General features: G+C 43.4%; 1 protein-coding gene across 1 annotated transcript; it reads right to left on the bottom strand.

Moving 5' to 3' along the window:
• Window positions 1-33,319: 33,319 nt before the first annotated feature.
• RNF182 (ring finger protein 182) lies at window positions 33,320-101,558 on the bottom strand. The gene is made up of 2 exons (XM_040353750.1): window positions 101,408-101,558; window positions 33,320-35,315 (listed from the first exon to the last, which is right to left on the bottom strand). Exon 2 carries the CDS (start codon window positions 35,087-35,089, stop codon window positions 34,349-34,351), a length of 741 nt encoding a protein of 246 aa, XP_040209684.1. The 5' UTR covers window positions 35,090-35,315; window positions 101,408-101,558; the 3' UTR covers window positions 33,320-34,348.
• Between the last annotated feature and the right edge of the window lie 42,621 nt (window positions 101,559-144,179).

A 144,179-nucleotide genomic window follows, 5' to 3' on the forward strand; every position in this document is an offset into this window, starting at 1 on the left:
GTATGGCCAAAGCTCTTTTGGCCATACTTCTCATGTGGGTCACAGGAGTGCACTTAGTTCTGCACTCCTGTGACCCAGATTGACCCAACAGCGGGCTGAAGTCTGCTGTCCGCTGATGTCACAGAGCCAGTCCAGGCTCTGAAGGGATCATGACAATAATTTTGGGATCTGCCCAGATGCCTGATCGGCAGCTGGCTCAGCCTTTGAGAGCACCGCTGAGAGCCTAAACCAGCTGCTCTGGCCCCCCCACAGCACCAGCACTCCAGTGGTCTCTGGAGGGGCAGAGTACAGAGCAGGGACTGAGAGTCACCACTCTCCGCTCAAAGCAGACCCAAAAACAAAGGGCAATCAGCAATCTTTGATCACTCGATTTTCAATGTAGAGCTGGCAGGGAACATCTGATCGATGGTGCAGCCATTTCGGTGAGCATAAAATAAAACAGAGAAGTGTAGTGCTACTAGATAAAATTACACCAAGGTGAGTATAAAGTCCATTTATTATCCAAATGTAATTATTGATGAGATTGAAATGTGACCCAGAGAGCGGTCCACTACCTCCTACAGTGATACACACAGCCTCTTACCAGATGGAATTTCCCCCCAATTACAGATGGTCAAAATATGCAGACAAATGCCCCAGCTATGTTTTTTTGCTATGGCCTGGTCGTCAAGTGGTTAATTACTGTGCCACAGGCAAGACTCTCATGGACACATAAAAACCCCAGCACAATATTAATTTTCTTCTGCTCTTACATGTACTTTTAGGTCTAGAGTAGTTAATGCACAGAGCACAGGGGTCTAGATTAAGCAATACACAAAACATGAGGCTCTACTGTAGAGTAAATAATGCACAGGACACATTGGTAAAAAAAAATAAGTAATCCATGGAGTGCAGGGATCAGACAAATTCCTCAACAAAGCAAAGATTCACCCCTCTATCCAATTAAACCGTGCACAGGGAAAAACTATAGTATTGTTGTGTTTTAAAAAAAAAGGAATGTTTTTAACTTTTATATTCAAACAATTATTGCAAAAATGTTTGCATTATTCCTAGTATATTGCTATCATTCAGAATACTCCCTCTTTGTAAAGTGTGAAAAATATCTTGTTTGAATTCTTTAAAAATGTGTGTGGTAGATTACATTTTAAGCTAGACACAGTAGCGTCTCCTCCATGGGTGCAATGTATGTTGGGCGCAAATGCCCCAAACCTGTGGTTTCTACTCATAGGTGTGCGCAGACTATTGCATTAGGGTGTGCACCCCAAAGTTCAAACCTTTCTCTGCAACCTCAACTGCATTGGACAGTGAATGAATGGGAAGTGCTCTGTGCTTAGTGGCTTCTTGTTCATTCACAAATGGAAGTATAGTAAACACAGTTTACTATGCCTCAGTTATGATTGAGTGAGTGAGTGTGTTTACTGTGTTCATTTAGAAAAAAAGGCGGGGGAAGCAGTCCCCACCAGGAGAAGACAGTGATTATTGCTAGCGGCTATAGCCGTCGTTATTGATATTGGCAAGAGAATCTGTCAGGCTGGTTGTATCCAAGCTGAGCGATCGATCAACTTGATACATTCAGCCTACCCATTAACAGTTTGAATCTTGGCCGGTTCCTACTGAACATTTAAACCATGTATGGCTGGCCCAAGTAGTCTCCAAATATTTTATTGAGGTTTTCCTTTAAGTTGAGCGCAAAAAAACAAAATGTGTTAGCTCTCTGTTTATATTCTGTGTCCAGAAAATCGTGTTTAATAAAATTTACCGGGTATGTGTCTGCGAGACTCTCACTTGCGGCACAGTAATTAAAGCATATTTTGTTTTTACACAGTTTTAGCACTATGGACAGTAATTGCGGCAGATTAGTGAAATAATTTCTGTAATTTAACAAGGTTAACCCAAAGATTTGACCATACTTCTGTAAATAACATTAATGTGCTTTAGACAATTAATGACATTCACCTCAAACATTTGATTATCTAAGATCTGCCCATAAACTGCCTACTTAATAGAGTGAATGTTGACAGAAACCGGTAGTCGAACCGCCGCAAATTTTTGAAGAAATCTTTTGGTGAACATTCACTGGGACTCCTTGGAGAATTTACTGCGGCACAATGGCACCGCTGTGTGAAACCCCAGTACAGGGTCCCCTTTAAGAACCGCCAAAGGGAACGCGCGCATGCCCGCTGCACAGCTGGGGGACCTGCCGGCCATCCACGATCCCGTGCACGAGACCCAGCACGGGGATTTGTGTGTGCAAACACACAAATCCTTGTTCTATCAGGGGAGAGGAGACATATCGTTTGTTCCTACTAAGCAGGAACAACGATATGTCTCCTCTCCCAGTCAGTCCAATCCCCTCACAGTTAGAACACACTGAGGGAACACACATTTAACCTCTTGATCATGCAAATATGTTTAAAAAAAGGGGGGGGGTTGGAACAAGGTGGGCCTTTAATTGTGCCTCTGGGGAGTGTAGAAAATAGAGTACAAATACATTGATTTATAGAAAAATATATGAATTACATTTTTCTGCCACAAGGCAGTGCATTCTAGAAATAGAAATCAAGTAAATTTACAGACTTGAAGTTTGAATTTAGGGCGTGCAGGTCCCAAACAGTAAAAGCAATATGGCCTAAGAGTTTTGTGGACAATTCTGCTTCGACTGGGCCTTGAGAGTTGAACAGTAGCATGTCAAATAAATTCTATGAATAGAATATTAATAAACAAAGCATAAATGACATAATTTACTTGAACAAAAATATAGATACATAGAAAATACATAGATTGACACATTTGTTAAGTATACATTTAAATACATTTCCTATAATATTATAAAAAGGTTATTACAAACTGTATGTTATATTCTAAAATGTCTAACATTTTAGAATATAGCATACAGTTTGTAATTAAAGTCCCACCTTGTTCCAAACCCCCCCCCCCCCTTTTTTTTAAACATATTTGCATATTCTCAAGGGATGGCCTCTGTAGGAGTTTATGTGATTCCACGTTCACCCCAACCCCTACACATAACCTCTTGATCGCCCCCTAGTGTTAATCCCTTCCCTACCAGTGACATTTACAGTAATCAGTGCATTTTATAGCACTAATCGCTGTATAATCGTCAATGGTCCCAAAAAATGTGTCAAAAGTGTCCGATCTGTCCATCGCAATGTCGCAGTACCCCTAAAAATCGCAGACCACTGCCATTACTAGTAAAAAAAAATGCCATACAAATGCCATCAATCTTTCTCATAGTTTGTAGATTATATAAGTTTTGTGCAAACCAATCGATATACGCTTATTAAGTTTTTTTTTTTACCAAAAATATGTAGAAGAATATATATTGACCTAAACTGAAGAATTTTTTTTTTTAAATGGGGATATTTATTATAGCAAAAAGTAAAAAATATTGTTTTAGTTTTTCAATTTGTCATTCTTTTTTGTTTATAGCGCAACAAATAAAAACCGCAGAGGTGATTAAATACCACCAAAAGAAAGCTCTATTTGTGGGAAAAAAAATGTAATTTTCGTTTGGGTACAGCATTGCATGAACGCGCAATTAAAGCGACACAATGCCAAATTGTAAAAAGTGCTCTGGTCAGCAAGGGAGTAAAATCTTCTGGGGCTGAAGTGGTTAACAAGCCTATTTTTGAAAAAGCAAACACATAATTATATTATTAATTACAACGATACCCACATGACCATCCAGTTCAGGGTATTGCCTCTCAAACTATGAAATATCTTGTAACAAGTTGTTTTTTTGACAGCACAGAGAGGAACAATTTAAAGAAACACAAGGTTAAAACCAGTTCTTGAAACAAGTGAATGGAGATGATTAATGTTGCAGTATAGAAAGGTTCTCAGCATCTCTGTGCTCTTTTCCTGAACAGAATTCTTTCAATGGGCAATTTCGTTTCATTGTGATAGAATTGCCTTTGACCTTCAGCATGAACAGCACTGGAACAGAATAGCTGCTTGAATGTCATACCTGGAAGCTTTGAAAAAAAAAGAGCTAATTAGAAAAAAAATGAATCTATGTGAATAGTAGCTGCTTTCGTTTTAAATTCCTAATTCAACTTTTCAACGAATGCTCATCTAAACCTTTTGCTGCAATGCCATGGCAAATTTTCTGTGTTAATCGCCCCATTTCACTAAAAATGGGCCTGTCAATACATCTTTTTATGTATGTTTGCATCATCGCAGTTATTGGCCCTCTGCTTAAAGCAGAACTTCAGCCAAAGAGAACACGAAAAAGTAAATAACCCATTAAAAAAAGATAACACAAAACCAACTTTTGCAGCAATATTAATCTTCAATCAGAGGCGGCTCTCTAATTCGGCAAATTAGGCCTTAGGCCTCGCCCCCAAAGGGGCCCCGCGGCCGCCTAATTTGCCCATACCTCAACATCGATGATTCGCCGGGACCGTCCTGCAATGTGATCCAGAGTCCCGGCGAATCAGAGTCCTGCAATGCCCGCGGCTTGTGTGGGGTGTCTCTGTTCCCGCACGCCGTGAGCTCCACTCCACTCCACTGTGCATTGCAGCCTGCCGACATCTCTCCCCAGCTGCTTGACACACACACTGCAGTGCAGTGAGTGCACTGCGGAGCGGAGCGAACTGAACCCGGCTTCCTCCTCCTTTGCCGTAATGATTTCCTGTGTACAGAGGAACAGAGGAGGAGGAGGGAAGGAGGCACACCACGAGCGCGCTCGTCTGACCGTCTGAGTAATTTAAAAGTGAGTCTTACAGAGGAGGGGAGGGGGGCATGATGATGAAGAAGAGGGTGAGGGACGGGGACAAGCAAAGAGTTCACTTGGAGTGATTTTGGGGGAGAGGATATCCATCCACCCCCCCATCCAATCCCAGCTCCATATATCCCCTCATACTATCCCATCTCCATCCACCCCCCATCCTATCCTGGCTCCATCCACCCTCATCCCAGCTCCATCCCTCTCCCATCCCATCTCCATCCACCCCCGTCTAGGGTGCCCACGTGTCCCGGATTGCCCGGGACTGTCCCTTAATTGGCATCTGTGTCCCTGTTCCCGGATGCCTTCATTCCGGGACAATACAATGTCCCGGAATGAAGCACTGGGTAAAGTCATGATGAATTCGGCAGAGTCTGAGCCACGGTAGCGCTGTCTGCGGCATGCAGAACCACCTCCACCTGACTTTCATTGTGCTCACTGGTTGCTACAGCCGCTTGGCGTGTAGCAACCAGTGACATCACGGCTGCAGTGCACCCCCTCTGTGTTCAGAACTGAAAGCGCAGGAGGATTTCACTTCCTCCTCCGCGCTTCTGCTCTGTCTGCCTCCTGGGACCCAAAGCAGCTGAGCTCCGAGGCTGCCCCCTGACATACCAGAGAGGGACAGTCTCACAGCATCTGATGTGAGAGGGAGAGCAGCAGCATCTGAGAACAACAGAGAGTGTGGCGGGGAGAAGCAGGAGGCTGACTGGAAGGAACAGCACGAGAGGGAGTGAGAGAAGACCTGACCTGAGCAGCAGTGACATCCTCCCAGTCCCAGAGCCTGCACACCTTCCCCCAACGTCTGCTCCAGCTGTGCCTGTCATCAAGGCTGACAGAGAGGACAAGGATGGTCTGAAGGTAGGTGCATACATCACACACACCTACCCACAGACAGGGGCTGGGACAGGCTGTACAGAAAGGACTGCAGGCCAGCTTAGGGGTCAATTTCACTCACCACCCCCCCCCCCTCTCTCTCTTCCATCCCCCTCTCTCTCCCATCCCCCTCTCTCTCTCATCTACCCCCCTCTCTCTCATCCACCCCCCTCTCTCTCCCACCCCCCTCTCTCTCCCACCCCTTCTCTCTCTCTCTCTCTCCCACCCCTTCTCTCTCTCTCTCTCCCACCCCTTCTCTCTCTCTCTCTCCCACCCCTTCTCTCTCTCTCCCACCCCTTCTCTCTCTCTCCCCTTCTCTCTCTCCCACCCCTTTTCTCTCTCTCTCCCCTTCTCTCTCTCCCACCCCTTTTCTCTCTCTCTCCCCTTCTCTCTCTCTCTCTCCCACCCATTCTCTCTCTCTCTCCCCTTCTCTCTCTCCCTCACCCCTTCTCTCTCTCTCTCTCCCACCCCTTCTCTCTCTCCCTCACCCCTTCTCTCTCTCTCCCACCCCTTCTCTCTCTCTCTCTCGCGCACCCCTTCTCTCTCTCTCTCCCGCACCCCTTCTCTCTCTCTCTCCCGCATCCCTTCTCTCTCTCCCGCACCCCTTCTCTCTCTCGCGCACCCCTTCTCTCTCTCTCTCCCGCACCCCTTCTCTCTCTCCCGCACCCCTTCTCTCTCTCTCTCCCGCACCCCTTCTCTCTCTCTCTCCTCTTCTCTCTCTCTCTCTCTCTCTCCCACCCCTTCTCTCTCTCTCCCCTTCTCTCTCTCCCTCACCCCTTCTCTCTCTCTCCCACCCCTTCTCTCTCTCCCTCACCCCTTCTCTCTCTCTCCCACCCCTTCTCTCTCTCTCTCGCGCACCCCTTCTCTCTCTCTCTCGCGCACCCCTTCTCTCTCTCTCTCTCTCTCTCCTGCACCCCTTCTCTCTCTCTCTCCCGCACCCCTTCTCTCTCTCTCTCTCCCACCCCTTCTCTCTCTCCCTCGCACCAGAACGTTCGAACAGACCGCAGGTTCGTGCAAACATTTAGAACCCCATTGAAGTCTATGGGACTCTAACGTTGGAATTCAAAAACACTCATTTTAAAGACCAATATTCAATTTAATGTTGGAAAACGTCTTTCAGAACTCGGGTCTTGCCCCAGGGAACATGTATCAATGAAAAAAAAAGTTTTAAAAACAGCCGTTTTTCCGGAGCAGCGATTTTAATGATGCTTAACCACTTCCCGACCGCCGCATGTATATGTACGTCCACAGAATAGAACGTACAGGCAAATGGGCGTACATGTACGTCCTTGCCTTCTAGCGGGTGGGGGGTCCGATCGGGACCCCCCCCGCTACATGCGGCGGTCGGATTCCCGCGGGGAGCGATCCGGGACGACGGCGCGGCTATTCGTTTATAGCCGCTCCGTCGCGATCGCTCCCCCCGGAGCTGAAGAACGGGGAGAGCCGTATGTAAACACGGCCTCCCCGTGCTTCACTATGGCGCTGCATCGATCGAGTGATCCCTTATATAGGGAGACTCGATCAATGACGTCAGTCCTACAGCCACACCCCCCTACAGTTGTAAACGCACACTAAGTGAACACTAACTCCTACAGCGCCCCCTGTGGTTAACTCCCAAACTGCAACTGTCATTTTCACAATAAACAATGCAATTTAAATGCATTTTTTGCTGTGAAAATGACAATGGTCCCAAAAATGTGTAAAAATTGTCCAAAGTGTCCGACATAATGTCGCAGTCACGCAAAAAATCGCTGATCTACCATTAGTAGTAAAAAAAAAAAAAATTAATAAAAATGCAATAAAACTATTCCCTATTTTGTAAACGCTATAAATTTTGCGCAAACCAATCGATAAACGCCTATTGCGATTTTTTTTACCAAAAATAGGTAGAAAAATGCGTATCGGCCTAAACTGAGGGAATTTATTTTTTTTATATATGTTTTTGGGGGATATTTATTATAGCAAAAAGTAAAAAATATTGATTTTTTTTCAAAATTGTAGCTCTATTTTTGTTTATAGCACAAAAAATAAAAACCGCAGAGGTGATCAAATACCACCAAAAGAAAGCTCTATTTGTGGGGAAAAAAGGACGCCAATTTTGTTTGGGAGCCATGTCGCACGACCGTGCAATTGTCTGTTAAAGCGACGCAGTGCCGAATCGCAAAACCTGGCCTGGGCATTTAGCTGCCTAAAGGTCCGGGGCTTAAGTGGTTAAAGTGAAAAAAAAATTAAAAATTACTTTAAATATCACACCTGCTGTGTGTCTATAGTAGTGGCACGTGTTCATAAATGTCCCTGCACAACATGAAATTATTATAAGAAAAAAGTAAATTAATACTGCTTGCGCATGTGCAGTCACACCAACTGTGTTTAGGTGCTATAAAATAGAAAACGTGCAGTCAGACCAACTACGTTTAGGTGCTATAAAACAGCAAACGTGCAGTCAGACCAACTACGTTTAGGTGCTATTAAACAGCAAACGTGCAGTCAGACCAACTACGTTTAGGTGCTATAAAACAGCAAACGTGCAGTCAGACCAACTACGTTTAGGTGCTATAAAACAGCAAACGTGCAGTCAGACCAACTACGTTTAGGTGCTATAAAACAGCAAACGTGCAGTCAGACCAACCACTTTTAGGTGCTATAAAACAGCAAACGTGCAGTCACACCAACTGCGTTTAGGTGCTATTAAACAGCAAACGTGCAGTCACACCAACTGCGTTTAGGTGCTATAAAACAGCAAACGTGCAGTCAGACCAACTACGTTTAGGTGCTATAAAACAGCAAACGTGCAGTCAGACCAACTACGTTTAGGTGCTATTAAACAGCAAACGTGCAGTCAGACCAACTGCGTTTAGGTGTTATTTAACAGCAAACGCGCAGTCACAACAACTGCGTTTATGTGCTATTTAACAGCAAACGTGCAGTCACACCAACTGCGTTTAGGTGCTATAAAACAGCAAACGTGCAGTCAGACCAACTACGTTTAGGTGCTATAAAACAGCAAACGTGCAGTCAGACCAACTACGTTTAGGTGCTATAAAACAGCAAACGTGCAGTCAGACCAACTGCCTTTAGGTGCTATTAAACAGCAAACGTGCAGTCAGACCAACTACGTTTAGGTGCTATTTAACAACAAACGTGCAGTCACACCAACTGCGTTTAGGTGCTATTAAACAGCAAACGTGCAGTCAGACCAAATGCGTTTAGGTGCTATAAAACAGCAAACGTGCAGTCAGACCAACTACGTTTAGGTGCTATTAAACAGCAAACGTGCAGTCAGACCAACTGCGTTTAGGTGCTATTTAACAGCAAACGTGCAGTCACAACAACTGCGTTTAGGTGCTATTAAACAGCACACACGCAGTTACAGCAAATGCGTTTAGTTGCTATTAAACAGCACACGCGCAGTAAGAGCGACTGCGTTTATGTGCAATTAAATAGCACACGTGCATTAATAGCGTCTGCGTTTCTGTGCAAATAAATAGCACACGTGCAGTAACAGCTAATGCGTGTATGTGCAATTAAATAGCACACGTACACTAACACTAAAGACTAAAGACTATGCAGGCAATACAAGACGTTAGAGCACTGCATCAAGCACAATCTCCTGCCTGACAAATACTAATAGCAGATCTAGCTATGCTATACAGTTTATAAATATATGTACAACTCCTGGGATGTAGATATATTCTCTACAAACTGTAAATTTAACTATACTGACTGACTAGCCTTCCTGCTCTATCTATCTATCTATCTATCTATCTATCTATCTATCTATCTATCTATCTATCTATCTATCTATCTATCTATCTATCTATCTATCTATCTGGTAGAAAAGACACTGTGGGCCGGATTCAAAGAGATTTGCGCATTATTTACGGAGGCGCAGGGCAACGTTTTTGCCCTGCGCCCCCGCAAATTTGCTCCGCTGCCCTTGATTCACGGAGCAAATTGCGCGGGCGCGCCGGCAAAATGCCCGGCGCAAGAGCACGCAATTTAAATGATCCGGTAGGGGGCGGGAATCATTTAAATTAGGCGCGTTCCCGTGCCGATCGTAGAGCGCATGCTCCGTCGGGAAACTTTCCCGATGTGCATTGCGGCAAATGACGTAGCAAGGACGTCATTTGCTTCAAAGTGAACGTGAATGGCGTCCAGCGCCATTCACGATTCACTTACGCAAGCTACGTAAAATTCAAATTTCGCGACGCGGGAACGACGGGTATACGTAATATGGGCTGCCCCTGCTAATAGCAGGGGCAGCCTTGCGCGAAAACCGCCGTACGTAAAAAAACGTAAATTGCGTACGCAGGACTCGCGCAACGTTGTGAATCGGTGTTAGTATGCAATTTGCATACTATACACTGAGCACAACGGGAACGCCACCTAGCGGCCACCGCAAGAATGCAGCCTAAGATATGCGGGCATAAGAGCCTTATGCCGCGCAGATCTTAGGCTGCAGTCGGCGTAACGAGGTTCCTGAACCAGGAGCACTCGTTACTCGTTTTTAACTTCCACAGAAACTGTCACAGTGTTTATTGTGATTGAGCACATGGCAGGTCAATTGTGGATGAACACATGGTAGGTATCCAGGGGAGTTGCCTCTAACCATAGGATCAAAAGCTGTTGGGTGCTCACCCACAAGAAGTTGAAAATGCATGAAAAAATGCATGAGAATGCACAATACATACAGTTTTCAGGCACTTCTATCAACTTCAATGGGCCAGAAAATGCATATAAAGGCATCTTCAGTTGGACATGCCTCATTTTAACCAACAAAATTATGTTTTTATGCATTACAAAATGAAAAAAATGAGCCAGGCTTTATTTAGATCAACAGCAAAGAACCCCTGCCATACTCCAAGTTTCATGGACCACAAGGTCAAAAAATGTATTGGCTATGCCCACATGTATTTCCTCTAATGCTGGCCATACACTCCACGAAAAATTGTCCGAACGAACTTTCGAAAAACGAACGTTCGGTCGTGAGTGCAAACGATAGTGCCATCATGTAATGACCGATAAATCGTTCAGTGGACATAAACAAAAAAAATTTGGTTTGTTTTCTTTTACATATACCTATTGCAGAAAGTTTGGATGGGAAACACATTAACCTTCCGATTTATCGTTCGTTCGGCAGAAAATTTACAAATGTGTCCCTCATTTTTTCGGCTCAAAAACGTCCCAACGATTATCGATTTTGTGCCCATTAACTGGCCGAAAAATGAAAGAACTGTCTGAACGACCGAATTTTGGCCTAATTTTCGTATAGTGTATGGCCAGCATTAGTTTGCTTCGTAATCATGTGTATCCGTAATCTGGGTATCCGGGTAAATTACACCTTGCTTTTACCAGGGCAAATTGGGCTTTCATTTGGTGGAAAATGTAATAATAACTATCTCCTGATTATTTCATTAGTAAAGAAAAACTGTCACTAAATAGTATAAAAAAGAAAAAAAAAGAAAAATCTAGCTGTATATTTCTTACTATTGCCGTGACCTATCTGCAAAAAACAACCCAAATAAAGATCTCTAGCTCCTAAAAATCGTAGTAATACAACATATGTATATGTTATTTGTGGTTTGTATGTGGTGTAGGGCCCGGAAACAATAGTTTGCATTTTTTTTCTTTATCCTACCTAAGACACACTGATACAATTTTCTTTTTCAATTTTAAATCCTACTTAAAATACACTGGGCCAGATTCACAGAGGAGATACAACGGCGTATCTCATAGAATCAGTTACGCGAGAGTACATTTCTGACCGGTGATCAGAGAGAGCCGTTCTCATTACCAGAGGCCCTCTGACGCAGTCTATAATACAACTGCGGAGGTGACACCGCCATCTTGTGACCTGCAAGTATATTACCTCAGAAATCATATAGTGTAGCATACACTAATCGGATTGGCTTTTTTTTTTTTTTTTTTTCCTCATTGTATTATCAACTGGACACTGCCATTCAGGATGAGGTGTGTGGATGAATGCTAGACTGTATATTCAAAACGGCCTGACAGTATCTTAATAGGCCTTCTCCTCAGGATCCCAAACAAAGTCCTGGATTCTGCGGTTCCTATATTGCCTCATTCCTGACTATAATATAGCATAGATAATATTTACTGCCTTTCTAGTGACTTTTATACACTGTGGTGTTTCTTATCGTCCTAATTACCTGATTGCTAAATCTGACTGGCCACGGTTGTCAGGATTAAGTTACCAACGGAGACCATAGTGTTGTTTTCTGTGCCCTTAATTTGCTACAAATAGCTGAAGTATTATTTTTTAAACTTTTTATCAATTTATATAAATTGCCTGGAAACAGTGTTTGGGGACCGAAAACCAACTGTGAATATATAATTGCCACATATATCTTCATACTGCAACGTCTTCCCTGCTGATCTGCTCGGGTGTTATAAGATACTTATTTATTTTAAATTACACGCACCAGCAGGCCATTATAAGGCTGTTTGTATGATAGGAGGCATAACTCCTTCCCCCTCAGCTACTCGAGGCCTGCGGTCTCGGCCTGCACACGGAGGCCCGGCGGCCATCTTGCTTTACACACTGTTTTACCTCACGATCGATCCTATCTAATTAAGGCTCTGTGTTGCTTCACCTTTACTGTGGATGAGACATTTTTATGCTTTAATAGAAAAGAGACCGATATTACCACATAAAGTTCACAGAGATTGAGGTATATATAAGGAAGTAACGCCGCCATCTAGTGGCCTGCATATTTCTTACTAATTTGTAAATAATATAGACACTTTTCTGTGGCAAAAAATACTGAAATTACCCACTTTTCTCTCATAATCCGCCTCAGTGATTTAAACTCAGAGTGTAGTGACTTGTGACCATTATATTGTGGAATTACTGTAAGGATCTGATAAAATATGGATGGATTTTATGCACAGGTCACCGTGACATCCTGAAACATCCTGAAACATAAATAATCCACTGTACCATACTATTTGGAATTTTTATTATATTTATTTTTTCTCTAAACTGAGGTAATTCTTAGTTCACTGGCTACCTGACTGCAATGATAATCTAATAATAGTAGTCGAAGGTTGGTTACCAACTGGATATGATGCCCAGGGTCTGTATTATACAGTGTGGAATTATCCTATGATTGGCCCTGCTATGGAAAATTGCTGAGGTGTTCCTACAAACCGTCTGATGTTAGTCGACAAAGGCTACAAACCAATCCGCTAATATAACACTTGCATGATAAGTAATTTGAGGCATTTTTATGATGCTGAACTTTTCACAATACTTGCTGTAAAGGCTCAAATCTGGGCTTGGTCTGTTCACATAAGTAGTACCCACTGTATGATGGTGGTTATAAGACTGTTATACCTATAGGAGCTGATATAGGAGTGAACAGTTGCTTTTACAATATAAAGCAACTTTACCCCTGCTGATAAGAATTCACTATAACACTTATTATATATGAAGGGGAAACAGTGCAAAAAAAAAAATAAGAACTCTATTATCAAGGAGTGTCTTTTTGATATGGACACCCCTCCTCATACAAGCCCTCAGGTGCTTGTGGTGGATCCTAAGTCTACTGAACATTTCTCGTCTCATGTGACACCCTCCTCATCACCTCCTCCCTTAGGTTCTACTACAACTTCAGCTTTATTTTCATCTGTAGTAAGGGAGGAAATAATACCTACAATGGCTGAACACGGGACTCCTATGATTTCTCCCTCACATGACCCTATACAAGTGACTGCTAACACTGAAAATGCCCCAAAAGTTTCTTTCAATGTTGCTGATCTCTATAACAGGATCTCTGAAATGATGGAAAGGGGTCTAGCTCTTACGGCTGAGAAAATTACTAAAGATATTAGGGCAGACTTCCAATGTCTTGGCAACAGGATTGACTCGGTGGAACATAAATTAGACACTAACGTTTCGAAAACTGAACAACATGATGACCATATCCATTTCCTACAAGAACAACTGGAGGCCGCTCAGGCTAAGATTGACGATTTGGAAAACAGGTCAAGAAGAGAAAACTTCAGGGTTAGGGGTCTTCCTGAGTCCATTATGGACGTTCATTCAGCAATACGAGACATTATGAGAATCCTCCTTCCATCTATGCCTGATATAAAATTGGAAATTGATAGGGCTCATAGATCATTAGGTCCACTGAGAAAAGATGGATTGCCCAGGGATGTGGTGGTCAAGCCACATTATTTCACCACCAAAGAGGACATTATGAAACGGTCCAGACAACAGGAGAATCTTCAATACCAAGGTAATACCATACAAATATTCTCTGACATTTCTCCATATACCATTCAGAGAAGAAGAGCAATGAAACCGTTATTGTCTGCCCTTATTAACAAGAACATCAAATATAAATGGGCTTTCCCCTTCGCTCTAAAATTCAATTATAATGGTAGAAACCATGTGATCCATAGTTTCCAAGAGGGTGAAAGACTTCTGTTTGACCTGAAAATTATTTCTCTTGAACCTGCCATGGACACCACTCCACCTCCAGTTCAATCTACCAAGAGAAACACTCCTACTAGTCCAACTCAGAATCCATGTAACAAGGTCAAATACAGGAAAATTGGAGGTGACCAAGTCCCCTGAATATTGAATAGACTTACCTAGAACGTTTCTCTTATTCTTTGATTCAGATTAATTTTTTTTTTTAACGGATGCTTTTTGAAAAAAAAAAAAAAAAAAGAGGGGGAAAAAAAAAAAAAAAGAGATTCCGGGTTTGAATACCTGGTTGAATACAGTTTTTCTTTAGATTTTTCTCCTCTTTTTTTCTGGTCATCATCTGATTCAAAATGCCTTTTTTCTTGAAAATTGTTTTTAGATGTAATCTTTTAGTTTGTTGACAACTGACGACGGTGAGGTATTGAACCTCAACTTATCTCTTGTGTCGACACTTTGTCGACCCAATGGGTAAGAATATAGTCCTTTTATGGGACTATACTAAAATTTCTTGTTTGAATGAGGGAAGGAGAAACAATCTCTTCCCTCATTCTTGGTTACGATTTAAACTTGCACGATCTAATAGTTTGTTGTGCACTATGTTTTTTTATTTTTCTTTTTTTATCTCTTCTTTATATTTCTTTTTCTTTCTTCCTCATATTCTCCTCTTCTCTTCAGCCTGCCTGCCGATGCTCATGTTTACGGAACTACTGGTAATATCTATATGGTTCTGCCTGTCAGTCGATGATGCTGAGACTTATGGCTGGATCGAATGATGTATCTAAACCCCTTAGTGTTGTTACTCACAACACTCAGGGGTTGAATTCTCCTACTAAGAGGCGCACAGCCTTTCAAGTATACAAGTCTCTCCGTGTAGATGTGGTTTTCCTTCAAGAAACCCACTTTCCTAAAAGATATAACCCCTCCTTTTTGCATGCCCACTTCCCGTTATTTTATCTTGCTAAAGCAGAAAACAAAACTAAGGGTGTAGCCATTCTGTTTTCTAGGTATTGTAATTTTAACCTGATTAAAGAATTTGGAGATCCGGAAGGTAGGTTTCTTTTGATACAGGGAACCCTTGATGGAAGACTGTACACATTTATTTCTTATTATGCTCCTAACAGAGGTCAGAAAAAGTTTTTTTCACAGATGCTTGATACCCTTCGTCCATATATGGAGGGGATCGTTCTTATGGGTGGGGACTCTAACCTAGCTTTCGATGCAGGATTGGATAAATCCAAACCTTCTATTAATGGTATCATCAGACCAACTAAAATTAGTTTGCAAGTAGCACGCATTCTACATCAGTCTAGATTGACTGACATTTGGAGGGAGTTGAACCCCAAAACTAAAGATTATACTCACTATTCTAACCCTCACCATTCATATTCTCGTATAGATCATATATTAATCTCTAACCATCACATCCCAGCTGCCATTGAGTCTCATATAGTTGATGTTCCATGGTCAGATCACTCGATGGTTCATTTGTCTCTGAGGAGAGAGGACACTTCTCCTAAAATATCACATTGGACACTTAATAGGTCTATTTTGAAGGATCCTATCTTAATGAAGGATATTGAGCGATCTCTTTTAGAATATTTTGAGCATAATGATACAGATGATGTATCTCCTGAAACTTTGTGGGCTGCCCACAAGGCCTTTATCAGGGGCAAAATAATACAAGTGGCCGCTAGCCTCAAGAAACAAAGGAACCTGGACATAAGGAGACTGGAAAACAACTATTTAGAACTCCGTAAAAAACATAAATCTGACCCTCTTAACTTTCCAATTCAGGCACTTGATGCAGCTAGATCTGCCTTGAATTTGGTACTTACAACTAAAGCAGGGGAAGACTTGAAATGGACTGGTGCTAATTTCTATAAATTTAAAGATAAAATAGGCCCAATGCTAGCTCATAAATTATCACCTAGATTTCAATCACGAACTCTCCCTAAAATAAGAATGAGTGATGGTTCTTTCACCCTAAATCCTAAGAAGATAATGGAGGCCTTTCAGGATTTCTTTTCTAAGCTTTATGTATCCGCTGCTGATTTTTCTTCAGTGGGAATGGATGATTTTCTGGACAATCTGAAACTTCCTCGATTGACTGAAATTCATAGAGAAGTAATGGAGTCTCCCATATCCGCTGAAGAAATATCGTTAGTGATTAAAAATCTAAAATTAGATAAAGCCCCGGGTCCAGATGGGTTTTCAAGTGCATATTATAAATCATATTCGAGCATTTTGACACCCTACATGGTTAGATTTTTCAACCACATGACCGGTGGAGTTCCCATAGACAGGCAACTTAATTTGGCTTATATTTCGGTTATCCCTAAGCCAGAAAAAGACCATAGCCTGGTGGAAAACTATAGACCTATATCTCTCATTAATAACGATCTTAAGATACTCACTAAGATAATGGCCAATAGAATGTCCTCTTTCATTGGCCAATATGTTAGTAAAGATTAAGTAGGCTTCATCGCTGGAAGGCAAGGTCCTGATCAGGTTAGGAGGGCTGTGGATCTGATCTCTATTTTGAACTCGGGTTGGACTGGTGATACTAATCAAAGGGGAATGCTTCTTTCTATAGATCTTCAAAAAGCATTTGACTCAGTATCATGGCCATTCATGTTCGAAGTGATGAAACGTTGGGGGTTTGGCACGAAATTTCTTGGAGTCTTATCTGCACTTTACTCTCACCCTAAAGCTAATATACGCTTTCAGGGTATCTTTTCGGAACCTATTGAGATTCATAGGGGTACTAGGCAGGGTTGTCCTCTGTCTCCCCTGGTGTTTGCAATAGTTATGGAATCCCTGGCTATGGCTATTCGTGAAAACACAAACATCAGGGGAGTTAGATGTGCCAAAAAGGAGCATAAATGTGCCTTATTTGCAGATGACCTTTTATTGTTTTTAACTGATCCAGACACATCCATACCAGAATTATATTCTCTTTTAGACAAATTCTCTATGGTTTCAGGTCTAACTGTGAATGTGGCCAAATCTAGGGCCCTCAATGTTTCTCTTTCTGAATCCACGGTTTCTTTACTGAAGAAAGATTATGGATTCAAATGGGACACTTCTTATATCAAATACCTGGGTATCTATTTGACCCCCAACATCCAAAATTTGTATTTGGCCAATTATCCCCCTATGTATAGAAAACTTGAGAAAGATTTGAAAGATTGGGGTACTCAGAATATAGGTTGGATTGGTAGAATTAACTCGGTAAAGATGACTCTTCTCCCTAGGCTTTTGTATCTTTTTAGATCATTACCCATACCGATAATTAAAAGTCATCTAAAATCTTTTCAAGGAAAGATTACCAAGTTTATTTGGAACAATAAGGGTCCACGCCTTCCATCTCGCACTCTCTATAACTTACCTGAACAGGGTGGTCTGGGGGTACCCAACTTATTATGGTATTATCAATCAGCGAGATTGGCACAATTATCGGAAACCTTTCTTAAACATGAACGCCCTGACTGGTTAGATATAGAAGAGCAGGCGACCCCGAATCTAACGATAGAGGAGTTGATGTGGAGTCCTACCAAAAACAGGCCTTCTATATTATCTCCGACTCTTTCTCAAACCTTAGTTTTATGGGATTCACTTAAAAACAATCCCTCTCTAATTTCTAAAGGCAGGCCTTTATCAAGCGTTTTTCTAGACCCACTCTTTGTTTCTAAAATTGATATAGATTCTTTCAAATGGTGGCATGATAAAGGGTTGTATCGTATAGGTCGTTTTTTTTCACGATCAGGTCCACTTCCTGAGAAACACTTCATAGCCAAGCTAGACCTTCCTGTTTCAGAAAAACTAAGATTTTCCCAACTACATGATTATGCACAAAGTCTATGGGATAGTGACTCGATCTCTGGATTATTGACACCTTATGAAAGTAATTGTGATCAGGGTTTGATCAGGAAGGGAAATATTTCAATCATATATCAATCTCTTGCTAATAATTGTACCAAATTACCTCATATGTTGGCCTGGGAAAAGGAACTTAATAACACTTGGGATTTATCTGACTGGTGTAATAACTATACTAGATCCATTAAAGGATATGTGAATATATCCCTTGTAGAGGCTAATGTAAAAATTTATACTAGGTGGTATCTAGTTCCTGTTAAACTGGCTTCCATGTATCCGTCAACCTCGCCCCTATGCTTTAGAGGTTGTCAGGGACTGGGGTCTATGGTACATATATGGTGGGAATGTCCCAAAATACGGGGATACTGGAATAAGGTGTTTAACATAATAAGACGAGTCACAGGATGTAACTTACATCAATCCCCCACTATTGCTTTACTTAACGGAATGTTACCCCAGACCTCCAAGGTTACTAGAAAACTCATCCAATACATTCTGACGGGTGCCAGGATCACAATTGCAGCTGCGTGGAAAAAAACTACTGTCTCCATCAGGTATATGAAACGAAAGGTTACATGGATCATGGAACAAGAAAAGAGGGTTTGTTCCATGTTGGATATGTCTACTCTTTTCCATGAAATATGGGAACCTTGGATGCAACTTATGGGAATATCTTTTACCCCGTGAGGCTGTGAAGACTTTTATATCCTGAAGATGATGGTGTTCATTGGCAGGCAGGCTGCCATATCTTTTTCTTTTTCTCTTTTCTCTTCCTTTCTTTGATTTTTCTGTGTTTATTTCTCGTTGTCTTATCTATGAGGATAGAATACTCACTATTTCTCATTCTCAGGGTGTTAGGTTTAGGTAAGAAAAAAAAAAAGAATATATTATAAACATTTGTATTTACCTATGTTTAGGTTTTTAAGGGATTACACCAAACTTTTGGGGATATTAGGTTTGAGGGGGGTTTAGAGAATTTATGATTATAGAAACCGGTGGGTTTTAATAAAAACTATTAGAGGGAGGGAGGGGGGATTGAAGGGGTTGCTTGATCTCTTGGACACAGGCAGTTCCCGTTGGGGGTGTCGGAGAGGTTATTGTTCTCCAGAAATCCTATCCTTTATTTGTTCCGTGAACTTAGGTCTAGTACACACATGGGGATCTTTTTTGTATTTTTTTTTTTTTTACTTATATATAATTTATTGTGTGGTAATGATAGCCCTAAGGGATCATATAGCATATAAAATTGTTATTTTATTTAATTATATATTATTAGTTACACCTAATTTTTCTCCGTTGCTTATATGAACTGTCTTAATCTCACCGTATGGTGAAGGACATGAGAAATGGATAGATGTGATGGACAGTTACTATGACAGGAATGTCTAATATGTGAAGTAATGTACTTGCTTTACTGTTTTCTGTATATTATTGATTTGTATACTGCTGATATTATACAAATGTATGTACTTTTATTGAAAATAAACTTAAAATTGAATGAAAAAAAAAAAGAATCAGTTACGCATAGATAGCCCTTAGATCCGACAGGTGTAATTGACTTACACCATCGGATCTTAGGATGCAATACTTCGGCCGCCGCTGGGGGGAGTTTGCGTCGTTTTCCAGCGTCGGGTATGCAAATGAGCTTTTACGGAGATCCACGAAGGTTTTCGCGTTCGTTACGTCGTCGCTAGTAATTTTTTCCCATCGCAAAGTTAAGCATGCTTTTACATGGTTTAACTTTAGACAAGCCATGTTAAATTATGGCCGTCGTTCCCGCGTCGAATTTCCAATTTTTTTTTTTGCGTAAGACGTCCGGGAATACGAAAGTACGTTACGCCCGTCGCCGTTCAAAAAAAATACGTCACTTCGCGCAAAGCACGGCGGGAATTTCAAAACGGAGCATGCGCAGTACGTCCGGTGCGGGATCGCGCCTAATTTAAATGGTAAACGCCCCATTTGAATTAGGCGGGCTTGCGCCGGACGTCTTTACGATACACCGCCGCAAGTTTACAGGTAAGTGCTTTGAGAATCAGGCACTTACGCTGAAAACTTGCGGCGGTGTAACGTAAAGACGATACGTTACGCCGCCGGAGTTTTTTGTGAATCTGGCCCATAGATCCTAAGCTTTGGCCCTGACTATGACTTTTGACCTATTTGTTTGATTATTTTTTACACGCTGTTTTCTTTGTTTAATTTTGTTTTCCTCTAGCACAGAGTAAAAGATACAATGTATCTTTTTATCCATTCAAGAGGAGAAAAAAATCACAGGGGCGGGCTGAATCGTGACCGATTGCTGTGATAGCCAATCAGAGGCTATCATAGCAATCAGGTGAGCGAGAACCTGATTGTTAGTATGACACCCGGAGCTCTCAGTGAGAGCGTGGTCTCTGTGCTATGAGCGTGCTGTGCAGTGTGCTCTCAGCACAAGCACAGTGGCACATATGTGCAGCCTTAAAGAAGAAGACCCACTTCCTTGAGGCTGCATATGTGAAGGGGTTATATATCAGGCCAAAAAAGAGGGACAACTTTCTGGAGATATTGGAAATGCTATAATCAGAAGTGATTTTGAACAGAAAAAATATATATTGCTGTTACAATGACATATTTACTCCTTTCCATCATACTTGTATTGCTCCTTATTTTGTCACAGTTATGGCTTACATTGTCATACACTCCAGATCTACAAGCTGAATCGTCGCTCGTAAAATGTCAAAAATCTGCATAATCCATTTAATGCATTCTCCTAGTGTGAACTGTAGTCTGGCAAGCATCAATCATGGCACGCAAGCAGCGAAAGCCATTGTTCTTAAGTCACATTGGCTGCTATCTGCAGAATCTAATTATTTTATCTGTGCTGACAAATTTATCATTTTTTTAACAGCGACAATAATTCTAACATGAAAATCATGCCACCCCTGCTCCAAAACTGATTACCTGCAGTGTGCTGCTGAGATGGACACTTCCAATAACTGCAGCAGGTTATAATTCATAAATCACAATGACATTCTGAAGATCGAGTCCTTTATGCTCTTGTACACATTTGTACTAGCCATAGTCAGAAGTGTCACCATTGTCTCTATATTAGCATTTGGGGACACTGCGTTGTGTTGTGTGTGCTCCTTCTACTATACACAACACAGAAAAGACATAGGGGCAGATCCACAGAGATCTGCACCCGCGCAGCGTATTTGAGATACGCTACTTACCCGGCTTTGGTTCGAATGAATAAAGATTTTGCGCCGTAAGTTACGGCGGCGTAGTCTATCTCTTGCGGCGTAACGGCGCGTAATTCAAATCGGCAAATAGGGGGCGTGTTTTATTTAAATGAAGCGCGTCCCCACGCCGAACGAACTGCGCATGCGCCGTCCCTAAATTTCCTGCCGTGCATTGCGCTAAATGACGTCGCAAGGACGTGGACGGAAATTACGTCCATCCCGATTCACGGACGACTTACGCAAACAAATTTTTTTTTATAAAATAATACGCGGGAACGACGGCCATACTTAACATTGAGTACACCACCAAATAGCAGGTTTAACTATACGCTGAAAAAAGCCGACTAGAGACGACGTAAAAGAATGCGACGGCCGCTCGTACGTTCGTGGATCGTCGGAAATAGCTAATTTGCATACTCAACGCGGAAAACGACGTGAACGCCACCCAGCGGACGCCGAAGAATTGCATCTTAGATTCGAAGGCGTACGAAGACGTACGCCTGTCGGATCTAACCCAGATGCCGTCGTATCTTGTTTTGAGGATTCAAAACAACGATACGAAGCGGAAATTTAAAAGTACTCTCTCTGTGGATCTGCCCCATAGAAAGTAGGCACATAGAAGGACACAGAGAAGAGGCTGTGACACGTCACCTGATTTTTGTTTTTTCTGGGAGTGCATATTTTCAATTGAAAATTAATTTTAATATTTTTATTTTTGAAGTGTCAGAACAAATCTCAGGATATATACTGTATACGTGCCATGCACCTCTGTAATACATGCTTAGTCCTGTTGTGGGCCGAAAACAACAGTTGACCTTTGCTAAACTTCTCAAACACCCCCTCCAATCTTATTTTTCACACAGTTGGCCATGCACTGCCAGGAGCTGTCCGAAATGCACTTAGTGGTGGTTGGCCCTACCAGCCCCATTCCAATAGATAAAAGTCCATTGCTCAATTGTCAAAGGAGCCTGCTGGAAAATTGTTGACCGAACATCCTATAAGGCCCCGTACACACGACCGAGTTTCTCTGCAGAATTCAGCCAGAAACTCGATCGGAGCTGGATTCTGCCGCGAAACTCGGTCGTGTGTACACTTTTCAGCGAGGAAGTCGACGAGAAACTCGTCGGGCCAAATAGAGAACATGTTCTCTATTTCCTCGTTGTTCAATGAGGAAAGTCGGCCCGCCGAGATCCTCGGCGGCTTTAAGACTGAACTCGACGAGGAACTCGATGTGTTTGGCACGTCGAGTTCCTCGGACGTGTGTACGGGGCTTAAGATGCAGCCACTGTTTGGGTATTATGATACAATAGCAGCAATGGAAGATTTATCCATCCGTGTTAAATTGCTATATAACTGTTAGTCTGAATGAAATAAAACTATAGGTGTAAGACCAGCTTAATTGTTCTGGGAGTCAAGAATAAGAATTATTATTACCCTCATGAGATCAAAGAAAGTGTGCACAAGATAGCTCTGAATTTCAGACAGGATCAGCTGGTAATTTTCCCCCCATAGTGAACAAATATAAAAATACCTTCAAAGATAAATTTAACAAACCAAGTGGTAGCAAATAAGAGAAGTTGGGGTTTACATAAACTTTAAGTTCTGTATGTATCACACTTCCTGTGGTAAATCCTATAATTTCTGCCTTCCTGTCACCAGAAACTGCATCATACTATATGGGGCCTCAGAGATCTGATGCTTTAGATGGCTGGTTTGCAAGCTATGGCCCAGGGGCCAGAAGCGGCCCTTTGCTTGCCATTATCTATCCCTTGAGGCATAATCTTGGCCACTGACACCACCATTGGACATTATTCCTCCCATTGACACCAACAATGGGGCACTATTCCTCCTATTGACAACAGTGATGGAGCACTATGCCTCCCACTGACACCAATGATGGGGCACTATTCCTCCCACTGACACTTACAATGGGGTATAATTCCACTCACTGAAACCAATCACGAGGCACAATTTCTCCTCCTAATACCAAAGATGGGGCATTATTTACTCTTACGGACCACAGTCCAGCCCCCCTGAAGGACAGTAAACTGACTCTTTGTTTAGAAAGTTTGGAAACTCCTGCTTTAGGCTAAAGGGAATCTAAATGATATCCTCAAATAATCCATACACATTGACTACTTATTGGTCCTGCATCTATTTTTTATTAAATTGATTCTGTGTTTTTCTAAAGAACGAAAAGCACTACTGTGATCCACAGGAGGAGTACAGCCTTTAGAGCCCTTTCACACTGACAGCGTTAGAGGTAAAGCGCCGCTAGTTTAAGCGGTGCTTTACCATATTTTTAGAGCCCTTTTACACTGCCTGTGTTAGCGGTAACGCTTTTAACCCCCGCTAGCGGCCGAATAAAGGGTTAAAAGCGCCCAGAAAGCGTCACTGCCGAGGCACTTTGCAGGCGCTTCGGCGGTGCTGCCCATTGATTTCAATTGGCAGGGACACTTTAGGAGCGGTGTATACACTGCTCCTAAAGCGCCCCAACGATGCCGCTTGCAGGACTTTTTTTGATGTCCTGCCAGCAAAGCACCCAGTGTGAAAGCACTCGGGCTTTCACACTAATGCCACGTACACGCGGTTGGAATTTCCAACAACAAATGTTCAAAGTGAGCCTTTGGTCGGATATTCTGACCGTGTGTAGGCTCCATCGGACATTTACTGTCGGAATTTCCAACAACAAATGTTTAAGAGCTGGTTCTCAATTTTTCCGACAACAAAAGTTCTTGTCGGAAATTCTGGTCGCCTGTATGCAATTCCGATGCACAAAAATCCTACGCATGCTAGGAATCGATTTGACGCATGCTCAGAATCATTTTCTCGGCTTGTCGTAGAGTTGTACGTGACCGTTTTCTTGGCGTTCGGAATTTCCGACAACATTTGTGTGACCGTGTGTATGCATGACAAGTTTGTCGGAAAAAAATCCACAGTTTTGTTGTCGGAATGTCCGATCGTGTGTGAGCGTGGCATAAGGCTGCAGATAAGAATTTTTTCAGGCGCAATACAGGTGCTATTTTTAGCGCTAAACAAATTACTCCAGTGCAAAAGGGTCATAAAGTGTATGTCAGAATACTGAAAAAATGTATTAAGTACAGCTCTGTATCACATGCACATTTCAATTTTTTTCCCCTTATCCCACTTCAAGACCAGACACTTTTACCCCCTTCCTGCCCAGAATTTTTTTTAGATTTCAGCACTGTCACACTTTGAATGACAATTACTCAATCATTCAACACTGGAACCAAATAAAAATGTTATCATTTTTTAGACAGTGCTTTCTTCTGGTGGTATTTAATCACCTGTTTTAAAAAAGAAATTGCTAAAATGACAAAAGACCAAAAAGTTAGAAAAAATACATTTTTTTTTTTAGTTTCTGTTATACAAATTTTGCAAATAAATAATTTTCTCCATAAATTTAGGCCAAATTGTATTTAAAAAATAACCCAAACCAGTGCATATTATTTAGTCTGTGTGAAAGGTAGAGCGTCCAGAAACTACAGTATATATTTGAAAAATTGATTAATCCTGACGTACTGACTGCCTATCTCATTTCTTATAGAGGGGCCCAAAATCCAAAGAGCACCTTCAGGCATTCCAGGGACATAAATTGGGAATCCATCTTCCTGACTACCTGACTATCACATTTTTGGAGGCCATGGAGAGCCAGGAAAGTGGAAACAAAATTACCACATTTTGGAAAGCAAACATCCCAATGTATTTTCTAAGAATATTTTGAGGACTTTTTTTGCCACAAGTTTTTGGAAAATGCAGAATTAAAATACATTCTTTACAATTTGTCAACTGAATAACATATTTCTCACACACAGCATGGGAATACTTAGAATTACAACATAAAACACAATCTTCTACTCCTCCTGAGTATGAGGATACCGTATATGTGAGACTTTTTCACTGTTTGGACTGATTATGTACCTGGCATTGTATCTTGTGTATCACACAAATCAATCAATTGTATCAAAACAAATGTACTGAAATGGTTGCCTCTAAACAGGTGGTTAGGGGATATAGCTTAGTGTAACCTCACCTATATCAGTCCCTGTTCCTTTAAAGGGGTTGTAAAGGTACAATTTTTTTTCCTAAGTAGCTTCCTTTACCTTAGTGCAGTACTCCTTCACTTGCCCCATCCTTCGATTTTGCTTTTAAATGTTCTTATTTCTTCTGAGAAATCCTCACTTCCTGTTCTTCTATCTGTAACTCCACACAGTAATGCAAGGCTTTCTCCCTGGTGTGGAGTGTTGTGCTCTCCCCCTCCCTTGGACTACAGGAGAGTCAGGATGCCCGCTAACACACAGCTCCTTTCTCTCTGCAACGTGGAGAGCGTCCTGACTCTCCTGTAGTCCAAGGGAGGGGGCGAGCACGACACTCCACACCAGGGAGAAAGCCTCGCATTACTGTGTGGAGTTACAGCCAGAAGAACAGGAAGTGAGGATTTCTCAGAAGAAATAAGGACATTTAAAAGCAAAATCGAAGGATGAGGTAAGTGAAGGAGGACTGTTCTAAGGTAAAGGAAGCTAATTAGGAAAATAAAATTGTACATTTACAGCCCCTTTAAGCCAAGCAAGCCTAGCCTACTGGTGCATGGCTGCCCCCAGGAATACCATCTTCACTGGAAGTACAGGGGCTGAAGAAAGGAAGAGCAAAATTAGTTCATGTGGTTCCCAGAGTGCAGTTGTCCACATGGCTGGGACTCGTGCCTCGCAAGAACATAGTCAGTTGTATGTGCGGATGGGTCAGTTCAGGCAGAGACATGGTCAGCCAACAGGCAGCAGGAAAAAACATGGTAAATAAACAGGCCAGGGTTGGTACAAGCGATAGGCAGAGGCAACACTGCACTAGTGTGGCGGTGATCAGGAACACTGTTGCTGGCTGCACTGGTCTGGTGACATTGGGGACTAGTGTAGCACAATCAGGGACACCGTTGCTGGCTTACACTGGTGTGGTGACACTGTGACTGGTGTGATGGTAATAAGGCACACTGTTGCTGGCATACACTGGTCAGGTGATGCTGGAACTGGTTAGGCGGTGATCAGGAAAACAGTTGCTTGCTGCACTGTCTGGTGTAGTGGTAATCAGAAACACTAACCCTAGCTACACTGGCCTGGTGACACTGTGGCTGGTGTGGTGGTGATTGGAGAATTGTGACTGGCTGCACTATTAGGGCTATTTCGCATGTGAGGTTGGAAATGGTAAAAGGGAGGAATACTTTGTTTGGTATACAGGATTAATATCCATGCTGGCCAGGATGACCATACGCTCCAAAGACGATAAATCTCCTTACAGATATGGGGAAGCAAAGGAGAGCTGTGTCTAGCAACACTGTGGGGTTGATTTACTAAAACTGGAGAGTGCAACATCTGGAGCAGCTCTGCATAGAAACCAATCAACTTCCATGTTTTATTGTCAAAGCTTAATTGAACAAGCTGAAGTTAGAAGCTGATTGGCTACCATGTACAGCTGCACCAGATTTTGCACTCTACAGTTTTAGAAAATCAACCCCAAAGACCCTAAACACTCTTTCTGTGTGTCCGGCATTGGCTGTTGACTGCATTTTTTTAACATGTGTTGTAGTGCATTGTAGTGTTGCTCACGAATATTCGCATTGCGAATATTCGTTACGAATATGGCATATTCGAATATTCACGAATAACTCGAATTTCGTGGCCAAAATTCGCTATTCCGAATATTCATATTTTTTCAAATTTATTTACAACAGATCACATCCTATCGACGTCTAAAAGCATTGCTGGTATGATTAGAGACCCTGGGCCGAGTAGCTAAGCTGAGGCGATCCTTTTATGTTGCCGAATATTCGCAATCGCGAATATTCGATTTCCGAATATTCGCAAATACTTTCTCCACCCTTCTTTTGCATCAGAGCCAATCAGAGTTCTCCTACCACAGTTGTCAAAATTTCGCAATCAATTTCGCATTCGCATTAGCGAAATTTCGATAAAATATCACGAATATTCGATTTCCGAATATTCGCGAATACTTTCTCCGCCCTTCTTTTGCATCAGAGCCAATCAGAGTTCTCCTACCACAGTTGTCAAAATTTCGCAATCAATTTCGCATTCGCATTAGCGAAATTTCGATAAAATATCACGAATATTTGCGAATACTTTCTCCGCCCTTCTTTTGCATCAGAGCCAATCAGAGTTCTCCTACCACAGTTGTCAAAATTTCGCAATCAATTTCGCATTCGCATTAGCGAAATTTTGCAAAAATTTTTTTTTGATAAAATATCACGAATATTCGATTTTAGCGAATATTTCACGAATATTCGTCTATATATTCGTGATATATCGCAAAATCGAATATGGCGTATTGCGCTCAACACTAGTGCATTGTACAGTTATTATTCTATTCGACATGACAGCACATAAAAATGCACAGAAAATTGCACATGCCTAATTTTTTTCCAGATGTGAACAGACTCATTGGATTCAACGTATTTTTATGACCCATGTGTTTTTGTGCATTGCAAAAGGGCAAGTAAAAATGGAAAGGCGTGGACCAAGCCTAATAGTATTGGATCACTGTTATCTTCATATGCACAGTTTTTCTTTGTTTAGTTAGCTTCAACAACATCCCTAATAGGGCCCCATTTAACCACTAGGTGCCACTGCACAAAGGTGTATTTTTCTACTCCCAAAATGGTGGGGTAGATTTAATAAAACTGGAGCACTCACAATCTGTGCATGGTAGCCAATCAGCTTCTAACTTCAGCTTGTTCAATTATGTTTTGGCAATAAAACCTGGAAGCTGAGTGGTTTCTACACAGAGCTGCACCACATTTTGCACTCTCCAGTTTTAGTAAATAACCCTTGGTACACATTGTACACTTTAAGTGCACCTGACCCACTTGACAGTTTTGACTGGTGATGATCACAAGCCAACTTTGAACACAATGGAAGACATAAAAAAACAGAATCCAGCTGCTTTGACATGCTTTGAAGCTTACCCGTGGGTACAAGAAATACAATGTTAATTTTCCCAGTGCAATTAATTCTGACAGACGCTAGTCAATGTGGTGTGCTTCTGATCTGCCAAGCATATTGCACTATATACATGTGCCTGTGAGTATAAGCCTAGAGAGAGGAAACTGCAGTAATTATTTGTGCCAGTTGCTGGAGAAACAAATGATTTTCTAGTCAACAAATTGACGACACACATTGCTCACAGTCATACACATATATCACAAAGCACAACAAGGATCAATAAATAGATATTTTATGTAAATGTTTGACACATTCATTTGGGTTACTTGTAATATACATACTTTTTATTCTTTACAAATCACAGAATAGACACAAAAGCAGATAGACCTAACTGCAAATAGGACAACTGACTGTAAGACATCATACACATTGTCAATTAGCACTGGACATACTGCATATCACAAGTTCAATGTTAGCACCACACTTTAGCATCAGCATTAAACAGGATCCTATTTTCATACTAGTGCAGAAAAAAAGTAAATACATACATAACAGATGAGTGCTATACTGAACTGTGCTACATCTGAGAATTAGGCTTCTACTATAAACTCAATAATGCTCCTTTGGAGAAAATTGTTCTATAAGTCTGACACAACATTCATTGCTCAATTATAAAGCGAATCAGCATCAATAGTACGCATTTCTGCTATTTAAAGGTTTGCTCAGTTGTCTAACAGACTACATACTGAAATTGAAGTTGACTTGATGAATTTGCAGTCTAAAGTGCATATGACAACGTTTTAGCTTCTACACAACCTGAAGCTTCTAAACAGCTTTCTACAGGGATACCCTGCTAGAGACATTTAGACCAGACTAAAAGACATTGCTGTAAGCAGTAGTATCGAGCATGTTTCTAGGGGGGGGGGGGGGTGATCAGTATTTGAAATAAGTACAGGTAATGGCAAACCAGATGATTTACTTGCAAATATTTAGCACCCCATTAGTACATAACGCTATTCTCACAAACAATTACACCATAAAGACTTCAAATGTCTTAGTAAAATTGGAGAATGAAAAATGAATCTAACTATTTCAAATTCAGATGGTCCTATCTATATACTTTATTATTTTAAAAAGGTTTCCACAAAGAGCAGGTGCTATAAAGTGCATCTCTTTTATTCTGTTTTCGGGTAGAGGACCTATAATGAGCTAAAGCCTCATACACTCGATAGGTTAACCAGAGGACAACGGTCTGAAGGACCGTTGTCATAGGTTAACCGATGAAGCTGACTGATGGTCCGTCATGCCTACACACCATAGGTTAAATAACCGATCATGTCAGAACACGGTGACGTAAAACACAATGATGTGCTGAAAAAAGTTCAATGCTTCCAAGCATGCGTCGACTTGATTCTGAGCATGTGTGGATTTTTAACCGATGGTCGTGCCTACTAACGATTGGTTTTGACCTATCGGTTAGGAATCCATAGGTTAATTTTAAAGCAAGTTGGCTTTTTTTTAACCTATGGTTAAATAACCTATGGGGCCCACACACGATCGGTTTTGACCGATGAAAACGGTCCTTCAGACCGTTGTCCTCTGGTTAACCTATCGTGTGTACGAGGCCTAAAGCCTCGTACACACGACCGAGTTTCTCGGCAAAAAACAGCTGTCGAGGATCCCGTCGAGCCAAAAAAAAAAGAATGTCTTCTTTTTCCTCGACAGGAATGGAGAAACTTGCCTTGTCGAGTTCCTTGACAGCCTAACAAGGAACTCAACGAGGAAAACGATGTGTTTCGCCCGTAGAGTTCCTCGGTCATGTGTACGAGGCTTCAGAGTGTGTTTTCCACTTGTATACTCATATCTATAATACAGTAGGCTGCGAGTGTATATGGCCTTTGATCGGTCATCCTTCCTCCTACCACAGGATTGCACGAGTTGTTCATTGCAGAAATACTCTTACTGCATAAAACCACCTAAAGGAAGGGGAAATTGAGGATGGGAGCCCCAAGTCCTTGAGCAGGCAAATACAATGGTGCTGAGGTTGAATGTAGCAGTTAACTAATTGTACTAGGCAACTTTCATAGCGATTCTCTGTTTATAGCAGGTAACAGTGGCTTTATGCCCAATTTTGTTCAAAAAAGCGAAGTGACAATTTTTCGGTATCTGACTTTTTATGATGTAAGACTTAAAAGACAAAAAGTGATTGATTGTTGCTGGGAAAACACTTTGGGGGTGATTTACTAAAACTGGAGAGTGCAGAATCTGGTGCAGCTGTTCAGTGTAACCAATCAGCTTTTCACTTCAGCTTGTTCAATTAAGCATTGACAAAAAAAATCTAGAAGCTGATTGGTTTCTGAGTTGCACCAGATTTTGCACTTTCCAGTTTTAGTAAATCAACCCTGTCTCTTTCAGTATTATGTACAAATTTGATTCATTCCTATTTGGCTATTGCACTTTGCTATCTGTTTTTTATTTTATCATAGCACTGTGTGCATTAGTTGACACCTAAAGCTTTACACAGTGTTTGAATGTATTATTTTGCCTTTTGCAAAGCTTTAAGTACATTTTTGTTAGAAAGCTTTGTATACAAGCCTTCTTTTAGTTTTTCTTGAAATAAATGTGTTCTGTTGCAATAATATGAAATTTTGTGTCATAGCAGTTCAAGTATTTTTAATACCTATCTGAGTAATAAAAAGCATAGCGAACCCTGGCCTGTACTGATTTGTTTACACGCTTAACATTAAGTGGATGTTCAACCTTTTTATCTTAAATACATGTTTTTTTGGTGCAAATGTTGGCTGAAAAACATTTTCTGTGTAGTTCCAAAACCCAAACCAAACCCCCCAATCTGTGCCTTGTTAAAATGGCATTATAAGACATGGACATAAAATTATGTTATGTATGTTCTTCTTATCTGAAGACAGTGTAACATAACATGAAAAATATAGTATTTAAAAAGATGTGGCTATAGCTATGGCTGTTACAAAAAAACAAAAAAAATACAAAAAACTTATTTTTGCACACTGGCGTAGACAAAACCATCTGGCTACAGAAGTATTTATGCAGACAGCAATGGAATCTAGCAAATGATTAGGATGAATGTGACTGTATGTATGGTTCTGGGCTAGTGCCAGGTTGCTAAAAAAAACAATCTGTACACAGGAATGACTTAGAATGACACAGAACTGAATGGTAAGATTGCAATATAATGGGTTATTTAATGCTTTTATGACAGGTATCAACAACATAAAGTCATACTTTGCATAAAAAGAAAAACAGTAAAACCTTGCATTGCGAGCATAATTCGTTCCAGAAGCATGCTTGTTATCCATAGCACTTGTATATCAGAGCAAATTTCCCCATAAGAAATAATGAAAACTCAGATGATTCGTTCCACAACCATTTATTCATAAGTCCTTCTGTTTATAGTCCATATAAAAAGATTATTGTGACCAGGTTGTGTAACCATAAAATGTCCATCCACAAATGGTGGTCTCCGCAAGGGAATTAGAAGCAAAATCCAGCAGGAGCTACAGAGTATAAAAGAGAAGAGAGGAGTATAGCAAGTGTAGCAATATGTTGCTAAATGCTGTACCTTCAATAAATGTAACCATATTGCTACACTTAGGGGCGCCTCTCTTTTATACTCAGTTGTGACTTGACACAACTTGTATATCAAGACATCGCTTGTATATTAAGTCAAAATGTATTAAAATATTTAGCTTGTCTTGTAAAACGCTCTCAAACCAAGTTACTCTCAAACCAAGGTTTTACTGTATTGTTCATAAGATTATTTGTCATTTAACATTTAAACAACTGTGATGCCTAGCACACACAATATTTCTTCCCGTCAGGAATACTGCCATGTTTTCCTTTGGCCGGGAAAACCGGACGTGTGTATGCTCCTTAGTAGTTTTCCCGACAGGAAAACTGCGGTTTAAAAAATGAGAACATGTTCTCTTTTTTCTCGCCGCGAATCGCATCATTTTTTTCCCAGAAGTTTTCCTATGGGAAACACTGCGAGGGAGCATACACACGGTCGGTTTTCCCGACCAAAGTTCTCCTGGCAGTTTTCCTTTCGTGAAAACCATCCGTGTTTACAGTGGAAAAGGGACTGAGCCGGTTCCCGGTTTTCCCCTCGGTTTTCCCAGTGGACTTTTGACCGTCGGGAAAACCGATCGTGTGTACTAGGCATAAGTCAAAATATGGACAGGCTTCTTCGACAGGCATGCTCAGTGAGAATGATAACAAATATTAACAGTAGAGTGTAAATAAAAAAGCTGGAAGTTCCAGTATGGTCACAAAAAAATTGTATAAAAACATGTTAAAGTGGATGTAAACCCGAAATGTTTATTTTTTTATGTCACAATGTACAGTATAAGATTTCCTATAATCTGTGCCCAGTTTTGCCACACAGAGTTAATCCAGCGCTGAGCAATCCTCTTTTATTGTTCAGTGAAATAAAACAGACTTACAGAGAAAAACCTTGGTCCGTTCTTCCCCCTTGCTGTGAGTGACAGGTTATTTACATATCTCATGCACTAGCTTCAGACTGGCATTATTTTTTAATTCCCACCCCCACTCTTTTTCTGAAGTCATGTGGTTACTTTTCTGGATTTTGACTGGATGTTAGTGATCATAGCAGAATTCAGTGTAAGAAATACATATGAAAAAAAATGCATGTTGACAAGGGGAGTGTAGAGGTGGGCGGAGAGTCTACTGACATCACAACTCCACCCACCGAGCTCCAGACAACAGATTCACCCACAGAATCTGCAGTTTTTCTGGTCTCATAACAGACAGAGGGGAGACATTTGACAGGTAAGGATACATGCAGGAGGCATGTATATCCTTATAGATCAGCACTTTGGCAGTAGTTTAGAAAGGATGAGAGTGCGTTTACATCCACATTAATTTAGGTAAAGAAATGCCCAAGGCTTAGTAAGCCATTTTAATTAGACAGTATTCATCTTGTACTGATATGAACTGAAATTTGAGTACTGTTAATTACAGCACATCATCATTGCTCTTCAGTGCTGTACTAAATAAAACCAACAGTGTATAAATGTCCACAAAGTGTGAAATGCATTCTGCAGCCCAAATAAATATTTATAGGATACTAGCTTTTTAATCAGTTTAGACGTAAGTGCCATATAACAAGGCAAAATGTTAAAAATTGGTGCAAATAACTTGATTTAGAGTTTTAAAAAGTTGGTAACAAAATGCAACTCTGCTTAAAACAGATATAATTAAAAAAAATAAAACAGCTGAAGGCCAAAACCCCTTAAATGTCAGTTGTGGGTTTATACCAAATTACTAATTTCACTCCAATAAGGAGATTTCCAGTAGGAGTTTGTCTCCACTTCCTCCCAAAAGACTGAAACAAAAGTTTAATTATCCCCAATTATTTAATTATTTTGCACTATGGAGGCTCCAAAGATGGAGCATAATACCATGAATGGCTGCAGTAGTTGGTCTCTAAATAAGCCAGTAGAAGCCCTTATGTGATTATGTGATGTGATTTCCAGCAAACACACAAAATTGAATAGTTAGTCTTGATGCCATTCCATTCTATGGGTAGGTGTACAATCATTGCTGCTTGTGGTAATTTTTAGAACATATCTAAGGCCACAATTCACTCAGCTCTATTCAATTAGAGCAAATAATATCACACTTCCTAGATTAGGAATGGACATTATTTTCCCTGAGTTATTTTACTGTTATCAACATCACACAAGTTTAGATAATGTCATACTATAGCGTGTACCCTGCTATCATTGCAGTCTCATCTTTTTTGACAACATCAGTTTTTAAAAAAAAAATCTATCTTTGTTAAAATACAAACTTGAATTAATTTACTAACACTTCTAATACACAATCTGAACTTACAAAGGAAGCTTCAGTTAAGACAACAATTTTAACAAGTTTTGTCATAGTAAAGTAAACTGAGTCAGTACAGCTGCTGAATTCAAAGGTAAAAATGTCAAAAAATACCCTTCTTAAATATATTAGATGTCTCTTCTATTTGACTTCAATGTGCTACGTTCAGCTTAGCAGGTACTGTACTTGCCCAATAGAGTAAGAAGGTCAATGAAGATTTCGGTTGTAAATGCACCATTGGACAGATTGCAGGATTGCCTTCTGTAATCAGCTGATACACTAAATAATGCATGTGTTTGTGTTCTCCTGTTTTCCTCTCTATGGGTCAAGACGTGGCCATACAATCCAAAAATTCATGGCATACGCACTGGCAGAAGCCATATACCATAAGTATAACAAGGCTAGAAGGAACAAGGCTTACAAAGACAACCCCAAGGGTTACCTTTTTTGATACCAACAAATAGATCCCCAGAGGCAACGAACTAAAATAGAGTAATCCTAGCAACCAAACAAAGACACGTACTGAGGTTTGGCAGATGAGCGATGTACAATTCCACACTGTCCAGTTCTGAGGCATTGAGACTGGGTCATACGTTGAAGGCCGGTAGAATTCTACCACAGGAGTAGCATTGAGGGATGGAGAACTTTCCCTCTGGACTTCCATTATGGTGATCACAAGGCAGTTGGTAGAACTGTGTGATGGAGTGACTAGAGTTGACAGGCGTTTTGGTGTTAAAAGCAACTCTGTAGGATTGTCTCCAGGACACCTTCCTTTGCCGCCACATGCAAGATTAAGTAAGATATTGTTATCATCAGGGAGACTGCTAACCTCATCCTCAGGTAATCGAGTCTCAAACCTACAAAACGGGCATACAATCACACATTGTGGCGACTCCACACAGTCCACAAGCTTGTAGAGGCATTTGGCACATACTCTGTGACAACAGCCCAAAACTTTTGGTTTTCTCTGTCTTAAGTTGTATCGGTTGTAACATATCTTGCATTCCAACTCGTCTGAGTTTAGGTTTGGAGACTCAGATGTATCTTCAGCTACTTGCCCAGTCATCGTGTCTGCCCGGAAACTCTGCAGGAAATTCCAAAATATCAGTGGGACTCATAAGATGATTGTCAAACTGTGCAGATTTGTATCCACCTTAAATGTACTCATAGTACAATGAAAGAGAACAACTCTAGACACTCTAGAGTTTCAAGCTTCATTACTTGCAAATTTTCTTCTAGTCCACATTTTCTCCACTTGCCACAATCTTCAGCTTCAGTCGCGTTGCAGGATTCTGGAACAGAACAGTTTACATTGTTAGATTCATGTGTAAAGCCAGGAACTGAATTGATTTGCTGGCATTTTCTAGGCAGCGCAATGACACGGACACAATTGTCCTTACAGAAAGGGCTGAATGGCATTTTTTTCAGTGCCTAACTACTCTGTGATATACACAACAAGCAGAATGAAGTATTCACATGGGCTAAGAATTTTGCATTAATTATAAGACCCAAGTAAACAATCATTTACATAGTTTTAAATAATTCACAGAAAGATCATAATAAGGCAATAATAATAATAGATAGCATAATCATAAACACACTACAGGCTTACTGATACACATGCAGTATTTTTTATTACTGTATGGTGTGCACACTTTTTTTTAAACTTCTATGTTTCAATATTTTTTAATTAATGAACAGTGGTGTGGATCAGCGTGTCCATCAACTTTTTTTTTTTTTGGATACAACACCAAACACATTACTTATATATATGATGTTTATCACATCGCCTGCAGCTGATTCTGGTAAAAAAACAAACAAACATTCTGTTTATTGCCTCGTTCAGAGCCTTCAGATACTGGCTTGAGCATATGTCTGCTGGAACTGTGAAGGTAAGGGACAGCAGCAGCTGCTGCTACTGAGAACAGTTGTGCCGCTCAACCGCACCCTTCTGCTGTCTTGGACATTCACATTGCTCTTACGTCTCTCACACAATGCATTGCCATGTCGAGAGAAGGAAACTGGAGTGGAGGAGAACGTCAACTGATTAGCTGATGGGCCATTGGAGTGAAGGGGGAGGAGCTCTCCCCTTTCTGAGGAGACATGGAGACAGAGGACCCATATTAGGAGAGGCGTTACTGGAGGCACATGAAGCCAGACTGAAAGAGCACTGAGCAAAGAGGGGAAATCCAATGATACAAATGAGTGCCAGTGCCACCATTACACCCCCCAACATCCCTCTGCCACTGATCCCACCCCCCTCCACCACCACCACTGATCCTATTCCCTCTACCACCACTGCCACTGATCCCATCCCCCCCCCACCACTGCTGCCACTGATCCCATCCCCACCACCCCTGCCATTGATAGGTAATTACACTGCTTGAATTTAAAAAATACATGTGATGATTTGTTAAAGTGTTTGTAACCCCAACACTTCATATTCCTGATATGTGCCTGCTGTATCATGTACTTATATGAGAAAATATCCTGTTTTCTTGTATTGCTTATTTTGTGTGAAATCCCTGATGTTCCTGCCAGGCCCCTTGCTTTCCTATTAACCACCCTGGCGGTATGATTATGTCAGATTTTTGCGAATTAAAGCGATACAATTGTTTTGCATAGAAATTTGGCGTTTTAAATTGTAATAATGTAATTCTTATTTATAATGCGCTTAAATCTGTCCAAACAAGAGTCTAGTAAATATCCCAGGTATGATAAAGTTTGAAACACTAAATCATAAATTATAATATAATAAATAACTATAAATAATTATAAAAAAAATAATAATCTAATAATAATAAAATGTATTTACCCACGATTTACTATCGCTCAATTCACAGTGTTCTAATTTACTATCGCTGTTTTCTAGCTGTTCTAAAACCACTTTTGACGTAAAGGGACACTTTTTGGTTGTCATGGGCAATCTCAAATTTCCAGGCAGAAAGAACAGTATATATAATGTAAAACCGCATGCAGGGCAATGGACAAACCACTAGGGACAGAAGGGAGGTAAAATGATTTCAAACAGTAATGTAATCTGTAAGATTACAGTGTATGTGTTATGAATTTAGTACTTTTTGAATTTGCTGCCAGGCTCCCCCCCGTACGTCGTGACGCTCGCAGGGAATGGAGCCTGGCACACTAAGGCATCGGGCGGAGGACACAGCCCATGGGTACAGCGGCGGCACATCGCAGGTTCCTGGGGACAAGGTAAGTAACCTGCACCAGTATCCTGCAATGCAATCCCGAGTGTGGCTCGGGGTTACCGCTAATGGTAATGAAATGTAACCCCGAGCCACACTCGAGCCCCCGCTGCACAGCCATTAACTGGGAAGCTCAGTGTTCTGCTGCCCCCCAGCGCTTATGCAGCTGGGAACAGAGGGAATGTGATTACTTATTAAAAAGGGAACATTTTATTCATAATGTGTTTTTTTATATCTATACAAAAATATTTTGCCTCTCATTTCTATTTTAAACTGAATAGGTTGTTTTACAAAGTGATCGTTCAAAATCACTTTAGTGAATGCAGCGCTGCATTAATTTGTGTCTTTTATATCTGCCTGGAATTTATCTTTATTTTTTAACAGAGCATTTATTAAAATATCAATGCTGACATATCTCTTCACTATCTAAAACTTCACAAGTTTCAACTTCATTGAACTTGGATCCAGAGCCAAATCTATATTGCTAGGGCTTGTAAGAACACAACTATTGCTCTTATAAACCATGTTCTTCCTCCAGGCTCATAAAGATTTGAAGAAGCATTATGCATCAGCCCTTCCATCTGATCACAAATCAGTACAGTGATAGAGGCCGTGTGCGTGTCAGGGCTGATGAAAATAAAGACAGCAGTGTTAATGGATGAGAGGTAATGTCAGAATGTAATCTTTACCACAAGAGGTGGTGACCTTCAAAAACACAAAAAGTTATGGCTTGAAGTTACTATAACCTTAAACAAGAACTTCAGTAAAAAAACAATTACACAAATTCACTGATGAATTCATGAAACATTCTACAGTAGCCAAGATCAAATGTATGTATTTGGATGGCTGAAATGAATGCAAGCCACGAAAAAATGTCTCCCTGATGCCTCCTGTGTGGGAATGGCACTTGGAATGGGATTGTTATGCCCGTACACTCAATTGGAATTTCCGTTGGGAAAAACTCCAATTGGGATTTTTCAGACGGAATTCCATTCAAGCTGTCTTGCATACACACCGTCACACCAAATTCCGACTGTCAAGAACGTGGTGAAGTACAACACTACGACGAGCCGAGAAAAATGAAGTTCAATGCTTCTGAGCATGTGTCGACTTGATTCTAGGCATTCGTGTTTTTTTGTCCGTCGGAGTTCCATACAGACAAACGGAATTTCTGATAGAAATTTTTTTGTTCTCTATCTAATTCCGTCGGAATTTCCAAAGGAAAAACTGATGGGGCACACACAAGGTCGGAATATCTCATGAAAAAATTCCGTCTGACTTTTTTCATCGGAAATTCCGATCGTGTGTACGCGTCATTTGAGATAGAAATTAGGGATCTTTCTCTCCCCCTGTGGGCAACCACCAATTAAACATCCTGTTCAAAGGCCCCATTGGGTCTCTGAAAGCACCCATTAACACAGTTAGGCCTCGTACACACGACCGAACATTTCTGCTGAAACTGGTCCGCTGACCAGTTTCAGCAGACATGTTCGGTCGTCTGTACGGCCGACCGGACAAATGTCCGGCGGATCGGATAGGTTTCCAGCGGACAAATATTTCTTAGCATGCTAAGAAACATGTCCGCTGGAACCATGTCCGTCGGACATGTTCGGTCGTCTGTACAGACTCACCAGACATGTCCGATCGGCCGCCATCCCTCGCATGCGTCGAAGTGATTCGACGCATGCATGGAAGCATTGACCTTCCAGGGTCGCGCACGTCATGACATGTCACCGCGTTTGTTTTCCGCAGGTATTTAGGTCTGATGGTGTGCACAGCCATCAGACCAAAATCCGGCAGCGGACATGTCCGGTGAAAACGGTCCGCGGACCGTTTTCATCGGACAGATCCGCTGGTGTGTACGGGGCCTTACATTTTTAGTGCAGTGAGGTGTGCTTTAGCAGAAATGTTCCTATTAAACTTTGAGCTGTAGTACCCTATTGGATTCTGAAAAACCTCAGCTGCTTCTCTGAGCCTGCCTACTACCTGTTATGACCTTTGGTCTGTGTGACTTAGTTCTGTATTACTGCTGCTTACCTTGACCTTTTCCCCCAGTTACTGGCTGACAGTTTGGAACTTAGTTTTTTTTTGTTTGTTTTTTTAACCTAACCTCTGTCAATGGAGGGCAGAGATCTAGAGGTCTCACAGAGAGACCTTCAAACCTTAACAGAGTTTTTTGCAAAGACTGAGTACTTCTGAAGCCCTGTACACACGCTCGGTTTTCTCTGCGGTAAAAAGTCAGCCGAGAAAACCGAGGGGAAAGCCGAGAACCCGGCAGGAAAACTGCCATGGAGCTTTGGCCGGGAATGCCGGCCGTGTGTATGCTTCATCGGCACTCCCTCACAGTGTTTCCCATAGCTAAGTAGTAGATCTGGCGGGAAAAAAAATCCTGGGAATCCCGATGGGAAAATAGAGAGCAGGTTCTTTTTTTTCCCGCCGGGATTCTCGGCTATTTTCCTGACTGGAAAACTGCAAGGAAGCATACACACGTCCGATTTTCCCGGCCAAAAGCTCTCCAGGCAGTTTTCCTGCCGGGAAAACCGGTCGTGTGTACGAGGCTTTAGATTCCAAAACTGCCAGGAGTCCATGCTTAAAGTGGAATGTCACTCTCTCAGTCAACATTGCCAAATTTCTAATACTTATGCTGCTGGCATTAGTAAATAGATAGGAAAATGTATAATATTTACTTGTTTTAAACTTTTTAATTTTTTTTATTTATTTAGTGACTTCCTGGTTTCCATACCTAGGCACATGATGTCATACAGCCCAGGAGGGGAGAAGGGGTTTTCTCAGCTAAGCACACCTTTATGCCTGCATGTCTAAGCTAAGGGCAAAAGGATTTCAGGAAGTAAATGTTAAATTAATCATCTGCCTTTACTTAAGATGGCCACTGCCAGAAATGCTAGAGGGGGTTTTCAAATGCAATTTCTCAGCAAAACAAAGGATGGGTGGGTGAGTTTGCTTTGAATAATAAAAAAATAATTAAATAGCATTTTTGAGTTGTGGTGCTCAGATGCAGTGTAGTTCCACTTTAACAGAAGTTCCACACAAATAGATGATATTATATTTCAGAAACTCAGAAATGCACAGTGTTTTATACATATAGGCCTGGATTCAGCGGCGCACATTTATGCCGCCGTAGCGTATCTCTGATACGCTACGCCGACGCAGCGCATGGAGGCAAGCATTGAATTCACAAAGCACTTCCTCCCAAAACTGCGCTGGGTTTCCAAGGCGTAAGTCGGCGTAAGTGGAAGTAGGCGTGAGCCATGCAAATGGGGTGTGACCCCATGCAAATGAAGGGCCGAGTGCCAGACAGATATGTATAACGAACAGCGCATGCGCCGTCCCGTGGGCGCATCCCAGTGCGCATGCTCACAATCACGTCGGAACAACTGCCTAAGATACGCCGGATCACTGCCTACGGCGTGAACGTAACCTACGCCTAGTCATATTCACGTCCAACGTAAACTACGTAAAATACGCAGGCTTGAGTTCCCTGGTGCAGACCTTTCCATGTCTGCTGCTGAGTTACACCTGCTTTATGGGGCTTAACTTTATGCCGGACGTACAACTTACGCGCACCAGTCTTAGCCTGCGTCGGGCGCATGTACAATCGTGAATCGGCGTATCTCCCTCATTTGCATATTTGAATAGAAAATCAATGGGAGCGCCAAATGCGTCCAGCGTAATTATGCGTCCACTCTACGCTGGCGTAGGCAAGTTACGTTGGTCGGATGAAGCCTGTTTTTAGGCGAATCTTAGTTTGTGGGTACAGCGCACAGATACGACGACATATTTGCACTTACGCGGCGTATCTCGAGATACGTTGGCGCAAGTGCTTTGTAAATCTTGGCCTATTTCTCTAATTCCTATCAGTGCCGGTTCACACTACAGTGACTTGGGATCCGACGTATGTCGCCCCAAGTCGCGCGACATGAGAAATTCCATTGAAGTGAATACACTGCTGAAGTCGCTCTGACTTGAGTAAAGGTTCCTGTACTACTTCAAGGCAACTTCTAGGCAACTTGTAGGCAATTTGTACCCATTGATTTCAATGGAAGTTGCCTCCAAAGTCGGATCACTGTCTTAACTGAAGCAACTTTACAGGAAGAGAAAATACTTTTCTCAGGCAAACCCCTCTCTCCCACAGAGCTGATTATTGTTTGATTGGCCACTGGCAAAGTCACCTGTCTTGGAGGCAACTTGAAGTCGCGTTGTAAGTCGCTCCAAGTCACGCTGAAGTCACGCTGAAGTAGTCTCGCAAAGTCGCGCTGGAAGTCGTGTTGCCCCTGTGTGAACCGGCACTCAGGGTACTTTAGTTTTAGCTTACTTCTACTATTGTAAATAAGAATTCTTTATCCCTGTGCTCTTTCTCATTTAGGGGCTGATTTACTAAAGGCAAAAAGACTGAAAAAAAAAAACAGCATTTTTGCTTGCACATGATTGGATGATGAAAGTCAGCAGAGCTCATTTGCTAAGCTCTGGAGCAACCTCAACTTGCGGAGTACAACTGCATTTTGCAAAGTGCACAGTCTATTTGCCTTTGGTAAATCAGCTCCATAGTTTAAGATTTATTTCAATAGTTATGATGCAATATAAAACTATGATATCATTAGAAACCTAAAGGATACACCTAAATAACACAGTTTATTATCATTTAGAATAATACAAATTACTCTGCCTTGGAATTTTCAACACCTCTAAAAAAAATCTGATGTTCCAACTCTTTTGGCAGAATCAAATATTTTAAATCTCTTGCTATTGGCCTAATTTGCACTATTTAAGTTATAATGCCCAATCCTAGGTCTCATAGATTGTGATAAGGAGATGTAGTCACTTTTTTCTATTAACACCAATCAGGAATTCTGAATTCAGTGTTTGTTAACAAAACTGTTTGCATTTTTCTAATTTAAATAAAATATAATGACAATTATGTATATTTTATATATCTTGTGCCCTGAACATGCTGACTATAAGTATGAGTTGTATTTTTTTCAATTCAACTGAGTATTCATAGTTGAATTGAAATTCACAGCACATAAGTACACAGTTAACATTATGGAAATAACGTGATTTTAGCGAAAATGCTGAAAACAGTCTCACACTGAGCAGAAAGTCCAGCAGAGCACTGCACAATTGGCAAGTATAAAATGATCATGTATAATTACATTAACTTCCACAATGACCTTCACTTTGTTACAAATACCAAATGGAATGATTATATATGTTTTAGGATTAACTTATACTGTACCTTTGTGAGACATCAGCCTGCTTTACAAATGTTTGATTATTTTCTTTTTTTGTTAAAAAGAGCTGCTTTATACATTTTTAAATATAATTTCTTATCATAGACACCAGTTTGCTTTGCAATTTTTTTTCTTGTTTTTGTGGAACCAGCCTGATTTATCCATTATTGGATATTATTTCTTTAGACACTGGGCCACTTTACACGTGTTCTAATTATCAGTTAATACACACAGCCAAGCCAATCTATATAAATGTAATCCTATATTTACTATGTAAGATTATTTCAAAATATCTGTTGCATTTTTTGATGTTATGGCACCATCCAAAATGCTGTGTAATAGTTCTGGTTTAAATTTCTGCAATTTTTTTTAGCTCATGCTTTCATTTTTGGGGGTTATTGACTGAACTGTGTATGTAAAAGCATGGCTCTGTCTTCTAGCACAGTTGGAGCAAAACAATGTTACCCCCCAATATCCAGTTCCTGTTATTCATACCTCCCAACAGTCCCAGACTGTGCGGGACTGTCCTGCAGTTTCATTCTGTGCGACTGTCTCTATGTACAGAAGCTGTCCCACAAAAGACTCTGCCCCTGGTAGAGTGCATCCACAGCTAATTTCTAGGTGATTCACCACTTGATTTACATATGAATAACCCATGATAGGATTTGCATATAAATAAGTCTGTGGCTGGATTTGCATATCAATGAGCTTTTGGTGCTCCTTCATATGCAAAGCCGAGGGGAAGCTGCTTTTTTGCTCTGGTCACATGGCACATCTAAAGAGAGGATTTCCTGCTACCAAGGTATGTGAGGTCTGCACTGCATTTGCATTTTTTATTCACCTGTGTTGGTTAATCATGTGACCTTTTGTATATACTATTAAAATGTTACTTACTTTGTTTTTTATCAGCCATGACTAAGGACTAATGTCTGAAACGCGTAGGATGTTTTACAACTTTGTATATGTTTCCACAGTGCGAATTTAAAGGGTCCTGTGTGTTTTCTGAGCACTGCGGTGTGGTTTAGATGCAAATTCCAAGCTCATTATCTTCTATGGAAACGCTTCTGAATCAAACATATCGCACTGAACACAAATTGAGAAAAAAATGGTGTGGGGGTCCCCCCAATCCATACCAGGCCATTTGGGTCTGGTATGGATTTGAAGGGGAATCACACGCCAACATAAAAACAAAACAGCGGCCCCCCCTATCCATACCAGACTTTTATGGGAGCATGCAACCTGGCAGACAAGGAAAGGGGGAGGGGGACGAGTGAGCACCCCCCCCTTCCTTAACCAAACCAGGCCACATGTCTGGAGGGGGCTATGGCAGGTGATATGAAGGTTCCCATGTTATAAACAACCATTGGAAATGGTAATATTTATACTAAAAATAAAGAATATGCTAAATAAGTTCACCAATGCCAGAAGTCATTGGTGAAGGTGTGTTGGAAGCTTTGACTTATTTGGTATTGCTGAATCTTGGCTTCATTCTTCACATAACTGGGCTATTAATATTCCTGGCTATGCTCTCTTTTGGAAATACAGGGTAAAACAGAATGGTGATGGTATCTGTATCTATGTGAGAAGTGATCTCAAAGCGAGTGTGAAAGGAGGACCTAATTGATGGAGAGTGTGACGAGGCTGAAGCATTAGAGGTGGAACGGCACATGAGTGTGCATACTACCAAAGTAATCATTGGGGTTTATTATAGACTTCCCAGTGTTAATGAGGAGGTAGAGATTAAGCTCCTTGCAAAAATAGAAAGGGCTGCAAGGGCTGGGACATTGATAATAATGAGGGATTTTAACTAACTGTAAATTAACTGGAGTAATGGCACCGCAGGAACAGTTAAAGGGCACACATGTATAGAGCTATTACAAGACAATTGTATGGTCCAGTTCATAGAGGTCCTGACTAGGAATGATGCTCTGCTGGATCTGGTAATCTCAAACCATGCAGAGCTTATTACTAATGTTCATATAAAAGCACATCTGGGTAACAGTGACCATAACATGATTAAATTTAATGTTAGCTGTATGCAACAATCCCATACTGGAAATATAAAAAAACGTAACTTTAAGGGAGCAAATTTTCCAAGGATGAGGGCTGCTCTCAAAGACTTAGACTGGGAGGGAATATTGGCATTGATGAACAACACAGAACTTAAATGGGAATTCTTCAAAAACACTGGGTAACTTACTGAAAACTATATTACCATGGGCAATACGTTTAAAAAGCTAAGATTAAAAAATAAAACTGTGTCTCGCGGTCAAAGTAAAAAAAAACTTTAAGAAAATAACTTTTAATAAGTATAAAAATGAGAGAACACTATCATCATTTAAAATGTTAAAAAGAATATAACAGAATATGTAAAAAGGAAATCAAGGATGCAACAATTCCAAACCAACAGCAGATTGCAAAACACAGTAGGACAAACCCCCAAAAATTCTTCAGATATATTAATAGTAAAAAGTTCAGGTCTGAGCATATAGGCCCTCTACAAAATAATCTAGAGTGGATGACAGGAGACAAAGAGAAGGCAAATGTATTCAAAACCTTTTCCAGCTCTGTGTATACAAAGCTCATGTCCATAATAGGGATGGTATTGACACCCTAAATGACTGGCAATGGCTCAAAATTTATATGGTCCAGAAATATTTAGCCAGAGCAAAGGTGGATAAAGCATCTGGACCAGAGAGGATCCTAAACGAATTGAGCTTTGTCATTTCAAAACCATTGTTTCTAATTTTTAGTGACACTTTAATGACTGGAATAGTACCACTGGGTTGGTGTAAGGCTGATGTGGTGCCTATATTTAATAAGAGATCAAAGTCTTTACCAAGTAACTATAGACCTGTTAGTTTAACTTTTATTGTTGGAAAGATACTGGAGAGTTTAATAAAAGACCACATTTATGCTCTTCTAGTTTTAGTGAATGGCCGCTTGTCTTATTAAATTCCCTTTCGCAGAAAAGTTTTATCCCTTTTGTGGGGTCACCAGTACAGTATTTGTACAATGAAATCATATCCCCTCTCAAGCGTCTCCTCTCCAGAGAGAACAAGTTCAGTGCTCGTAACCCATCCTCATAACTAAGGTCTTCCAGTTCCTTTATTCATTTTGTTGCCCTTCTCTGGACTCTCTCCAGTTCCAGCACATCCTTCCTGAGTACTGGTGCCCAGAACTGGACAGCATACTCCAGGTGCAGCAGGACCAGAGTCTAGTAGAGTGGAAGAATTATTGTTTTATCTCTGGAGTTAATCCCCTTTTTAATGCATGCCAATATTCTGTTTGCTTTGCTCGCAGCAGCTTGGCATTGCATGCCATTGCTGAGCCTGACATCTACTAGGACCCCCAGGTCCTTTCCCATCCTAGATTTATCCAGAGGTTCTCCCCATAGTGAGAAGATTCATATTTTTGCCACCAAAAATCCATTATTTTACATTTTTCTACATGAAACCTCATTTGCCATATGAGCAAACACCGTGTCTATGGGCCTTGGTTTATCTAGATGGCAGCTCACCTCCTCATAGAAGGTTAATAGTTTGGTTTGACAAGAACGATTCTTCATGAATCCATGCTGATTATTGCTAATGATATCGGCGTCATTTCTAAAATCTTGTATATAGTCCCTTATCATCCCCTCCAAGAGCTTGCATACAATTGATCTTAGGCTACCTGGTCTGTAATTCACAGGGATGTAGCATGGTCCTTTTGTAAATATTGTTGCTACATTGGCTTTTCTCCAATCCGTTGGTACCATTCCAGTCAGTAGACTGTTCGTAAAAATTAGGAACAATAGTCTGGTAATTACTTGACTGCATTTCTTAAAGACCCTCAGGTGCAAGCCATCTGGTCCCTGTGACTTATTTCAAGTCTAATTCCAATTCTGTCCTCTGTTAGCCATGAGGGTGTTTCCTGTGACATGTTATGAGGATAAACATTGCAGTTTTGGTTAATGAAGCCTCCCGATTCCCTTGTGAAGACTGAGGAGAATAATAAATTCAATACTTTCGCCATCTCTCCATCCGTAGTAACCAGATTCCCTTCATTATTCTTTATGGGACCAACATGATCATATGATATGATGTTCAACATGTATAAATACATTAGTGGTCCATTTAGGGAACTTGGTGATGAGTTATTCACTTTAAGGTCATCACAGAGGACAAGGGGGCACTCTTTACGTCTGGAGGAAAAAAAGAGATTTAATCTTTAAATAAGGAAAGGTCTCTGGGAAGCGTTCTCCCAAGGAGGTTACATTGCAGGTGTGTTCCTGTGTAATACACTCGGCGGCCATAGCCGCCAAGTGTATGACTCGGCCCCGCCCCAGCGCGTCGTGTCATTGATTTGATTGACATCAGCGGAAGCCAATGGCTGCGCTGCTATCAATCTAACCAATGAACAGCCAACGAGCCATTTGGAAAGCGATATGGGAACGAGCCCACTGAAGTTTGGGGCTCAGTAAGTAAGAGTACAAGGTGCTTTTTCACCTTAATGCATAGGACAATTTAACCACTTTCAGGTTTAGGCAGATTAAACCGCGGCAGCGCTCCACACACTTACATTGAAGGCTGGCCTCTTCTATTTCAGTACAGTGGGGTTCGTCGGAAGCGTCACTGCGGATTAATCCACCTAAACCCGAAAGTGGTTAAATAGTCTGCTTTCTGTTAGCCACGTTTGGCGTTTTTAGTTGTTTTTACATTATAGGGAGTGATTTTACTGAAATAAAGCGAAAAAACACTAACGCCAAAAAAAGCGAAAAAAACACCCATAAACGCCCATAAACGATATTCAAAAACATGGCTAACGGCGGGTTTTTAACACTGCTTTTTCCTGGCAGCAGTGTTGTGTGCATGAGGCCCAAATGCTGTCAAAATATATTAAACGTTAAGTTACCAAAATACAATAATTTTCCCAATGGTGGTCTTATAATATGAAAATTTACTTTTGACTCTAGATCTGCTTTAACACAGATAGGTAATATAAAACTATATATAGTACAAGTTCTCCTATTATATACACAAATACACTACAAAAGTTTGTTCACAAATAATAGGATTATACATAGATTGAGATTTATTGAAGGGATTTTCTGACAATAAACATCACAATAATAGCAGTATAGGTGGAAAGTGCATAGCAGCATTAAAGCAAGCAGAAGGCTATTGTACTCATGTAGTCAGAAAAAGGTAATTATAAAGGCCCTAAAGCTGAAATTCAGGAAAAAGATACCTAATGAATTAGTTGTAGAGGCACTTGCAGGACTTAAAAAGTGGGAAGATGTGCAAACAAGAAGTGTTAATTATATCAAAGATTTTGATGGATCCCAGTCCATCAAGGATGGACCCCTTTCAAAGATGAACACATCACACAACTATCTACTTATCTGTTAATTTTACTCAGCTGCAGAATACCCAGGCAGTTTTATTCAGTGACAGCAACCTTTATATAAATATATATATATATTTTCTTTATTTTTTTTCTGTACAAGCGGCCTTCAAGCATCTCTTGTGTTTTAAAATACTATTTCAGTTTAAAGCGGATTTACAACCAATTTTTGAAGTCCCCCTGCATTGCTGATCACATTGCCATTAATCATCGAAATGTTGGTATTTCCTATCTGGCTCCTAGGATATAAGTGTCATCAATCCCATAAGAGTCAATGGGCAGCCTGCAATATGATTACACCATGTTTTGTACAAAATGCATGAGATCAGGAGGTGCAGCACCGTATCCTGGAAGGAGCTGCGAGCGGGCTTGAGATGCCCACACTGAAGATGAAAGCAAACTTGCTAAGGAGGTGAACTATCTAACAAAAAATAGTTAATTTATTACATATGCCAGAATGTATTACATAAGATGAGACCATCGCGGGGGGTGTTTTTTTTTCTTTTTCAAAAAGGCTGGAACTTCGCTTTAAGCAAAAAGTTTTTTTCATTTTTTTTACAAACAAATACTTATTACATGATGGGTCAACGAAACTCAGTTACAAAACAGGGGCTTTCTCAGTCTCTGAGAACTGACAGGTTATAGGATTCCCATCTCTGCTAGGTTATTAGGTGGAGATAAGCTTGGGTTTCTTCAAATACAGGTTATTAGTAGTTCTTGTCAAATGGATCTTGGCTTTTGTACTTACTTGGTCCCAGAAACACGCTGGAAATAGTTTTCCCACTAGGTGGGGCATGTTTACTGTTCAGGTCAATTTTCATGATTTGACTGAAGGCTCATTAAAGAGAACCCAACTTGATACATTAACTCACTAGGTAGATTTACCCGCTCTATTTGCCCTGGTAACCATTATCACTGGGAGAAAACAAACTGATTTGACATAAGAACAGGATATAAGGGGAATCTGCTAATATAGGCACCAGGTCCAGTGACAACTGTATAAAAGAGGAATCCCACGCATTTTGTAATGATTTTCTATCATGTCTTATTTTGTCTCCCCAATGCGACACAACAAAAATAAATAAATAAAATGGAGGTCCACCCTAAAAAAAAAAAAGTAGCTAAAAAAGAAAAAAAAAAAAACACAAAACAGTTTTATACTTACCACAAATTGCCGTTACTAGATCATCCTAATCTGCCTCTTCCTCTTCAGTGGTGAGGTTCTCCTCCTCGCCATTGCCTCCTGGGAAATGGTGTTCCCATTCACAAATAGCCACGCGACTCGCGTGAGCCGCTCGTCTCGCCCATACACAGTAGGAAACGGGGCAGTGAAGCCGTAAGCCGTATGGGGGTTTTAACCATTTTTTACTCGATTAATAGCACAAAAAACGTATATCTGTACAGAAGAAATGTTAACCTGACTTAACATTAAATTTAAATAAAGACACTTTTGACCTGGAAAAATCAGTGGGATTCCACAAGGCAGCCAACCAACTTATGGCGACTATCAGTATTTTTACTGGCTGCCAGTAAAAACCTGGCACTTTTTTCAGTGATAGGGGAAGGTTGCCAGTTAAAAATATGTCTGTAAGGCCTCTTTCACACTGGGGCGGGGGCGGTATACATAACGCTCCTTCACCGCTCCAAAGTTTCTACTTGCAGGACTTTTTTTACCGTCCTGCTAGTGCCCCCTCTAGGCTTTCACACTGGAGAGACAGCAGTGGCTGTTTCAGGTCGCTTTGCAGGAGCTATTTTTTGCATTATAGCACCTGCAAAGTGACCCAGTGTGAAAAGGGTCTAACACTTAACTCGGAACTACACATGCGTCTGGAGCCAGCCGAGACCCTCCAAGTGCCTGCTTCAGTGTGTTCGGGTTGCACCAGAGGGTCTGGTGGTGCCTGAGTGAGTCGTGTGATGTCATGGTGCAAGGGAGCTGAGTGACCGAAGCTGCGTGTGTGTTTGGGTGGGAGCAAGGCAAGTCGGGAGCGGGCTTGGAGTGGACCAAAGGCACACCCTGACGTGGGGAGAGACTGTCACCATGACTCAGATGGGGACGTGTCATATCGGTGAGGTGTTATCACCATCTGTGCTGCTGCACACTGCTGTCAGTATCACTGTAAGAGTCAATTTCACGTGTATGTGCCGCCCAATCTAATTTCTTGCCCTCCTGAGTCCTGTCTCTGAGCTACTTACTTACTATATCAAAAATAAATTAAATATGTTTCTACCTTATCCACCTTAAATCACATTGCTATTGCATATTGTACTTCTATGTAGCCTGTAAAACTGACATTTTTTAACTTTTGGAAATATCTGTAAAAACTTGGCTGTGACAGTAAATTTTGGGTGTCATATCAGTAAATGTAAGTCTGGTAGGGTGTCAACACTGCCACAGGGCTAAGTCAACCTTTTTCTCAGGAGAAAGATGTGCTGAATGCTCTAGTGGTCTGTAGGCCACCACTGTTTGAATGGATAAATGGATCTCTAAAGGATCCCTGAGAAACAATTTAAGTGGAAGATACTGTTTGCATTCATTTCACCTCTTCAGACATCTATAAAGTAAAACCAGCCCTTAAAGCGGGATTCCACACACAATTTTTTTTTAAAAGTCAGCAGCTACTAACAGTGTAGCTGCTAACTTTTAATAAGGACACTTACCTGTCCTAGTCGCCCGCAATGTCGGTCCCCCGACGGCGATCGCTAGCAATCACTCGGTCCTGGCGCCTCCATACTTACTAAGGGATACAGGTAGTGAAGCCTTACGGCTTCACTGCCGGTTTCCTACTGAGCATGCGTGACTCGCACAGCGCTTTGTGAATGGGCGGCTGCCTCCTGGGATACACACAGTTCCCAGAAGACAGCGCGGCTCATTCACAAGAATAAACGGTGACGTAGGACGAGCCAGAAGATCCACCGCTGTGGAAGAAGAGGCAGAATAGCCACTTCTGCCTAACATTTTTTTTTTCCAATATTTTTTTATTTTAAGATATTTAGGGGAATAAACGGGTGGAACTCCACTTTAAAGTGCTTTTTTTTTTAGACCTGCAAGGTAAAGCCATAATGTGCTAGTATGCATTAGACATGTGCACACTGATATTTTGTTTCAGAATTTCATTTTCGTCCGAAAAATAAATTTATTTAGTTACTCCTGAAATTCGTTTTTATTCGTTTTGTTTCATTAAAAAATGCATTCCTCAAAAAAAACAAAATAATTAAGGTCGAATCTGTCATTGAAGGCTTATGGTGTCTGTCGAATGTTCTAAGAAGATTCGACAGAGCAGCTAAACTTGACGACGCGGCAAACGTACATTTCCGGTCGAATGTTCTGCCTACAAGCTACAGAAGAATTCTAATGTTATATGACACTAGTAATAATTATATTTATAAATTATTATTACTAGTCAACCAACAATCAAATTCTTCTATAGCCTATGGGCCGAGCATTTGACCGGAAATGTACGATTGCGGCATCGTACAGTTTAGCTGCTTGTTGAACTTCTATGTATGTTTTTTGCTGCTTCTTCGAGTCTACCCCAACACTGTCTCTATGACGTCAAATCTTTTCTCTCTATGTCAAATCTTTCCTCTCTATGTAGAATAATCTTGGACTAATAGAGTTAAGGTTAGGCACATTCGACCACAGGTTTGATAGACACAGATCGCTATTGTCAGCGTCATGTCGAATCTCCTATCTATATCGAACTGTTGTCGAAACAAAAACGAAAATAAAGCATTTTTTATGTCGGATCTTTCGGATTTTTGGATTCTGCGCGTTCGTTTTCGTTTGATAAAACGATAGCGAAAATACCCAAAATTCGAAAAAAATGCATTCGGACAAAAACGAATGCACATGTCTAGTATACTTGCATACTAACACATTATGTGAAACTTACCTGAAAACTAAGCATTCCAGCGATGCAAATTTACGAATTTACAAATTTTCAAATTGCGATCATAACAAATGACTCGGAAAACTAAAAAAATAACAAAACAAATTAAACGAAAACGAACATATTTTTCGACATTGCACATGTCTACTGTATAGGAGGCTTTTTAAATCTGTAAACAAACAGTATGCATGTGCCTTTGGAAATATGTTGTTCAATAATGCATATGCTAACAGTTTCACATATTTCAGCTTTAAAAATGTATATTGTTAATTAAATCTATACTTTTATCCTAAATAACACTCAGAAACATGACGGCAATAATTGCACAAGGAACATATTTATTAGCAAATTTGGGAAAATGCAATTCACTTGAACTTTTAGCAAAACAAGTTGCACCTGCACACAGCTGCATCCCATCATTTCTCAAAAAGTATCACAGCCTCTGAGTCAACAGCTGTTTCTATGCTATTGTATTAAAAAATATATTTTTATATGAAACAGTGGGAATTAAAATGCCTGAATTAAATAATGGTGTCTTCATGTTAGGAATTGTGTTCATTGAGTCATAACAGCGACCTTTATTTGCTCTGTATCGGTTTCATTTAGGCGTTTTAAGAACATGTTTATTAAGTTTTAAGGGAACCAGCGGTGTGTGATTAGGGAAAGTATTACTTTTCAAAAATAATAAATTGCATTACCGCTTATATCAAGGGGAAAGCCTTGTGTAGAAAATTTCCCTAAGCTTCCCTTCATGCATGAAAACTGTTCTGATTTTTAACAGGTGTTCTTATGGCCCATAGCAACAGATTATCTTGCAGATTTAGTAAGACTGTATTTTGGAAACTCTGTTCTGATTTTTTCTGATTGTATATTTAACTGCATTTTAAAATTGGACACTTCTCCAGAACAGCCGTTTTCAACCAGGGTGCCCAGGCACCATGAAGTGCCTTCAGTTTTCTTCAGGGGTGCCTTGGCAAAATGCCTAGAAATTGCCCAAAAATTGTATACAAGCCAGTGGGTAGATCAAGCCTACCTTTTTCTTACACAAAGCCACAGGTTTTCATTGTGCACCATTACAACCTTCTAGCTGTTGGCATCCTAACAAATAATGACATCATCGGTTGATAAGGAGAAAGTTGGCCACCTGCACAGCATCCTTGTTTGACCCTCCCCTTCCCCATATCCATCAGCTCTGGGGTCAGATTAGCTGAGTGAGTTAAATAAACTGAGGGAGAAGAGAAACATTGGAATACTATTCAGTACCAGTGTGCAAAGGTATATTTGCTTTGGAAGAATAAATCCCCTCTAAGGTTGCAGCTACACTAGGGTTGGTGTCTATACCGTGACCTGTGGGCACCTTTTCAGGCCTGACCCTTGCTCTGTGGGTATGTTGAATTATATGTGCATATCATTCATCTCTGAGGTCTTCATTTTTTGGACCCTTGTTTATTTCAGTCACTCTCTGTTCTCCAGCTGTTCTTTGATTAATATGTTATGTTTAATAAAATGTATATTTCTTTTTTCTGTAGAATGCATTATTATATTGTATGAATTACACTCCCCTGAAGAAGCCAAAGACTTGGCGAAAACATGTCGGGAAATTGTGTTATATTCATCCTTTAATGTATATTCCTTATCATGTTTTGCTGTCTATCTTGATTGATTGCAATTAATAAATAATTGCCTTCTTTTAATATTGTTTCTACATTGTTTTGTATTTTGCTTTTGAAATAGAGGACACACCAAACACTTCCACCATAAGCAGGAAATTATGTTTTTGGAAGGCATTCTGTACACCATCTGTATACAGAACCTCTTTAGGTAGCCATATTGAATTGCATTTTATAAAAAATTACAATGCTGACAGATTGAAAAGGAAAGGTAATTTTTAATAACATTCAATTACAATATGACTTGTGTTACAATTGTATATGCTATATTCTTTTTTTAATTCGCTTTTTTTTACCCCCACAAAAGTGGAGTTACCCTTTAAACTAACCTTTGCATTGTTGTAATACCCTGTAATTGTAACTGAGCATGTAGTAATTGTAAAAATGGCTCAGAGGTGTTATCTGTCCAATAGACAATGGCAGAAATAAACTGTAATATATCCCCACAAAATGAAATAACTATCCCAGAGGCCTCCAGTGAAGGTTATCATTATTTATCTATAGACAACATGCTATGTAGTTCTGGGCAGTGATAGCACTTGCAGTGACGCTTCACTGCCCTAAGCCCAGCATGGGGCACCATAGGCAGAGCATGGCAGATTCAAAGGAACTAAAGAAAGATGTTTCATGAGAGCTGACCCTGATCCTTCCATATGTGATAAAAATATGAATTCTGTGGCAAAATAATACCATCTTGGATATTACAAACGCAGGCAGGAAAATCAATTCATGTGTACAATCCATCACTTATATTGCCCTAATTTGATCCAGTTATATGGCACAGATGAGTCAGATTTACAATGTAAATCAAATATCTTTATTTAATCTCTTCTGCAGTCTGAGAGCCTGAATCCCATGATGATGTAATCTTAAAAAATGACACTAGTTCCTGCTGGCACTGATTGGTGCCTGCATTACACTGATGCAGTCTGTTTAGTACCCCTAGGGTAATGACAGTTGTAATTTAAAGTGGGACTCCAGGCAATCTAAAAAAAAACATAAATGAATGTATTACTGTATCAATTTAAAATATATATATATATATATATTTATTTCCAAATACAACTGGCATAAGTACTTGGAATTGTGTAGATATCAGCCTCCATAAATCCCCATTACAACAGAACCCTGACCTAGGGTGAATATGCTATTACTAAGAGCCAGTTTGGTTCTGCAGTATGTGCCCAATGCTGGCAGTGAACAAGCCGAGAAGAACAGGAGAAGATAGAAGAGTGAACTGGCATAAATCAAAGCCTGAGGCCTCGTACACACGACCGAGTTTCTCGGCAAAAACCAGCAAGAAACTTGCTGTTTTTTTTTTTGCTGAGGAAACCGGTCGTGTGTACACTTTTCGACTAGGAAACTGTCGAGGATCTCGTCGAGCCAAAAAGAAAGCATGTCTTCTTTTTCCTCGACGGCAATGGAGAAATTTGTCTCTCCGAGATCCTCGACAGCCTAACAAGGAACTCGACGAGCAAAACGATGTGTTTCGCCCGTCGAGTTTCTCGGTCGTGTGTACGAGGCCTCAGAGCTCAAGCTGCTGTGGAAGTCTCAAACCAGTTTGGCATTGGCAAATACAGAAAAAAGGGCGTTCCTAGGTGCAAAGGACACAGGAGTTTTCTCAAAAGGACACACAAGAGCCATTCATAAATAGTGTTTTAGGCACCCATTAGAATTCCGTAGGGACTTTTTTTTTGGTATTTGCGACAAATTCATACACCTGTCAGATACAGCTCATACTGGAAACACCTTTTTATAGTGGGGTGGGCAAAGCTGGGGAATTGAGAGACTAGTTTCCCATCAGGGTCACCTTGCTTTAGATTCACATCACTAGGTAACACCATGAATTGCTGCGCTAAACAAGTGATTAAAAAAAGAATAATTGGTGATAGGAATAAAATGAAATATAAATATAAGTGATTACTAACATTCAATGTTGCTTTTCTCAAAGTGCATGTGCCTTTAAAAATTTGAACAGGATAAGGATTGATTAGCTGTTTTTAGCCTTCCAGGTTCTTTCTGAGGCAGCAATACTAACATTAAAACTCAAATATGGAAGCAGACCAGGCGACTAAGGATGCTGCATTGAAGCCCCGGACACTTGATGGGTCTGTGCAACTACCATACACTATACTAATACATCACAAAATAAATCATAAAAACTCATATCAAATATAAAATTACAATATATAAAGTCCATAAATTCCAGTGAACAAATGAATTAATACAGTATATAAAGTTCATGTGAATCCGTTTACGGATGAAAAAGGGACATATATGTATCTATGAGATAGCGGGTGTCAGTGGATGAACATCCGCTGACCCCTGATCTCATCGGTGTTCGCTATGCTCCGATTCTGCAGACAGAGGAAAATCCTATTTTTCCATCTGTCTGCAGAGCGGATCGGGTGAACACGGACAGACGGTCCGTGTTCATCCGATCCCCCATAGGGGAGAACGGAGATCTGACAGGGCGGTCCCTGCACAGTATGTAGGGCCCACCCTGTCATCTGCCGGCTCAGCGGGGATCAACGGAGTGATCCCCGCTAAACAAGTGGATAAGAATGGTACGGATCCTCATGGGATCTGTACATGGGAAAGGGCCCTTATAAAGTCTACATGCTATGGTGCCAAATGCCAATCATTGAAAATTGATCACACCTGATCACATCTGATGTACTGACGGCCTCATTTCTTGAGACCCTAACAAGCCAAGACAGTACAAATACCTCCCAAATGACCCCTTTTTGGAAAGTAGATATTCCAATGTATTTAGTAAGAGGCATGGGGAGTTTTTCCCCACAATTCTTTGCAATACAAGGATTTTTTATTTGTATTTATTCTTTTCACAAAATTGTCATGAAGTTATTTCTCACACACAGCATATTCATACCACAAATAACACCCTAAAATACAATCCAGTTAGATGCAGTTGTTTTTCAGGTATTTTGACAATCAACAGGGCCAGTTGTGAAAATTCAATAGCTTCAGTGGGAGATTTTCCATCCGTGCTGTATAGCATGGATGGAGGAATCAGTTTGATTTTTTTATGTTCAACGTGTAGGCTACATGAATGTAATCTAGATACATATGCCACTGTATTTAGTAGTGATATGTAAAGTGCAACCTGTAATAGAAAGATTAAAGTTCTAATTAAAATACAATAGGTATTAGGCACTATGTGTTGGGAGGTATGACTGAGGCACTGCATGCAACATTAAAAAAGTCTGAGATGCAGTGTGCAATACAGAGGTACTAATCACTTCCTGTATTTGAAAGACTGAGAGGGAGACATCACTTTATATTGTCTTGTCCTGTTATTGTGGCTTGTCCATTTTTATGTAGTTTAGATATTCTTGATTAATTAAAGTATAGGCAAACTTTTTTTTTTTTTCATTTTGGATAGAGAAAGGATAGAGAAAGGGAGGGGATATAACCCCTGTCACTGTGGCGGCTCATTAGGGGAACCTTCCCTAATCCACATGCAGGGTGCCAGACGCATGGATTTCAATGAGTGAGTGAGAGACTTGTAAAGCGCAACACATGCAAACTGAATCGCCTCTGGGCGCTGTATCGATTTCATGGGTAAGGAACCCCTTGAGATGGGTTTTAATCTTTCTCCTGAAGGCCAAGTGGTCCGACTCCAGTCGGATGGTGGTTGGTAGTGCATTCCACAGGCGAGGTCCCTGGACTGCAAATCTTCGATCTCCTTTGGACTTGTATCTGGCTTTGGGTATCTGGAGGAGGTTTTGATTGGTGGATCGCAGAATGCGATTGGGGATATGGGCTTTTTTTTTTCGCATATATATTGGGGGTCGTTTCCTTGAATACACTTATGCATTAGGCAGAGTGCCTTGAAAGTGATTCTGTCTTTTACTGGCAACCAATGAAGGGATCTCAGCGAAGGCGAGATCGATTCCCATGGTTTTATTCCAGTCACTAGTCGAGCGGCCCTATTTTGAACGACTTGCAGACGAGTGATTTGGTATTTGGGGAGTCCTAGATAGAGGGCATTTGCGTAGTCGAGTCTGGAACTGATGATTGTTCCCACCACGACTGCAATGTCCTCTTTCGGGATAAAGGGCGTGAGTCTGCGTAGTAGGCGCAGCAGATAGTGGGATCCGCTGACTACTGACCCTATTTGTGCATCCATTGTCATGTAGGTATCGAAAATGACTCCGAGACTTTTGACTTTGGTGCTAGGGGTGATAGTTTTACCTAGAATGGGTGGGGGAGTCCATGTTGACGCAGGGTGCCCTAAGCCTGCCCTGTTGTGTGACATAAGCAAAATAATATTCACCAATGTCTTCCTGTTTCTCCTCCCGGACAATCAGGAAGTGGGTCCGGTGAATCCATTGGCCGGGACACGGAGAAGATGGAGGGGGGAAGCCGCCGTGGCCATGACCTGCATGGGGTAAGTGCAGAACTGATGGGGGGCCTGGTGGGCCAGAAGGCAAACGAGCCAGAGACCGGGGGTGGGGGGTGTAGGTATGGTGGGTATGGTGTGCTGTTGCGTGCTTGAGCGAAGGGGGGATGGGTTAGTTTGAGGGGTAGCGGGCTGGAGAGGCGGGGGTGCCTGGAGCCCCCTCAACCGATGAAGCACCAGGCACCACTGCCCTGTCAGATATGTTTTGGTCTTCTGTGTCCCATTATGGAGATTTCTTCACTTTCTGTCCCATAGTCAAACAAGAAGTGAGAAGAAACCCCTGAAAATTAGGGGAATTCCTTAGGGACCCCCAAGTCACCAGAACTAGTGCTCCCATTGGAAGATTTTCCCTTTATTACTTTTCTCGGGACAACCTTTACTTTCACTTTCAGTTATAATGGTAACAGAACAAATGGAGAGGGTGAATCCTTTTAACAGGAGAACAGACAGCAATAAAATCTGACAAGCATTCTTATCCTTCGGCACTCTATCCAAAACTGAAAAAAAAATTGCCTTTAGTTATACTTTAAGGAGATTCCTAGAGACCAGTCATTTGAAACATTATCCAGCTCTACCTGAGCCATATTGTACCCTTGTCCTATTCTCCGTTCCTTTGTTATATAATCTCTTTAGCCATTCTGAAATATGTTGCACATAATTGGCTTTGGCTTCTGGTAATGAAGTCTAATACCATGGACAAATTAAAGAAAACAGCGCTGAGAATTTATCCTTAGGACATACATCACGTCCCGCCTCTTCTAATTAGCTTGCACGTCCAAGTCACAAACTAAATATAAAAGAAATCTGTAATTTATAAAACATGTATGACACTTTTGTTTTTATTTCAATTCATGGTAAAGGTCTGTTGTATATATATTATGCAGATTTGTGTTAATAAAACAACAAGGAATAGAGTAGCTTCCTGAAACGGGTGATGTGTCCTGTGTCCTAGCAAAGCTATTTTTGTTTAAGTGTTATAATAGATGTCCTCTGATCCAGGATGACCTTTAATTCTCTGCGACATCTCCTCTCAGAGACTCTGTAATGACGTGAATGAGAGTTTTCACACCTGACCATCCACTGACAATGATAATAGCTTGCTTTTTTCCTGCCTGGGATCAACATTTACTATATTTATTTAGGATCCAGTGCTGGAAAAATATATTGGGTTTCTAGATACAGGATTTTCTTTCTTTATGGTTAGTAAATATACACACACATATATATATATATATATATATATACACACACAAGATAAATATTACTGTTTCTACCATTGTTTTCACCCAAGATTCACACTAGTTTCACACATCTTTCTGCAAAGAATAGATGAATCTTGGGTAAATGTTGTGTGAATCTTGAGTAAAAATATTGCGTAATGCGCACCTTGTTCTGATCCTCATACAGTATATATTTATTATCTTACTGTTGCTTTAAATTGTTATCCATTACTGACAGGAACTGTAGTATATTACGCCCACTTCCTGCCCAGCAGACATTTTACCCAATCCCTTCTACAGTTAAGAAGCATCATAAGAACTCCACTATTTCTTAAACCTGACCTTGGAAGCATAAGTCTGTAAGTAGGCCGTCATTCGTTTTCAATATATTAGTATATGTTCTACTAATTCAACTACATCTTGTATGTTTTGTAGTATTTTCTTTCAGGGAGTTATTTTAGCTAGGCCTCATTTTCTGTTGGCTGTCTTAACAGTAATGTAGCATGCCTTTCACTATTTGCATTTTGTAATGTAATGTTAAATGCTAATGCATTTTTTTATAATTTCAGTTTTTCAGTTTTACAAACTAATTTTCAGTAAAGATTACAACTGTTAGCCCTTCCTCCTGAGTCTTTATTGGGAAGTTGCTAGCGGCCTGCCAAGCCTTGTACTTCAAACACAAAGTGAGGGCAGAACAGTAAAAAGACTTACAACACAAGGGGCCTAGTCTTAGGAAAAGTGGATTCTTTCGACTCATCATCAGCTTACCTCTACAGCCACTGACACTACAGAGAAGTAATCTGTTTCATTATGCAGCAGATGAAGCTGAGGTTCTCATGAGAGCTGCCGAAGAACAGTACAGAGAACTCTGTGATAGAAACCCAGGTGACTCCTCTCAGTGCAATCCCACACGCCTATGAGTATGTGCAAATGCATGCAACCATGTACACTGATCAACAGTCTAATGATGCATCAAAATCGTCAAAGGTCCCACCAACAGCAGACAACTTTTTTTTTTTCTCAAACAAAGGTTTTTATTGAACAAAAGTAAAAAAGCATACAAAATTCCAGAGCATAAGTAAAAAAAAGGAAAACACACAGTCAGTGTGGCACAGCACACCTCCATACACTTATAAGTATAATAGCCCCCAGTCCCTCCCCCGAGTGGGCAGTTCAAAGTTTTCAGGTACAAGCCAATTCCCACCATCCCCGTCCTACCTCAATACACTCCAGCAAGTATACATCATAACATATCATACACATGGTCCCCCTCATCCCATACCTAGAACAAACGATCATACACAAGATCTATCGGGGCCAGACCCGGGACGTTGAGCCAAGGGGCCCATAGCTTTTCATATTTACCGCTGGTCCCTCTCCTCTGATACACAACTTTTTCCAGCCTCAATGTAACGCCCATCTGCGTAATCCACTCCTGCACCGTAGGTGGTTCAGTGTCCTTCCAGTGCCTTAGGACCATCAAGCGAGTCTGGAACAGGGCTCTACCAATAGCTTGTCTAGGGATATCCTCCACTAGGAGGCCATCAGCTATCACCAGTAGACAAATCTTAGGCTCCAAGGGTACGCGAACCTGGAAAGCCCCATTAATAGTGTCAATGACCTTCGTCCAGTACAAGTGGAGCTTTGGGCAGCGCCACAGCAAGTGGATAAGATCACTGTGGTCCCTGCTGCACCTAGTGCAGCAGGGGTCCACCCCCAGTCCCATGCGTACTAGTCTGGCTGGTGTGTAATGGACCCTTAGAAGTATGTAGAGCTGCGACAGTCTATGCGCCACGTTCAGGGAGCACATGGGGACCGCCTGCAGGGCTTTCTCCCACTGCTCATCCTCAAACGCGCCCACATCCTGTTCCCACCGGGCTACCGCCTTCAGAGGGGCGCCTGGTAGGAAGAGATTCAGCAACATGGCATAGCAACTGGATATAAACCCCTTGTAGGTAGACACCTCAAACAGGTAGTTAAAGATCGGTGCCGAGTCTATGGACCATACATCCGCCTCGCTCTGTGCATCAAACGCATGTCTAAGCTGCAAGTAATAAAAGTGCATTGACGCTGGTAACCGAAAGTCAGCACTGAGCTCCTGGAAGGATCACAGGCAACCTGCTCTAATTATGTGCGTCATTAGGGACACCCCATAATGTTTCCACTTCAGACCATACGGTATTTTAGCTATTTCCTGGTAATATAGATTATCCCAAATGGGGCTGTATTTATTGAACCCTGTCACCCCCTGTAGCATCCTCACCTTGTTCCAAATCTTCTGCATAAGAACATATGTGGGAAACCGTTTGTTAGATTTAGTGTACCGCAGGGCCTCCAACCCCTCCGCCGCCTCCCCCCCAGTCGTGAAACTGAGCAACTGGGCCAAAGAGTCCCACAAATTCAGCTCCAGGTCCCGTCGAGGGCCCATAACCCGTGCAATATGTTGCATCTGAGAAGCTAGGTAATAGAGCCAGGGATTGGGCAATGCCAACCCACCGGCATCTTTTGAGCGTTGCAGTTGCTCAAGTTTGACCCTAGGGGGTGTTGTGAACCATAGCAGGGAACGAAAAATTTAGTTAATGACCCTAAACTTCTTCAGGGGAATGAATCAAAAAGGAGGTTTGGGAATAGAAAACGGGAAGAGGGGAAAGCTGAGGCGCAAAAAGAGGAAGAAAAAAGGGGAGAGAGAAAGGGGGGGAGGAAAGACACAAAAGGATAGCACTCACATGGGCCAGTCGCCAACTTCTGAGGATTGTGCATACAGTGGTCAATTGTTGTAATTATAATGTACTACTATGTATCTCTGTGTAATTTAATATGATATTAAACTTTATTTTTTTTAATTATACTTTCTTGGCCTGAAAGTCTGACCATCAATATCCACCTGAGTTATTGTTTCCCCTTTACTTCTTCAGGGGAATGACCATTGGGGAATTGTGGAGTACATACAGTAATTGTGGCATTAGGATCATCTTTATCAAGTTTACTCTCCCCACCGGGGGCAGGTTTAGCTTACTCCACACCTTGACCCGATCACGGCAGCGATTGATCAAAGGGGTGAGGTTGAGACTGACGTCGTCCAGCAAACATGCGGTAACCTGAATGCCAAGATACCAGAAAGACTCTGAGACAGGGATGTCCAGTATAGTCTTTGTGGACGAGGGGGCCGACGGTCAAGCAACAGAAGAGAGGACTTGGTCCAATTAATAATCAAACCCGAGTATTCCCCGAACCGCCGCAAAACAGTCATGGCTTCCGCTAGCGAAGCAGAGGTGTCACCCAGGAGCAGCATGGTATCATCGGCATATAACATGATCTTCTCATGAAGGTCTTCATAGTGAAATCCCTGAACCAAGGGATTTGCCCGGATCATGGCTGCCAGGGGCTCAATAGCCAGGGCAAATAGGAGGGGGGACAGGGGGAAGCCCTGTTGTGTACCCCTATGTAGATTAAAAGTGTGCAAAATCCTCCCCCCTCTTCTATTGCTGCTACTGGGGACGAGTATAGGAGCTGCACCCATGTAACGAATCTGTTCCCAAAACCAAACTTCCGCATCACCGCCCAGAGATACTCCCACTCGACGCTGTCAAACGCCTTATGGGCATCCAAAGATAACAATGCCCGGTCTCCCATATTGTCCGCCCGGGATTGCATATTAAGAAAGAGTCTCCTCAAGTTTATCGCCGTCGACTTTTGTGGCATAAACCCAGATTGGTCAGAGTGAATTATGGTGGAAATGGCCCCATTCAATCTGACAGCCAAAACCTTGACGAGGATCTTTACGTCTTTTTGTAAAAGCGAGATCGGTTTATATGATCCCGGGTCAAGAGGGTCCTTGTCAGGCTTCAAGATCAAAACAATGTTCGCCCTGGTCTTAGACAGGGGCAGGGTGCCGGCCTCCCTTGCAGCATTAAACACCTTCAAAAGGTGTGGGAGTACCATTTCCCCATACTGCTTGTAGACCTCCACGGGGAGTCCGTCATCCCCAGGGGCTTTCGAGTTAGGGAACAAACCGGTCGCCATCTGCAATTCTTCAAGGGTCAGAGGGGCATCAAGCATCTCCTTATTGGAGGCTGACAACACTGGTAAACGGACAGGGTCTAAGTATTCCGCCAGAGATTCAAGCCAATATGTTCTCTTGGATTCGTATAGGGAGGAGTAAAACCTCACCAGTTCAGACAAAACTTGGTCTGGGGAGTTAGTCACTCGGCCGGTAGAAGTGCGCAGCGCCCCTATAAAGGGAGACATCTGCTGGGAGTGGGCAATAGTTGCTAACATGCGTCCAGTGTGCTCACCCTCCTCATAGAATGCCGCCCTTTAGAAAAAACATTTCCTCTCCGCCGCCGAGGCCGTGACCCGGTACAGAGCATCCTGGGCTGAAAGCCAAGCCTCCCTGTTAGCGTCTGATGGGTCTGCAATAAAAGTGGCCACCAGATTCTCCGCCATCTGCTCCACTCCCTCTGTCTGAGCATTCGTCCGCCCCTTGATGGCCTGAATCTATGTGATGAATAGACCTCTCAGGACGGCCTTAAAGGCCTCCCAAGTGACAGCTATGTTTCCCGAGGCAGCATGAATGCACCAAAACCCCCTCCTTCGTTTTGTCTCCACTGCGTGCCTTCTGAGCTGATGGCGCCATTTTGGGAGTCCTGCCTCGAGCCGTCTTGCTTCTGTCCACGGGTCATCATGCCCTCCAGCAGCGTACAGATGTCGGCTGAGTGTTGGAGTGTTCCCCGGTTAAGTCAGTGAAAATCCGGGTGTTTAGAAGTGCCGGAAGCTGGATCTATTCAGGATCACCACGGGAGCTCTGTGAACACACGTCTGCTCACATGCTGTGCTGGCCACACCCCCAACAGCAGACAACTTTGATATCACTTGATGCTACAAGACTGAACCAAAAGTTCAATATGACAAGCCAAATGGTTACATACTCAGAAATCAATCTGTTGATCCTTCACGAAACCAAACAAATGGTGACATAATCCCTCCTCGGGAAAACATAAATCTGGCCTATAGTGGAAAGACTTGCAGCAAAGGAGATCAACCACAAGACAAAATGATGTAACCAAGCACCCCTGCCGTCCAATCAGCCACAAAGATGCCCTGTGTCTGTTCCCAGAAAATGCTCACCTGAGGCAGAAGGAGCCACAGATGTGACAAAGTACTTGGTACACCGTGAAATGGTGAGCTCTGGTCTCCTGAAGTTTGATGACGGTCCTGAAAACTATTGGCCCTGGAAGTAATCTTTACTAAGCAGCACCAAAGACTTAAATCTGACAGACAAGGAAAAGCTTGACCTACCCTCCCCTAATGGCTCGGACCAGAGTCTTCTGAGTAAGCCAAAAGAATCAGGGCAGTATATATTCGTGATGGCAGGGCTTAAAATGGTATGGCAGAGATTGGAAGACTGCTATGGGTCTTCTGAAGTAATTGAAGATGTACTTTTGAAGAAAATTTAAAATTATCCAAAAATAACAAAGACAATCAGAAGCTGAAAGAGCTTGGAGACATACTTTTAAAGCTGGAGGCAGCAAAAGCTGGTGGATACCTGCCAGGCCTCTCATATTTGGATACAGCACATAGAGTCAACCCGGTAATCGAGAAGCTTTCTAACAACTTACAAGAAAGATGGATCATGCAAGCATCAAAATACAAGGAAGATCATCGGGTGGTATTTCCACTGTTCTCCTTCCTCCCCAAGTTGATTGTGAATCAAGCTAAAATGTGCAATGACCCAAGCTTCACCTTTTTGAACATGGGAGACTCGAGCTCCATAAAGACAGAGAAACAGCCATCAGCGCATAATAAAGAAAGCAGAGTAACAGTGTCTGTGCAGAAGACAGAAGTAGCATCTAAATCTAAAGCCAACCAGGATAAAAGTTCAGGAATGAAAGTTGAGGACCCAGACAAACAGTGTCCACTACATAACAAGCCTCATCAACTGAGAAAATTTCAGAGTTTTGTAAGTAAGACAATAGAGGAGCACAAGTCCTATCCTAAGGACCAGTGCATTTGTTTCAGGTGCTGTGGTTCAAATCAACATCTTGCAAAGGACTGTGTGAAAGCAATACAATGCAAAGAATGCAAAAATGACAAGCATCTGTCTGCGCTGCACCACCCAGGGCCAGTACCATGGAGAACAGAGAATCAGGCAACCAAATAAGATCATGGTGGGGAGCAAAAAGAAAGTGCAATACCAGCAATAACCTAATCATACACTGAGATCTGCACAGAGACATTTAGCTCTAGATCATGCTCCAAGATATGTTTACTTAAGGTATATCCTGCAGTCCTCAGAGGGAGGCCAATCAGAATGTATGCAGTCTTAGGCCTGGTACACACGATAGGATTGATCCGCGGATTCCCGTATCCGCGGATAAATCCTCTGAGGATTTTGATCCGATGGAGTGTACACACCATCGGATCAAAATCCGCGCCGAATTCCCATCGCGGTGACGTGTCGCACCGTCGCCGCGATGATGATGCGGCGACGTGCGCGACGCTGTCATATGAGGATATCCACGCATGCGTCGAATCATTACGACGCATGCGAGGGATGTGTTCGGACGGATCGATCCGGTGAGTCTGTACAGACCACCGGATCGATCCGCTGGAGCCGATTCCAGCAGATAGATTTGTTAGCATGTCTACAAATTTTTATCTGCTGGAAATCGGAAATATCCGCGGATAAATATCCGCTGGAACGTACACACCAGGGGATCTATCCGCTGAAACCGATCCGCTGAGATTTTTCAGCGGATGAATCCTCTCGTGTGTATGGGGCCTTAGACAAGCAAAGTAACAGATCTCTGGAAAGAACAGATTTCTTTGACCTCTTTGGTGACAGAGGAAGTGTATCTCTGTATACTTTAAAGACATGTTCAGGAGTTATGGAGACATCAGGGAGGAGAGCAAACAACTACATCATTGAGTTATTAGATGGAAAACTCAGCTGACTCTTCCCCACTCTCATAGAATGTGATATGATACCAGACAACAGATCAGAGATCCCACACCTGAAATTGCACATCACTACCCTCACCTGATGCAAATAACAGACAAGATTCCAGCACTCGACCCAGACGCTGCAATTATCCTTCTACTAGGAAATTACATATTGAGAGTGCACAAGGTCAGAGAGAAGTACAATGGGCCACACAATGCACCATTTGCATAATGTCTTGACCCTGGATGGGTCATCATTGATGATGTATGTCTGGACGGAGCTCACAAGCCAGCAAAACAGAATGTCTACAAAGCAAAAATGTCGCAAAATGGCTGCACATCATGTCTTAGCCCCTGTACCAACAGGATACAGATTAAAGTCAACCCAATACAACGGCAGAGAGTTCAGAGCTGTATAGTGGCTATAGCATCAGCTGAAAATATCATTGGCTAGTTGTGGATGATAAAAGGGGTCTGGGCCGCATGGAGTTTTAGGCCTAAGTTATCAGTTAGCGCAAAGTCCCAAGACGGCAGAGAGACAGTTTCATGGTAAGGCATGCAGCGAAAAGAGACAGAGCTCTCTCCAACAATCCTTTTTACAAAACTCACTCATGACTCATTCAAACTCCCCCCATTGCCAGTCCTATTGGCTTTGGACCAATCAGCATTCACATGACAATCCTCCTTATAATTCTGACTGTCCTGCCATACTTGGCCTCTTGGGGCAGTATTGCCCATATCTCCAACAGCTTGCTGTCTTTTGATCATTGCCATTTATGTTGGCGGTTACACTTCCCTTTGTCTGCGAAGGGGCTAATCAAAGGATCTTGCAGACAGATTGGAGCCTGTAGTATCATGTAACTATAGAGGTTTAACAGGCTACATTCCAACCTGGGGGGGCATCCTTTACTTCAGGGCACTGCAAGCATCAGCTTGTCTGACCATTGGGAATGAAAACATTTATGTATAAAATCCAGAAATTATATTAATTCATGTTGCCTTCCAACAGATACCCAACAGTTTGTCATGAAATTCTTTTATGTGGATGATGGACTCGCTTCTTTCTCCAGCAATGAAGAGGCTATTGACATCCTTAAAAGAACAAGAGAGATGTTAGCAGAATCTAACGTAAGGTTGCACAAGATAGCTTCCAACAGCATCAAAGTCATAGAAGCGTTCCTCAGAGGACAATGCAAAAGACCTCAAGGACCCGGATCTAGGAATAGACTCACTACCCCTTCAAATAAGTTTAGGACTCAGTTGGGATATGAAAACTGACAGCTTCACATTTAGACTTTCCAGAGAAGAGAAACCGTTCACAAGAAGAGGTGTCTTGTCCACGGTTAACAGCCTTTATGACCTCTTAGGCCGGGTACTAACGAGCAAACATGTACGATGAAACCGGTCCGTCGGACCGTTTTCACCGTACATGTCTGCCCGAGGGCTTCTGTACGATGGCTGTACTAACCATCGTACAGAAGTCCGCGCGTAAACAATATGCGGGGCGTGGCCGCGTCGTCGCCGCGATGATGACGCGGCGATGACACGGCGACGTGGGCGGGCCTGCCATTTAAATGCTTCCACGCATGCGTCGAACTCATTCGACGCATGCGAGGGACGGCGGGCGCCTGGACATGTACGGTAGGTCTGTACTGACGACCGTACATGTCCGAGCGGGCAGGATTCCAGCGGACGGTTTTAAAACACGTCCAGGAATATTTGTCTGCTGGGAAAAGGCCCGGCGGGCCAATGTTTGCTGGAAATCTGCCCGCTCGTGCCTACACACGACCAAACATGTATGCTGAAACTGGTCCGCGGACCAGTTTCAGCATACATGTTTGGTCGTGTGTACGGGGCCTTAGGCCTTGTACACACGACCGGATCTGTCCGTTGGGATTTATCCGCGGATCAGTTCCAGCAGACAAATCCGGTCGTGTGTACGGCCTAGCGGACATTTTTCAGGGGAGATTTCTCCAACCGACGGTTTTCAAGCGGATAAAAATTTCTTAGTATGCTAAGAAATCTATCCGCTGGAAACCTGTCCGTTGGACTGATCCGGTCATCTGTAGTATTTACCTTCCAGGGTCGCGCACGTCGCCGCGTCATCGTCGCGGCGTGGCACGTCACCGCGCATGTTTTCCGGCGGACCGTTTCCAACGGATATCCTGTCGTCTGTACAAGGCCTTAGGGTTCGTAGCCCCCATCACAATTGCAAGGCAAGGCTCTTATGAGAGACATTGCTATGGAACAAAGTGAATGGGACACAAGTCTACCTATGGGAAAATGAATGCAATGGAAGTCATGGAGGGACTCATTGATAGAGCTTAAATAACTCATTATCCAAAGGTCATATGTCCCTGTTTCATTGTCTGCCACAAAGCGAGAATTGATGCATATTCTCCAATGTATCCACTATGGCTATAGCAGCTGTAGCTTACCTTACAGTAATGGACATTGAAGGACAAAGCTATGTTGAGTTTATTTTAGGAAAGTCCAAACCAGCTCCACGTCCCACTCACACTGTCCCATGCTTAGAGCTTTGTGCTGCTACATTGCCTACATGCACATGTCAAACAGAGTGACACGCATTAGAAAGTCCAGATGGCCAGAACAGTGGCACTACATATTTACAGATAAAAATAAAGCCGATCATGGGACCTGACCTATACTAGCGGCTGTCCTCAAGCACACTAAGGCTGCATTCACATCTAGGCGGACAAAATCGCGGTGTTTTGTCCCGCGAATTGCGGCGACAAATAGCAGCGTTTTGTACCGCGATTTGCGGCGACAAAACGCTGCGATTGTCCACCTAGATGTGCCCCTAGATTGTCCCCCTATGGAGATGGTTCCCATCTCCTATGCCGAACGCCGAAAGGTCCGGGACTTTTTTTCAGGCGGCAGGCGGCAGGCTTTCGGCGTGTAGATGTGAACCATCTCCATAGAGGGCAATGTTAAAACATCCCTCTGGCGTGTCGGGGCCGCAGCGGGCGTCACACTACAGGCGACAAAACACCTAGGTGTGAATGGGCTCTAACTGGTTCTCAGGTCCGTATTTTTTGACTAGATTCAAAACTAAAAAGACCACCCAGTTAGAGACCTTTGAACTTGTAGAACCAGATAACGACAAATATGTATGGGCCCAAGTCTCAGCATTTAGTACCATAACTGCTAGAGGCAATCTTGACGCACACAGGTTTGAAAGATTGTTTAGCTAGAAGTCACTAAAAGTAATCAAGAATAAGAAAGCTTATTCACCTAGCCAAATACTTCTGCAGAGCTACAAACTCTGACAAGTGTAATAGCAATCATCTTGCGCAAGAAAAAATATCATTATCAGATGTGTTCAGCAAGAAGTTTTCAAAGAAGATAGCAAGTGCCTTCTTAAAGGAGAAGAGATCTCCAAACACAGTCCACTCAAAAAACTGAACCCTCCATTTGACAAAGATGGAGTGATAAGAATTGGAGGTCGCTTGACTGATCGAAGAGAAACACCCCTTTATCATGCACAAGAATCACTTTCAAGAGAAAGTTGTACATCAGGGTCGTCACTTCAGTGAGGAAACAAGCCCGGTGAGATGGATTATGGATCAAAGGAAGTAAACGACTAGCAATGTGATCCACAAATGTGTAATCTGCAGGAAAATTTGAAGAAAACTTGAAGAGGAAAAAATGTCAGACTTGCCTGCAGAAAGACTTGCTTCTGACCCACCATTCACTCCCGTTGGCCTAGATGTCTTTGGTCCCTGGGACATCTCCTCTTGCCATTAGGAAGCAGTGCAGAAAGCAAATGTTGGGCTGTTCTGATCTCTTGCATGAGTACTTGAGAAGATTTTTCTCTAACCGAGGACCCGTTAAGCAACTTTGCTCAGATTGTGGCACAGACTTTATTGGGGCCTGTAAGGAGTTGAAAATCACTACAGATGACTCTGAGACAAGTGCTTATCTTCAAGATCAAAAATGCACTTGGACTTTTAATCCTCCTCATGTGTCACATATGGGAGGGGCTTTGGAGAGGATGATTGGAGTGGTTCGTCATATTCTGGGTGCCATGTTTCTGAAGGTTTTCTGTACTTGCCCTACACATGAAGTTCTCACCACATTTATGGCTGAAGTCATGGCTATCATGAACGCTCGAAATGCTGGCAGTCTTGACGTCTGCAATGCTTTTGACTCAGAAAATTGAAACAGTGACAGCTCCCACAGGTGACTTTGGTCTTAAAGACCTATACACAAAAATGGCAAGTTGACAAGCCTAACCTGCAAGTCGGAGATGTTCTACTAAAGACGCTCAGGTTCACAGAAATGAATGGCCAGTTGGACTCATTGTTGAGACTGTACCTAGTAATGATAGTAAGGTTAGAAAGGTCAAAGTTAAAGTCATAAGGAAGGGCACCCTAAGGCAGGGGTGTCCAACCAGTGGCCCACAGAGCCTTCTGATGTGGCCGCGACCTCCTGCTCTGGGATGGAATAGAACTGTTACTATAGGTCAGTTTATTACTAAAATCACAATGTATATATGATTCTGTTCTGCAGTGGTTACTGGGCTGCTTTCAAACTTATCCGCAGGTGCAGAGCAGTTTACCTGCACTAAGCCATAGACTTTGGTTATTACCTGCGTGTTTGGTGAGCTTTCTGAAAGTGCACCAAACCTGCAGAATATAATAGAAGTCTTTTGAAAAGGGCAGAAAAGCTAAAGGGTACACTGTGTTGCATCCGCGAAGTCGGTAAACTGCAGCTCATCAGTGTGAAAGTAGCTTTGGGGCCCCTTTCACATTGTCAGTCCGGCAATCCGACTAATTGCACCCTCCATTCACCTCTAAGTAGTGGCAGACCTAAACCGACTTGTGTCCTATCTCTAATCCCATCCGCTAAAAAGTATATTGGGTTGTGTCCTTGTCCGCTCTGCATATGCAGAGCGGACAAGTACATGCCATCCACTGGCTCTAAAGTTTTTTTGCTTCTTAAAAAGGAAACATAGCAGTATACTGTTGATTATACCAGGTGGGGAGTGTTCTGATCACCATTAAGTATATATTCATTATCTAACTGTTGCTTTAAATTGGCATCCATTACTGACACAAACTGTAATATATTACACCCACTTCCTGCCCAGCAGACCTTTTGCCTAACCTCTTCTACAGTTCAGAAGCATCAGAAGAAGAGCCTCTAGTGGTGAGGATGGACTGCGCTGCAACTGGCTCCAGGTTGTGGCCCCCAGGGTCTCCCAGCTCATGCTTACGGTAGGCTACTGGAGAATAGAGAGGAAGGAGCCATCCAGGAAAACAAGGGATAGTCAGGAAATAAGCCAAAGTTTGCTGCAACTAGCAGACAAGGATTAGATAAAGAATAAGCCAAAGGTCAGGGTAACAAGCAGGCAGGAATATCCAAAGAACAAGCCAAGATTAGTGAACAGAAACAGATGAAGAGCACACGGCAAGAAACACACAATATTGATCAGCAAGGCAGGCTTGGACAGTGCAGTGTTAAATAGTGTATCCTGTAGACAGCGCTGTATCCTAGCCTAGGCCAACAAGGCCCAGGCCTAGGGCAGCACTTTGCAGGGGGGCAGCACGGAAAGAGTGCCCGCCGGCTTGCACTACACTGCTAGTGTAACGCAAACTGCTTCTAATTTTAAATATCCTATCATCCTGGACCACAAACCTTCCTCACTGTGCTATATGTTTTCTGCTGCACCATTGGCATGGTTATATCTTCTTGGTCCTCTCCATAAAATTATCAGAAATTTGTGCTTAAAGTAGAACTATATGCAACACTTTTTTTTGCATTTTGGATAGAGTAAGGGAGGGTTATAGCCCCTGTCAGTTTATTTTTTACCATCCCTGTCCCATTGCATAGATTTCCCTTCACTTCCTGTCCCATAGCCAAACAGGAAGTGAGAGGAAATCTATGCAAATTAAGGGAATCCAATGCCCCCCCCCCCCAGGCCCCAAGAACTAGTGTCCCCACACGAACATTCTTAAAGTCTTAAATAGGGAAGGGTGGGTAAAATTTTAATTAGGGGGTGCATGAGTTTAGTCAGGCCTAGGGCAGCACAAAACCTAAATACACCACTGCCTGTAGAGGATAGAGTGGAGCCATGCTGAGGAAGGATTACTTAACCATGCAGGTGTGAGAGTGCAGGCGCTAAGGCTGATACACAGACCAGAGGTAAGCAGACAGAAAGGGCATGACAGTATTACTACAGATTCATGACAATGTGCCTTTGTGGGTTTCCTCTGGGTACTGATGTTTCCTCCCACACTCCTGGTAGGTTAATTTGCTCCTGTGTAAATTGGCCCTAGTATGTGTATGTATGTGAGTTAGGTACCTTCGATTGTACGCTCTTTCAGGGCAGGGACTGATATGAATGTACAATATAAATGTAAATCGCTGCGTAAATTGACAGCTCTATATAAGTACATGTAAAAAATAAATAAATCAAAGCTGTATCAGCTCACCCTCACCTAATTACCCTCTCCCCTGCTTCATCACACATCTCCGTTGTTCATTGCCCAAGATACTGTAGATAAGATTCAAATGCCTTCTGTGCCCCCTTGCTCTCTACCATCAGCTTGTGGGCAGGTTCAGTTAGTTTGTCTGAACCTAGGTGACTCTGTTGTCATAATGGCATGGTAAGGGGATGATTATAGCAGGTGATTGCTTCCTATTAAGGGAAACCACTATTGTAATGATGTCATGGGTGGAGTTATTGCCCAGCTCAGTGTAGACCTTCACTGAGCTGATCTAAGAGGCCCTCTGCAGGGCTGAATTTCCAGGTAAGGTGGTACAGATCGTGTGAGGACTAGCTGAAGTCGCCCTGTCTACCCCTGACCTTCTCTTGCAGGTCCTGTAGCGGGATGCGTATTGCCTTGGGGGCCCAGACAGAGTTCTCTGGAAATAGATGTTAGCAGGGAGTGTGTCTGACTAGACAAAGCTATAGAAGGGATATTTAGATGAGACTGGTATACTAATCGGAGGACCTTATCACCCATGCCCCTCAAGCTGTATTGGTAGCTGCTGACTTTAAAGGGGAGTTCCACCCACAATATCACTTTTTAAATATAAATACCCCTGTAATACACAAGCTCAATGTAGTCTAGTAAAGTTAGTCTGTAAACTAAGGTCCGTTTTGTTAGGTTGTTAGAGCATTTAGTTAGTTTATTATCTAGAAATAGACCGTGGCCATCTTAAGTGTGGGCACCATGAAGCCAGACAGTATTACTTCCTGGATTTCAGCCTTGCAGATCTCGCACATGCTCAGTGCTGCACAAGCGATGTAATAGGTTTCAGTCAGGTTTATTTGCAAGGACTACTGGGATACATGATGCCTATCCCAGAAACCCTTGCGAATAGCCTTGTGACTTAATAGCCTAGGCTAATAAGGAGGAGGAAGTAATGAAGGACTACAAAATAAAGGTATTTACAAGCAACAAAATAAATAAAAATTGTCCATTCTGAACACTATGGGCCAGATTCACAGAAGAAATACAACGGCGTATCTCCTGATACGCCGTCGTATCTCTGAGAGTATCTATGCGGCTGATTCATAGAATCAGTTATGCATAGATAGCCCTAAGATCCGACAGGTGTAATTGACTTACACCGTCGGATCTTAGGATGCAATACTTCGGCCGCCGCTGGGTGGAGTTTGCGTCGTTTTCCAACGTCGGGTATGCAAATGAGCTTTTACGGCGATCCACAAAGGTTTTCGCGTTCTTTACGTCGTCGCTAGTCGTTTTTTCCCGTCGCAAAGTTAAGCCTGCTTTAACATGGCTTAACTTTAGACGAGCCATGTTAAAGTATGGCCGTCGTTCCCGGGTCGAATTTCAGATTTTTTATTTTTTTGCGTAAGACCTCCGGGAATACGAAAGTACGTTACGCACGTCGCCGTTCAAAAAAATTACGTCACTTCGTGCAAAGCACGGCGGGAATTTCAAAACGGAGCATGCGCAGTACGTCCGGCGCGGGAGCGCGCCTAACTTAAATGGTACACGCCCCATTTGAATTAGGCGGGCTTGCGCCGGAGGTCTTTACATTACTCCGCTGCAAGTTTATACTCAAGTGCTTTGTGAATCAGGCACTTACGAGGAAAACTTGCGGCGGTGTAACTTAAAGACGATACGTTACGCCACCGCAGTTCTTTCTGAATCTGGCCCTATGAGATTAGGGCATGCAGCACAGACAAACATAAAAAATGAGTGGAACTCCACTTTAATTTTTTTTTGTTAAGACTAAAGAACTGCTTTAAATGTTAACTGACTTTGTGTTACTTTTACAATACCAGAATATTCCATTTAATAGAATACTCTTTAATAATGCCATGTCTAATTACTTTTTTCTGTGTATATTTTTGTGAAAGTGGTGTGAAGATAAACCGTCCCTTCCTGTGAGCTGTGAATTCCACGTTATCAAATATTTTAAAATACATTCACGGCTTGGTTATGCATTTATAATGAATGTCTCGCATTAAAGGATTAGTGAGATTATCCGAGTAACAATCTCTTTCTTTAGAATCTTGTTGTAAACATTATGAATTGTTATGCTACTTCCATCACACTATTTTAACGCTGTTCTTGGCCTTCGTTATAATTTTTTAAATTGTAAGACACTGTCCCCATGATGATCATCGCTTTCATCCATCTACCCTATGGGGGATCCCAGGAACAGCTTGCTAAGCAGAAAAGCTGACACTGGCCTTTGCATAACTACAGACTATTCTTAGGAGATTCCAAGGCATTCAAGAAATAACATTCCTACAGTATGTTCTGGATCTGCCTCTAAGTCGGATGTACCTAAAGCTCTAGTCGGAAATTCGTTAGAAACCAGCCAGCTGAGCATGAGCTATCACAGCTGGGCCAGAGTTGTGGGAAGATAATCTTAGAAAAGTTTAATTCACATTGCATGTCTTTCTATCTACAGTTCTGTCTTGAGATCTACCTAGATTCAAGGGATAGGTTGGTAAAGATGGAATCAGGGCCGTTTGAAGGAATTTGGGGGCCCCAAGCACCCCCCCCCCCCACGCACGCAAAGCCTATGTTAGAGCTTCACTAATTTTTTACACCCATGTTCTTACTCCCCCCCCCTATGTTTTTCCATTCTCACCTCCCCTTCTTCCCTGTAGGCAGCCGCTGTAGAGTGTCCAAGCTTCTCTTCCTCCTGTCAGTCCGGTGTTCTATCATTATGGGTCCCCAGTCCCCTATCAGATAGTGCCCAGGCCGGGTACCGCGCGGTACAGGAGATTCAGTTTCCTGTGTTCCCGGCCGAACTTAAAGGAAGTGTGCACTTCCTGTCAGACCGGCCGGGAACAGGAAGCTGAATCTCCTGTACAACGCGCGGTACCTGGCCAGACTGACAGGACTCCAGGAGGAAGGAAGAGGAGCTTGGCCACGCTAAAGCCTGGGAAGGGGAAGTTGGGGGCCCCAGGCCAGCTCGGGGGCCCCAAGCAATTGTTTGTTTTGCCTGTCCTGTAGCGACAGGCCTGGATGGAATGGTTGAATAAAGGTCCTTTAAATAATTCAGGCTACATAAGTATAGCTGTTGTAGACTCTAATAAATGCAGTTAGGGTTAAATACTTACACTTGTGGGGGGGTGGGGTGGCTGGGGGTTGGTGGTAAAAATCCATCAGCTCAATCATTACTCTTTTTGCTGCAGAGGCTGTGGCTGGACATATAGACATGCCATGGCCACAGCAGGAATTATACCTCTTGTCATGCTCGATGAGCGATAACGCCCACCAAGCGTGACCCATTTTAACTGAATGGGGCGGTGCTGCAAATGACCCACAACTTCACTAGTCGGAGCGGGGGCTGGGCTGAGCCCTGACTATTTGTCTGAGCAGTGGCTTGGGAGCGAGCACACAGAAGTACCCCCAGGGCAAGCGGCTTTCTCTGGGGGTACTGCTTGAGGGGGAGGAGCTCCAGCGGGGGACTCGAAAAGAAGAAGATTGGAGCTGCTCTGTGCTAAACCACAGTGCAGGTAAGTATTTACAGGTAAGTGTTTAAAAACAAAAAACAAAGCTTTAATACCACTTTAATATTGAAGTTATTTTATTATCTCCATGTTAGTATTTTAAATATATCAATGGAAGCATTTTGCTATATATGTGCAATAAATGCATAAAACATACTTGCTGATCCTCCCAGAAATCCAGTGAGTTCAGAATTTCCTAGGGAGAGATCACAATGCAGTGCTTCTCAGGCTCGGTTCACATATGTCTGGCCACAGGTTCCCTGTGTTTTTGTAAAAGGAATCTGGTGAACTTTTGTTCACCGGTTCAGGTGCAAATATTTACTTGAAATCGCAACTTAACCAGACTGAAAAACGCACGGGACTCTTTTTAAAAACAGACCGCGACCTGCCCACAGATATGTGAACCGACTCCATAGATAAGACTGCTGGTTCACATTTCATGTAAATCGAATGTGGTTCAAAACGCATCCAATTTGCATATATGTGAACCGGGCCTGAAGAACTGAAATTCCAATTGTATTTTTCAATTATTCTTTTAATAAACCTTGGATTGTGATTAAAAAAAAAAGAAATTCCAAAGGATCTTTTAAGTCCTGCCAGGTTAACTCTGTGACCTCCATCCTCCTCCGCCGCTGTAATCAGACAACAGCGGAGACCGGGAGGAATCACAAGCTCAGCATGGAGGGCGGGAGGAGAAGCTGGCCAAATGAACTTTTTATGGTAAACTGCTGGTGATTGGTTCATAGGACACAGGGTGGTCCTAAGCAACCAATAACCAAATGCTAATATGAAAAGTCACTCTGCTGGGTCCCACCCCCCTGTCCAGAACTGTGCAGCCTCCTGGTCTCCGCTGTGGAGACAGGTAGGACACTGTGCTATGGGAGGGAAGAGGTTACTGCTATAGGAGAAAGGGGGGGGGGGACACCACTGTGTGTGTGTGCAGAGGGGGGAGGGTAGGGGTGATGTGAAGGGGGCAGAGGACACTGTTATGGGCAGGGTCACACCCATAGCAGTGTCCTTTACCACCCTTCACATAACCCCCAACCCCCCCCCCCCCAATCCCTGCATTCTGAGAGCAACCCACTCCTAAACCTTGCATTCTGAGTGCAAAACACCCCTAAACACTGCACTCTAAGCGCAACACACTCCTGATCCCCTGCATTCTGAGCACACCGCACCCCTAAGCTCTGCATTCTGAGCCCAATGCATCCCTAAACCCTGCATTCTGCACAACAAATGGAAGTTGTGGCACTACAATATAGTAACACATGGGTGGAAAAGAGTCTGCTGTATAGGTAATGAGTCCTTGTTACAAAAAAGGATCAAAAAATAATGATATAAAAGATTGGAAAATAAATAATAATAAAAAAAAATTAATTGGATAAAACCTGGGAATGGTAGGTGATGAGATGGGTCGTGGAGGGAGAGACACTGTTCTGTAGCCGGCAATTCACTTTTACATTTCAAAAGCTGCCACTATCTGAAATGGAAAAACAACATACCGAGGGGCCAATTTTGCCGGCTACGGCGAAACTGTACCACTACTATCGACTATGTTGAACAAAGTGAGACATTGACTAAAAAATTACGAGAAAAGTGGTACCCCGAATCATTAATTAAAGAGGCATATACTCAATATGCACAGGACCCCCTTAAAGATAGAAAAAAGCCCTCGAGTTCTGATCATTCGGCCCGCTTTATTACTAGGTTCCATCGTGACCATAAAAAGATGGAACTTATTTTAAAAAAACATTGGCCCATCCTTCTGGAGGATGTTCACCTAAAATCTGTATTGCCAAAATTGCCCAAAGTAACATATAAGAGAGCGCCTAATATAAAAAATAAAATAGCTCCAAGTAAATTAAAATCTATCTCCGCTAATCAATTGCATACGTCTTGTTTAATACCTCTGTTGGGAATGTTCCAGTGCAAAAAAGCCCTATGTAAAATGTGCAGTTTTGTGAAACATGGCCAAAAGAATTTCATTGAAAAAGGAAAAACCTACACCTTTAATGAATTCTACAATTGTTCTTCTGATCATGTCGTCTACTGCCTTTGCTGCCCTTGCCATTTGCTTTACCTAGGCCGTACTATTCGCCCTCTTAGACAAAGGTTTGGGCAACACCGCAGAAAGATAGAAGGCGGCATAGACAAACACAGCGTCCCCCAACATTTTGCTAAATTCCATAAGGGCTGCACCGATAAACTTGAAGTATGGATAATAGAGTAGATCCCCAAAAATCTTACTGAGGCCGAAAGGTTTTTCAAACTATGTGAACGCGAAACTTACTGGATTTATACTTTGGAAACCCTTTCGCCAGGCGGTTTGAATGAAATGCTAGAAATTTCCACCCTCCTTTAATTTATCTGAAAAGTTCATTTATACACTTCCCCAATTTTCAGCCTTTTTTTATAAAAACATTTTTTAATAAAAACATTTTTTATAAAAATATTTCTATTGTATCTACGTGTGTGTAGCTTTTTGGAGTGCACACACATAATTACATAGAACTAATAATAATAATAATAATTTTCCAAAGATGATTGTAAAATACATTTTTTAAAAAAAAAGATTAATAAATAAATAAATATATACTATCCCCCCATATCTACGAATAAATTATTTTCTTTTTCCCTTTTTTCTGTCATTATTTTATCTTTTAATATACTTTTTTAATACAAGCCAAGTGTTTTACCATTAATTATTTTACTTGTCATTGGTATTCCTGTATTCCCCAAGGTAATCCAAAAACAAATATTTAATATGCTTTTATCCTTCCTCTTCCACATTACCGGAAACAAGCCCATATGCCAGTCCTGAGCGTGTATCCCTCTATGTGGTTTTTCCAAAAATTAGGATCAGTTCCTTTTTTCCTCCACAAGATGGCGCTCGTTTGTATACTTACAAATAGACTTTGTCCATGTCCACTTTCCCATGCTTGAGAAAGAAGCGCGCTCAATCATCCGCCAGCGCCAGCTTTGAAACGTCGTCGCGGCTCACGCTGCGCTCCGGGCCTCGTTTTCACTATTCCTCCGCACCAGCTGTTTTCCCAGCAAAAGGACGGACAAGCATAGGAGTGTCACCCGAGAGCACGAACAGCACAACAACCAGCCCAGCAAGACGTCCCATCACCCCCCTCAGCATCTATCGAACTAATCTCCTACTGGATTTTAAGATTATAATATGTAAGTCTACACTGTTATCTGTATACCATTAAAGCTTCTTAAACGTTTAACCTGGAGGCGCCCTCTGTTTTTCTCTTTTTGTATACTGCATTCTCAACGCAACACACTCCTGATCCCCTGCATTCTGAGCATAATGCACTCCTGGTCCCTGCATTCTGACTACAACGCACCCCTAAGCCCTGCATTCTGAGCCCAACGCATTCTGAGACCCATTCTGAGCCCTTAACCCTGTAATCTACACGCAACACACTTCTGATCCCCTGCATTCAGAGTGCAACGCACCCCTAAACCCTGCATTCTGAGCGGAACGCACCCCTAAACCATGCATTCTGAGCACAATGCACTTGTGATCCCTGCATTCAGAGTATATTGCACTCCTGATCCCTGCATTCTGACCGCAACGCACCCATAAACCCTGCATTCTGACCGCAACGCACCCCTAAACCCTGCATTCTGATTGCAAAGAATCCTGAATTCTGAGCTTAATGCACTCCTTATCCCTGCATTCTAAATGCAACACACCCCCAAACCCTGCATTCTGAGTACAACATACCCTAAACCCTGCATTCTGAGAGCAACGCACTCCTGATCCCTGCATTCTGAGTGGAAAGCACTCCCGAACCCTGCATTCTGAGCGTAATGCACTCCTGAACCCTGCATTCTGACCGCAATGCACTCCTGAACCCTGCATTCTGACCGCAACGCACTCCTGAATCCTGCATTCTGAGTGCAATGCACTCGTAAACCCTGCCCTCTGACTGTAACACACTCCTGATCCTTGCATTCTGAGCGCAGCCCACTTATGATCTCTACATTCTGAGCATAATGCACTGATAAATCCTGCATTCTCTGCATAACACACTCCTAAACCCTGCACTCTTATTTTTATACTGTTCTGGATAAAAATATTTTATCAAAATAAAAAAGTTGGTCTTACTGTCTTTTTCTTTTGGGGGGGGGGGGGACACTGTGCCTGGTGATCTAAGACTTCATCAGTGTTGTTCAAGTAGATCTCCATCTCTCCATGGTTGCCTATCCCTGTCCTACATAATGTAGGATATGTGCTAAAGCGGTAGCAATCAAATTCATTCCTATAAGGCATTAGGTTCTTTTGCAATCCCCTGTTTTTACAATCTATGCTGATCACTAATATCCTCTTCCTTTTACAGTATAAGGAGGCATTACCTTTTTCTTTCATAACAGCCTGGGGGTTCCATGGAAGCTAGTGCTCAGCGCACGCTTGTTGCGTCTTTTATCTCTTTTGTCTTGGCAAAAAACTGATGCCCAGAGGTTTTACAGTTAAAAATCATTTGTTTTTTCATGATTTTTTTTAAATGAATTTGCTGAAGGTCTGTGTAAAAGAAAATCTACACTACAGGGCTGAAATACTTATGGTCAAAGCCCTATGTCCGATACGGATATGAACAAGATAGATAGATAGACTTAACATAAGACTTACCACATGAAATAGACCTGAAGTGTGCCCTGATCTGATGGACGGTATGCCAAGATAAGGGGGCATACCCAAGATTAGAGATGAATATTTTGTGGAGAGAAATGAATTTGAGAAATGCCCTAAAAAGGGGATGGGAGGGTGGGTATCGCTCACAGGAAACCAACAATGACCACAGGTGAGTGGGCTGGTTAAATACCCCCGGGCTCCTCCCATAAATTCAGGCCAGCATACTGGCCTTATTACTTATGGTCAAAGCCCTATGTCCGATACGGATATGAACAAGATAGATAGACTTAACATAAGACTTACCACATGAAATAGACCTGAAGTGTGCCCTGATCTGATGGACGGTATGCCAAGATAAGGGGGCAAAAACATTCAGGTAGGGGGTGTAGTTTTATTGGTTTTAGCTTTATTCATTGAGCAAGTTTGGTGAACGCTTGTGCCATTTCCACCTGAGGATTGAGGGATGTGCTTGGTGAAGCAGGCAGACTTCCACCCGTCAAGTCTCTTAATTGTCATGATCTGGGATGCCACACCGGGATGTGGCCGAGGCCGCTCCAATACGATAAGAGCGACTGGAGCACGGACTGGGGTTGAGGTGTAGGTAGCGTGGAAGAGTGAGTGAGCAAGTGTGAAGGTGACAGGACCCAAAGTGACCTAACCGCCCCCCCCCCCCCCCCCCCCGTTGATCCAGAGGAAGGCGAAAACCCCAGCCGAGCCTAGGCCAATTGCTACAGCAGGGGAGAAAATTCCTTCCTGATCCCCCGAGAAGCGATCGGGTGAACCCTGGATCAACTTCCTATGGTTGGTTGTGCCCCGATGAATTCTGACGTGTTTGACGAACTGGCAGGCACTCAAGGGTTTGATCGGGAAAGGTATTAGGGGACAAGAGTTTGACTGTTCAGGTAGGAGTGACAGAAGGCGAATGAGTGTGGTTACTGCACACCGGACATTGTTTGCTTTAGAGTTGGATGTCTACCCCAGTGCCTGATCGCTGGGTTTTGGATAGTGCCAGGTGGAGAATGAAGTGGTCGTGGTAGCGAGCCAAGTGAGGTCTATGTAGAACTTGGCCGGTGGGGTAGCTGTGGGTGAACTCGCTAGGCCGCAAGAACCCATGGTAGGCCGAGTAGATGAGCTATGAGTAAGCACTGATTGTAGTGCGAAACGTCAGCTGTATGCCCCTGTCTTTTCTGTGATGTGTGGTGTTTAAATACTTTTATCAATAAAGGCAACCGATAAGGTTTTTCCAGAGTGAGGCTGTCCAAACATTTCTTTCTACAATTGCTTCGTGCATTTCCGGCACCTGGGTTTCTCTGAGAGGATATGAATTCATTCACATACCCAATTGGAGCGGTGACTATCTTCTCTCTAGGCCGAGTAGATGGTTGCTTGAATGACCAGGCTGGGGAGAAAGCCAAATGGGGAACTAGCCAAGATAGTGGATATTAACTGGTGCTGTGGGGATAGTTATATGGGCCTGTGTAGGAAGGACATAACTTAGACTTGCCTTTACTAATAATGTTGGCCATGGCCTGGTTGTCGGTGGTGAAGGCCACGGTTCGTCCTGTCCAGATATGACCCCAGAGCTGAGCGGCTGCCACGATCGGGAATTGTTTGAACACGGAGGAAGTCCGGGTAAACCCTGGAATTAAGAGTGTCTCTGGAGGCCATGGTCCTGCAAACCAATAGTGGCCAAAAATTGCAGCGAAGCCTGTGGAAGCTGTGGCATCCTTCACTACCTGCGGTGATGGGGGGCGATATTGATGGTATAACGTTGATACTGTTTCACGTAGTAAGGAACTCCTCCCATATTGAAAGGTCCGCTACTGCCGCGGTGTCTAAGTTAAGGATCTGATCGGAGTCCTGTATCTGGGAGAGGAAGACCATGAGGCATGATACAAAAGATCGACCCTGGGGAATGATCCGAACTGCAAATTGAGCATCCCCGGGAGAGATTGAAGCTGCTTCTTAGTACACCCCTTGTGTGGGTGAAATCTTGGAGCACTGACCTGATGTGGGTCAACTTGAAGGAACAATAGACGTAGTGAATGCAAGTTTGCGTGTGAGCGCGACAGAAAATAGGTGAGCAGCCGAGTTGCTACTGGAGATGAGTGACCGATTTAAGCCACAATTGCAATTAAGCAGCTTTATTAGAAAGGTGAAAACAAAGTTTAGCGGAAATTTGGAGTATGTAGGAAGGACCGTGCGCAACACTGTAAATACAGATGGAGTGAGATGCAAATGTTTATGCTTGACAACAAACGTAAGGCCCGGGATCTGAATCGTAAGTACCACTGTATTCACATCGCCAACGCGAATAATTCGAGGTGTGAGCATCACCGGGGTTGTTTTGTGAAGGATCTGAAACGTTGGGCCGGTGCTGCGACTGTACTCGGGTCGGTTGGTGAAGTTTGTATTGCCGAGGATCCGAATCGTTGCGCCGATGATGCGATTGGATTCGGATCGGCTGTGGATGTAAGGTGACGGAGGGGCTTGTGTGCCGGATCCGAGTCATTGCACCGATGATATGACTAGACTCGGAACGGCTGATGGTGTTAGTGGTTTAAGGGGTTTGTGGTTACTGAGGATCCGAATCATAGGGCCGACGTTGCGACTAGATTCAGATCGGCTGTTGGCGAGGGCTTGGTTTTTTTTTTTTTTTTTTTTGGGGATATGCTGAGACGAAACGGTGCATGAGGATGCGACCGGATTAGAATCGGAACATGATAAAAGACAGTGGAATGTTTTGCCATGACAGAGGCATGAATCGGTATGCCGCACGTGCGACTGACAACAACCAGACTCTGGAGCATGTACTAAAATGAGAACAAAAACAACTGGGGCACACTGGGACGAATCGGTGCATCACGGATGCGACTAGATTCAAATCAGAGTGCGGTATGTGACAGTTTAATGAAATTATTGCTATGACAGAGGCGCGGATTGGTCGGGCCGTGGTTGCGACTGAGAATGAGCCGGACTCTGGCGCATGTACTGAAATGAGGCTGAATAGCAACTGGGGCACGCCAAGACGAATTGGTGCATGAGGATGCGATTGGAGCATGTGAGAATGTGCGTGGTTTCAATTTGTATGCTTTTCAGGGAAATTGGGTGACAGAAATTCTCATGACAGAGGCACGAATCGCTGCCCAGCGGATGCGACTGACAGCAAGCAACTCTGGAGCATGTACTGAAATGAGGCCAACGACAACTAGGGCACACTTGAGATAAACCTGCACATGAGAATGCGCGTGGATTCAAATCAGATGCGTTTCGGTAAAATGAGTGACAGAAATTCCCATGACAGAGGCATGAATCGCTGTGCTGCGGATGCGACTGACAACGAGCAACTCTGGAGCATGTACTGAAATAAGGCCAAAAACAACTAGGGCACGCTTGAGATAAACCTGCACATGAGAATGCGTGTGGATTCAAATCAGATGAATAACAGTAAAATGAGTGACAGAAATTCTCATGACAGAGGCATGAATCGCTGCACCGCCGATGCGACTGACAACGAGCAACTCTGGAGCATGTACTGAAATGAGGCAACTGGGGCACGCTGGGACGAATTGGTGCATGAGGATGCGACTGGAGCATGTGAGAATGCGCGTGGTTTCAAATCAGATGCGTTTCGGTAAAATGAGTGACAAAAAATTCCCATGACAGAGGCACGAATCGCTGTGCTGCGGATGCGACTGACAACGAGCAACTCTGGAGCATGTACTGAAATAAGGCTAACAACAACTAGGGCACGCTTGAGATAAACCTGCACATGAGAATGCGTGTGGATTCTAATCAGATGCGTGACAGTGAAATGAGTGACAGAATCTTCCCATGACAGAGGTGCGAGTCGTGCAACAATGCGAACTCTGGAGCATGTACTGAAATGAGGCCAACAAACACCTGGGGCACGCTGGGACAAATCGGTGCATCGGATGCGACTTGAATTCGAATCAGATTGAAGGGTAGGTGAATCAAACGACTGAAATGTTTGCCATAACAGTGGCGCTAACAGGTGTGCTGCAATTTGCGACTGATAACGGACCTGACTGTGGAGTGTGAGATGCATGAGCCAGAATGACTAGCACGAGTTGACACGAATCAGTGTATCGCAGACGCCACTGGATTCGAATTGGAGTGAAGGGAAAACAAAACGTGACAAATTAAATTACTGTCAGCCTAGGTTCACATTGGAGCGATCTGTAATGCGATTTGAGAGATCAAATCGCTCGCATGACAAGTCGCAGCCTATTGGAGGCAATGGCACTGTTCCAATCAGTGGGACACAGATTTTGCGGCACCGAATCGATTTGCAAAAGTAGTTCCTGCATTACTTATGCTATTATCCGGTGCGACTTCAATAGTCATCTGAGCATGAAGCCGCACAGATGTGTCTGACGTAGCACCTGAAATCCCACTGACCTTGCTACTTCAAGTGAAGTAGTGCGATTTCAAAGTAGCATCAATGTGAACGAGGGCTCAGTGAATGAGATGGGGAAAAAAAAAAAAAATAGCAGGGATGAACCGGCGAGTCGCTGATGTGACTAAATTCCACCGGAGGGTAATGTAAAGTAAAATCACTGGAATGATAGACAGTGTATTCCTAAGTGACATGGGCCTACTACGTGGCATGTGCTCATGAATTGCACAATAAGATTGTGGCTCAAATAAGGCTGCATACGGAGACTCGACAAATGACTCGCAAGTTCCACAGTGGGGTTTTGATGGCACAGGTTATCTGGCAAAACAGTGCATGAAACAAAGAATTTGTACAAATCCTACCTGCGACAGTTTAAAAAAAAAAAAAAAAAAAAAAGAGACTTTATCTATGTAAAGCATGGTGGGTGTGCAAGACATCTGAAGAGCATGGTGTTGCCCCGTGGATGATGCACAAAAAATGACTTTGGTTGGTAAACAAAGAGAGGAAACGTGTGCAAACGATTTGTAAGTTCCACTGTAGGAACTAAAACACACGGCATGGGGGACAACAACGAATGGCAACGGTAGAAAGTATGCAATGTGTGTAACCCGAATCAGTTCGTAAATATATTAAATGAATCCCATACGAATCAGAAGAATTAAATTGATCTGATATGAATTGGTTGTAGAGTGTATGTCACCCCTTACTCTGAAACTGAACACCAACCAACCACCCCTCCCCCCAGGCTAACCCAGTGCAAAGAAGGCATCAGGTGGGCCTAATTATCAACTCAATCAGCCACAGAAACCTGTACAAACAATACATGCTTGTCTCTAAATGGAAGAGACGGCAAACCCATGGACAGTGAATCTTTATATCCAGTGAAATCTACAGCGAGTGATATCGGAGACAGACCGACCGCGACTCAGAGGTTTGGAATTATAAATTAAACGTATGTTTGGCAGACCACAACTCAGAAGCAAGGATGCGGGACAGGTAGCATAACAAATTGCAAGATCGCACATGATGCGAAAGATTCGGAAAGTACCTGCGACAGTGAGCGGGAACCGCCGACGAAGAGCACAAACGAAGAAGCCGAAATGCACCTGCGATCAAAATGCCAGGACTCACAAACATGAGGTGAGCTGGGAAGAGTCAGCCCAGTGATGTGTGGTATCGCTCACAGGAAACCAACAATGACCACAGGTGAGTGGGCTGGTTAAATACCCCCGGGCTCCTCCCATAAATTCAGGCCAGCATACTGGCCTTATTACATATCTATTCTGGAGAAAACACTGCTTGAAATTCTTTGCAATGCTGGCCACGTGTGTTAGGCCCCATACACACGGGAGGATTTATCCGCGGATACGGTCCAGCGGACCGTTTCCGCGGATAAATCCTCTCGAGAATTTCAGCAGATTTTAATGCGATGGAGTGTACTCACCATCGCATTGAAATCCGCGCCGAAATCCTCTGGCGATGACGTGTCGCGCCGTCGCCGCGATTATGACGCGGCGACGTGCGCGACGCTGTCATATAAGGAATTCCACGCATGCGTCGAATCATTACGACGCATGCAGGGCATCCCTTCGGACGGATGGATCCGGTGAGTCTATACAGACCAGCGGATCCATCCGTTGGGATGGATTCCAGCAGATGGATTTGCTTGGCATGTCAGCAAATATTCGATCTGCTGGAATCCATCCCAGGGGAGAAATATCCGCGGAAACAGATCCGCTGGAGTGTACACACCATAGGATCTATCCGCTGAAACCCATTTGCTGGGATTTTTCAGCGGATGGATTCTATCGTGTGTATGGGGCCTAAGGGTTTAGGCATTTGGTCACATAATCTCTTCTGAAGGGATTCATAAACCAATCTGAAATGTTATACTTTTCCTCTAAAGAGATCATTTTGCTTTAGTTTGATGGCCCTTTTAGTTATGGCACAATTTGTTACTTACACATTTTTATCTACCTATCTATACGGTATTATTTCACATGCACAATTCGAGATAGCTAGGTCTGTGCTACTGTATGTGTAGTGGTCACCTCCCAATATATTGGTAGGTGAACCTGTTTATTGCATTATAATTTATGTTTATCTAATTAACCCTGTCCCTTCTGGTCTGGGGTTGTATAGTTAGTTTTAGTTTAGGGATTGTGTGGGGGATGGATTCACTAACTGTGTTCCTGGTTAGCAGGAACACAAGATCACTCTGTTCATCTGACAGAATGGCGGTCTGCCTTGTTTACATCAGCAGACCGCTGTTCTATCTCTGTGGGGAGCAATCGCGGGTGGCTGGCGGACATTGCTTCTGCCGGACCCGCCGATTGGCTCCCCCTCTGGCCAATCAGAGTGCGTGCCTTCGCTGGCTATTGCACGAAATGGCGCACAGGTACACCTTATTTTCTGGCAGTGCCCCTCCCGAGACTAGACTCTGGATCCGCCTCTGCATCCAACTAGTACCCGGAATGACCACACCACTCACTGTACTACTTGTCCCTACAATAACCACAGCACATACACTCCACCAAAATTATAGGTTGCGAATGACTTGCAAGCCAACTGGGCAAAGTTATAACTGAGTATCATTGTGGGTAGAAACTTGACTGTAGGTTACATCATACACAATTGTGTAATCATTACAGATTACCCCTAGAGATTTCTAAGATCATTATGAACAGTTCAGTAACAGTTGTGGGACTCCCTATGGAGTGTGTGAAGCAGAAGAAAGGATAATGTGTAGATTGAGGCAGATGGGGAAATTCTAGTATGACTGCATGTAATCCACCTTTATCATACATTGTATTACACAGGGTTTCAGTTTCCCATCTGCTTTCTGGGCTCTGCCATTGCTCAATGTCTATTTTGTGCAATCTATTACAATAAATATTAATGTTGACAAAACAAGTCATGCGTGAACCCAAATAGTATAAAAAACATCATCATCGTGCTAGACTAAATAGCCATAAAACCTCCTGGAGCTGTGTCTCGAATGCCGGAAAGCCCCAAGAGAAGGCAAAGGACATGATCACAGTTGTGATTTTGTTTTCATTTTTCTTTTTCTCCATGTGCTCTCATTATGTGTTTACCAAATGGCTCAATTCCTTCACACACTAATGCCGCGTACACGCGACTGTTTTTCGCGATGTGAAAAATTACATTTTTTTTTATGTCATTAAAAACGATCGTGTGTGGGCTCCAGAGCATTTTTCGCGACGTTAAAAATGGGCATTCAAAATTTAGGGCCTAATCCTCAAAAACCCGGTGCAACGTTACTTTTTCCATTTAAGTTACACCGCCGCAAAATCTCTAACTAAGTGCCCGATCCACAAAGCACTTACCTAGAAATTTTGAGCGGTGTAACTTAAATCCGGCCGGCGCAAGGCGTTCCTCTTCTCCAGGGGGCAATTCCCATTTAAATGAGGCGCGCTCCCGCGCCGGCCGTACTGTGCATGCTCGTGACGTCATTTTCCCGACGTGCATAGCGCGAAATTACGTTACGTCGGGCTTTGTGGATTGCGACGGGACAATAAAGTTGCGTCGGGTAAAAAAAAAGATACGGCGCCAAATTTTTTTTTTAAAATTTTAAAAAAATTGCGTCGCGAGCAAGAAAGGTCTGTTTTTACAAGGTGTAAACAGTTTACACCTTGTAAAAGCAGCCCTAATTTTGCGTTTGCAAAATAAAACTTACGGAGAAAAAACGAAGTTGAAAAGCTTCGTGGATCTCCGTAAGTCCTAATTTGCATACCCGAGGCGGCATTTCGACGCGAAATGCCCCCAGCGGCGGATGCGGTACTGCATCCTAAGATCCGGCAGTGTAATTCAATTACACATGTCGGATCTTCGTCCTAACTATGGGAAACTGATTCTGTGGATCAGTTCCATAGTTAGGACCAGGGATACGATGGAGTAACAGCAGTTACTCCGTCGTATCTCTTTTGAGGATTTGGCCCTTAGAACATGCTCAAAATTTTTGCGTCATTTTTTCCGTTGTTGTTTTTAACGTCGTAAAAAATGGTCGTGTGTAGGCTTTAACGACGCGCATGCTCAGAAGCAAGTTATGAGACAGGAGCGCTCGTTCTGGTAAAACTAGCGCTCATAATGGAGATAGCACATTCATCACGCTGTAACAGACTGAAAAGCGCGAATCGTCTCTCACCAAACTTTTACTAACACGAAATCGGCAAAAGCAGCCCCAAGGGTGGCAACATCTGAATGGAACTTCCCCTTTATAGTGCCGCCGTACGTGTTGTACGTCACCACTCACCGCGCTTTGCTAGAGCATTTTTTTTCACGATCGTGTGTAGGCAAGGCAGGCTTAACAATAATCGGGTTGAAAAAAACTTTGGGCTAGATTCAGAGAGAGTTACGCCGGCGTATCAGTAGATACGCCGTCGTAACTCTGAATCTACGCCGTCGTAAATTTAAGTGTTTTCTGGAAACCAAATACGCTTAAATTAGGCTAAGATACGAGCAGCGTAAGTCTCTTACGCCGTCGTATCTTAGTTGCATATTTACGCTGGCTGCTAGGTGGCGCTTCCGTCATTTTCGGCGTGGAATATGCAAATGACCTAGATACGCCGATTCACAAATGTACGTACGCCCGGCACTGATTTTTTATGTCGTTTACGTTAGACTTTTTCGGTGTAAGGTTACTCCTGCTATTAGGAGGCGTACGCAATGTTAAGTATGGCCGTCGTTCCTGCGTCGAAATTTGAAAATTTTACGTTGTTTGCGTAACTCGTCTGTGAATGGGGCTGGACGTAATTTATGTTCACGTCGAAACCAATAACGTCCTTGCGGCGTACTTTGGAGCAAAGCACACTGGGAAACTTCACGGACGGCGCATGCGCCGTTCGGGAAAACCGTCAATCACGTCGGGTCACCAATAATTAACATAAAACACGCCCCCTCATCCTCATTTGAATTAGGCGCGCTTACGCCGGCCCCATTTACGCTACGCCGCCGTAACTTAGGAGGCAAGTGCTTTGTGAATACAGCACTTGCCTCTCTGACTTACGGCGGCGTAGCGTAAATACGATACGCTGCGCCGCCGTAACAATGCGCAAAGCTACCTGAATCTAGCCCTTTGTTTTTTCTAGACCATTAAAAATGGTCGTGTGTACGCGGCATAACTTTTACATCCAGCACCTGTATGGACAAGGACTTACAATTTAGCACTCAATGCTAATAATAGGGGTATCCTATCTGCTGATACCTTGTTCTACACTACAAATGAAGATGACTAATATGTGCTTGGTTGCCATAGGCTGAGGGGATCATTTCTCGTGGTCGTGTCTCTGTGGTCCAGAGAGTTATAATGATTGGGGCATGTGCTCCAGGAAGGGCTACTCTTGCCAAACAGGCAAAAGGAGAGACCAAACTTAAGGCTTGTACCATCTATAAGAAAATCAGTCCGACGATCGATCGTACGATTTTCTGATAGTGTGTACGCAACTTTCGACAGCCGATTCCGACCTTCCGAATGAAAATTTTCGAAGGGACAAACTCTCAAATTTTTCTTGTACAGGACCAGAATGTATACTTTTTTCGTAGAAAAAAAAAATCAGAAACAAAAGACTGCGCATCATCAGAAACAATAAACAACAACAAAAAAAAAGCCTTTGTCGTACGAGAATTTTCATACATTATTTATTTTCTCAGTTCAGACTTGCTGTGAAACAACAAGGAAAATCAGACGATTGTTCGGCCGATTTTCTTATAGTGTGTACCCCACTTAAGAGTATCCACTAGTCCTCCAGTTTTTTGGGGGTCAATGTGGAAGAGAAATTCCCCCCTTTCTCCAAATGCAACTGCTTGCCCTCGTCTCTTCTCAGAGAATTAAACAGCAGACCCAAAATCCTTTAGACAACCACAGGTTGCAGGAAAGAAAATCGCTTCATTCCCCCATTAACATAGTCAGTGTTGATGGGAAAATCCCTCCCGCCAAGCTATTGTGTTCTTCCAGCGGGGAGGGGCAGGCAGAGGCGTAACTAGAACCTTCAGGACACCAGTGCAAGAAACCATGATGGGCCCCCTGCCCCCCCTTCCCCTTCATTCGAGCCTCGGGCTTCCAATTTAGGAAAGTGTCCATGGACATCCTCCCAGAACCCTGCGTCCCGCGTGCCCCCTGGGACGTGCATTCAGTGCAATCACAGCGGCTCTTTACCATCAACTGATCACATGTAAACAGACTTGCCGCCCTTTCCTCCCACGCTGTGTCTGTGAGGAAATCACTGCTGTTAACCGTCAAGAATGTCAATAAATTGTTTACACTGATAATCAGTGCCCCAATCATCTGTGCCACCTATCAGTGCCCGTCAATGCTGTCTATCAGTGCTGCCTATGAGTTCTGACTATTAGTGCTCATCAATGCCCACCAGTGCTCATAAGTGCAGCCTATCAGTGGACATTAGCGCCTCCTATTAGTGCAGCCTATCAATGCTCATCAATGCGGCCTATCAGTGCCCATCAATTCCACCTACAAGTGTTACCTATTAGCCCATTAATTCTGCCTATCACCTATCAGTGCTTATCAATGCCACCTAACAGTATCCATCAGTGCCACCTATCAGTGCTCTTCAATGCTGCCCATCAGTGCTATCCATCAGTGCTCATCAATGCTGTCTATCAGCATCTATCAGTATTCATCAATGCTGCCTATCAGCACCCATCAGTACCACCTATCCGTGCTCATCAATGCCACCTATCAGTATCAATCAGTGCCCATCAGTGCTGCCTATCAGTGCTCATCATTGCAGCCTATCAGTGCTCATCAAAGCTGCCTATCAGTGCCACCTTTCAGTGCTCACCAGTGTTGCCTATCAGTGTTCATCAGTGCCCATCAGTGCAGCCTATGAATTCTGACTATTAATGCTAATCAATGCCCACCCGTGCTTATCAGTGCAGCCTATCAGTGCACATTAGTGGCTCTTATTAATGCAGCCTATCAGTGCTCATCAGTGCGGCCTATCAGTTCCCATTAGTGCCTCCTATCAGTGCTCATCAGTGCAATCCCCTGTCAGAACACAATAGCTCAGCGGGGGAGATAGTTGTACTAACATTGGATTGTTAGTACAGAGGTTCAGATCTGACCTGTCTGTTTTTTTTCCGTTCAGCCCAAAAAACAAATGGTGTGTACTAGGCATAAGACAACTGCCATTAGGATTTCATCCTGATTGAAAGATTCCTTCCCCCCACCTCTTGCCTTCGTGACAACTCTAAAATTTAGGATTTCCAGTCACTTTTTTTCTCAGTGATCACCTGGACAAACAGAGGGGGAGGCTTTATTTGCAGCTGAGACACAGACTGCAATAAAAACTTGGCAAAGGGTCTAACCCTACTAAACTGTACAAAACCATTATTTTTACTTTAAGGCCCCTTTCACACTTGTGCGACTTCAAAGTCACACGATTTTGCCTCAATTTCAGGGAATGCCTGTGTAAAAGGCATCAAAATCGGACCAAAGTAGTGCAGGGACTACTTTGAAGTTGGAACGACTTGAAGTCGTACTAATATGAATGGTTGTTATTGGAAATCATGGGAAACGACGTGTCATGCTACTTTGCCATCACAAATCGTGGGACAAGTCGTATACGCGTGAAAGGGGCCTTAATGTAATCGTCACGAGAGTAACGTAAGTGGAGGAGGTGTTCATTCCCTATCCTTATGCAGCCTGCTGTGGTATGATTTCATTAATCAAGCCCTATACACACAGCCAGCAATCCTGTCAGGAAAAAAACGTTGGTTTTCCTGACGGGATTCCTGGCAAGCTTGCCGTGCATACATACGGGCATTCAAAAGAACCGTCGCATTCGATGCCATCGCTGCCATCTTGCTACACTCCACACTAAACTTGTATGCTACCGCGCATGTGTCGAACGCTTATCGAGCATGCGTGGGTTTAGCATGGAACAGGTAAGCATACAGACGACTGGTTTTCTTGGCAGGAAACACTCTGCCGGGAATCCCAACGGGAAAATAGAGAGCAGGTTCTCTATTTTTCCCGGGCAAACTACTAGGGAGCATACACACGGCCGGGATTCCCGGCCAAAGGCTCTTCTGGCAGTTTTCCTGCCGGGAAAACCGGTCGTGTGTACAAGGCTTTAGAATTTTTTCTTGTTGCAGCACCTTGTCAGTATGCAACAAGCTTGTAAGCTTTAACTAGTGGTTCCTTGCTAACTGGGCACAAACATTTTGGTATAAACTCTCCCTTAGAAAGTTCAGGCCATTTTAGCTTTGGACCCAACACCCTATTTTCTTGGAATTGAATAAGACTGTAGCAATACTGTAAAATAAAATTATAATGTTAAAGTAGATAGAAACACTAACTAAATTGCACAAAAAAAGACTCTCCAGGTGAGTTAAGCCTCATACACACGATCAGATTTTCCGCGCACAAAGCGTAGGACTTTTGTCCAAAGGGCGTTGGCCATGAACTTGTATTGCATACAAACGGCAAAGAATTGTCGGCCAACAAACACAAAACTACAAATTTTTTCAGCTCTTTAGCGCCACCCTTTGGGCAACTTCTGCTAATGTTGTGTTATGGTTAGCATTGCTTCCGAGCATGCATGTGTAGCGGGGTCACCCTGTCAGAGTCTAATGACAGGCCATCCCCACCGGAACTTTGCTCACGCTTGTAAATATGTAAGATACCTTTAAGAAAGTTATGCATTCTGGGACTTCAAGTAGCAGGAGATATGGACTCTATTGACTCTTAGGAGAAACAGACTGCGCTTCCCACAATGCCTTGCATCATTTGAACATGTGACACCTCCGCACAGACTTATGGGGGAGGTTACTTAAGGAAAGGGTGGCTGCTCTCGCTCTCTCTGGACCAGCATCTTCACCTCTGCAGAGCTGCCGAGGACAGCACAGCCGTGCTGCTAGGCCTGAAGCCTGGGCCTACGTCCACCGAGAGACCAGCCATCCAGAAGGAAGCAAGACTCCAGTATCCAGCCCGTTTTCCAGGGGATCGGAGAGACGACCCAGCTGACAACTGAAACAGTGGAGAACCCTCGTCCGGGATCCTTGAGCTGTGGAGCAGTGATTTATCAACGCGCCTTCTGAGGAGAACTCAGGCGGATCGGCCTGTCGGGTGAGAGAGCACACGCTCAGCTTCAAACTCTTCCTTTAGACAGTTAACCTAGTGCCACCCTACAGGCCGGAGACCCGTGTTGGCCTCCAGCTAATACTTAGAGGCCCCTTAACTTTATAGTCATTGGGCTAGATTCAGAAAGATAAGCGTATATTTCTGCGGGCGTAACGTATCTCAGATACGTTAAGCCGTCGTAAATTAGGGCGCAAGTTCCGTATTCAGAAAGAACTTGCGCCCTAAGTTACGGCGGCGTAACGTATGTGGGCCGGCGTAAGCCAGCCTAATTCAAATGGGGATGATGTGGGAGTGTTTTATTTAAATGAATGGTGACCCTGCGTATTTTACATTTTTTACGAACGGCGCATGCTCGAAATTCCGCCGCAAATCGTCATTGCTTTCGACGTGAAAGTAAATTATGTCCAGCCCTATTCGCGAACGACTAACGCAAACGACATAAAATTTTCAAAATTTGTTGCGGGAACGACGTCCATACTTAACATAGGATACGCCTCATATAGCCGGGGTAATTTTACGCCGGAAAAAGCCTAACGTAAACGGCGTAAAAAATTGCGCCGGGCGGACGTACGTTTCTGAATCGGCGTAACTACCTAATTTGCATATTCCTCGCGTAAGTATACGGAAGCGCCACCTAGTGGCCAGCGTAAATATGCAGCCTCAGATACGATGGTGTAAGACACTTACGTCGGTCGGATCTTAGGGAAATCTATGCGTAACTGATTCTATGAATCAGTCGCATAGATACGACGCCACAACTCAGAGATACGACGGCGTATCTGGAGATACGCCGTCGTATCTCGTACCTGAATCTAGCCCATTATACAGAAGTGACTGACGCTGACGAGTGATCAGTTCATCAACGTTGCTGTTCAGGATACTTTGTTTAACTACCTTCTTTCTTTTTATCGTTTACCGTTTACGGATTACAAAACTAACGTGCACCAACCGGCCGCAACATGGTCTTTAGCTGTCCTGCAGGATCGCTCGCTAGACGGAGCTCGCGAGCATAGACTGCCTGTTTAGTTTGGATAAATGGCACCATCCCTAGCTTAGATCTTTTCATTACTGTTATTACTGATTCCCGCAAGGGCCCTTGCGAAATCATATTGTGTTAGTGTGTGACAGTTGCTCATTTATGATTTAAACGTATGCTTGTCTTCTTTGAGTTCATATAAAGTAAACTCATTCTTTTGGTTTAAATATACTACTGTGTGAAGTGTATTTTCTCGTCTGGAGGGACCATCCGTAAAGCAGGTAATATTACTGTTACATTGTCATTGAATATTGCATGGCTGCTATTGTGACCCCAGCCCAGCAGAGGTCACAATATTCCCACCAGACTTCTGATGTGTCAAGGGAGGGTTCAAGCCAGTTAAATAGGGGTGAGCCAAGTAAAAGAGATAGTAGATCCCAAAAACAACCAGCGGCTCCTGAGGGGGTAGCGCTACACGTGTTTGTACTTTGGAGTTGTGTCCGACGAACTTGTGTACACACGATCGGAAAATCTGACAACACACAATTGTTGATGGACAATTTTAAAGCATGCTATCCCATATTTGTCCATGGAAAATCAGACAATTGTCCGATGGAGCGTACAAACGTGTGGATTTTCTGACAACAGGCTGTCATCACACAATTCCCGTTGGATAATCCGATCGTGTGTATGAGGCTTTAGTCTCTAGTTAATCCCCACACACACACACTAGTCAGGTGTAGCCCAGCTTGCATGCTGTGTAAATGATTCCAGGTGGCTAACATTTCTACGAAACGTGTCTACATCTTTGTCCCCTTCTCCATCTGTCAATCACTTTTCATATGAAGCGTCAATAAAAATGATTATTGGAAGTGCAGCTATCTGGAATCATTTCCGGATACTAAGTAAATTGCATGTAGTAACTCAGTGCTGCTGATCTCCTGCAACCTCCTTGCAATAGTTTACTATCCATATGCACTCAACTGACATCTGCATGGCATTTCTCAGAGCAGGTTTTCTGATGATGACAGATATAGAAATATGCCTGTGCAATATACTGTATGTCAGTATGACTGCTTTTAGTCTCCATTAGGAGAGCTTGTGACTCTGGGGGAGATTTACTAAAACTGGAGCACTCAGAATCTGTTGCAGCTGTGCATGGTAGCCAATCAGCTTCTAACTTCATCTTGTTCAATTAAGCTCTGACAATAAAACCTGGAAGCTGATTGGTTTCTATGCAGAGCTGCACTCTCCAGTTTTAGTAAATCAACCCCCACAGTGACAACATAGGAACACACTTGGGAGATGGGGCAGGCTGTTGTAACTTCCTTGTTCAGGAAGTTGGACTGTTGTCACTTCCTTGTGCAGGAAGTATCTGAACAAGGACTTGACAGGATCACCAAGTATTATTTTATTGAAAGCTTTTATTATTCTATTTTATAACTGTAGCATTACCCCCGGAGGAGCTGCTGGTTGTTTCGGGTGGCACATTTACCTCATGGCTCCCCCAAATTCCTAGGGGTGAATGATGCGTATTGCATTAGGTAGAAGTAAAGGAATGTCCGCAACAGGTGCTCTTTGCTGTGCTCTTTATTACCCAGCCGGGTAAAAACAATAACTTGTGGTGAGGAAAGTAAAGCTGAAGAAGATAGGAGAACAGCAGATTTAGGCGTAATGATAGGGAAACAGTCCTGCTCCCAAGCTTAACACTTCTCTGTGCCACTCCTGCCTGAGTGAGTTTAGTGTACCCGGACAGGCCTCTCTCACTGACCTGGCAGCCGGAGTATCACTCGGACAATTGTAGGATAAAGTCTCTGCCACAGACCCTCCTTGGTGAACTTGAACTTGAGGAAAAAGTCTCTGCCACAGACCCTCCTTGGTGAGCCTCAGAAAGACACCTCTGCCACAGGCACTCCCTGGATTGTAATCACGTAGAGATAATCCTCCTTAGATGAGTTACGCCTGGATCTCCTTCAACTTGTTGCCCAGGTACCGACTGACAGGTGATCAATCCCTCAGTGTCTGGCTACCTCGATCCCCGGTGGTTTGTCGAGGCACTTTTGGATCGCCAGCCTCTCAATGGTGCTCCTCAGACGGACTCCCCACCGAACAGCAATACAGCTTGGGATCCTCAAAGGTGGGAACCCAGTCGCTCACTGGGTCCCCGTCGCTGTTCAGATGCTCCGGGCCAACATGGTCCCAGAACCAGGAACACCGCGTGGAACGCACGCCCTGGCCAGGTAGGCCATAACGCTGGGGCGCCGTGATGTGGTCACCCTAAAGAACCAATGGCATCTGCCTCATAAATACCCCTCCCCAGCATGCACAGCGAGGTCAAACCCTCCTGATTGGCTGCTGGGAAAGAGCACCCAAACCTTGACTCCACTGCTGCCACCTGCAGCACCGGGGTTGAAAGAACACCCCAGCGCAACAGAATAGCCCACAGCAGAGCCAAGCTGAGACAGAGACCCTGTTTTGCACTTAACAATATGGATCAGAGTTTAACTACACTCTGATCTACCTCTAAATGTAACTAGCACCAGTACCATAAAGTAAACAGGCCCTACATAACATTGAAAATTACACTTAACATTAAAGCAGACCTTCACTTGAAAATTGACTTTCTCTGATATGTTTGGTCCAACCACCTTCCTCTTACACAATAGTAGATATTTTTTTCCAGTTTGGCTGTCTAAATACCTTTATTTTAGTTAAGTTCTGCTATTTCCTTCTTATTCCTCACCTGGGCGAGGATGATGTAAACATTGCCGCCCCCCCCCCCCCCATTCACGCTGCCTCCTGGGATGCCCACTTTACACATCCCAGGAAAGTGTGTGTGTGGGGGGGGATTGTTAGTGCTGGCTTTGGACAGTATGAAAGAGAGTGTAATAGACACTCTCAGCTTAGACAACTGCAACCAGCAACCCTCCTAGGAAGCTATAATCCAGCCACACCCGAACTGTCCGGGTGAATCCTGGACAGGTGGCAACCCTAGTTTCCCATGGTGACAAAGCATCATGGGACCTGGATGACTTGTGGGATCTTGCGATATCGTCAACGCGCTGCAGGTCTACCAGGTCCCAAATACATGGCAGACCTGCGTTGTGTCTGCATATGCGTGAAATGCCACGCGTAGGCACAAACACCCCACAGGCCTTTGCCAGGTTCAAAAATTTCTGGCACAGATCTGCAGCACACTCACGCTTGTGCGCACAGAAATTTTAAGATGGCGACGTGCTAGGAGAGGGATGCATGGAGAACTTCAGCAGCAAGCAAGACAGGGGTATGTATTTTTTTATTCTCAGACAGGGACAATTGTTAACTGGCTAAACATGTGTTTTAGCTAGGTATAGTGACGTTGCACTTTAACATGTTAAAGAGTATAAGATAGTTTGGTGGGGATTTACATATATTTTAATTATCAGATTTAGCTGGCAAAAGACCTTTCATGTGCTGGAAATGAATTTTTCTGTTTACTGTTGCAATGTAGTGCCCCCATATTTCCTGCGCCTTGTTCTCTCCCTATGCTTCAATGTTTGACACTTTCTGATTCCCATTTCGGTAAATGGAAAAAAAGTGTTGAGGATTGATTATGCACAGCAGGAGTAACACATCACACCTCGGTGTGTTACGATACTGTGTGTTGCATCTGTATCCAAGCAAAATTCTCATCTAACCTGTAGAGACTTCATTTACACAACAAGATGTTAGGAGACTTGCTCTATATAGGGACTATCACAGATGTGGTTGTTTTTTTCACTTGCTAATTCCCTCTGCTCCTTGTAAGAAAACAGCAGCAAATGTCATCCTGACCTTATACTCTTAGAAAATGAGATTTCAGGGTTATTGAGGGAAAGCACTGCAAACAGCAAATGCACTCTACATCACAGATGCTTTCTTTTATTACTTTACTACAGTGAGAGAAATGGAAGATGTATTAAAAAAAATTGCAGCTCTTGACAGGAATAAAGTAAGACACCTTTTTCATATCCTAATATATAGGTACTTATATAGCTCTGTCAATTTACTCAGCGCTTTACATATACATTGTACATTCACATCAGTCCCTACCCTCATGGAGCTTACAATCTAAGGTCCCTAACGCACATTCATATGCTAGGGCCAATTTAGACAAAAGCCAATTAACCTATCAGCATGTCTTTGGAGTGTGGGAGGAAACCGATGTACCCGGAGGAAACCCACGCAGGCACAGGGAGAACATGCCAACTCCAGGCAGGTAGTGTCATGGATTCAAACCAGCGACCCTTTTAACTGCTAGGTGAGAGTGCTACCCACTACACCACTGTGCTGCCCAAAATCACAACTACTAGCTGCTAAAAATCATAACTAATCATAATAAATTGAGATTCACATAGTTGTCATTTTATTGCCATTTGATTTTTCTTCAAGATTATTATTATTATACAGGTTTTATATATTGCCATTTGATTTTTCTTCAAGATTATTATTATTATACAGGTTTTATATATTGCCATTTGATTTCTCTTCAAGATTATTATTATTATACAGGATTTATATATTGCCATTTGATTTTTCTTCAAGATTATTATTATTTTACAGGATTTATATAGTGCCAACCGTTTGCGCAGCACTTTACAACATGAGGGCAGACAGTACAGTTACAATACAATTTAATACAGGAGGAATCAGAGGGCCCTGCTCATTAGAGCTTACAATCAACATAAAACCATAGGTGTACGCAGCCTAATTCATTAGGGTGTGCACCCCAAAGCCCAAACACACCCTACGATCACTCACAATGTTCATTCAGAAAGGGAAGGGGCCGGTAAATTACATATTTACTGGCCCCCTCCCCACTCTTAAAATATCCCAGCAGCAACAGCCAATAGGAGAGGAGGGAAGCTGGCAGAGCTGCGGGGGGGAAAGATGGGAGCCAGGGCAGTAGGGGGGAATCTGTGCTGCTCAGGGTGATTAGGGTGTTTAGTGATTAGGGTGTGCCTGGGCACACCTGGCACACCCTGTGCGCACGCCAATGCATAAAACATTGCTGGTAATTGCACCTGACAAGGAAGACAAATCTCATTTATATCAGCCTTCTCAGTTACTTTTAGCACGTTAGCAAAATGATTCTTATAAATCATGATAAAGTCCAGCAAGTCATATAAAACAAGTTGAGTTCACTTACCCGATGACCATAAAATTGATATAAAATCATTCTCATCATTATTACTCTGTATAATAAGAAGCTTTAAACTTTAAAGGAAACCTATTACAAGTACAGGGCTGCCATTGCTGACCTCAATTTGAAAATGCTATTTGACTTATTGCTATGCTGACCCTTCGAAATGGACCGATCTGCAGGTCAGAAGTTGAAGAAACATCTGCAAACTTTTGGGTCATTGAATGCAGAGGGTCAGCATGACAGCCAGGCATTTAGCATTTTAAGAAGGACCGGTCGCCGACAGCTGCCTTGGTGGTTTTCTCCGAACAGGTCAATATACCTTTTTGCATACATTGCAATGATATGCTTTCCTTTCAGCACCACACAAGACCACAAGTCTCCTTCCTTATCTCAACAAACAGGAGGATCCTTCTGACAGATCATTACATTTACAGACACAGAACAATGCCTAGTATGACTTTCTGTTTGGTTTATTGCACAGGCATAGTGAAATAGATCTGACATTGCAATTCATATAAACCTTCCTTTGTGCCCATCATAATGAATACAATAATCATTCAGGGAGTGTGGCAGCAGTGAGCATACAGAGCTTCCTTTGTTCAAGGTAACACTAAGAGCCTTTAAAAGGAGTCTTTTCTAAATTCCAATTTCCATAAACAGCTTACATCCCAGGAGCACAAGTAATAACCATCTCTACACAATGCTAATGCCATTACAGCTTCCTGCAGTATACAGTCCTAGTTGTTGCATATTCAACACTTACACCTGGATAGCTTTCCTACAGCATAGCCCCAGCTAATGCAAATTCAAGACTAAACTGATCAATATTTCCTGTCGGATTCATGTTTGTGTACTATAGAAGGTGACAGTTCCATCTGTTGTCTTCCTGATCTGTTTCACAAACCTGCTTGCACTGAGCTGTCCTCTCTTCCTAATGCATACCAGGTCTGCAGCAATAGATGCTGGCAATGACAAAGCTTGTATTGACAGGCAACCACTTACATGTAGCCGGTATGCAGTGGTAATGAGGTACCACCGTAGAGCGCACTTAGAAAAAAAAAAGCCACAGGTATTAACATAAAAGGTTATTTTACCTGGGGCAGCGGCAGGATAATTGCACACAGATGCCTCTGCTCCTCCTTTTCTCCCTGTGTTGTCCCCATCAGCATCTGAGAAGTGAAGCTTTGTTAGTACTACATAGCAGACTGGGCAGCTCCTGTCACTATAGCAACAGACCGCCTAAAGACTCACTCTCTCTGCTGCTCTGAGCTGGTACAGCAGCTTTGCCCCCCTCCTGATTTCATTCAAGAATTCCCATTGAGTAAGGATTGGAGGCTGCAGGAGGAGCTAGCATCATAGATACAGCACTCATTGGTCCCAACCTGCACAACTTCTGCATGATGATGCCAGATATAGGACTCATTGGCAATACAAGCTAGGTTCTTTCTGCCAATAAAAGCTAGGTTGCATCTTATATGCTAAGTGATTTATAGCATGAAGTGACGCTGATACTCCAAAGTTTTAGAAAAATTTTGCATTGGCCATGTGTTTGTCATGCCGCTATGGTCAGTGCCGGCCCAAGACATTGTGCTGCCTGGGACCAAGAATGGGAGAGGGGAAACAATTAGTTTCCCATCAATATGGGAATGAGACAGAATCAGGTAATAAAGTTAATTAAAAAAAAAAAAAAAAAAAAAAAATTATAAGATAGATTGTTATATAGGATTGGTTAATAAGGCAATAAGATGATTGGTCAGTAAATAAGCACGAGCCCTTGGTCAGTTGTTAAGCCTGGAGAGCCTATAAATACAAGTGGACATCTAGAAACCGTTAGCAGAGCGGCGGTGACATCTCAGAAGACACGCCCTCCCTCCCTCCCTTTGTCGTAGCTCTAAGTTGTGTGGTTGTTTATGTCCCTTCCTAAGAAGGGGATATTTGTGTGTAAGTTTATGGTATATAGTTTGAGCTGTAAGGGCTAAACTAATTTATGGGAATAAGTAAGAGTATTGGCAAGTAATGTTTTGGTGATAATACGTTTATTATAAATACCAACAATGAAAGAGCTACGGCCAATTATTTCCAACAAATAAAATATTTTATCAAAATGATAATTTCTGGTTTCATAGTATTTATTTATAGAAGGTTAAAGATTTCTGTATTCATTCCCATGAAACGCTGCCCCCCCCCAGAAAAAAAATCACGCCAACCAAAAGGCCCCCACATTCATTATTTTATATCATGATAACTAAAGGGGACCCGTCATGGCTCTATACATGTATAAAGGAGTATAAAGAGGACCTGTCATTGCTCTATACATGTATAGGAGTATAAAGGGGACCTGTCATGGCTCTATACATGTATATAGAGGACCTGTCATTACTCTTTACATGTAAAGGAATATCAAGAGGACCTGTCATGCCTCTATAAATGTATATAGGACTATAAAGAGTACTTGACATGGCTCTATACATGTATAAAGGAGTATAACGAGGGCCTGTCATGGCTCTATAGATGTATAAAGAGAACCTGTCATGGCTCTATACATATATAAAGAAGTATAAAGAGGACCTGTTATGGCTCTATACATGTATATAGAGGGCCTGTCGAGACTCTTTACATGTAAAGGAATATAACGAGGACCTGCCATGGCTCTATAAATGTATATAGGAGTATAAAGAGGGCCTGTCATGGCTCTATACATGTATAAAGGAGTATAACGAGGGCCTGTCATGGCTCTATAGATGTATAAAGAGGGCCTGTCATGGCTCTATACATGCATATAGGCGTATGAAAGGACCTGCCATGGCTCTATACATGTATCCAGGAGTATAAAGGGACCTGTGAATTGCCGGCAGCCACAATGTCTTTTGCGCAAACTAATCAATGTACGCTAATTGTGTTTTTTTTTTTTTGGTATGTAGAAGAATACATATTGGCCTTAACTGAAGAAAATAGTTTATTTTTCTAAATTTTGGGGATATTTATTATAGCAAAAAGTTAAAAAATATATATATTTATAGCACAAAAAATAAAAACCGCAGAGGTGATCAAATATCACCAAAAGAAAGCTATATTTGTGGGGAAAAAAAGGACATCAATTTTATTTGGGTAGCGGAGCTGGCGGAACGGGCTGGCGGGCATCAGTATGCTGCCCCCCTAAAAGTGCTGCCTGGTACCCATGGTACCACCCGGTCCCATCATAGGGCCGGCCCTGGCTATGGTAGATAACCTCGTTATTACACATAATATTTCAAGGGTAATTCCACTTTTGTGGGGGAAAAAAATAACAAATAAGACAAGAAAAAATAACATAGCGCATATAATTGCAACACTAATCATATTGTAATTGAATGTTACTAAAAAATTACCTTTCCTTTTCAATCTGCAGCTCTGTAATTTTCTGAGAATGCATTGCACTATGGCTACCTGGAGTTGCTCTGTACACAAAATGTGTACTGACCACTCCCCAGAGTGCTTGTGTGATTGGCTCACCAATTTTCCCAGAAATCTGCACTAAGATACAAGTCAGATTTCAGGCATCCCCTGCAACAAAAATTTCATTTTTGGAGAGATACTTTCAATTGGAACCTGTCTAAAGGGATGCGGGCCCAGCAGATTTCCTCGTTAGTGCCCTGCTGCTCCCACACCCGACAGATAATTATGAAACCACTCCCATTAGACCCACTCGGAACAGAGCCACAGACAAACACACATGGATTTCTTCAGAATAACAAAAGGTAGGAATCTACAACAAAGTTTGTTATACTCCTTGCAATGTACATAGATCACAGAGAGGGGAATGTTTTTATCTCAACAAAAGTGGAGTTATGCTTTCAGCAAATAAATTTAAATGTAAAACAGAAATTTCAGGAAATATTTGCTTAGATTGTAAGCTCCATGAGGGCAGGTACTGATGAGATTGAACAGACAGATCAGCCGCAGAATAGAAGGAACTTTGGTGGAGGGGCTGCATGACTGGGGGGACATTGTTTTAGATGCACCAGGAAGTAGTGGGGCAGGAAGTGGGATGGATAGCTGGGGGACTCAGGGCGGTGCCTGGAGTCTTTTTAGTGTATGAGGCAAGGGAGGGGGGTGGGACTTATCATTTGGGGCGCAAATCGTGGAAGAGGTAACACAAAAGCTTAGTGATTCTCTTCATGGAGAAGCTAGATTGCATCCTCGAGCAGCTCCACGGTCGTGGTAGACAGGCCAAATGGTTTGCTGCACAGCTATCTGAGCTGCTGTCGGGGAAGAGTATGTCGGATCCGCCCCCCACACCGCGCGCGCGGAGGTTGCGGCCTCTGGTGTGATAAAGCCCTGAGCCATCTCCCAGGGTGAGCCGCCGTTCAGGGAGCCGGTGGCCAAGCGCCATACCCCTTCTCCGGCCGCGGGGGTTGGGATGAATCCCCGTCACAGGCGGTACCCGGCCAGGAGGGTGGTGTCCCCTTCCCCCTCCAGGCCTGCTGTGGCATGGACCAGGATTTGGCAGCGGCGAGTGCGGGGCCTTGCATGGCACAGCCCAGCGGGGAAGGACTGCCGTGGCCATCTAGGGAAAAAGCAGAAGTCCAGGTGGTGACGGCGTCGGTGCCAGAGCGACATCTGCTGGCAAGCAAAGGGCCCTACATGGGAGGTCGGTGGTGGAGAGCCGCATGGTTCGGCGCGCCCCTGATGATGATGTCGCCTGTGGACACCCAGCCCCTTCGGATTCCAAAGCGTCCCCTGCTGGACAGGAGGACCAGCGTTTAGAGGGTGAGCTGTCCGATTCGGACTCGAATGTGCCAGGAATGGCGATGGACTTGTTGGGGCCTTTACAGGGATCTGGAGTGGCAGCACGTCAGTCGGTTTCCCCTGGGCAGCCTGGTAAGCCCTCTTCTTTTCCTTTGCCTTTATCTGCTCCTGTGTCCATGTTGTCTGTGTCCCCTCCCCCCCTGCCGTCATCTCCTCTGGGGTTGCGGGTAGGGATGGGCCAGGAACGGCACCGGTTTTGGCAACGGGTGAGGGGGTAGGGTCTTCGGGTGTGGGAAGTGTCCCGGGGTCCGGGGAGGTGTTGCTGCAGCATTTAGTGGTGTCGTTGTTAGCGGGTTGCAGAGATTTGGTGAGCAGGGGTGTTGCAGCAGCGCCTGTCACTGACACAATCTTGCCAGCAGCGGCATGTGTGGTCGGGGGGGATGCGCGACCTGTCGCCTTCTCTTCGCCGGCTGTCACACTAGCGGCTACGGTGGGTCAACTGTTGCCTTCGGCAGCAACTGGGATAGCTGCAGCTCCACCGGCGGTTGTGGGGGCCCCACAGGTGAGTAAGGGGGGGTAGCCACCCCCCGGCGGTAACAAAAGCTTCACAGGTAAGTACAGGGTTGTGAGCTACTCCCCCAGAAGTGTCTGGAGCTTCCAAGGTGAGGACAGGTGGGGGCGCCGCTGCAGGGTTGCTAAACGCAGATTGGATTCGACTGGTGGACGCAGCTCGCTGTGAGATCTATGTTTGTTACGAGGGCCCCCTGGGTGCTCACCTAAAAGCGGGATGAGGGAGAAGATTTGGAAGGGTGACTACATGGAGATCTTCTCGATGCTGACGCTTGAGAAGTTTAATCTGGATATGGTTAAGCCGAACGAGAGCAAAAAGGAAGAAGAGGAGAAACGGCGTTATCGGTTTATCCCGCACACATTTGCGAACTGGATGCAGGCTTTTAACATTTTGCCTAGTGTTATCGGGAAAAAGGCTCCAGACAATTGTTAAGCCCTATTCTGCAATCTCGATTCCATTAGTGAGGCCCAGAGGGTGTATAGGGGGGGTAGCGTGGCTGCGCTACGATGAGCAGTTCGGGCATCGGTGAATGATGCAATTGATCCTGCACTTTGCTCTGTGTCCTATGCCTCTTTTGATGAGGTGGTACAGTGGGTGCAGCGGTTTGGTAAGGGGGCGCTTATCTAAAAGACCAGCATTGAATCGGCCTTTCGCTTGTTGCTGGGTCATCTGGATAGCGTGCGTTTGTTGGGGTGTAGTTGGGAAGGGGAGTATTTCGTTCATAGGTGCCTGCCTATGGGTTGCGCTATCTCCTGTTCTTGTTTTCAGTTGTTCAGTTCTTTTCTGGTATAGGTGGTCAGGGATTTGTCGGGCCTTTGCTCGGTTTTGCACTATTTGGATGATTTTTTGGTTATAGGCCCGCTGGACGATTGTTCTTGTCTAATTCGGTTGGCCACCATTCAGTATGTTTTTCACGTTTTCGGGGTTCCACTGGTACAGGACTAGACGGAAGGTCCTGTTATAGAGTGAAAGTTCTTGGGTATCGTTTTCTATGAAAAATAACAAACATGTTATACTTAGCAGCTCTGTTGCAGTGGATTTGCAGAGAGCAGCCCAGATCCTCCTATTCTTGGGTTCCCTCTTCGGCGCTCCTGGCCCCTTTCTCCTGTTCAGTGCATCCACAGCTAGCAGCTTGCTATGGGGGCACCCAAACCGAGTCACAGCTCCAATGCGCCACTGCTATGTCTCAGCCAATCGGTAGGGAGAATCTCAGATGGCTGTGCTGCACACAGAAGGCTTTTTATCTTAATGCATAGAATGCATTAAGATTTAAAACCACTTAAGTTCAGTTTTTTTTTTCAAAATTCCACCTTACTTATGTATCAATATAGCATTAATGTACCTCTTTTGCAGAAAGGAAAAAGCTTTCTATTTTTCCTAAACCAGCCCTTAAAGGGGTTGTAAAGGTTCATATTTTTTCACCTTAATGCATCCTATGCATATACCGGCCCCCCAGCCATCCCTTTAACCATAGCTCCCAACTGTCCCTGATTTGGAGAGACTGTCCCTGATTTGGAGCAATGACCCTCTGTCCCTCTTTCCCCCTCATTTGTCCCTCATTTTGGTCTGATCTATATAGTTGTATATAAAATGCACTTTTTTTTTTTTTTTTACTTTCAAAAGATTTTATTTGTTTAAAATAACAAAACAGTCAAAATATACAGCGTACTTTCGAGGCATTAAATTAACCAACATTTCACATGTATAAAAGAAGCAGTTAACAAATGTGCTGGCTAGGAGGACTGAGGCGATACTGAAATATCCATATTAAACTATTATCACTAGGATACCTGAACCTGGGATTCTGGGAGGCTCACCCGACATCCCGAATGGGAACACACTGTGCCCGGCAAAACAACCTCGAGAACCCAGATTGAGGCTGTCGCTAAAGGTAGACTATATGAACCAGTAACAGTAGGATTGATTAAATGCCTAGTCTCTATGCACAGAGGAGAGGACCTGTGAACCAAGGACCTGGAGGCACTTAGTCTCGTACCGTCATATCAATTGTAATATGGGGTCACAATACACAAGGGAGAAAAAGAAAGATGGGAACACAGAAAAGAAAAAGAAAGAGGGGAGAGGGGAAAGAAGCCAATCCATAGGAAATCCGCTGCATGTAGAGCAAAGAAGCGTGTTTGTTATGTTTGTACTCCAGGGGTAAGAGCAATACCCATATAATGGGCCCAGGGTTCCCAGGTAGATTCAAACTGAACTTTTGAATCCAGCAATTTGCTGGTCAACTTCTCCTGAGACATAATCCATGATATTTTACGTTTGGCAGCCATAAAGGAGACCCTGGGCTGTTTCCAAGCCTTAGCAATCGTAAACTTGGTGCCCAGTAAGATGAAATGGATCAATTTTCGGCAGGATTTGTGAGCCCTGGGGATAGTAGCGTTGAGGAGGGCTAAGTCTGGGGTTCTTGGGACCCGGAGATCTGTTACCTTTTGGATCAGGTTCACTTTTTATCTTTCAAAAGGTGTTTCCCAGTGCTAAAGATTTCATCCCAATTGTAAATTGTTGCATTTGTAAATTTTAAAAGCCAATATAAAGGAATAGTAGTGGTAAAAAAGTCCTTGTGGATTTAATTACCCTTTATTTTGGTTAAACTCTCATTTAAGGGGGTGTGGCAGGGGGCGTGTCCTATGCCTACATACATTTGTTAGTAGGTGTCCCTCATTCCCATCTCGGAGATGTTGGGAAGTATGCTTTTACTTACCTTAGCCCTGGAAAGTCCTGTTTCGCGAACACGCTTTTCCTTTGCCCGGTCTTCTCGGCTCTTCATTGGATAGATTGATAGCAGTGCAGCCATTTGCTCACACTGCTGTCAATCAAATCCAATGATGCGGCTGCTGGGGGTCGGAGCCGAATCCTGTACTCGGCGGCAATGGACGCCAACAACAGGACTCGGGAGCGCGCCAGCAAGGTAACCCCCTTGGGAGAGAGCTTCCCAGAGGGCGTTATCTGAGGTGGGGAGGAGCCGAGACAGCTGCTGTGGGACCCCAGAAGATGATGTTCGGGGCCACTCTGTGCAAAACGAGCTGCACAGTGGAGGTAAGTAAGTATGACATGTTTGTTATTTAAAAGAAAAAAAATCTGCAAACCTTTAGTGTCACTTTAACTCAGCATCCAGTTTGATCTATGAAAAACGTCTACATTATTCCCTGGACGGCCCTTAGTTTGTGAAAACCAGTAAGACACAGAAAGTAGTTCACTAGCTGACCTCTAAGACACAGGAAGAAGTTCACTAACTGACCTCATTAACAAACACCCTGCACCTACCCTTCCCCTCCAGGAGAATGCTCCCACCCACCTCTGCAGGTTCATGCATTTCCAATGCAATCAGTAATCTCCGTTCTGACTAAACACTTGCATAGATCGTTTATTTGGAAGAGTGTGCAGAAGCTGAGCGATCAAATAACAGCCTCTGTAGATAGAGCTGTATTATTGATGTAGCACCTGGGTACTTTATAGTACCGGTGCTAGTTAAATTTAGAGGGAGATCAGATTGTAGTTAAACTCCAAATTGTTAAGTGCAAAACAGGGTCTCAGCTTGGCTGTGCTGTGGGCTTATTCTGTTGCGCTGGGGTGTTCTTCCAATCCCGGTGCTGCAGGTGGCAGCAGTGGAGTCAAGGTTTGGGTGCTCTTTCTCAGCAGCCAATCAGGAGGGTTTAGCCTCGCTGTGCATGCTGGGGAAGGGTATTTATGGGGCAGATGCCATTGGTTCTGGGTCTTCTTCTTCAAGTGTGGCACCCACCTTTAGGGTGACCACATCATGGCGCCCCAGCGATATGGCCTACCTGGCCGGGGGGTGCGTGCGTGCCACGCGGTGTTCCTGGTTCCGGGACCATGTTGGCCCGGAGCATCTGAACAGCAACAGGGACCCAGTGTGCGACTGGGTTTCCACCTTTGAGGATCCCAAGCTGTATTGCTGTTCGGTGGGGAGTCCATCTGAGGAGTGCCATTGAGAGGCTGGCGATCCAAAAGGGCCTCGACAAACCACCGGGTATCAAGGTAGCCGGACACTGAAGGATTGATCACCTGTCAGTCGGTACCTGGGCGACAAGTTGAAGGAGATCCAGGCGTAATTCATCTAAGGAGGATTATCTCCGTAACTACAAATCAGGGAGGGCCTGTGGCAGTGGTGTCACCCTGGAGGTTCACCAAGGAGGGTCTGTGGCAGAGACTCTATCCTATGAATTGTTCAAGTGATACTCTGGCTGCCAGGTCGGTGAGAGAGGCCTGTCCGGGTACACTAAACTCACTCAGGCAGGAGTGGCGCAGAGAAGTGTTACGCTTGGGAGCAGGACTGTTTCCCTACCATCACGCCTGAATCTGCTGTTCTCCTTTCTTCTTCAACTTTACTTTCCTCACCACAAGTTTATTGTTTTTACCCGGCTGGGTAATAAAGAGCACAGCAAAGAGCACCTATTGTGGACATTCCTTTACTTCTACAAAAAATGCAATACACATCATTCACCCCTAGGAATTCGGAGGAGCCATGAGGTAAATGTGCCACCCAAAACAACCAGCAGCTCCTCCGGGAGTAGTGCTACATTGAAAACAGGAGATATGTGTCCTCAAAGTATGTAAAGCTTGCATGAACTTTACAGATCTTTGTATCTCATTTGAATCTACCATCATCAACTATGTAGTGCAAGGGCCTGTCTAATTGGATAGATGGCGTGTTACTTTAAAGTTTTGGTAAACCTAAAGCAGATTGTACAGATATTGTATAGTGTATTGCCACCAATATATACCTAAAATAAACTAGTTGCACTTTTGGGCATTAATTGTTAACGCCACCTCAAACACAGAAGCAAACACACATTTTGCCATGTGAAAAAACAAGTGGCAAATGCAGCAAAATGCGCAGTATTAAATGTGTGAACCGCAACACACAAAAATGTCCCATAAGCTACTTTGCCATGTGTGTTAAAATCACTGGGCTGACGTATGCATGACGTGAAAAGAATTAGCCAAAAAATGTGCGCTCCCACTATGCTAGGTGTGAATGGGGCCTAAAAGTGAAATTGGTGAGCTTACACAAGAACAATGAGGCTCCATTCACAATTGTGTGTTTATGAACGCATCGAAAACGTGCTTTGCCGCATTTTTTGCAAACACACTGCAAACGCACATCACATTTGCATTGCTGTTAACTGTAAAAGGGCACCCCAAACATAGGTAGCAGGAATGCGTTTGCCATGTGACAAATGCGATGCAAATGCACCAAAAAGCGAGGTAAAAAATGCACCACAAAAAAGTTCTGGAGCTTCTTTGAGGCGATTGCGATCACGTGAATAGGTTGCCCTATGTGTAATGAGAGAAAACGCAACAAAATGCCCCAAAAAAACGTGTGCGGGAATGTGAGTTCCTGCTATGTGAAGATGTGAACGGGGCCTGAGATCTGAGAGTTCCCATCCACTCCTTGTACTTGTTGAAAGCTGGCCATAAACAATGCCATTTAGATTTACCAAAACTAAGTAATAGGAGGACACACCTGAACAATCTGAATAAAATTAATATGGAAGCAAAAAACATTTTTCAAAAACTCAGTGATAAGCATCATTGGGATGGCTAGGGCAAAAATTACATTACAAAAGGCTTCTATTTATTATGAGAAGTCAAATTCTGGCTGAAAAGGTGAACTTATGCCACGTACACACGACCGTTTTTCATGATGTGAAAAAAGCAATTTTTTTTAAATGTCATTGAAAACGAATGTGTGTGGGCTCCAGAGCATTTTTCATGACGTGAAAAATGGGCATTAAAAATTTAGAACATGCTCTATGTTTTCGCATCGTTTTTCACGTTGTCGTTCTTCATGTTGTGAAAAACGGTCGTGTGTGGGCTTTAACGATGGGAAAAAACTGAGCATGCTCAGGTAGCGCTCGTTCTGGTGAAACTAGCGTTCGTAATGGAGATAGCACATGTGTCACGCTGTAACAGACTGAAAAGCACGAAGACTGAAAAGCGCTAATCGTCTCTCACCAAACTTTGACTAATACAAAATCAGCAAAAGCAGCCCCAAGGGTGACGCCATCCGAATGGAACTTCCCTTTTATAGCGCCGTATACAGAAGCAAGTTATGAGATGGGAGGGCTCGTTCTGGTAAAACTACCGTTCGCAATGGAGTAAGCACATTCATCACGCTGTAAGGCCCTGTACACACGAGAGGATATCCGTTGGAAACAGTCCGCCGGACCGTTTCCAGCGGACATTTCTCCTCCCGATTTTGATCTGATGGCTGTACACACCATCAGATCAAAATCCCCGCGACGATGACGCGGAGACGTGCACGACCCTGGAAGGTAAATACTTCCACGCATGCGTCGAAACACTTTGACGCATGTGAGGGATGGGGATCGCTTGGACTTATCCGGTGAGTCTGTACAGACGACCGGATCAGTCCAACGGACAGGTTTCCAGCGGATAGATTTCTTAGCATGCTAAGAAATTTTTATCCGCTTGAAAACCGTCGGCTGGAGATATCTCCGCCGAAAAATGTCCGCTAGGCCGTATACACGACCGGATTTGTCTGCTGGAATCCCAGCGGACAGATCCGGTCGTCTGTACGGGGCCTAACAGACAGAAAAGTGTGAATCGTCTTTTACTAACACGAAATCAGCTAAAGCAGCCCAAAGGGTGGCGTCATCCGAATGGAACTTCCCCTTTATAGTGCCGTCGTACGTGTTGTACGTCACCGCGCTTTGCTAGAGGATTTTTTTTTTTACGATCGTGTGTAGGCAAGGCCGTTTTAATGATTAAGTTGAAAAAAATTTAGTTTTTTCTAGAGCCTGAAAAACGTCGTTTTTTACAACCCGAAAAATGATCGTGTGTATGCGGCATTAGACTTTAAAGATAGTCACAGCCAGGAAGCTATAATTTTCATTAAGAGGCCAGCAATGTTAGCCATTATACCTCTGTCTTGATAGGTGTACTTTAACCACTTAAGGTCTGCCTATAAGAGTTTTACTGCTACAGGGTGGCACCTCTGCACCGGATCACACACATATATATATATATATATATATATATATATATATATATATATATATATATACATGATTCTGCTCTTTCGGGTAGCAAGTGCGAATGTGCGCTGCCGGAGGCTCGCTCCCGCTGTGATTATACACAGCAGGAGCTGTTCGGTGGGTACCTGCTGGACCCGTCGATCACTCGGTACAGAGGCAGAGCAGAGGTCTGCCTTTGTAAACAAGGCAGATTGCCGTTCTGTCAGGAGAGAAAGGCATGGATCCTGTGTCTCTGCAAAGCAGGGACATTGTTCCATGCCTTCCCCTAGTAAAAGCACATTCCACAGTACACAGAAACACAGGCTAGGCAACCCTTTCATCGCCCCCTGATGATAACCCCTTCCCAATCATTGTCATTAGTACAAAGACGGTGCAATTTTTTTAGCACTGATCACTGTATTAGTGTCACTGGTCCCCAAAAAGTGTCTGTCAGTGTCAGAATGTCCTCCGCAATATTAAAGTCCCGCTACAAGTCGCCGATAGCGATTTCCTAGTAAAAAATGAATAAAAGATGCTAGATTTTTTGCACAAACCAATTAACCTGTTAAAGACAAGCCGCCGCAGTTATACGGCGTAGCTGTATGTTGGCCACTTTGAAAGCTGTAGGGGGCGCGCACGCGCTCCCATGGCGCAACGACGGAGCCGATGCGTGTGGCCAGTGGGCGGGATGCCCGCCGGCCACCCGCGATCGCTCCTGACAGAGAGAGAACGGAGATCTGTCCGTGTAAATAGACAGATCTTCGTTCTGTCAGGGGAGGAGAGACAGATCTCCTGTTCCTACTTTTTAGGAACAGAGATCGGCCTCCTCTCCCAGGCAGTCACATCCCCAAACAGTTAGAAATACTCACAGGGAACACACTTAACCCCTTGACCACCCCCCAGTGTTAACCCTTTCCCTGCCAGTGACATTTATACAGAAATCAGTGGCTATTTTTAGCTCTAATCTCTGTATAAATGTCAATGGTCCCAAAAGGTGTCAAAAGTGTCTGATCTGTCCACCGCAATGTCGCAGTCCCACTAAAAAAATCACTGATCACCTTCATTACTAGTAAAAAATAAAATTCCATAAATCTATTCACTATTTTGTAGATGCTATAACTTTTGCGCAAACCAATCAATATACACTTATTGGAATTTTTTTACCAAAAATATTTAGAAGAATATATATCGGCCTAAACTGAGGAAGGAATAATTTTTTTTACATTTTTTGGGGGGATATCTATTATAGGTAAAAGTAAAAAATATTGCTTTTTTTTCAAAATTGACACTTTTATTTTGTTTAAAGCGCAAAAAATAAAAAACGCAGAGAGGCCGGCTGTGGCTGCTTTCTGGGATACACACAGTTCCCAGAATGCAGCGCGCCCCATTCACAAGAAGAAACCGAGTGTAGGAGGAGGAAGAGAATCCACCGCGGAAGATGAAGAGGCAGATTCGGGACTTCTGCATAGCAACAGCTATTTAGGGTAAGTAAAAGATTTTTTTTTTTTTTTTTTTTTTAGTTTTTTGGTGGAAATATTTTTTTTCAGGGTGGTTAATATACACGCATTGGGATTTTATTTACCAAAAATATGTAGCAGGATACATAATGGCCTAAATTTATGAAGAAATTTGATTTTTGATTACATTTTTTTTATTAGATGTTTTATAGCAGAAAGTAACATGTGTTTTTTTTTTTGGTCGGTCTTTTTTTATAGCACAAAAAATAAAAAACGCAGACGTGATTAAATTCCACCAAAAAAAGCTCTATTTGTGGGGAAAAAAGGCCATACATTTTATTTGGGTACAGGGTTGCATGACTGCGGAAATGTCAGTTAAATTAACGCAGTGCCGTATCGCAAAAAATGGCCTGGCCAGGAAGGGGGTAAATCTTCCAGAAGGCAAGTGGTTAAAGAATGCAGTTTTTGCTCTAAGGAGATATCATTAGAAACCCCTTATGAATTAACAAGTGACTGATGAAGTCAGGGTTTGCTCTGTAGGAATTGAACACTTGACTTGGAATCCAGCTAGCAGTAAGTTCTGCTGGTGTGCAGGAAACATCTTAACATGTCTTTGGCAGCTTGAATCATTATACAGCAATAGAACACTGTATCCTTTAACTGAGTCACAATATGGTGTATGAGGTCTGCCTGTGCATGACGTAACTCCGAGAGCTATTTTTATTTTTGCTGCAGGAAAGATCTATGGATTGTGCTTCCTCAATAATTTAATGGGATACTATTTTTGGACCCATGTGATTTCCATTGGAAATGGGACAACTTGAAACGTGGCTGGATTTTCAATGTGGAAAAAGAAGAAAAAGCAATTAACCATAATTTTTTGGGGGATTTATTGAGGCCAATTTTATACCAAATACAGTTTTTTTTCCATGTGTGATGTTAATAAACATGAAAATACTTACAGTATAAATATATGGGGCTGGATTCAGGTAGCCGGGCGCATTGTTACGGCGGCGTAGCGTATCGTATTTACGCTACGCTGCCGTAAATCAGAGAGGCAAGTGCTGTATTCACAAAGCACTTGCCTCCTAAGTTACGGCGCGTAGCGTAAATGGGGCCGGCGTAAGCGCGCCTAATTCAAATGAGGATGAGGGGGACGTGTTTTATGTAAATGGGTGGTGAACATCCCTTGTAAACATCCCTTGTAATAGGAATGTGTGTGACAGGTACTCTTTATGGAGAGATGCGGGGTCAATAAGACCGCACATCTCTCCTCCAGGCTGGAAAGCATGAAATCGGTGAAAAAAAATTCACAATCTCATGATTACTGTTGCTTAGCAGCCGCAATTGCGGCTTTGTTTACTTACGGGGACCCGACCGTGACGTCATCACATCGCGCCCGGGTCCTCCGACGGTCATCTGGTCACCAGTCATCTCTATGCTTCCTGCCAGCGCCGGACGATTCGTTCTCCGGGCCCCCGATGGCACGGGAGAGCCCAGAGAAGCACCGGATGGCGGCGGAAGGGGGGATGTCCCCTCCCGCCGCCTGTAAGAACGATCTAGCGGTGGAATCGCTGCTATTATCATTCTTATGTTGTGCAGAATTGCCGGCAGAAGAGAAGGATATCTGAATGATGCCTCTAGCTGCAGGCATCATTCAGATATCCCCCCACAAAGCCCAGGACGTCATATGACGTCTACCCGGATCGCTAGAGGTCCTTTGTGGACGTCATTTTACAATGGGCTGGTATGGATGTGGTTAAGAAGGACTGCCTCTTATCGATTTTCATTTGTCAGAATCCTAGATAGGTTGGCAGTGGGTGTTGTGTGGGTGTTGTCTGAGTGCAATTTAAAAGTACTGGCCGGCTGGAATAACTTCTTCTTGCCCCATTGAGCCCAGCTGAAAGCTACTGAATACAGAGGATGACCTTACGTAAAGCATAATTTATGCTCTTTTGTTTCATATGCTCTGTAATACTTTCTTGGGAAATAAATTAGATCTTCGCTTATTTAAGCAGTGTGTTTATTTTTATAGCTAACCCTGTTATTGTACCATCACCATTAACTTTATCAGAGCTTTGATAGACTAGTTAACTATGTGAATAGACAAGCTAATACATATTTATAATAAATAGAGGGAATAAAAAAAAACACCCCATATTTATTTCCCATAGAATTTTTTCTTTGCTAATCCAAGCGGAGAGCTAACTTTAAAATTCACATACATGTCATGTAAAGAGGTGAAAAGTGTCTATACAACAGACAGGCAGATTAAAAACAGGAAACATCCATTATTTGAGCAGGGAGGTAGAGAGTCCCAGTATGTAGGAAATCTAGAGCAAGGACCACATATGCCCTGGGAGCACACAAAAAGGTAGCCAACCTGAACACCCAAGATCTAGTCAAAATAGTATACAAAATGAAGAGTAAGAAACTCAAATATTAAAAGAATACTGAATATCTATCTGAATATCTATCTCAACTCTTCTTTGTTGGTAAGTCCCCTCCAAGCCTTCAGTACCTGTATTTACTACCAGCTTGTAGCATGAGAGCTCATGCTTAGATATTAGCCTTCTGCATTGCTGTTTGGGATTTTTCTTTTATTATTTGAGTTTCTTTCCATTTCTTTTGTATATTTTTTTGACTAGATCTTGGGTGTTCAGGCTGGCTACCTTTCTGTGTACTCCCAGGGCATATATGGTCCTTGCTCTGGCTTCCTTACATACTGGGACTTTCCACCTCCCTGCTCACATAATGGAAAAATTGGGCGTGCAAAATTATTCAGCCCCTTTACTTTCAGTGCAACAAACTCTCTCCAGAAGTTCAGTGAGGATCTCTGAATGATCCAATGTTGACCTAAATGACTATTGATGATAAATAGAATCCACCTGTGTGTAATCAAGTCTCCGTATAAATGCACCTGCACTGTGATAGTCTCAGAGGTCCGTTTAAAGCGCAGAGAGCATCATGAAGAACAAGGAACACACCAGGCAGGTCCGAGATACTGTTGTGGAGAAGTTTAAAGGCGGATTTGGATACAAAAAGATTTCCCAAGCTTTAAACATCCCAAGGAGCACTGTGCAAGCGATAATATTGAAATGGAAGGAGTATCAGACCACTGCAAATCTACGAAGACCTGGCCGTCCCTCTAAACTTTCAGCTCATACAAGGAGAAGACTGATCAGAGATGCAGCCAAGAGGCCCATGATCACTCTGGATGAACTGCAGAGATCTAAAGCTGAGGTGGGAGACTCTGTCCATAGGACAACAATCAGTTGTATACTGCACAAATCTGGCCTTTATGGAAGAGTGGCAAGAAGAAAGACATTTCTTAAAGATATCCATAAAAAGTGTTGTTTAAAGTTTGCCACAAGCCACCTGGGAGACACACCAAACATGTGGAAGAAGGTGTTCTGGTCAGATGAAACCAAAATCGAACTTTTTGGCAACAATGCAAAACGTTATGTTTGGCGTAAAAGCAACACAGCTCATCACCCTGAACACACCATCCCCACTGTCAAACATGGTGGTGGCAGCATCATGATTTGGGCCTGCTTTTCTTCAGCAGGGACAGGGAAGATGGTTAAAATTTATGGGAGGATGGATGGAGCCAAATACAGGACCATTCTGGAAGAAAACCTGATGGAGTCTGCAAAAGACCTGAGACTGGGACGGAGATTTGTCTTCCTACAAGACAATGATCCAAAACATAAAGCAAAATCTACAATGGAATGGTTCACAAATAAACATATCCAGGTGTTAGAATGGCCAAGTCAAAGTCCAGACCTGAATCCAATCGAGAATCTGTGGAAAGAACTGAAAACTGCTGTTCACAAACGCTCTCCATCAAACCTCACTGAGCTCGAGCTGTTTTGCAAGGAGGGATGGGCAAAAATTTCAGTCTCTCGATGTGCAGAACTGATAGAGACATACCCCAAGCGACTTACAGCTGTAATCGCAGCAAAAGGTGGCGCTACAAAGTATTAACTTAAGGGGGCTGAATAATTTTGCACGCCCAATTTTTCAGTTTTTTATTTGTTAAAAAAGTTTGAAATATCCAATAAATTTCGTTCCACTTCATGATTGTGTCCCACTTGTTGTTGATTCTTCAAAAAAAATTACAGTTTTATATCTTTATGTTTGAAGCCTGAAATGTGGCAAAAGGTCGCAAAGTTCAAGGGGGCCGAATACTTTCGCAAGGCACTGTAGCCAGCAGGAATGATGAGCAGGATATCATCATCAGGTGAATCACTGTGGAAAGATTAGCACCAGCACCAGCAGGGGACGAGGTGAAGAGCCCCTACAACCATGGACAATGGAGCAGTCTCATGAGTCACATGGGCAGGCTGTAGAGGTCTCCTATTAAGAGCCTCAATGGCAAGTGGAGTGGCACACAGCTGCAGCTGCAGCGGAATCAAGTGCTTATACTGTATACAAAGGCAGCATCAAAGAACAGGCCTGCAGGCCCAGAGTCGATTCGATTAGAGCCTGTATCTCAACAGACGACTCAGACCAAGAAAGGGTAACCGGAACCAGGGGCTTATCCTTCTGGATAACTGGGGACAAAACAATGCCACCTAAGGTCTGTTTGTTACAGGACCTCAAGGTTCGGACTTCCCTTGATGGGTAGGACAAAAAGTGACCTGCCTGGCCACAATAAAGGCACAATCTCACCCTCCTTCTAAGGCAGTGGTTCTCAACTCCGGTCCTCGGGACCCACTAACAGGTCACGTTTTCAAAATAACTGAAACGTTTTCAAAATAACTGAAATACAGTTATACAGGTGATATCATGGTAATATTTAAAATCTGGCCTGTAAGTGGGTCCCGAGGACCGGAGTTGAGAACCACTGTTCTAAGGGCTCTCTCATCTGCAGAGAGACATGTGAAGCCCAAGTGCATGGGTTCACCTTCACTGACCGACTCGGTACCAGGAGAAGTGGGAGGTGGGAGGTGAGGAAGGCAAGGGTGGGATTGCAAAGTTCGGAGACAAACATTCAGGAGGCTTCCGAAAGCGTGGAGTCTGGAGTCAATGAGGATGGCAAACTTGATCAACTTCTCCAGTTCAGTGGGTATATCTCAGGCTGCTATCTCATCTTTGATGGTATCTGAGAGACCATCAGTAAAAGCAGACACAAGTGCCTCATTGTTTCTCACAACCTCTGCTGCCAGAGTACAGAATTTAATGGCATAATCGGCAGCAGTTCTCAAATTCTGTTTGATGGACATGAGGCACTTGTCAGCAGAAGCGGAGCGTGCAGGAACGTCAAATACCCTTTTAAAGGAAGCCAAAAACTCAAAAGCAAATATATCATGAAACCTACTTTGCTTTTGTCCGTGGGCAGCATCTCGAAATTTGTTAACCTGTTTGAGAAACCCTCTGGATTGGACTGGATTGCCCCCAAATCGCTGGGGAAACGGAGCAGAAGAAGACATACCTCTTATAGAGGTAATACTTGAGGCGGGTGCCTGAAACACTGGTTGTACAGGAGAAGCCACAGCGGGAGATTCCAGGTGAGCCGTGCGATTCAGGAGCATCTGTAACGCTTTGGCAAACTGATCCATGCAGTGATCCTTCTCATCCAATCTGCAAAAAATATTAACAAGTGCATTGACTGCATCTTCTGAATTCATGGCCTTCGCCTACTTTCATGATTCAGACCGAGACAGAAGTGCAGTCAAAATCACACTTGTTTAATAATAATAGAAAAGGGTAAACAGAGCAACGTAGAAGAGTTTGGTAACCGGAACGGATAGTCAGACAAGCCAGGCCGTCAGGGAGCCAGAGATACTTCAGGACAGGCCAGGAAATCAGGAAACTGGAGAATCAGCATAGTGGAACAGCAAGCAGGATCAGCAACTAGAAGGGACATCAGCCAAATGAGTCTTCAACAGGTACACAGGAGAGAGTCTCTGGATGTGTTGACCAAGGTGAAGGCAGAGAGGATCTGGAATGAACAGCTTAAGTAGCCAGCAGGATTGACGAGCAGTATATCATCACCAGGTGAGTCACTGTGGAAACATTAGAGCTGGCAATTAACTGACAGCTGAGCAGCCTGCTCTGAGAAGGAAGGGCTAAGCCCAGCCCTGACAATGTATGCATGTAAATTTAGCTCTCCACTTGGATTGGCTAAAAATATTTTTGTTGGAGTAACTCTATGTATATTTTGTATATTTTTGGTACTTATGTATTTTGTAATTCAGTATTCTGAAATGCGTCAAAGTCTTGTGTATGTAGCAGCCATGTCTCACTCACTAATAGGCCAAACAGATATGTCTACCCTGTGTATCTATGTATTTTTCCCATTGGCGTTTTAGCTGCCTTATCAGCCATGCATTGTTTCTCTTCTGTTTTCAATATTGTTGTGTCAATAAAATTGTATTATTGTTTTTAATACATCTTTTCATGCTTTTGTACATTGTGGACCCACATAATCCCATTCCTTTGGGGGATTCTTTCTGTCCCCACTAATATCAGTGTTTTTTATTTAGGGATGTGACAATTTTAAGTGGTTTGGTTGGTTCTGATTGTTATAATTTAATTTATGTAGCTTATTAATCATACTAAAAAATTGTAATACAAGTATTAGGAACTGAGAAGCGAGTGCATATTGCACAAAGAGGAAAAGGCAGTTTTCTCTTTTTATAGTCCACTATCCATTGTCCACTGCCAAGACATCTTTTTAAGGTAAGTGAAATGTATAAATATATAGGAATATGAAATGTTCTATGTTCTAGTTAAAAACATGCTCCCCCCCTACTGTATGGAATTAAAAATGCTGAACTTATAAGATTTCTCAATGCGGGATGTGATCAGGGGGATGGATGGAGCTGGAATAGAATCGGGAGGGATGGATGGAGCCAGGATGGGATCAGGGAAATGGCTAGAGCCAGGATGGGATCGGATTGTGATGTAGCCGGGATGGGATGGGGGTGGTGGATAGAGCTGGGGTGGGTGGGTAGATGGACCAGGGATGGGATCTGGGGAATGGATAGAGCTGGGATGGGATTGGGGTGATGGATGGACCAGGGTTGGGATGGGGTGGTGGATGGACCAGGGATGGGATGAGGGTGGTGGATGGACCAGGGATGGGGTGGGGTGTGGATGGATGGGGGTGGATGGAGCTGGGAAATGACTCTCCTGGCAGCACATACTGTAGATGTACCCCTCTGCAATACCTCGGGCCAGGCAGGTGCTGTAGTGAGCTCTGAGGAGGCGGCTATAGTCTGGTCTGCAGTGAGTGCAGCTAGCCGGGGAGAGAGATAATTGCAGCGTGTGGGACATTATCAGACTCTGGGTACCTCTGTCTCTGCCTCACTCCCTCCCTCGTCCCCCACTCTCCCTACACATCGCATGCAGCTGAGGAGATCTGGAAGGGAAGGAGGGAGCCACGGCACTGGTGCCAGACTACCAGTCTTACCCTGGTGTAACCCTCTGGCAGGTGTCACCCGGGTGCGGACCGCACCCCCCACCTCCACATAGCGACGCTACTGATTTTTACCTACTGACTCCCAATATAACAGGGCACAGAGTTGTGTAGGAAATGCTCCACCATATCACATCTGTGCGTTGTCACACGATGTAGTGTCCTATCCCTAAGCACAGGGGGCAGATGAGAAATATTAAACACCACATCAGCTCAAAGTAACTTCCCTGTGCAGCTCTGCACTAAAGTATGTGCCTGCCACCTTTAAGCTGTACAAACTATACATTAAAAGTAATAACAGAAAGTTGTGATAGTGGTGCTGAAGTGGGACAACAAGGAGGGAAGAGTTTGGGTGCACCAAAACTTGTACTCAGGGTTGGGCACCAGCAGGTATGCCACTGTTCATAGTTAAACACTAACCTGTAAAGTCTCTACCCACTGCTTCCTAACATTACAATGAACATACTGTAACTGAGAAAGAGGAAGGGTGGTTGCTGGAAACATTTCCTCTGTAGTTTCTGTGTTTATATCAACTAAAGTTCAAAGTTTAGACTAACCGTCTATAAACCACTGTCTCACAACTTTCATTGTGAAAATGGGTGAAAATACAACAGCAGAAATTCCATGTACAGGACATCTAGCTCAGTACTCTCCCAGTCTACTTCCTGGAAACCCCCCTTTCTAAAGATATAAAAGTCCTCCAATCTGGGGTTTCTGGCCCAGCTAGCAGGGGAAAGAGATTGATGTACATAAATAGCTCTATGACAGTAAAAAACAGAGCCATTTACAATTACAGATAGTAGAGGGCAGCAGATCCCAAATAATATTATATCGTAATATTGGAATATTTATCATAAGGGCATTGTGTTTGTGCTATATGTATACTGAGGCCCAGATTCACAAAGGACTTACGACGGCGTATCTCCACGTACGCCGTCGTAAGTCCGAATGTGCACCGTCGTATCTTTGCGACTGATTCATAGAATCAGATACGCCTCACTGTTGCCAAGATACGAGCGGCGTAAGTCTCCTACGCCGTCGTATCTTGGGGTGCATATTTACGATGGCCCGCTAGGGGCGCTTCCGTATATTTCCGCGTTGAATATGCAAATGAGCTAGATACGCTGATTCACGAATGTACTTGCGCCTGGCGTCTTAAAATACACTGTTTACGTAAGGCGTACAACCGGCGTAACTTTACCCCTCATAAAGCAGGGGTAAGTCATGTTAAGGTATGGACGTCGGAAACGTCGGAACAGCGTCGTATTTTACGTTGTTTGCGTAAGTCGTAGGTGAATGGGGATGGGCGTAGGTTACGTTCACGTCGACTAAGCATTCAGCCGCCGTAATTTACGGAGAAAATTTGACGTAATACTGAGCATGCGCACGCATGCGCCGTTCGTTAGGGTCACGATTAATTTCCATACAACACGCCCCCTACCAGCCTACTTTGAAATACGCGGGCTTACGCCGGCCCATTTACGCTACGCCGCCGCAACTTACGGAGCAAGTGCTTTGTGAAGAATGCGGCGGCATAGCATAAATAGGATATGCTACGCCCAACTAAAGATACGCCATTGTATCTGAATCTGGCCCTATATGTTTTGCAGTTTTTTTAAAGGATAAATACACCTTTTTTTTAATAAAATAAATGCACATTTTTTTTTGGTAAAAAAAGTGCATTTATTGTTTTTTTTTCTAAGGAGCCTGCAGAGCCCACGATCAGCAAATGTCTAGCTCCTGCAGACTCTCATTATAGCTGTCTGCTCGAACCTTGTACGGCAGGCAGTTACCTGAGAGCAGGAAAATCAATGTGTAGGCAGGTGCAGTCTACTTTCTCCACTGCATTTGACATACTTTCCTCTTTTTTTTTGCTCTTTCCTGTATGGCTCTCTTGGTCTCCGGGGAAGCTGCTTGCTGCCACCATATGTGACTCTGGTGGCCACTCTGGTGGCCACCTTTTTCCCTAACTTACCGTACAAATAAAAATTGTGCTTACAGAGTATCAATGGATTCAGAGCAAACAATCGTGGTATCTATCTCTTTTTTCTAGGCTCTTAACTGACCCTTTCAGTCTGGCTGATACCTGCTCTCTTCACGTTATTGGAAACCTGAGTGTACCTGGTTGGGCAGCCTTTCTACCGAGTTTGTTGGAAACCGTTGCCACATTACTTCAATACAAGACTTCCATTGTATCTGACTGTGTGTAAATTATTGCTTCCACTGCCCGCTCCCCGCCAATCTACAAATGTACTACGAGGATGCTTACCAGCACCCTTGAACCTCATTAAAAATAACAATCCATCAGCTGCAATGCATAATGGTACTTGTAGGCATTCAATCACAGGAAACTGTGAATAAAGGAAGCGGCCGTGTGGATGGGGCATCGCATGTTTTCAAATAGTGACAGCGGGTGCCAGCAGAAGATCCCCAGCCCACTGTCACAGGGAGGGAGAGGGAATGGTAGTAGAGGCTGCGAATGCTGAAACATGTTACATATTCCATTCTACAAACTGGTGGAACATGTTACATGTCCCAAAAGTGAACGTATCCTTTAAGTTGCCTTTGCAGTCCTATAACCACAGTTGGTCTACTTGGGAGTCTGTTCATTTCCTAATTTTGCTTTGAAAACATGCCAAATAAAGATCTAGAAGATGCACTTTTTTTTATGTCTTGCATATATTGTTTGGCAATTAACCTAAAATGACTTAATTTACAGCTGTGATTTTTTTATGGTTAATAAACTCCCTTTTCACATGGTTCTTTCATATTTTGCCTAAACTAGAAAATGCTTTGTAAAAAAAGAAATAAAAAGAAATATGCTAAATTGCTTTTACAAAAATTGCTTCAGAACGTAACATTTTTTAAGGAATTGTCACAGTAAATTGGGTTTTAACAGTTGTCAGTATCTTTGTATAAATTGGGCCCATTTAGAGTACAGTTTACTCATTTTTTGTATCATCCATACAGATCTGGACTGAGCTAACCTATTTTAATCTAAACTTAGCGCTTTAATACATTTTTGCATAGACAAGTTATTCTACATATCAGAATGCATAAATACTTAAATACATAAATACAAGTGTGATGTCTAAATCAAGGCAAGCAGATAGGTAAACACTGTGCTATAATGTGAGCCCATGGGAAGACAGTGCTCGAGATAGAAGAAAATCAAGAAAATGCACCCACTGGGACCTAGTGCCTTAGCAGCTGCAAACAGGTGACAGCAAGAGTTGTTAGACTTCAGATCAAGACAAGGCAATTACATTTACAATACACAGAACTTATATTAATACATTTTACACATGAAAAGGTCAGAAAAATATGTAATTCGACAAGTTGCATCCAGAGGGAATGTTAATTCTGCTAAATATTCCTCTTGAGTTACAGAAATCCATCCTGTTACATAAGCCTATCACAGCAAGTCCTAGTTCCTACCTCCTCGTGGGGTCTTCTAAGCAATTGATAATGTGACAGTAGCATAGGTGTTACTGATAAAAGAAGGGCAAAAAGTGAGTCTAGGGCACATAAAATGTTGAAGAGTACTAAGGGAAAGGAAAAACAAATCCTCATAGAAAACTAAATGTAGAGAGGATTAAGGCATAACTGGGCTCTCTAGGACAGTAAACCTCAACAAAAACCATTAGTCCCCATGTATTCCTGGTTTTAGACTTCAGGCCAATGATCCTCTAAGGCAGGGGTAGTGAATCAAAATTCACGGGGCTCCGGTCAGAAACATTTTCTTCTAGCGAAGGTCCGAGTGTCATTATGGTGCTATGACTCCACATGATATCCTCCACATCGCAGCCTCCTGTGCATGTCACAGGCCCCTCATCTCAGACCCCTCATCACAGACTGACCCATCACAGACTGACCCATCACAGACTAATCCCCAATCACAGACTGATCCACAATCACAGACTGGCCCCCCCATCACAGAATGGCCCCCATCACAGACTGATCCCCCATCACAGACTGATCCCTCATCACAGACTGGCCCCCATCACAGACGGGCCCTCATCACAGACTGGCCCCCCATCACAGAATGGCCCCCATCACAGACTGACCCCCCATCACAGACTGGCCTCCATCACAGACAGGCCCTCATCACAGACTGGCCCCCATCACAGAATGGCTCCCATCACAGACTGACCCTTTACAGACTAACCCCATCACAGACTGTCCCCCATCACAGACTGGCCACCCATCACAGACTGGTCCCCCATCACAGACTGGTCCCTCATCACAGACTTCCCCCCCATCACAGACTGACCCCCATCACAGACTGGCCCCTAATGACAGACCGACCCCCAATCACAGACTGACGCATCACAGACTGACCCCCCATCACAGACTGACCCATCACAGACTGACCCCCCATCACAGACTGACCCATCATAGACTGACCCCCGTCACAGACTGACCCCCCCATCACAGACTGGCCCCCATCACAGACTGGCCACCCATCACAGACCCCCCTCGATAGTAGACTCTTGTACTCATAACAGCACCCTCCCCACAGAGCCCTACCTTATTCACACAAAACGGAAAGCACAGCAGCCCAGGTCAACAGGCAGGGCTTTTCACGTTAAATGTGATTGATTACTGGGACTGCCCCACTGCTTAGCAACCAATCACCCGCTTCTTAACTTAAAAAATCCCACCCTTTGACCAGAGTGACCGCGTTTTTAATCTTGTGTGAATAAGTCAGGCAGTGTGGGGAGGGGCAGTGCAGCAAACTTATCGAAAAGACAGACCCATACGCACCTGCTATGCTGTGAACATAGCAGCAGCAGGCAGGCAGGCGAGCCAGCGGCGGGGAGAGGACACCCAGGCAACTATTTGGCGAGGCTGCAGTCCTGGTAGTATGGCTACTAGGGCCGGAACTGGACTGTGATCCACAATTTAGTGATGCCTAGTGTTGCTCACGAATATTCGCATTGCGAATATTCGACTCGAATATAGCATATTCGAGAAATCGCGCTATATTTCGAAATTCGCGGTGAATATTCGCAATTCCGAATATTCGATTTTTTACAATTTTTTTTTTGAATCAGATCACATCCTAGATATCTCCATCGACGTCTAAAAGCATTGCTGGTATCATTAGAGACCCTGGGCCGAGTAGCTGAAGCGTTCATTGAATTTTCCAGAAAGATCGCAATGCGATTATTCGGCAAACGCAATATCGCGCGATTATTTTCCTCGCCCCGATCTTCCGCATCAGAGCGATTTTTACAGTTTCATTTTTAAAACAGATCACATCCTAGTGATCTCCATAGACGTCTGAAAGCATTGCTGGTATGATTAGAGCCATTGGGCAGAGTAGCTGAAGCGATCATTTTATATTGCCGAATAATCGCAATGCGAATATTCGGCAATAGGAATATTGCGCGATTATTTGCTCCGCCCTTTTGCATCAGAGCCAATCAGAGTTCTCCTTCCACACTCGTCACAGGTTAGCAACCAATAGGAACCTGCCTGCATGGACATTATATAAGCTCACTCCCAGCACCATTTCATTGCAGATTCAGAAGCTTGCTATAGAGTGTGGAGGCTGTTTCTGTGTTCCTGGTTTCCTGGTTTCCTGTGTCTTTGTTCTTGATTGATTTAGATCATCACCAGCATTGCTATTTAGTGATTCCAGTGGATCTTTTCCAGTATATCAACTGCTTTTTTCAAAGCAATAGACCCAAGAGCTTTTTTCAAAGCTACGTTTTGTGCTGTTTTGTGCTGTTTTTTTCATTTGTGTTACTGTTTGATCCTGCAATCCTCCCTGTTCAGTTATATTTGCAAGAGATTTCAGAACACATATTGATCTGAGCTTTATAAAAGAGCTTTTCTAAAAGCTAAGTTTTGTTCATCTTGTGTTACTGTCAGATCTTGCAGGTTCACTGTTCAGTGATATTTGATAGGCATCTCAGTTCAAATTTTGTTTAGTTTTCCCTAAAGAGCTTTTATAAAAGCTAAGTTTTGTGTTCAGTTTAGTTAAATTTTGTGTAGTAAGTGTACACACTGTTAGTGTACATTTATTTCATCTAGCTTAGCTTAGTGTGTGTTTAGTGTCTGTGTTTTGTGTTTAAAAAAAAAAAAAAAAAAAAAAAGTTAGTGTTTGTTTAGTGCTTTTTTTTTTTTTCTTTAATTTTGTAGTCCTTGTCTGGTGTACTACTTTTCTTATAGTTTAGTAGCTGTCTGTGTACGTCTTTGTCTGCGTGCCTGTCTTGTAAAAAAAACACAAAAACACATTTTGTTCACATTTTCCCCCCCAATAAAGTTTAACCCCCCCACACACATATCAGCAATTATGAGCGGCATCCGTGGCCGTGGCAGTAGGGGTAGGGGAGTTACTCCCAGTGCTGGATCGCTGCCAGCACGGGGTACCTCTCGTGCCCCTACTAGTGGTAGAGGATCGGGTGCAAGGGGAGTACGCCTGATCCGGGAGTTCTTCCCATCGGGCAGCCGCCCGATATTGCCATCTCAGGCTCAAGTAGTGGTGGACTACATGGGGCACAGCAGTGCCACTGAGTCGTCGGTCCCGACTCACAGTAGTACCACCATTACACCGTTGCCTGTACTACCCCCCCCCAGCCCCCAAGAGTCCAGCATCTTACTGTTCGACAGCGACAGTGATAGGGATCTCTTGGGGGAGGCCATGCATCAGGCAGACCTCCAGCTCTGTCCTGATGGTCAGGACCTTTTTGAAGGGATGGATGAGGAGGATGGGATACCTGCTGGCAGTATCCCAGAGACATCCCTTCAAACTGGTGCTGCTGTTTTGGTGCAGGAAACAGCAGCACCTAGTCAGACCCAGGCGTGGGTGAGGGGACAGCGGAGCCAGGCTAGAGGCTCCATGTCACGTGGTTCCCTCAGACCAACACATCTCAGCCCTTGGTCTGACATCTCTGGGGGCGAAGAGGGTGACCCATCATGGTTGCCATCTGACGCGTCGGCTCACTACGTCAGTGACGACGGGGAAGGTAGGCACCCTGGTGAAACGGTGCGCCAGGTCACCACCAGGGAGACCATCGTCAGGGTCTCCACTGGTGATGGCAGCAGGAGGTGTCAGGAGGAGGAGCAGCAGCAGCAGCAGCAGCAGCAGGCAGCTCCACCTGTGCGCACCGAATCCCAGCAGGTGCAAGTAAGCGTCACCCCATCTGACAGGAGGGCGGTGCTGAAGTCACCTGTCTGGAATTTCTTTACCCTGGTGGCAGACAACCCTACCGTGGCCATCTGCCGGATTTGTAAAGTGAGGGTGAAGAGAGGGAAGTGTTTGGCTCGGGTGGGTACCACAGCCCTGAACCAGCACCTCAGGATAAACCACTGGGCGTTGTATGAGGAGATGAAGCGTGGTGGTGGTAGCAGCGCCACCACCACAAGTGAGCAGGGTACAGCAGCCCCTGCCACATCTTCATCTGTTTCCAGCAGGTCATGCCCCCCCGCTCCCTCTAGTAGAGGTACTGGTACCGGCAGCCAGACCTCTACTTCCACAGCACCCTCCACGTCTGTGTCCCGCACTGCCGTCCGGCGCCAGGCGTCGATTTCAGACGCCTTTGACCGCACCACTCCCTTCCCCCCTGGAGACCGACGTGTGCGTTCCCTCAATGGGCTCCTGGCAAGGGTTATTGCCCAACATCTGCTGCCCTTCAACATAGTTGACAGCAACCCCTTCAGGCAGATGTTGGAGCAGGCCCAACCCCAATGGCGTGTCCCCAGCCGCCATTTCTTTGCCAGGACTGGTGTCCCTGCCCTACACCAGCACATTGTTCAGAATGTAACCCTGTCGCTGGATCACGCTGTCAGCGACAGGGTTCATCTGACAATGGATGGCTGGACCAGCAGGCATGGGCAGGGACGCTACATCAGCTTCACGGCCCATTGGGTTTCCCTCCGAGGCGTCGGTGAGGGATCGTCGGCAACCGATCTTGTGGTGCCGCCCCGGGGTGTCCAGGGGAGAACTGCTGGTCTCCCTCAAGCCACTGTCTCCGCAGCTGCTGAGCCTCCCAGCAAGCGCCCCCGTAGCTACTCAAGTGTGGGGCACGTGCGCTGTCAGGCCGTGCTCCAGCTTGTTAGTTTAGGGGACCGGAGACACACTGCAGAAGAAGTGCTGAAAGCACTTCAAGCTCAGGTCCAGAAGTGGCTGACACCCCGAAGGCTCCAGCCAGGTATGGTTGTCTGCGATAACGGCAGCAACCTACTCGCCGCCCTCCATGCTGGCAGTCTGACGCACGTGCCCTGTCTGGCACATGTCCTCAACCTGGTGGTGCAGAAGTTCCTGCGCACTTATCCAGGGTTGAGTGACATTGTGGCAAAGGCGCGTAGGATTGCCAGCCACTTCAGGCGCTCCCCAACCGCTACCGCGTCCCTGTCCAAATTGCAGCGGAAGTACAATCTGCCCCTTCACAGGCTGATTGTGGACAGTGTGACGCGGTGGAACTCCACCCTCCACATGCTGAAGAGGTTGTGGGAGCAGCAAAGGGCGGTGAGGGAGTACCTGATGGAACTAGGCACTCAGAGGGCTTCACCACAACTCCCTTTCATCGCCTGTGCGGAGTGGGGGCAGATAAACCAGGTCTGCCAAGTGTTGTCCTCCTTCGAGCAGGCGACCAAGATGGTCAGCAGTGAGCAAATTGGCCTCAATAGCGTGCTGCCAATACTGTTCATGCTGGAGAGGACACTAGATCGCCTGCTCGAGGCTGGGGAGAGTGCCTTGGTGGAGCAGGAGGAGTCAGCAATGCTCCACCGAGACCAGGGCCAGGACCAGGAGGAGGAGGAGGAGGAGGAGGAGGATGATGATGAAGAGGAGGAGGAGGTGGTTGCTGGTGTCGTCCCGGAGTCAGGGCCTGGTCAGGAGGGAGAGCCGGTGTTGGGGGCACCGATAGTCCGGGGGTTGGGCATGTCTGAGTTTGACCAGCAGCGCCTCAGGGAAGAAGAGTCGCACCTCATTAACCTGGCCAGCATTGAGGAGTCACAGCGGGCTGTGCTCTTCCCCATGGCTGCCCACATGCTCAGATGCCTCAGGAGGGACCCCCGGGTTAAGACCATCAAGACGAGGGATGATTTCTGGATGGCCACCCTTTTGGATCCCAGGTGCAAGGGGAAACTGGAGCAGTTCATCCCAGCCAGCCGGAGGCAGCACCGGATGGAGGAACTGCAGGCAGCCATTGTCAGACGGTTGGAGCAGGCAACTCCCCGGCCTCCAGTTGTCCCCCCTCATCTCACCCAGCAGGTGGCTGCACCCAGCTGCAGCCGAGCAGGGGACCTAATGGAAGAGATGAGGATGTTCTTCCAAACCGAGCGACCCAGTACCACCACCAGCAGCAGCAGCAGCAGTCACCACCAGCGGCTGGCCCACATGGTGGCAGACTACATGGCGTCCGTCGGTGCTTCTGACAGTATGAGCACCGACGACCCCATGGAGTACTGGGTTGCCAGATTGGACACCTGCCGCGAGCTCGCTCAGTATGCGCTGGAGTTATTGTCTTGCCCCCCCTCCAGCGTACTATCTGAGCGGACATTCAGCGCGGCAGGTGGGGTGGTCACGGACAAGAGGACCCGTCTGTCCACAGAGTCCGTGGACAGACTCACATTCATAAAGATGATGAGTCCTGGATCGGCGGTGACTTTTCTGGCACCCGTCGTCGGTTCAGGGCGCTGAAGGGTCCCTTGCCATGCATTCCCTGATGAAGCCCCGGACCTGATGTATTTACAGTGCTGAATATAACTATTTCAACATCAGAGAAAATCAATGTTAATATTTGGTACAGTAGGCTTTCTTTGCAATTACAGCGGTCAAAAATTTCTTGTAGTTTACACCAGCTTTGCACACACTGGAGGAGGGATTTTGGCCCACTCCTCCACACAGATCTTCTCTACATCAGTCATGTTTCTGGGCTATCGCTGAGAAACACGGAGTTTGAGCTCCCTCCAAAGATTCTCTATTGGGTTTAGGTCTGGAGACTGGCTAGGCCACGCCAGAACCTTGATATGCTCCTTACAGAGCCAATCCTTGGTTATCCTGGCTGTGTGCTTTGGGTCATTCTCATGTTGGAAGACCCAGCCTCGACCCATCTTCAAAGCTCTAACTCAGGGAAGGAGGTTGTTGCCCAAAATCTTGCAATACATGGCCCCGGTCATCCTCTCCTTAATACAGTGCAGTCACCCTGTCCCATGTGCAGAAAAACACCACCAAAGCATGATGCTACCACCCCCATGCTTCACATTAGGGATGGCGTTCTTGGCATGGTACTCATCATTATTCTTCCTCCGAACACGGTTAGTGAAATTATGATCAAAAAATTATATTATAGTCTCATCTGACCACATGATTTTCTCCCATGACTCCTTTGGATCAGTCAAGACAATTATGTCAGCAGTTATTTCACACCCTATATACTCTTATTAAGACTGCTGTACATCATGGCAACTCCTGCCCATGTGATATGACTCTGTATCAACTACTACTGTTAATACTACTACTGCTGCTTCTGCTGCTGCTGCTGCCCAGTCAAGACACCTATGTCAGCAGTTATTTGACACTCTATATACTCCTATTCCTACTGCTGTTCATCATGGCACCTCCTGCCCATGTGATATGACTCTGTATCAACTACTACTGTTAATACTACTGCTGCTTCTGCTGCTGCTGCCCAGTCAAGACACCTATGTCAGCAGTTATTTGACACTCTATATACTCCTATTCCTACTGCTGTTCATCATGGCACCTCCTGCCCATGTGATATGACTCTGTATCAACTACTACTGTTAATACTACTGCTGCTGCTTCTGCTGCTGCTGCTGCCCAGTCAAGACACCTATGTCAGCAGTTATTTGACACTCTATATACTCCTATTCCTACTGCTGTTCATGATGGCACCTCCTGCCCATGTGATATGACTCTGTATCAACTACTACTGTTAATACTACTGCTGCTTCTGCTGCTGCTGCCCAGTCAAGACACCTATGTCAGCAGTTATTTGACACTCTATATACTCCTATTCCTACTGCTGTTCATCATGGCACCTCCTGCCCATGTGATATGACTCTGTATCAACTACTACTGTTTAATACTACTGCTGCTGCTTCTGCTGCTGCTGCTGCCCAGTCAAGACACCTATGTCAGCAGTTATTTGACACTCTATATACTCCTATTCCTACTGCTGTTCATGATGGCACCTCCTGCCCATGTGATATGACTCTGTATCAACTACTACTGTTAATACTACTGCTGCTTCTGCTGCTGCTGCCCAGTCAATACACCTATGTCAGCAGTTATTTGACACTCTATATACTCCTATTCCTACTGCTGTTCATCATGGCACCTCCTGCCCATGTGATATGACTCTGTATCAACTACTACTGTTAATACTACTGCTGCTGCTTCTGCTGCTGCTGCTGCCCAGTCAAGACACCTATGTCAGCAGTTATTTGACACTCTATATACTCCTATTCCTACTGCTGTTCATGATGGCACCTCCTGCCCATGTGATATGACTCTGTATCAACTACTACTGTTAATACTACTGCTGCTTCTGCTGCTGCTGCCCAGTCAATACACCTATGTCAGCAGTTATTTGACACTCTATATACTCCTATTCCTACTGCTGTTCATCATGGCACCTCCTGCCCATGTGATATGACTCTGTATCAACTACTACTGTTAATACTACTGCTGCTTCTGCTGCTGCTGCCCAGTCAAGACACCTATGTCAGCAGTTATTTGACACTCTATATACTCCTATTCCTACTGCTGTTCATGATGGCACCTCCTGCCCATGTGATATGACTCTGTATCAACTACTACTGTTAATACTACTGCTGCTTCTGCTGCTGCTGCCCAGTCAATACACCTATGTCAGCAGTTATTTGACACTCTATATACTCCTATTCCTACTGCTGTTCATGATGGCACCTCCTGCCCATGTGATATGACTCTGTATCAACTACTACTGTTAATACTACTGCTGCTTCTGCTGCTGCTGCCCAGTCAAGACACCTATGTCAGCAGTTATTTGACACTCTATATACTCCTATTCCTACTGCTGTTCATGATGGCACCTCCTGCCCATGTGATATGACTCTGTATCAACTACTACTGTTAATACTACTGCTGCTGCTTCTGCTGCTGCTGCTGCCCAGTCAAGACACCTATGTCAGCAGTTATTTGACACTCTATATACTCCTATTCCTACTGCTGTTCATGATGGCACCTCCTGCCCATGTGATATGACTCTGTATCAACTACTACTGTTAATACTACTGCTGCTTCTGCTGCTGCTGCCCAGTCAAGACACCTATGTCAGCAGTTATTTGACACTCTATATACTCCTATTCCTACTGCTGTTCATGATGGCACCTCCTGCCCATGGTGATATGACTCTGTATCAACTACTACTGTTAATACTACTGCTGCTGCTTCTGCTGCTGCTGCTGCCCAGTCAAGACACCTATGTCAGCAGTTATTTGACACTCTATATACTCCTATTCCTACTGCTGTTCATGATGGCACCTCCTGCCCATGTGATATGACTCTGTATCAACTACTACTGTTAATACTACTGCTGCTTCTGCTGCTGCTGCCCAGTCAAGACACCTATGTCAGCAGTTATTTGACACTCTATATACTCCTATTCCTACTGCTGTTCATCATGGCACCTCCTGCCCATGTGATATGACTCTGTATCAACTACTACTGTTAATACTACTGCTGCTGCTTCTGCTGCTGCTGCTGCCCAGTCAAGACACCTATGTCAGCAGTTATTTGACACTCTATATACTCCTATTCCTACTGCTGTTCATGATGGCACCTCCTGCCCATGTGATATGACTCTGTATCAACTACTACTGTTAATACTACTGCTGCTTCCTGCTGCTGCTGCCCAGTCAATACACCTATGTCAGCAGTTATTTGACACTCTATATACTCCTATTCCTACTGCTGTTCATGATGGCACCTCCTGCCCATGTGATATGACTCTGTATCAACTACTACTGTTAATACTACTGCTGCTTCTGCTGCTGCTGCCCAGTCAAGACACCTATGTCAGCAGTTATTTGACACTCTATATACTCCTATTCCTACTGCTGTTCATGATGGCACCTCCTGCCCATGTGATATGACTCTGTATCAACTACTACTGTTAATACTACTGCTGCTTCTGCTGCTGCTGCCCAGTCAAGACACCTATGTCAGCAGTTATTTGACACTCTATATACTCCTATTCCTACTGCTGTTCATCATGGCACCTCCTGCCCATGTGATATGACTCTGTATCAACTACTACTGTTAATACTACTGCTGCTTCTGCTGCTGCTGCTGCCCAGTCAATACACCTATGTCAGCAGTTATTTGACACTCTATATACTCCTATTCCTACTGCTGTTCATGATGGCACCTCCTGCCCATGCGATATGACTCTGTATCAACTACTACTGTTAATACTACTGCTGCTTCTGCTGCTGCTGCCCAGTCAAGACACATATGTCAGCAGTTATTTGACACTCTATATACTCCTATTCCTACTGCTGTTCATGATGGCACCTCCTGCCCATGTGATATGACTCGTATCAACTACTACTGTTAATACTACTGCTGCTTCTGCTGCTGCTGCTGCCCAGTCAAGACACCTATGTCAGCAGTTATTTGACACTCTATATACTCCTATTCCTACTGCTGTTCATCATGGCACCTCCTGCCCATGTGATATGACTCTGTATCAACTACTACTGTTAATACTACTGCTGCTTCTGCTGCTGCTGCCCAGTCAATACACCTATGTCAGCAGTTATTTGACACTCTATATACTCCTATTCCTACTGCTGTTCATGATGGCACCTCCTGCCCATGCGATATGACTCTGTATCAACTACTACTGTTAATACTACTGCTGCTTCTGCTGCTGCTGCCCAGTCAAGACACCTATGTCAGCAGTTATTTGACACTCTATATACTCCTATTCCTACTGCTGTTCATGATGGCACCTCCTGCCCATGTGATATGACTCTGTATCAACTACTACTGTTAATACTACTACTGCTGCTTCTGCTGCCCAGTCAAGACACCTATGTCAGCAGTTATTTCACACCCTATATACTCTTATTAAGACTGCTGTTCATCATGGCACCTCTTGCCCGAGTGATTTGACACTGTATTGTCAATGTCTACTACTACTATTACAGCTCAGTCAAGACACCTGTGTCCCAATTTTTTGGTACACTATTGACTACTATGACCACTACTGATGCTGTAAAGTATTCCCCAAGTGTTTTTATGCTATGTATTACTATTACCACTACTGCTTGTAAATCATGCCTGTGTGATACTTAGTGGGAATGCTTTAATAAGCATTCCTAGTATGGATACCCGTAAATGTATTAATCTTAATTAGTGTGAATGCTTTAATAAACATTTCCAGTATTGATATCCGTAAATTTAGTAATCTTATTATTCCTTAAGTTTTTTTGGTTCTGCGTAACTTCGGCATACTTTCAGCTATTGAGACCATTCAACTGTAAAAATGTTCGTCTCGTTCAGCTAATGATGGGACTTCTTCAAGTTTTTTTCTACTTTTTACACTTTTATAAATTTTAAGCTTTTAGACCCTTTTTTTAAACATTGAAGTCAATGAGAACATCCTTTTCCCCTTTGAATTCACATGCCATGCCAAAAGTTTCAGCTACTTCATACTTTCACTTACAGACACTGAAAAAACTTTAAAGCGGTCACAAAATATTAGCTATCCGGCTATGACTTTTCAGATCGTTATCGTTTACAATTTTTTGGTGAAAACGCAATTTACGTTTTGCGAATTTTTCACAAAAATGCAATAGGTTATAATGTAATCCTATGGAGGGGATTTAGAGTCTGTCATGTGACCTTAACATTGGAGATCTTTGTAATTAAAAATATCTTTACAAAAAGGGGAAACAAATTGGTCTCACGCCCACAAGATCTACTTTTCATACACAATTTTTAGATCAAAACGTAGCTATGCTTGTCTGGTTTATGGCAATGTGACCATTCTGCGATACGTATTTTAGTTTTAATTATTGGAGCAACAGCCAGAAATTATGTCTCATAGACTCTCATGTGAAATTATCTAAAAAATGTTGCTGCAGAACTCACAAAGACGCTCTTTTTCTAAATCGCAGAAATGGCCACATTTTTAAGTTTATCTACATAAATTTCATATCGATGCGTTTACAAGGGCCGTGTATTTCAAACGGTGTAGTCGTTGTATCAATTGCATGTACGTTTGAGGATTTATTAAGCTTTGTTTGGAGGCTTAAATCATGTATTAGATCTGTGAATTAAAAGCGTTTGTAATGTTATTTCTTTCCATAAATAACTTTCCTGACCTCAGTGCAATATTCCTCCTCACTGACCTGGGGGGGAGGGGAAACCTATTGAGGGGGGAGGGGCGACCAGGAAGTCAGCATACTCTATACTTTGCAGATAGAGAAAGAAGCTGTGTGTCCTAAAGATAGTGTAGTGGTTATGGTGAATGTCTTGGCAAGGGGCTCACCAATTAAGCATTCCCACTCGCATTTTCCTCAGGAAATGCATTGTCTAGTTATATTATATTTTAATACTCCTGCTGCTGCCTCCATGCTGAGTAAAGCTTCATGACCTTTCTGGCACAGCGGATCCACCAACAGCCCTCCGCTACAAGCTACCAGACCGGACTACCAGACCGGATCTAAACAGCAAGTGTAACTATAACAATGAACCTTATGTTAAACCCTGTTTTGCGGCATTTATACTGCAACCATTGGGCTGACTGCAAGAGCTCATCTGCATTCTCTCTCTTTCTTGCTCTCCCTCTCTCTCTCTTTGTATATATATATATATATATTGTTGCTTTTGTTATGTTCATTTTTCAACAGTTTATTTTGTGTTCGTCGTGTCTGTGTCGTGTGCTTTAGTTTGTCCTAGGTTAATGTTAAATAAAATAATAGTATAAAATGTTTTTGCTTATTATGAAGTTAAATGTGTTGATGTTGATTTGTTTGATGTGAAGTTAGATGTGTTGAAAAACCTACAACTCTATCTCAAAAAGAAATGAAACATTTCCAAAAAATAAGTTTTTTAATACAAAAATAAATTTAAATATAGCTCTCAATCCGTTTTTGAATGCGGTGCATTTCCGCAATCTGACCCGATAGCTGCTGCTCTAGCAGAGCATTTTGTTGGTTGAGGTAGCTCATCTTACGCTGGTTCTGAAGGATCTTCTGGTGCGTCTTTTCAATGAGTATATTTTGCCTCTTCAGATCTCTTGATGCTTTTAGGATATAATAAAAAAACATTGGATTTCAAATAACGTTACCAAATAAATAAATATTTTTTTTTGCTTATTAATCAATCATTATCATGTGTATACACTTGTTATGTGTCTAACACATCCCGGGAGTGCAGAATTATTAGGCAAATGAGTATTTGGACCACATCATCCTCTTTATGCATGTTGTCTTACTCCAAGCTGTATAGGCTCGAAAGCCTACTACAGATTAGGCATATTAGGTAATGTACATCTCTGTAATGAGAAGGTGTGTGGTCTAATGACATCAACACTCTATATCAGGTGTGCATAATTATTAGTCAATTTCCTTTTCTTTGGCAAAATTGACCAAAAGAAGGATTTGACAGACTCTGAAAAGTCCAAAATAGAGAGATATCTAGCAGAGGGATGCAGCACTCTTAAAGTTGCAAAGCTTCTGAAGCGTGATCATCAAACAAAAGAAGCGTGTGGAAAAACAAAGGTGCAAAATAACTGCCCATGAACTGAGAAAAGTTAAGCGTGCAGCTGCCAAGATGCCACTTGCCACAAGATTGGCCATATTTCAGAGCTGCAACATCACTGGGGTGCCCAAAAGCACAAGGTGTGCAATACCCAGAGACATGGCCAAGGTAAGAAAGGCTGAAAGACGATGACCACTGAACAAGACACACAAGCTGCAACGTCAAGACTGTGCCAATAAATATCTCAAGAAAGATTTTTCTAAGGTTTTATGGACTACTGAAATGAGAGTGAGTCTTGATGGGCCAGATGGAAGAGCCCGTGCTGGATTGGTAAAGGGCAGGGAGCTCCAGTCCGACTCAGACGCCAGCAAGGTGGTGGTGGAGTACTGGTTTGGGCTGGTATCATCAAAGATGAGCTTGTGGGGGCCTTTTTCGGATTGAGGATGGAGTCAAGCTCAACTCCCAGTCCTACTGCCAGATTATGGAAGAGACCTTCTTCAAGCAGTGGGTACAGGAAAAAGTCACCATCCTTCAAGAAAACATGATTTTCATGCAGGACAATGCTCCATCACACGTGTCAAAGTACTCCACAGCGTGGCTGGCAAGGAAGGGTATTAAATAAAAAAAAGTAATGACATGCCTCCTTGTTTCACCTGATCTGAACCCCATTGAGAACCTGTGGTCCATCATCAAATGTGGGGATTTACAAGGAGGGAAAACAGTACACCTCTCTGAACAGTGTCTGGCAGGCTGTTGGTTGCTGCTGCACGCAATGTTGATGGGAACAGATCAAAACACTGACAGAATCCATGGATGTCAGGCTTTTGAGTGTCCTTGCAAAGAAAGGTGGCTATATTGGTCACTGATTTGTTTTTGTTTTGTTTTTAAATGTCAGAAATGTGTATTTGTGAATGTTGAGATGTTATATTGGTTTCACTGTTAAAAATAAATCATTGAAATGGCTATCTATTTATTTTTTGGTTAAGTTGCCTAATAATTTCTGCACAGTAATAGTAGTCACCTGCACACACAGATATCCCCCGAAAATAACTAACACTAAAAACAAACTAAAAACTACTTCCAAAAAAATTCAGCTTTGATATTAATGAGTTTTTGGGGTTCATTGAGAACATGGTTGTTGTTCAATAATAAAATGAATCCTCAAAAATACAACTTGCCTAATAATTATGCACTACCTGTATACTTCTAGCATCAATACCATATTATGGTTATACAATCTGACAGGTGCGCTTTATATGTTGTCCATTTTTATATCTACATTTTGTTGTTGAAATGTTATTAATCATTGTGCACATATTTACCTTCCTGAATGAGGCTCACAGGACCGCTCTCTTCCTCCTGCTCTTCTGCTTGAGAAGTTGGGGTGGTGGGGGGGGAAGCTCCTCAGCTTGCTCCTCAACAGGAGCTGGGGGTTGGGGAGTGGGAGGGCCCTGGCTGCTCCTCCTCATCCATGTCCTCCTCTGCCGCATCCTCCTCTGCCGCATCCTCCTCCTCCTCCTCATCGGCCTGGCGCCTTCTGCGCTTGGCGCGGACAACTGGCATTGGAGCTCCTATAATAACACAATGTTCATATATTATAAAAATGTTTTCTAATGACGTATGCAAATTCTGTGTACTGTGCTGTATTGTATATGAATACAAATTGATTTATATAGACAGTTAACCAATGGGACAATGTTATATTAAAGGGTCTTGTGGGGCACTACAGGGGACTGAGCGTGAGCTGGGATGCAACCATGTTAAAATGAGCTGTTTTGTCTCCTTTGTTTTGTTCAGACCATCTCATGTTAAAAAAAAGGGCCTGATGGAGCACACGGGATTACTATAACAACCCCACTCCTAACACAGGAATTTAGTGGTAATCTATATATATAAAACTCAACGTGTGTGTGTGCATAAATGTATGTATGTATGTATGTAGTATGTATGTTCCAGCATCACGTACAAACGGCTAAAGATATTTATATGAAACTTGGCACACAGGTTACTTATATGTCAGCCACAAACATAGGATAGTGGTTTAAACCTTACCCACCCCCACTTGCCATGGTCGGGGTTTTCTTTAGAAGTCCCATGCAAAGCAATGGGAAAATTATGTTCCCACATAACTTCTGTGTTCCTGTCTGCTGCCCCATGTCTTTTTCAACAGTACTATGAATACCTTGGCCGTGGTGATATATGTTAGCACAACATGGCATCTTGGTTAACAACATCTGACCTTACATGAATTACATATGACCTTACATAACTGTCACCAAAGGAGCTGCGGTGGCTCCACGCGATTGCCACTGCACTGACAACTGATTCACCTCTGCAGCTAGGGGTTCGGATCCCGCTCTCGGCTACCTGTGAATTGAGTTTGGTGGTCTCAGCCCCGCCACTGGTGGGTGTGGCTATGCGAGGTTGGGTTGGGAGGACCCCTCACACCCGCCATTGCCAACCGGGGCATGAGAAAGGTGGCAGATTGCCTCTGGGGAGGCCTCCCAACTCCTGCAGGCCGGCTCCTCTCTCTTTCGAGTTCACGCACAAAATACACTTTTTTTAAAAAAAAACATAACTGTCAACAATAACTTACCTGGATGATATTTAGCTCGAAGACGTCTGACATTACCCATTTGGCGCCTCTTGAGGTCAGACCACTTCTTAACAAATGGGCCTTGTGGGTCATGTTGGCCGCCAAAGTCAGCGATTAGGGCGCTGACCACAGCCCTTTTCTGTGGCTGGCCGCCGCAGGTCATCATATCCTGTTTCCAGGAACTTCTGCAAGATGAAGAACAAAGTATATTGTAATACTTCTGTTGACAGCCTTATGGATATATGACGTAAATGTATGCTATTCAACAATTGGAAGCATTCTCGCCTTATTAATCAATGACAGGGGTAACATGAAAGATTTTATATCCTGCCATTTCGGTTCGCCACCTTTTTTGCATAAATATAGCAGCCATTATCATTTGCATAATTATGAATATATTATTAACAACACAGGATACACGTATAGGGGAGATATGCGTTGCTAACTCTTTTCCCTGGTCAGGACCTAACGCCCCGGGGGGTCAGAGACGGAACCTTTTTCGGAGGACCACTGACGTATGTACCAGTCGCAGTTTTTTGTGATGTCACTCTTTAGGTGTGTGCACATTTTTCACTGCATCCGGGTGGAGTTTTTTGGTTGTGTTTTTGCACTGCCACAGCTTTTCAACAGGAAAAAAACAGCTGGAGGCAGAATGGTTTGCAAAACACTACGTGTTTGTTACTTAACTCTGGGTTTCAAGACCAGTCCACCTCCAGCTGTTGCAAAAAACTTACTACTCCCATCAGCCACGGTCTGTCATGCATGCTAAGAATTTTACTTTTGCTGCATTTAGGTGCCACAGTTTAGAGACCCGTGCATAAAGGCCTGAAAAATGGGGGCCTGCAGAACTTACAATACTAGAAGTGCCAGCATTCCAGGCATGCTGGGACTTGTAGTCTGCAACATCTAAAGGGCAATATGTATTCGAACGTCCTTGGGCCTTGAGGACACTGAAGTCAGGACGTTCGCATACGTCCTATGTCCAAAAAAATTTTAAATTCATTATGCTAAATAACAAGGAAAAGTGCCAATATACACATTTGCCACCAGGTGTCTGCAGCTGTCCAGGCATGCTGGGACTTGTAGTTTTGTAAAAGCAGAGACACATTTTTTGTGAAATACTAATATATGATCATATATACTAACTTTAAACTAGACTTAAATGCTGGGCTGGGCTGGGACTTGTAGTTTTGTAAAAGCAGGAGACACATTTTTGGTTAAATACTAATATCTGATCATATATACTACTTTTAAACTAGACTTAAATGCAGTTGAAGATGATGAAATAACAGTGGTCAAAATACTTACACAAATCAGCAACTTTTCCTCAGACTTAGTGAAATTGCTTCCAACCATGTTGCTGTGTGATTGCGCTGCGATCATAAGTTGGAAACTGGCAAGGCTCCAGGAAATGGTCGCGTGTTGTTCGCTGAGTTGATTGCGCTGCTTGGACCGAGATGGGTCCATATGGCTTCGGCTGTAATGGACCACAGTAACTCTTTTCCCTGTCAGGAGCCTAGGAGCCTAACGCCCCGGGGGGTCAGAGACGGGACCTTTTCGGAGGACCACTGACGTATGCAACCGTCGCAGTTTTTTGTGATGTCACTCTTTAGGTGTGTGCAAATTTTTCCTTGCACCGGGTGGAGTTTTTGGGTTGTGTTTTGCACGCCACAGGCTTTCAACAGAAAATAACCAGCTGGAGGCAGAATGGTTGCAAAACACTACGGGTTTGTTACCTAACTCTGGGTTTCAAGACCAGTCCACCTCCAGCTGTTGCAAAACTACTACTCCCATCAGCCACGGTCTTTCAGTGCATGCTAAGAATTTACTTTTGCTGCATCTAGGGTGCCACAGTTTAGAGACCCGTGCATAAAGGCCTGAAAAATGTTGGCCTGCAGAACTTACAATACTAGAAGTGCCAGCATTCCCAGGCATGCTGGAAGTTGTAGTTCTGCAACATCTAAAGGGCAATATGTATTCGAACGTCCTTGGGCCTTGAGGACACTGAAGTCAGGACGTTCGCATACGTCCTATGTCCAAAAAAATTTTAAATTCATTATGCTAAATAACAAGGAAAAGTGCCTAAATACACATTTGCCAACCAGGGTGTCTGCAGCTGTCCAGGCATGCTGGGACTTGTAGTTTTGTAAAAGCAGGAGACACATTTTTGGTTAAATACTAATATCTGATCATATATACTAACTTTTAAACTAGACTTAAATGCAGTTGAAGATGATGAAATAACAGTGGTCAAAATACTTACACAAATCAGCAACTTTTCCTCAGACTTTGAGAAATTGCTTCCCACCATGTTGCTGTAATATTGGGAAACTGGCAAGGCTCCAGGAAATGGTCGCGTGTTGTTCGCGCAATTGCGCATGCGCGATCGAAAAAATCGCAATCGCAATATGTATTTTGGTTAAAATATCATACATATTCGATTTCAGAGTGCTGCTACAGCAGTTTTCGAAATATCTGCAATAAATTTCGCATTCGCATGTTGCGATATTTCGATAAAATATCAGGAATATTCTGAGCCAATCAGAGCCTCCTCCAGCATATCTCGAAATTGCGCAATAAATATCGCATTCGCATGTTGCGATATTTCGATAAAATATCACGAATATTCTGAGCCAATCAGAGCGCTCCTCCAGCATATCTCGAAATTGCGCAATAAATATCGCATTCGCATGTTGCGATATTTCGAGTAAAATATCACGAATATTCTGAGCCAATCAGAGCGCTCCTCCAGCATATCTCGAAATTGCGCAATAAATATCGCATTCGCATGTTGCGATATTTCGATAAAATATCACGAATATTCTAAGCCAATCAGAGCGCTCCTACCGCAGTTATTAAAAAATCGCAATTATTTTCGCATTCGCAATAGCGAAAAATCGCATTCAATTATTTCGATAAATATCACGAATATTCGAATTTAGCGAATATATCTCGAATATTCGAATATATATTCGAGATATATCGCGAAATCGAATATGGCATATTCTGCTCACACTATGATGCCTGCTCTAAGGGAAAAAAAAAAAACATGTTGAGAAACCACAAGGCAACATCCCATTAGGAACAATAGAGCAACTAAGGCAAGAAAATGTTATGATAAAATGTAATTTTGTTTAACAAAATTGAATGTATTGCATTGGGAAATCTTACACAAGTATGAACAAAGTATTGAATTCAACACATATTAGGTTAGGACAATAAGGTCTGAATAACAGCTTTAAGTGGGGTGAGAAGGGAACAAAGTTCTAAAGAGGTAATTATAAAATTGTGTATAATGGCAAAAACAAAAAAAGGCGCTTAGAGCAGGCTTTGTGCT

This window comes from Rana temporaria, chromosome 5 (genome assembly GCF_905171775.1).
Source record: "Rana temporaria chromosome 5, aRanTem1.1, whole genome shotgun sequence".
Classification (NCBI taxonomy): domain Eukaryota; kingdom Metazoa; phylum Chordata; class Amphibia; order Anura; family Ranidae; genus Rana; species Rana temporaria.

Excerpts from the sequence above, each read along its gene's own strand:
- RNF182 (XM_040353750.1), bottom strand. The coding sequence starts at position 35,089 with ATGACTGGGCAAGTAGCTGAAGATACATCTGAGTCTCCAAACCTAAAC.